We start from the raw sequence: 144,179 nt of genomic DNA, 5'->3' as shown, positions 1-144,179 counted from the left end.
ACTGGGCATGTGTGAGTACAGTCTGCACATGCCCAGTAGGACGAAGCCGCTCATGCATGGAGGAAAGCAGGTGTGATCTTCTGTGCATTCGCTGACTGTACTCGTACATGCGCAGTACAGACGCGCTCGTACATGGCAGTGCTGGAGGTGTGGGCTGCAGGAGGATTGCGGAAGCCTTTGGACTGTCCACTACAGAAGTATCTATTTAAATCTTAAAGTTTGCTTAAAGTGCACCTGTGATGAAAGGAACAAAAGGATTTGTACTTACCTGGGGCTTCTGCCAGCCCCTTGTATACTGTCGGTTCCCTCAATGTGTATCCGGTCCCCTTCATTGTGCCGTTGTCTGCCCTGGTAAAGTCCATGACTCTGCTCAGGAGCATGGCTGGGAGCATTCTGCGCATACGCAGTTCATAAGACTTCATGATGCAGCGGGAGCCCGCCATGATCAGCACAGAAGACCCACCCCTAGCTGGATCGCAGACTTCACAGCAGATCTACCCAGAGTACATTGAGGGGGCTGGCGCACTACAGGAACCGGGAGAAGCCCCAGGTAAGTATGGAACATGGCTGGGAGCATTCTGCGCATACGCAGTTCATAAGACTTCATGATGCAGCAGGAGCGTGCACTGATCAGCACATGCACAGAAGACCCACCCCCAGCTGGATCGCAGACTTCACAGCAGATCTACGCAGAGTACATCGAGGGGGCTGGCGCACTGCAGGAGGCGGGATAAGCCCCAGGTAAGTATGGAACATGGCTGGGAGCATTCTGCGCATACGCAGTTCATAAGACTTCATGATGCAGCGGGAGCGCGCACTGATCAGCACATGCACAGAAGACCCACCCCCAGCTGGATGGCACACGTCAAAGCAGATCTACCCAGAGTGCATCGAGGGAGCTGGCGCACTACAGGAAGCGGGAGAAGTCCCAGGTAAGTATGGAGCACGGCTGGGAGCATTCTGCGCTTACGCAGTTCATAAGACTTCATGATGCAGCGGGAGCGCGCCCTGATCAGCACATGCACAGAAGACCCACCCCCAGCTGGATCGCAGACTTCACAGCAGATCTACCCAGAGTACATCGAGGGGGCTGGCGCACTACAGGAGGCGGGAGAAGCCCCAGGTAAGTATGGAGCACGGCTGGGAGCATTCTGCGCATACGCAGTTCATAAGACTTCATGATGCAGCGGGAGCGCGCCTGATCAGCACATGCACAGAAGACCCACCCCTAGCTGGATCACAGACTTCACAGCAGATCTACCCAGAGTACATCGAGGGGGCTGGCGCACTACAGGAGGCGGGAGAAGCCCCAGGTAAGTATGGAGCATGGCTGGGAGCATTCTGCGCATACACAGTTCATAAGACTTCATGATGCAGCGGGAGCGCGCCCTGATCAGCACATGCACAGAAGACCCACCCCCAGCTGGATCGCAGACTTCACAGCAGATCTACCCAGAGTACATCGAGGGGGCTGGCGCACTACAGGAGGCGGGAGAAGCCCCAGGTAAGTATGGAGCACGGCTGGGAGCATTCTGCGCATACGCAGTTCATAAGACTTCATGATGCAGCGGGAGCGCGCCTGATCAGCACATGCACAGAAGACCCACCCCTAGCTGGATCACAGACTTCACAGCAGATCTACCCAGAGTACATCGAGGGGGCTGGCGCACTACAGGAGGCGGGAGAAGCCCCAGGTAAGTATGGAGCATGGCTGGGAGCATTCTGCGCATACACAGTTCATAAGACTTCATGATGCAGCGGGAGCGCGCCCTGATCAGCACATGCACAGAAGACCCTCCCCCAGCTGGATCGCAGACTTCACAGCAGATCTACCCGAAGTACATCGAGGGGGCTGGCGCACTACAGGAGGCGGGAGAAGCCCCAGGTAAGTATGGAGCATGGCTGGGAGCATACTGTGCATACGCAGTTCATAAGACTTCATGATGCAGCGGGAGCGCGCCTGATCAGCACATGCACAGAAGACCAACCCCCAGCTGGATCACAGACTTCACAGCAGATCTACCCAGAGTACATCGAGGGGGCTGGCGCACTACAGGAGGCGGGAGAAGCCCCAGGTAAGTATGGAGCATGGCTGGGAGCATTCTGCGCATACGCAGTTCATAAGACTTCATGATGCAGCGGGAGCGCGCCCTGATCAGCACATGCACAGAAGACCCTCCCCCAGCTGGATAGCAGACTTCACAGCAGATCTACCCGAAGTACATCGAGGGGGCTGGCGCACTACAGGAGGCGGGAGAAGCCCCAGGTAAGTATGGAGCATGGCTGGGAGCATTCTGCGCATACACAGTTCATAAGACTTCATGATGCAGCGGGAGCGCGCCCTGATTAGCACATGCACAGAAGACCCACCCCCAGCTGGATCGCAGACTTCACAGCAGATCTACCCGGAGTACATCGAGGGGGCTGGCGCACTACAGGAGGCGGGAGAAGCCTCAGGTAAGTAAAATCCCTTTGCATCAGTTATTTATTTAAAGTGGACCTGAACTCAGAATGTCCTCTCTGCTCTAAACGATAAACAACAGCATAAAACCTTTAGTCTGATATCTCTGGTGAAGTGATAAGTGCCCGTTACTTGCAGGCAGAACATGGGGCTGTGGTCAGCTAATGCTTCCAAAATCCTCCTTTGTTACAGGTGCAGCAATGGATGCCTGGAGAACAGATAAACAGGTGTGTTATAAGACCTGTAAGGTTGCCGGTGCCCAGTCTCAGCCGGATTGCTCCTGTGGCTCAGGAAAACGTCCACGCACAACTTGCTGTGTATTAGGGAACGAGAACACACTACATGTTACGGATATAAATCCTTCCTCAGGTGTTAAAAGCTGATACAAATCCTAAAATAAATCGGCACGTTTTCTACTTTCTGATTCATGGAAGCAGACGTATTGTTTACAGCCTGTGCTTTCACATAAGGCCCTGACCATACGTCCTGTTTTACCTGGGACACGTCCCAGGTTTAGGGTCCCCTGTCCCAGGCGGCAATGTGTCCCAGGCTATGTAATCTTTGCCTCATTTACCGTTTTCAGCGTCGGAGTAATCGTTTTCTGCTGCATTTCATGTGTCTGAGGTAACAGTTGCTGCATTTCATTTGTCGGATATAGCAATTCATGTGTCAGGTAATGGTAGCTGCAGTTATTATTTGATGGCCATAGTGACTGCATTCGCTACTTTGGGGTTATTTTTGTAGCATTTGGCATTTTGGGGGCTCATGATTATTAAATGGTATGCTAATACTGTAGCATCCGCAGCTTCTGCAGATTTCGTGCACAATCTAATCCCACCATAGTCATAGTCTAATGTCTTATGATATTATTATGTATTTATATAGCACTGGTATCTAAAGCAGCACTTTACAGAGAATGTAGTCATGTCCTTGGCGGAGCTCACAATCTAATCCCGGCCATATCCTGAGTACATAGTCCTATCATGGACTAAAACACTGCTTTCTTATCTGTTTGGGGAACATTGCCTAATTACCTTTGTGGTCACTTTGCCTATCTGAGTTTTGGGAGGAACCTCTGGCCCACTGCCTCAGAGTTACATTACAGTTTGCTCCGCCCACACCATGTCATGGACATTTTCCCACCGTGGGCATGGACACGCCCATTTTATAGCACGCCGCACACACCCCCTCCGTCCCAGGTTGAGACAAGAAAAATCTGGTCTCTGTAATTGTGCTAAGCGGGTGGTCCTTCTAACTGTATCATGCAATTATGCTCTTGTTTCATCTGGTATTTTTTAGTTGAAATAAATCCAAGAATTGCTGGTTAAAGGACAACTGTAGTGAGAGGCAGAGCCGGGACAAGGTCCTCCAGCACCCAAGGCTGAGACACCAAAGTGCGCCCCTCAATCCCTGCCACCCCAGCCATCACACACTGATTGCTATTAGACTAAGAGGCGCCACAGGGCCCACAACCTCCCCAACACCTTAATATCTAGTTATCTGGCTTGCAGTCACTGCCAGGTATCCCCTTTTCTTATTTCTTTCTGCTTCAAACACAATTAGGAATGACAGCTGAATGAATTCTGCGCCCCCTCCTACACTGCGCCCTGAGGCTGGAGCCTCTCCAGCCTATGCCTCGGCCCGGCCCTGGTGAGAGGTATATGGAGGCTGCCATATTTTTTATTTCCTTTTAAGCAATACCAGTTGCCTGGCTGTCCTGCTTATCCTGTGCCTCTAATACAGGGGTGCCCACACTTTTTTGGCTCGGGGAGCTACTTTATAATTCGCCAAGGCCAGGAGATCTACCAATGTTTCAAATGCACCTCCTCCCCCCCCGAAAAGGTAGTTAGGTATAAGTTCCTTCAGTATAGATTAGCTATAGGTATATGTGCCTTCCGTTAGATATAGGTGCCTTCAGTATAGATTAGCTATAGGTATATGTGCCTTACTTATAGGTAGAGATGGCCCTAACGATTCACCGGCGAACAGTTCCCAGTGAACTTCCGGGGGTACACGATCGAGGAGAACCCCATAATGCATCATTAGGGTCATCTTTGACCCTCTACATCACAGTCAGCAGGCACATTGTAGCCAATCAGGCTACACTCCCTCCTGGAGCCCCACCCCCCCACCCTTATAAGAGGTAGGCACCGCCGGCCATCACACTCACTTGTGTGCCTGCAGTAAATAGAGAAGGGACAGCTGCTGCTGCTGCAGACTCTCATAGGGAAAGATTAGTTAGGCTCTTGTGGGTAGAGATGGCCCAAACGGTTCCAGGCGAACTTCCGGTGGTTCGCGATCTCCATGTAACGCAAACTTTTCCAGAAGTTAGGTTTGCCCCCATAGTGCGCCATTAGGGTCAACTTTAACCCTCTACATCACAGTCAGCAGGCACATTGTAGCCAATTAGGTTACACTCTCTCCTGGAGCCACTCCCCCCCCCCCCTTATAAAAGGCAGGCAGCGCTGGCCATTACACTCACTCGTGTCCCTGCATTACTTAGTGAAGGGACAGCTGCTGGCAGACTCTCATAGGGAAAGATTAGTTAGGCTCTTGTAGGCTTCTTAGCTTGCTCCTGGCTGATTGTTATTGCTAAAATAGCACCCCACAACAGCTCTTTTGAGAGCTAATGTTCTCCTGATGTGGTATTATTTTTGTGTTGCCCACTGACACTGCATTATACAGCCCTATCTGTTGCAGCTGGACCTTGGTAATTATTATTACTGTGCCAGCCAGGCCCTGCCTAACTATCTATACTGGGACACCTACCTATGCCTACCCAACTACTGGTGCACCTACTTACCTATATGGAGACACCTACCTATGCCTACCTACCTATACAAAAGAACCTACCTATGCCTAGCTAACTACTGGGGCACCTACCCATGCCTATCTACCTATACTGGGACACCTACCTACCTATACTGGGACTCCTACCTATGCCTAGCTAACTACTGGGGCACCTACCTATACCTATCTACCTATACTGGGACTCCTACCTATGCCTAGCTAACTACTGGGGCACCTACCTATGCCTACCTACCTATACTGGGACACCTACCTATGCCTACCTACCTATACTGGGACTCCTGCCTATGCCTAGCTAACTACTGGGGCGCCTACCTACCTATACTGGGACTCCTACCTATGCCTAGCTAACCACGGGAGCACCTACCTATGCCTACCTACCTATACTGGGACTCCTACCCATGCCTAGCTAACTACTGGGACTCCTACCTATGCCTAGCTAACTACTGGGGCCCCTACCTATGCCTATCTACCTATACTGGGACACCTACCTATGCCTACCTACCTATACTGGGACACCTACCTATGCCTAGCTAACTACTGGGGCACCTACCTACCTATACTGGGACTCCTACATATCCCTAGCTAACTACTGGGGCACCTACCTATGCCTATCTACCTATACTGGGACACCTACCTATGCCTACCTACCTATACTGGGACACCTACCTATGCCTAGCTAACTACTGGGGCACCTACCTACCTATACTGGGACTCCTACATATCCCTAGCTAACTACTGGGGCACCTACCTATGCCTATCTACCTATACTGGGACACCTACCTATGCCTACCTACCTATACTGGGACTCCTACCTATGCCTAGCTAACTACTGGGACACCTACCTATGCCTACCTACCTATACTGGGACTCCGACCTATGCTTAGCTAACTACTGGGGCACCTTCCTATGCCTATCTACCTATACTGGGACACCTACCTATGCCTACCTACCTATATTGGGACACCTACCTATGCCTACCTACATATACTGGGAATCCTACCTATGCCTAGCTAACTACTGGGACACCTACCTATGCCTACCTACCTATACTGGGACTCCTACCTATGCCTAGCTAACTACTGGGGCACCTACCTATGCCTATCTACCTATACTGGGACACCTACCTTCCTACCTATACTGGGACTCCTACCTATGCCTAGCTAACCACTGTCACACCTACCTATGCCTACCCACCTATACTGGGACTCCTACCTATGCCTAGCTAACTACTGGGGCACCTTCCTATGCCTACCTACCTATAATGGGACACCTACCTATGCCTATCTACCTATACTGGGACACCTAACTATGCCTACCTACCTATACTGGGGCACCTACCTATGCCTACATACATACAAGAAGATAATAAGGTCGTTGCTTCATTGTGGACAGAACAAATTTGATCAGCTGGACAGTCACTGTTGTTCTATCGTTGAGCTACCACAGCCCGGCACCATATGGGCTGGAAAACTGCCACAGCCTGCACTCTCGCCACGGTGCGCACCAGTCCAGCACGGCCGTCACTAGTACAAACAGCTGTTTGCGGTGCGTTACACATTGAGTTTGGTGTATCAGTGTGAAGCAGAACTCTTAATTACACTCCCTGATTGATGTATACACATGCAAGATGTTTTAAAGCACTTTAGGCCTCCAATTTAGCATTCAATGTGATTTCTGCCCTTAAAACGCTGCTTTGCGTCACATCCAGATTTTTCCCCGGGACTTTTGGCATGTATCCCACTCCGCCATGCCCCCCTCCAGATGTTAGACCCCTTGAAACATCTTTTCCATCACTTTTGTGGCCAGCATAAATTTTTTTAGTTTTCAAAGTTTGCCTCCCCATTGAAGTCTATTGCGGTTCGCGAAAGTTTGTGCGAACCGAACTTTCGTGGGAGGTTTGCGAACCTAAAATCGGAGGTTCGGGCCATCTCTAGCTATAGGTAGTCTACAAACCAGGAGCAATGACCTCTTGGAAAGAAATAGGAGCTCACAGGCAACTATTTCAGAATACTTGTCAGAAATACGTCAAATACAGATAACGGCAAAATGACCAGTGGAGAATCTAAAAACTCAAGACAACAGCAGCTCCAAATGCCAACACAAACTTCATAAACAAGACTCAGTGATGAATAATAAGTCCAGGGCATTCTAAAAGCACTTCAGTAGGATACTTACATCATAAGCCTCCTTTACTGCTCCTCAACCAACTCCTGCTTAGCTCACTCAGTTCCGGAAATGGGCTGAACTTTAAGCCTAACTCTGTATCTCCAGACTGGTGAATCATCTCCACAATTTCATCCCAAGATTTATTTTCCACATTACGGTGGCTGAGAGAGTGCTCCGGCGGGCAGCGTGAGTGGAGGCGGAAGTGTTGCCTCCAGTGCCGACCCGGCCATCACACTGCGTCATGGCAGAGCTGCCCCTGGCCTCTCAGCCGCGCCTCTCTACTCCCCTGATTGGCCGCACGCAGCAAAATCTGATAGGATGCGGGCAAGCGGCTGCATTTTACAGCTGCCGGCCCGCAAAATTCATGAGGCCGCGATCTACACTGCAGGCAGTCGCGATCTACAGGTAGATCATGATCTGATAAACCTGCAACCTCTTCCAGAGGCTGCATATCCTGCCCTGCGGCTGCTTACCCTGCCCTTGGTGAGTCCTGCTCTCCCTACTGTGATCCTCTGTCTGATTGAAATAGGCTGTGGTGTGCCTGCCCCATACCACCTGTGCCCGCTCCATACCTGCGTTGTGCCTGCTCTATACCATCTGTGCCTTGCTAAATACCACCTGTGCCTGCTCCACATCATCTGTGCCTGCTCCATACCATCTGTGCCTGCTTCATCTCTTGTGCTTAGCCTGTGCTGTGCTGCCCGCTCTTCCCCATCTATTTGTACCATAGACGGTGCTGTCTGTCTGTTCAATACCATCTAACTGTGCCATAGTCTGTGCCTCGGCCCCATATCATCTATCCGTGCCACAGTCTACGCTGTGCTGCCTGACTTCTCCACTCCATCTAAGTGGGCCCTGGACTGTGTTTTGCTCCCTGCCCCACACCATCGATACTGTGCCAGTGCCTGTGCTACGCTGCCTAAACCACGTACTGCCCACTCCACACCTTCTAGACATCTTGGGCTGCTTACTTACCGGGCTACGCGCACCAGACCATCTACCGTGCCACGCACCGGGCTGTGCCGTCTGCTCCAGTCCACCTATTTGTGCCCCACACCGGGACGTGCTGCCCGCCCCATACCATCCAACTGTTGTGCTGCCTGCTCCGTACCACAGACTGTTGTGCTGCCTGCTCCGTACCACAGACTGTTGTGCTGCCTGCTCCATACCACAGACTGTTGCGCTGCCTGCTCCATACCATTTGCACCATATCTGTGCCACAGTCTGCGCCGTGCGGCCCACCCCACGCCCTCTGACTCGTGCCACGCACTGTGCCAGGCCGCTGCCTCTTTCCTACCTCCATCTTCTGGTAGCCTCTTCACTGTGCTGCCCGCTTATCCCACCTACCGGGGCCACACACTGTGCCACCTACTGAGGAAATTGGACCATGAGCGCGAAACGGACCGCCACCCTCTCCAGAGAAGCCCTTCTTGAATGGGAACCCCCGGACAGCCCCAACCCAACACCGGGCTCTCCCCTGTGGAATGCTGTCACTGCACACATCGAATACCTCTCCACCAAGCGAGCACCAAACAAGCGCCGCCACAGAGGAAGGAGGGCGGGGGCCCAGGTCCGACTGAAAAGGAAAGGCCTACGCTCGCCTGTCCCTGCCATCCTACTAGCAAACGTCTGCTCGCTCCCCAACAAACTGGACGAGCTGCTCCTCCTTCTCAACAGCAAACCCCAGATCAGCAAGAACACCCCTGTTCTCTGTTTTACCGAGACCTGGCTGTGCGACAGCATCCCCGACGACTCCCTACAGGTACCAGACTACAACCTCCTAAGAGCAGACCGTGATGCAGCCCTCTCTGGGAAAACGAGAGGCGGCGGAATCTGCTTTTACATAAACACCTCCTGGTGCTCCAACACCACCACTCTCCACAAGGCCTGCACCCCAGACGTTGAGCTCCTTGCCATAAACTGCAGACCCCAGTACTCTCCGAGGGAATTCTCTTCCCTTGTCCCTGTTGGGGTCTACATTCCACCCGATGCATGCTCCAAGACCGCCCTGCATGTACTCAGCGATTGTATCTCACGGTGGGAAACAGCCCTCCCAGAGGCCCTGTTCATCATCTTGGGCGACTTCAATAAGGCGAACCTTCGGCACGTGAGGCCCCTCTACAAGCAGCACATCACCTGCCCTACCAGGAGCGGTAACACCCTGGATCACTGCTACACGGTTCACAAGAACGCCTACAAAGCCACCCAAGGAGCCCCCCTGGGAAACTCTGACCACAACACAGTACACCTGATCCCCTCCTACAGGAGGCTCCTAGAGACTTCAAAGCCCATCACCAAAACCGTCAAAAAATGGACTGCAGACGCCAAACTGCAGCTCCAAGCTTGCTTTGAAACCACCGACTGGACGGCTCTGGAGGCACCTACCCTTGATGAATGGGCCGAGAACATCTCCTCCTACATCACCTTCTGCGAAGAAGCGTGTATCCCGTCCAAGTCCTTCAGGGTCTACCCCAACAACAAGCCCTGGTTCAACGACAGGCTTCGCCGACTTCGGAAACGCAAAGAGGAGGCGCACAGGTCTGGCTCCTTAGAGGAATTCAGAGAAGCTAGGCTCGCCCTGAAAAGAGAACTGCGATCGGCAAAGAGGGCCTACGCTGAGAAGCTGGGGCTCTGCCTCCAGTCCACCAACACACGGGAAGTATGGAAGGGCCTGAGAGCAGCCACAAACTTCAAACCAACATCCCAAACGGCGACCCCGAGCCCTCGACTGGCGGAGGAGCTCAATGAGTTCTACTGCAGGTTCGAGCAACATTCCAACCAGCCCGTAGGCAAATCCGCATCGACCTCTAGCGTACTCGGCGCCCTGGCTCCTAGCGCTGTTCTGGAATCCGAGGTACTCCGGCACCTCCGGAAGCTGAATCCCAGGAAATCTTCCGGCCCGGACGGAGTGTCGTCTGTCTGCCTGCGAACCTGCGCCGATCAGCTAGCCCCTGTGCTCACCTCCTTGTTTAAGCAGTCATTATCTGATGGTACAGTCCCCTCCTGTTTCAAGAGGTCCATAATTGTACCAGTCCCAAAAAAAAACAGGCAGTTCCGAGCACAATAACTTCCGCCCAGTGGCCCTAACCTCTAACATCATGAAGCTCCTCGAGCGGCTGGTCCTTGCCCACCTGAAGAGGTCCACAGACGCCCTTTTAGACCCGCTCCAATTTGCATATAGGGCAAACAGATCCGTGGAGGATGCCATCAATGTCAGCGTGGCACACATCACTGAGCACTTAGACAGGCCGGCCTCCTATGCCAGGATCCTGTTCCTAGAATTTAGCTCAGCGTTCAACACGATCTGCCCTGACATCCTGATCACCAATCTGACACAGCTCGGAGTTGATCCCACTCTCCGAGCATGGATCAAGGACTTCCTGACAAATAGAACACAACAGGTGAAGCTCGGCAACTATTACTCCAGCATTCGAACCACCAATACTGGGGCTCCACAAGGCTGTGTTCTGTCACCTCTACTGTTCTCCCTTTATACCAACGACTGTATCTCATCCGCTGACTCTGTGAAGGTCATCAAATTTGCGGATGACACCACCATTATTGGCCTAATTGGAAGCAACGGAGAGCATGAATACCGGAGCGAGGTCGAGAGAATATGCAATTGGTGCAGGGAGAACAACCTAGTTCTCAACACTGCAAAGACTGTTGAACTAGTTGTAGACTTCAGGAGGAACCCTCCCCCCCCCTCGCCTGTCCTCATTGGAGGAACAGAAGTTTCTATAGTGTCATCGGTTCGGTTCCTTGGCACGACTCTCACCAATAATCTGAAATGGGGGCAGAACACCACTAAAATTCAAAAGAAATCCCAACAGAGGCTGTTCTTCCTGCGCCAACTGAAGAGATTTGGCATGCCACGGGAGCTGCTGGCCAGCTTCTATACCGCCACCATAGAATCCATCCTCTGCTCCTCAGTCATTGTTTGGTACGCGGGTGCATCGGCCAGTGATAAACATAAACTGCAGAGGGTCATAGCTGATGCAGAGAGAATCATCGGGTCTCCTCTTCCACCTCTTGATCTCCTCCACTCCGCTAGATTGAGTAAGAGGGCCACCATGATCTCCCGTGACCCCTCTCACCCTGGCAGCCACTACTTCAGGCTCCTCCCGTTGGGCCGCCGCTTCAGGACTATACCATCCAAAACCACCAGGCGGAAGAACACCTTCTTTCCCCAGGCCGTTCGGTCACTGAACTCTGACTTTCCCCAGTCCGGCCTGCACTCATAATTGCCGGGCCGACAGCTGGTCCCCGTCGCTGCCTCCTCTGTATATCTGATTACTGCATTTCAAATTGTATGTGCTGTTGTATCTGTCTATGCCATGTGTACCACAAATAATTCCGATTATGGCTCTTGCTGTACTTGGCGAAATAAAACTGATTCTGATTCTGATTCTATTGGGCAGCCCTGCTCTAATACTTTTAGCCATAGACCCTGAACAAACATGCAGCATATCTGTTGTTTCTGTCTGACATTATTGATTAGCTGCATGCTTATTTCTGGTGTGATTCAGACACTACTGCAGCAAAATCGATCAGCAGGATTGCCAGGCAACCGGTATTGTTTAACAGAATTGTACTGCGCAGGCGCAGTAGTTCTGCGCCTGCGCAGTACGATGCTGATGACGTTGCCCGGACCACGTGACCCGCGCCGTGGAGCGCAGAAGAAGCTGACCAGGAAGCTGACCTCGCCAGGTCGACTTCTGCAGCGCGGCACAACGGGAGGCACTGGAGCTGCGGCGAGGGCACAGGACGGCTGGAAGAACCCCGGGGCGGGCAAGTGGATTTTTTTTTTTGCGAGCTTGGACCTTCCCTTTAAGCTGAATTATCGCAAATTCCTTCTGTTTTAAGAAGGTAAACCGCACTTAGCATTGTTTGGTTGTGTGTGTGAATATCTTGAAAATAACTGATATAACTTTTATTCACTCAAAGCAGCTGACAGTAGTCAGGACACCTTAGCAGTGGTCTGTGGCTGCCTAGACACACTAGAAGTGGTTTGTGGCTGTCGCCCTAGACACACTAGCAGCAGTCTGTGGCTGCCTAGACACACTAGCAGTGGTTTGCGATTGCCTAGACACACTAGCAATGGTTTGCGGCTGCCTGGACACACTAGCAGTGGTCTGTGGCTGCCTAGACACACTTGCAGTGGTCTGTGGCTGCCTAGACACACTAGAAGTGGTTTGTGGCTGTCGCCCTAGACACACTAGCAGCAGTCTGTGGCTGCCTAGACACACTTGCAGTGGTTTGTGGTTGTCGCCCTAGACACACTAGCAGTGGTCTGTGGCTGCCTAGACACACTAGAAGTGGTTTGTGGCTGTCGCCCTAGACACACTAGCAGTGGTCTGTGGCTGCCTAGACACACTAGCAGTGGTTTGCGATTGCCTAGACACACTAGCAGTGGTTTGCGATTGCCTAGACACACTAGCAGTGGTTTGCGATTGCCTAGACACACTAGCAGTGGTTTGCGGCTGCCTGGACACACTAGCAGTGGTTTGCGATTGCCTAGACACACTAGCAGTGGTTTGTGGCTGCCTGGACACACTAGCAGTGGTTTGCGATTGCCTAGACACACTAGCAGTGGTTTGCGATTGCCTAGACACACTAGCAGTGGTTTGCGATTGCCTGGACACACTAGCAGTGGTTTGCGGCTGCCTGGACACACTAGCAGTGGTTTGCGATTGCCTAGACACACTAGCAGTGGTCTGCGGCTGCCTGGACACACTAGCAGTGGTTTGTGGCTGCCTGGACACACTAGCAGTGGTTTGTGGCTGTCGCCCTAGACACACTAGCAGTGGTTTGTGGCTGTCGCCCTAAACACACTGGCAGTGGTCTGTGGCTGCCTAGACACACTAGCAGTGGTCTGTGGCTGCCTGGACACACTAGCAGTGGTTTGTGGCTGCCTGGACACACTAGCAGTGGTTTGTGGCTGTCGCCCTAGACACACTAGCAGTGGTTTGTGGCTGTCGCCCTAGACACACTGGCAGTGGTCTGTGGCTGCCTGGACACACTAGCAGTGGTCTGTGGCTGCCTAGACACACTAGCAGTGGTTTGCGATTGCCTAGACACACTAGCAGTGGTTTGTGGCTGTCGCCCTAGACACACTAGCAGTGGTTTGTGGCTGTCGCCCTAGACACACTAGCAGTGGTTTGCGATTGCCTAGACACACTAGCAGTGGTCTGTGGCTGCCTAGACACACTAGCAGTGGTTTGCGGCTGCCTGGACACGCTAGCAGTGGTTTGCGGCTGCCTGGACACACTACCAGTGGTTTGCGGCTGCCTAGACATGCACTGGGACCACTTCTCTTCTACACTGATGTGAATGCATGTGTGTATGACATGGGGGAGCTCAGGTCGGGATGTCCATGCGCAGAAGACCTGCTAGCTTCAGTGGCCCTCTGAGCTTCAGAGCATCTGTTTCAGGAAATATATTTCAGGACAGTGGCCCAGCATGGTAGGCATAGCGTCCAACCTCATCAGCAGTTCTTTATACTTTAGCAGACAAGTGCTTCTAATGTGGCCAGAAGGGACAGCTGCTCTCCCTCCTGGATCTTCTCAACGTGACGATGGAGAGACTGTGGAATAAAAGCCAAAGCTCTCCACAGTGACGGGTGAAGAAAAACCCAGAACTCAAGAATATCTCACTTCTGAGAAATTATACAAAAATATCTATATATACAGAGCTCCCAACTGTCCCTATTTCCTCCTCATTTGTCCCTCTTTCAGGACTTTGTCCCTCTCTGTATATAAATATTGGTCTTTATCTACTAATAAATGTGTTTGACTCTAAACTTTATTCCCATCCTTTGAATTGATATATCACTAATTTAAAAATGTTACTATGAAGGAAAATGACCCAGGATAGAAAGGACCAGAGTGTAAAACAACATATTTTTCTGATGAAATCTTTATGGTATGTGTGACTAGGGGGTGTGACAGGGGTGTGATCAGGGGTGTGGCTTAAGTGTCCCTTTTTCTCATCTTAAAATGTTGAGAGGTATGTATATCAACTGACCATTAAACAACTCTAATACCTAAAGGATGGTGACATATATTAATAGGAATCAGAATACAATATTCCATCTTCTGCTTCCCATCTGAAGATACAAGTGTGGAAGAGGAGAGACCACATATTGTTTTATTCCTTTATGAAGCAGGAGGAACCTCAGAGGAAAAGTCAGCGATCATAAAACAGTGTCGGGAAATGGTGACGGCCAGACCTTCACCACCTATTTTATCGCTACTTTTGAGATCATTCAATCAAAAGAACCGCAAAAGAACCGCACACCTGAAATGGAGCAAAGCTGGTGCAGGGATCCCGAAGGTCTGTGGCTGCCTAGACACACTAGCAGTGGTCTGCGGCTGCCTGGACACGCTAGCAGTGGTCTGTGGCTGCCTAGACACACTAGCAGTGGTCTGTGGCTGCCTGGACACACTAGCAGTGGTCTGCGGCTGCCTGGACACGCTAGCAGTGGTCTGTGGCTGCCTAGACACACTAGCAGTGGTCTGTGGCTGCCTAGACACACTAGCAGTGGTCTGCGGCTGCCTGGACACGCTAGCAGTGGTCTGTGGCTGCCTAGACACACTAGCAGTGGTTTGCGGCTGCCTGGACATGCTAGCAGTGGTCTGTGGCTGCCGACACACTAGCAGTGGTCTGTGGCTGCCTAGACACACTAGCAGTGGTTTGCGGCTGCCTGGACATGCTAGCAGTGGTCTGTGGCTGCCTAGACACGCTAGCAGTGGTCTGTGGCTGCCGACACACTAGCAGTGGTCTGCGGCTGCCTGGACACGCTAGCAGTGGTCTGTGGCTGCCTAGACAGACTAGCAGTGGTCTGTGGCTGCCTAGACACACTAACAGTGGTTTGCGGCTGCCTGGACACGCTAGCAGTGGTCTGTGGCTGCCTAGACACGCTAGCAGTGGTTTGCGGCTGCCTGGACAAGCTAGCACTGGTCTGTTGTATAAAATGTTCGCAGAAGGCAGCGCTACACAACTTAACACAAAATATGCTCCAATAATTCATATACACTATGCATAGTCCACATCCACTTTCAACTGGTTTTAAATGGTCAATCTTCTCGGTGATTTTCGCTATCTTCCTAGTTCTTCCTACTACCTCCACCAACACCCCGTGAGCTGACACTCACCGGACAATAAGACCTCCACTCAGGTCTAGTAATGCCTTGGGACACTTCAGGCCGTCCCCCACCACACCGATAACGATTTGCCACCACCTTCTCCTTTCCACAGCATATATGTCTTCAAGCGTGCAAACCTCAAGACAAATGCCTCACATAGTGTAAAACCATACTAGTTTATTTAAAAAATATAAAACCAATTGCACTCACAAATTTTCTTCTTTGTATGATAGCACAGAGTTTGGGTACGGGCTCTCCCCCGTATAGTTGGGCCCCGGCTGGCACCTGTAGTTCCTCGGCTGAAGATTTGAAATGGTGTGCACCTCCACTTCCTCCACAAGCCCAAGCGCCGCTCGTTCGCCCACAGTAACAACTTGCTGCTTTCACCTCCGCACCCTGTACCCCGCCTTACATGTTTCGTCTACCGACTCATCAGAAGCTAAAGGCCAAAACCGGTGTGAAAGCCATTATATATCCGCCTCTTTCCCAAACTACTTCCTACGCACGCCCTCCCCAATCAACCGTCGCATATCATCTGCGTTCCACCTTCTCCACCAGGTGCGCCTCACGTCATCTCCGTGCGCTGATCTAACTCGCACCGTCACTCCCATTACCCTTGTGCGCATGTCCATCTTAGTGAAAACTTCCCCTATGTCGCACCACGTGACCCTCGCCGACCAATGCGCGTCACCATACACTCCAGCTACATTACCTGTGCGTGCCACCGTACGCTCCATCTGATCCCCCCTACGCCTCTATTTCACCCCACGTGACCCACGCCAACCGGTGCGTTCCACCATGTACTCCATCTAACCCATACTTACGCAGCATATGCAGCCGCAAACCACTGCTAGTGTGTGCAGGCAGCCGCAAACCACTGCTAGTGTGTCCAGGCAGCCACAGACCACTGCTAGTGTGTCTAGGCAGCCACAGACCACTGCTAGTGTGTCTAGGCAGCCACAGACCACTGCTAGTGTGTCCAGGCAGCCACAGACCACTGCTAGTGTGTCCAGGCAGCCACAGACCACTGCTAGTGTGTCCAGGCAGCCACAGACCACTGCTAGTGTGTCCAGGCAGCCACAGACCACTGCTAGTGTGTCCAGGCAGCCACAGACCACTGCTAGTGTGTCCAGGCAGCCACAGACCACTGCTAGTGTGTCTAGGCATATGCTGCGTAAGTATGGGTTAGATGGAGTACATGGTGGAACGCACCGGTTGGCGTGGGTCACGTGGGGTGAAATAGAGGCGTAGGGGGGATCAGATGGAGCGTACGGTGGCACGCACAGGTAATGTAGCTGGAGTGTATGGTGACGCGCATTGGTCGGCGAGGGTCACGTGGTGCGACATAGGGGAAGTTTTCACTAAGATGGACATGCGCACAAGGGTAATGGGAGTGACGGTGCGAGTTAGATCAGCGCACGGAGATGACGTGAGGCGCACCTGGTGGAGAAGGTGGAACGCAGATGATATGCGACGGTTGATTGGGGAGGGCGTGCGTAGGAAGTAGTTTGGGAAAGAGGCGGATATATAATGGCTTTCACACCGGTTTTGGCCTTTAGCTTCTGATGAGTCGGTAGACGAAACATGTAAGGCGGGGTACAGGGTGCGGAGGTGAAAGCAGCAAGTTGTTACTGTGGGCGAACGAGCGGCGCTTGGGCTTGTGGAGGAAGTGGAGGTGCACACCATTTCAAATCTTCAGCCGAGGAACTACAGGTGCCAGCCGGGGCCCAACTATACGGGGGAGAGCCCGTACCCAAACTCTGTGCTATCATACAAAGAAGAAAATTTGTGAGTGCAATTGGTTTTATATTTTTTAAATAAACTAGTATGGTTTTACACTATGTGAGGCATTTGTCTTGAGGTTTGCACGCTTGAAGACATATATGCTGTGGAAAGGAGAAGGTGGTGGCAAATCGTTATCGGTGTGGTGGGGGACGGCCTGAAGTGTCCCAAGGCATTACTAGACCTGAGTGGAGGTCTTATTGTCCGGTGAGTGTCAGCTCACGGGGTGTTGGTGGAGGTAGTAGGAAGAACTAGGAAGATAGCGAAAATCACCGAGAAGATTGACCATTTAAAACCAGTTGAAAGTGGATGTGGACTATGCATAGTGTATATGAATTATTGGAGCATATTTTGTGTTAAGTTGTGTAGCGCTGCCTTCTGCGAACATTTTATACAATATACATAGAAGGTGCTGCTCCAGCTGAATGAGTGCAATAAGTGCACCCTATACTGAGGTGTAGCGCGTTTCCTTGATACATATAGCACTGGTCTGTGGCTGCCTAGACATGCTAGCAGTGGTCTGTGGCTGCCTAGACACACTAGCAATGGTTTGCGGCTGCCTGGACACACTAGCAGTGGTCTGTGGCTGCCTAGACACACTAGCAGTGGTTTGCGGCTGCCTGGACACACTAGCAGTGGTCTGTGGCTGCCTAGACACACTAGCAGTGGTCTGTGGCTGCCTAGACACGCTAGCAGTGGTCTGTGGCTGCCTAGACACGCTAGCAGTGGTCTGTGGCTGCCTAGACACACTAGCAGTGGTTTGCGGCTGCCTGTACATGCTAGCAGAGGTCTGTGGCTGCCTAGACACACTAGCAGTGGTCTGTGGCTGCCTAGACACACTAGCAGTGGTTTGCGGCTGCTTGGACACGCTAGCAGTGGTCTGTGGCTGCCTCGACACACTAGCAGTGGTTTGCGGCTGCCTGGACACGCTAGCAGTGGTCTGTGGCTGCCTAGACAGACTAGCAGTGGTTTGCGGCTGCCTGGACACACTAGCAGTGATTTGTGGCTGTCGGCCTAGACACACTGGCAGTGGTCTGTGGCTGCCTAGACACACTGCGATTGCCTAGACACACTAGCAGTGGTTTGCGGCTGCGTAGACACACTAGCAGTGGTCTGTGGCTGCCTAGACACACTAGCAGTGGTTTGCGATTACCTATTCTATTCAGAGAAACACTGCGCCAAAGTTCATACACTGATTACCACTTCATACAGTCAACAATCAAAGATGGGTTCGCCTGCAGAAAGTCCAGTTCTTGGATAACAAATTTCAGTTAAACTGCCGCGCTCTCCACTCCTGTAATCACAAAAGACAGACTCCGCATAGGGTAATATTGTTTTAGTCCTGCTTTTCACACCATTCCACCAACTCCAAATCACTTGTGCTCTGTGCTCCCCAGGTGGTGAATCATCTGTCTCCCTCACCCCCTGTTCATAAATGCTCACCAGATTCTCTCCACCTCAGTTGTCAGGTGGGTCTCACGTATATTGCAAACACTTGCTCCCAATCCTCTCTACCTCAGCTACCGAGCGGGTTTTATGGATATCACAAGACCTTATTCCTGCAAGGGAAAGATCTCTGCATAGGGTAGTACAGTTCAAGCTGCAGTACAGTTATATACTCCCGCCTCTATATCCACACCTGTGACAAGTGCCAGTCCACCGCAATACGTGCCAAACTGCTTACCAGATGTATCCCACCTCTTGACTGGGTGGAAACAACGCTTTTTATTATTCCAATCACCACGATCCTCAGTAGTTTGTAAAAACCTCTTATAGGAACTTTGATTTATTTTCTCCGTTAAAATCAATCATAAAACATAAAAAGAGAAAAGGAAGCATACATAGCGTAATCCTGTTAACACTGCCTCTGTGCGCAATGTAGAATCTCACTTACGCGTTCAGAAGCACTCTGCTCGTATTAAATACAGTTGGCTGCCAATGCCCATCCGTCTGGCTCCCGGGTGTGTGTCTACCACACTCGCGTTCTCCCGTTGCCGTCGCCTCCTCCTTCAGTCGCGGGGTTTACTTGCGTGCACCTCTAACTTGACCGGCCGGTCCGTGCGCTATCCTCACGACGTCAGACGCTTAGCTCCGGGCGGAGCTAAGCGTCTGACGTCGTGAGGATAGCGCACGGACCGGCCGGTCAAGTTAGAGGTGCACGCAAGTAAACCCCGCGACTGAAGGAGGAGGCGACGGCAACGGGAGAACGCGAGTGTGGTAGACACACACCCGGGAGCCAGACGGATGGGCATTGGCAGCCAACTGTATTTAATACGAGCAGAGTGCTTCTGAACGCGTAAGTGAGATTCTACATTGCGCACAGAGGCAGTGTTAACAGGATTACGCTATGTATGCTTCCTTTTCTCTTTTTATGTTTTATGATTGATTTTAACGGAGAAAATAAATCAAAGTTCCTATAAGAGGTTTTTACAAACTACTGAGGATCGTGGTGATTGGAATAATAAAAAGCGTTGTTTCCACCCAGTCAAGAGGTGGGATACATCTGGTAAGCAGTTTGGCACGTATTGCGGTGGACTGGCACTTGTCACAGGTGTGGATATAGAGGCGGGAGTATATAACTGTACTGCAGCTTGAACTGTACTACCCTATGCAGAGATCTTTCCCTTGCAGGAATAAGGTCTTGTGATATCCATAAAACCCGCTCGGTAGCTGAGGTAGAGAGGATTGGGAGCAAGTGTTTGCAATATACGTGAGACCCACCTGACAACTGAGGTGGAGAGAATCTGGTGAGCATTTATGAACAGGGGGTGAGGGAGACAGATGATTCACCACCTGGGGAGCACAGAGCACAAGTGATTTGGAGTTGGTGGAATGGTGTGAAAAGCAGGACTAAAACAATATTACCCTATGCGTAGTCTGTCTTTTGTGATTACAGGAGTGGAGAGCGCGGCAGTTTAACTGAAATTTGCGATTACCTAGACACACTAGCAGTGGTCTGTGGCTGCCTGGACACACTAGCAGTGGTTTGCGGCTGCGTAGACACATTAGCAGTGGTCTGTGGCTGCCTAGACACACTAGCAGTGGTCTGTGGCTGCCTAGACACACTAGCAGTGGTCTGTGGCTGCCTAGACACACTAGCAGTGGTCTGTGGCTGCCTGGACACACTAGCAGTGGTCTGTGGCTGCCTGGACACACTAGCAGTGGTCTGCGGCTGCCTGGACACACTAGCAGTGGTTTGCGGCTGCCTGCACACACTAGCAGTGGTTTGCGGCTGCCTGCACACACTAGCATTGGTTTGCGGCTGCGTAGACACACTAGCAGTGGTCTGTGGCTGCCTAGACACACTAGCAGTGGTCTGTGGCTGCCTAGACACACTAGCAGTGGTTTGCGACTGTCGCCCTAAACACACTAGCAGTGGTTTGCGATTGCCTAGATACACTAGCAGTGGTCTGTGGCTGCCTAGACACACTAGCAGTGGTCTGTGGCTGCCTAGACACACTAGCAGTGGTCTGTGGCTGCCTAGACACACTAGCAGTGGTCTGTGGCTGCCTAGACACACTAGCAGTGGTTTGTAGCTGTCGCCCTAGACACACTAGCAGTGGTTTGCAGCTGCCTGGACACACTACCAGTGGTTTGCAGCTGCCTGGACACACTAGCAGTGGTCTGTGGCTGCCTAGACATGCACTGGGACCACTTCTCTGCCACCAAGCTGCCCAGACTGGATGAACCTTCTTGTAATACAGAGCTATGCTGAGCCTCAGAGGGATGCTGGAATCCACCTACTAGGCTCTTCCCGACCATACTCCAGCTTCTACGCTGGTGTGAAGGCGTGTATAACATGGTGGAGGTCAGGCCCAGATGTCCATGCGCAGAAGACCTGCTAGCTTCAGTGGCCCTCTGAGCTTCAGAGCATCTGTTTCAGGAAATATATTTCAGGACAGTGGCCCAGTATGGTAGGCATAGCATCCAACCCCATCAGCAGTTATTTATACTTTAGCAGACAAGTGCTTCTAATGTGGCCAGAAGGGACAGCTGCTCTCCCTCCTGGATCTTCTCAACGTGACGATGGAGAGACTGTGGAATAAAAGCCAAAGCTCTCCACGGTGACGGCTGAAGAAATACCCCGAACTCAAGAATATCTCACTTCTAAGAAATGATACAAAAATATCTATATATCCATAGCTCCCAACTGTCCCTCTTTCAGGACTTTGTCCCTCTCTGTATATAAATATTGGTATTTATCTACTAATAAATGTGTTTGACTCTTAACTTTATTCCCATTTTTAAAATTGATATATTACTAATTGCAAAATGTTAATATGAAGGAAAATGAACCAGGATACAAAGAACCAGTGTGGTTTGAATTATAAAACAACATATTTTTCTGATGAAATCTTTATGGTATGCGTGACTAGGAGCGTGACGAGGGTGTGATCAGGGGTGTGGCAGGGGCGTGGATTAAGTGTCCCTTTTTCTCATCTCAAAATGTTGAGAGGTATGTATATCAACTGACCATTAAACAACTCTAATACCTAAAGGATGGTGACATATATTAATAGGAATCAGAATACAATATTCCATCTTCTGCTTCCCATCTGAAGATACAAGTGTGGAAGAGGAGAGGCCAGATATTGTTTTATTCCTTTATGAAGCAGGAGGAACCTCAGAGAAAAAGTCAGCGGTCATAAAACAGTGTCGGGAAATGGTGACGGCCAGACCTTCACCACCTATTTTATCGCTACTTTTGAGATCATTCAATCAAAAGAACCGCAAAAGAACCGCACACCTGAAATGGAGCAAAGCTGGTGCAGGGATCCCGAAGGTCTGTGGCTGCCTAGACACACTAGCAGTGGTCTGCGGCTGCCTGGACACGCTAGCAGTGGTCTGTGGCTGCCTAGACACACTAGCAGTGGTCTGTGGCTGCCTAGACACGCTAGCAGTGGTCTGTGGCTGCCTAGACACACTAGCAGTGGTCTGTGGCTGCCTGGACACGCTAGCAGTGGTCTGTGGCTGCCTAGACACACTAGCAGTGGTCTGTGGCTGCCTAGACACGCTAGCAGTGGTCTGTGGCTGCCTAGACACACTAGCAGTGGTTTGCGGCTGCCTGGACATGCTAGCAGTGGTCTGTGGCTGCCGACACACTAGCAGTGGTCTGTGGCTGCCTAGACACACTAGCAGTGGTTTGTGGCTGCCTAGACAGACTAGCAGTGGTCTGTGGCTGCCTAGACACACTAACAGTGGTTTGCGGCTGCCTGGACACGCTAGCAGTGGTCTGTGGCTGCCTAGACACGCTAGCAGTGGTTTGCGGCTGCCTGGACAAGCTAGCACTGGTCTGTGGCTGCCTAGACATGCTAGCAGTGGTCTGTGGCTGCCTAGACACACTAGCAATGGTTTGCGGCTGCCTGGACACACTAGCAGTGGTCTGTGGCTGCCTAGACACACTAGCAGTGGTCTGTGGCTGCCTAGACACACTAGCAGTGGTCTGTGGCTGCCTAGACACACTAGCAGTGGTTTGCGGCTGCCTGGACACACTAGCAGTGTTCTGTGGCTGCCTAGACACACTAGCAGTGGTCTGTGGCTGCCTAGACACGCTAGCAGTGGTCTGTGGCTGCCTAGACACACTAGCAGTGGTTTGCGGCTGCCTGGACATGCTAGCAGAGGTCTGTGGCTGCCTAGACCCACTAGCAGTGGTCTGTGGCTGCCTAGACACACTAGCAGTGGTTTGCGGCTGCTTGGACACGCTAGCAGTGGTCTGTGGCTGCCTCGACACACTAGCAGTGGTTTGCGGCTGCCTGGACACGCTAGCAGTGGTCTGTGGCTGCCTAGACAGACTAGCAGTGGTTTGCGGCTGCCTGGACACACTAGCAGTGATTTGTGGCTGTCGGCCTAGACACACTGGCAGTGGTCTGTGGCTGCCTAGACACACTGCGATTGCCTAGACACACTAGCAGTGGTTTGCGGCTGCGTAGACACACTAGCAGTGGTCTGTGGCTGCCTAGACACACTAGCAGTGGTTTGCGATTACCTAGACACACTAGCAGTGGTCTGTGGCTGCCTGGACACACTAGCAGTGGTTTGCGGCTGCGTAGACACATTAGCAGTGGTCTGTGGCTGCCTAGACACACTAGCAGTGGTCTGTGGCTGCCTAGACACACTAGCAGTGGTCTGTGGCTGCCTAGACACACTAGCAGTGGTCTGTGGCTGCCTGGACACACTAGCAGTGGTCTGTGGCTGCCTGGACACACTAGCAGTGGTCTGTGGCTGCCTGGACACACTAGCAGTGGTTTGCGGCTGCCTGCACACACTAGCAGTGGTTTGCGGCTGCCTGCACACACTAGCAGTGGTTTGCGGCTGCGTAGACACACTAGCAGTGGTCTGTGGCTGCCTAGACACACTAGCAGTGGTCTGTGGCTGCCTAGACACACTAGCAGTGGTTTGCGACTGTCGCCCTAAACACACTAGCAGTGGTTTGCGATTGCCTAGATACACTAGCAGTGGTCTGTGGCTGCCTAGACACACTAGCAGTGGTCTGTGGCTGCCTAGACACACTAGCAGTGGTCTGTGGCTGCCTAGACACACTAGCAGTGGTCTGTGGCTGCCTAGACACACTAGCAGTGGTTTGTAGCTGTCGCCCTAGACACACTAGCAGTGGTTTGCAGCTGCCTGGACACACTACCAGTGGTTTGCAGCTGCCTGGACACACTAGCAGTGGTCTGTGGCTGCCTAGACATGCACTGGGACCACTTCTCTGCCACCAAGCTGCCCAGACTGGATGAACCTTCTTGTAATACAGAGCTATGCTGAGCCTCAGAGGGATGCTGGAATCCACCTACTAGGCTCTTCCCGACCATACTCCAGCTTCTACGCTGGTGTGAAGGCGTGTATAACATGGTGGAGGTCAGGCCCAGATGTCCATGCGCAGAAGACCTGCTAGCTTCAGTGGCCCTCTGAGCTTCAGAGCATCTGTTTCAGGAAATATATTTCAGGACAGTGGCCCAGCATGGTAGGCATAGCATCCAACCCCATCAGCAGTTATTTATACTTTAGCAGACAAGTGCTTCTAATGTGGCCAGAAGGGACAGCTGCTCTCCCTCCTGGATCTTCTCAACGTGACGATGGAGAGACTGTGGAATAAAAGCCAAAGCTCTCCACGGTGACGGCTGAAGAAATACCCCGAACTCAAGAATATCTCACTTCTAAGAAATGATACAAAAATATCTATATATCCATAGCTCCCAACTGTCCCTCTTTCAGGACTTTGTCCCTCTCTGTATATAAATATTGGTATTTATCTACTAATAAATGTGTTTGACTCTTAACTTTATTCCCATTTTTTAAATTGATATATTACTAATTGCAAAATGTTAATATGAAGGAAAATGAACCAGGATACAAAGAACCAGTGTGGTTTGAATTATAAAACAACATATTTTTCTGATGAAATCTTTATGGTATGCGTGACTAGGAGCGTGACGAGGGTGTGATCAGGGGTGTGGCAGGGGCGTGGATTAAGTGTCCCTTTTTCTCATCTCAAAATGTTGAGAGGTATGTATATCAACTGACCATTAAACAACTCTAATACCTAAAGGATGGTGACATATATTAATAGGAATCAGAATACAATATTCCATCTTCTGCTTCCCATCTGAAGATACAAGTGTGGAAGAGGAGAGACCAGATATTGTTTTATTCCTTTATGAAGCAGGAGGAACCTCAGAGAAAAAGTCAGCGGTCATAAAACAGTGTCGGGAAATGGTGACGGCCAGACCTTCACCACCTATTTTATCGCTAGTTTTGAGATCATTCAATCAAAAGAACCGCAAAAGAACCGCACACCTGAAATGGAGCAAAGCTGGTGCAGGGATCCCGAAGGTCTGTGGCTGCCTAGACACACTAGCAGTGGTCTGCGGCTGCCTGGACACGCTAGCAGTGGTCTGTGGCTGCCTAGACACACTAGCAGTGGTCTGTGGCTGCCTAGACACGCTAGCAGTGGTCTGTGGCTGCCTAGACACACTAGCAGTGGTCTGTGGCTGCCTGGACACACTAGCAGTGGTCTGTGGCTGCCTAGACACACTAGCAGTGGTCTGTGGCTGCCTAGACACACTAGCAGTGGTCTGTGGCTGCCTAGACACACTAGCAGTGGTTTGCGGCTGCCTGGACACACTAGCAGTGGTCTGTGGCTGCCTAGACACACTAGCAGTGGTCTGTGGCTGCCTAGACACGCTAGCAGTGGTCTGTGGCTGCCTAGACACACTAGCAGTGGTTTGCGGCTGCCTGGACATGCTAGCAGAGGTCTGTGGCTGCCTAGACACACTAGCAGTGGTCTGTGGCTGCCTAGACACACTAGCAGTGGTTTGCGGCTGCTTGGACACGCTAGCAGTGGTCTGTGGCTGCCTCGACACACTAGCAGTGGTTTGCGGCTGCCTGGACACGCTAGCAGTGGTCTGTGGCTGCCTAGACAGACTAGCAGTGGTTTGCGGCTGCCTGGACACACTAGCAGTGATTTGTGGCTGTCGGCCTAGACACACTGGCAGTGGTCTGTGGCTGCCTAGACACACTGCGATTGCCTAGACACACTAGCAGTGGTTTGCGGCTGCGTAGACACACTAGCAGTGGTCTGTGGCTGCCTAGACACACTAGCAGTGGTTTGCGATTACCTAGACACACTAGCAGTGGTCTGTGGCTGCCTGGACACACTAGCAGTGGTTTGCGGCTGCGTAGACACATTAGCAGTGGTCTGTGGCTGCCTAGACACACTAGCAGTGGTCTGTGGCTGCCTAGACACACTAGCAGTGGTCTGTGGCTGCCTAGACACACTAGCAGTGGTCTGTGGCTGCCTGGACACACTAGCAGTGGTCTGTGGCTGCCTGGACACACTAGCAGTGGTCTGTGGCTGCCTGGACACACTAGCAGTGGTTTGCGGCTGCCTGCACACACTAGCAGTGGTTTGCGGCTGCCTGCACACACTAGCAGTGGTTTGCGGCTGCGTAGACACACTAGCAGTGGTCTGTGGCTGCCTAGACACACTAGCAGTGGTCTGTGGCTGCCTAGACACACTAGCAGTGGTTTGCGACTGTCGCCCTAAACACACTAGCAGTGGTTTGCGATTGCCTAGATACACTAGCAGTGGTCTGTGGCTGCCTAGACACACTAGCAGTGGTCTGTGGCTGCCTAGACACACTAGCAGTGGTCTGTGGCTGCCTAGACACACTAGCAGTGGTCTGTGGCTGCCTAGACACACTAGCAGTGGTTTGTAGCTGTCGCCCTAGACACACTAGCAGTGGTTTGCAGCTGCCTGGACACACTACCAGTGGTTTGCAGCTGCCTGGACACACTAGCAGTGGTCTGTGGCTGCCTAGACATGCACTGGGACCACTTCTCTGCCACCAAGCTGCCCAGACTGGATGAACCTTCTTGTAATACAGAGCTATGCTGAGCCTCAGAGGGATGCTGGAATCCACCTACTAGGCTCTTCCCGACCATTCTCCAGCTTCTACGCTGGTGTGAAGGCGTGTATAACATGGTGGAGGTCAGGCCCAGATGTCCATGCGCAGAAGACCTGCTAGCTTCAGTGGCCCTCTGAGCTTCAGAGCATCTGTTTCAGGAAATATATTTCAGGACAGTGGCCCAGCATGGTAGGCATAGCGTCCAACCTCATCAGCAGTTCTTTATACTTTAGCAGACAAGTGCTTCTAATGTGGCCAGAAGGGACAGCTGCTCTCCCTCCTGGATCTTCTCAACGTGACGATGGAGAGACTGTGGAATAAAAGCCAAAGCTCTCCACAGTGACGGGTGAAGAAAAACCCAGAACTCAAGAATATCTCACTTCTGAGAAATGATACAAAAATATCTATATATACAGAGCTCCCAACTGTCCCTATTTCCTCCTCATTTGTCCCTCTTTCAGGACTTTGTCCCTCTCTGTATATAAATATTGGTCTTTATCTACTAATAAATGTGTTTGACTCTAAACTTTATTCCCATCCTTTGAATTGATATATCACTAATTTAAAAATGTTACTATGAAGGAAAATGACCCAGGATAGAAAGGACCAGAGTGTAAAACAACATATTTTTCTGATGAAATCTTTATGGTATGTGTGACTAGGGGGTGTGACAGGGGTGTGATCAGGGGTGTGGCTTAAGTGTCCCTTTTTCTCATCTTAAAATGTTGAGAGGTATGTATATCAACTGACCATTAAACAACTCTTATAAGGGATGGTGACATATATTAATAGGAATCAGAATACAATATTCCATCTTCTGCTTCCCATCTGAAGATACAAGTGTGGAAGAGGAGAGACCAGATATTGTTTTATTCCTTTATGAAGCAGGAGGAACCTCAGAGGAAAAGTCAGCGGTCATAAAACAGTGTCGGGAAATGGTGACGGCCAGACCTTCACCACCTATTTTATCGCTACTTTTGAGATCATTCAATCAAAAGAACCGCAAATGAACCTGAAATGGAGTGAAGCTGGTGCATGGATCCCGAAGCAACAGTAGTCCAATAAATCGAGAACGGGATCCGCACACAGACCTTTCAGGAACAAAGTGGATTTTATCGTTCCAATGCACACATACACGACAACTGATTGTCCAAGCCAACGATCATTTCAGGGCCTATCTGCTCCCTTTTATCAAGACATGAGCAGACAAACAATACTATTCACGTTGTTCCTGAAAAGTCTGTGTGCGGATCCCTTTCTCGATTTATTGTACTTTTGAGATAAAACTTGGATGGGAGTTTTTTTTAGTTTTTAAAATAGCCCAGAACTGGGGTAAAATGTATGAAATGAAGGCCATAGTGGGCTAGATTACATTTGTAGAAGTGTCCTGGCACTGCTTGTTGTCCTCGGGGTCCCCCTCCCCCCCTTTCCTAGTCCCTGTAGCTCCCGTGCCTTCTACCAGAAGTTCCTCCAAGCAACACATAGCTGCTCTGAAGTGTGCAGGCACGAATTTCCAGCTTGTGAAGGACCGATTGCTTTCTCTGTGCTCACAAGGTTTGGAACTTGCGCCTGCACAGTTCTGATTTGAACGCCTTCGCTTGAGGGAGCTTCCTGGGTTTTAAATTTGACAGGAGGATTCCATCGAATATGAAGACCACTGGGGATCAGGCATGGGGGGATCCCATGGATATCAAGCAGTGGCAGGACATTTCTACGGAGGTGATATAGCGCACTATGGGTTTCAGCAAGGCTATGGAGTCAGTACTGAAACCACCCACTCCGACTCCTTGGTTCCCAAAAACTGCTCTGACTCCAACTCCACACCCCTGGGTTTCAGTCATTTGTTTTGGGGGGGGGGGGGGGGGAGGGAGACCCAGTTCAGGGGTTCATTAATACGATAGAGTTCAAACTTTGAGGACACTTAGGACCTGTCTAGAGAGCACAGTATAATAATTCTAGGAGATATGAGCATTTTGAAAAGTGGACAAAACTTGGCCAGCACAACCTCTGCAACCGATTGTATCCATTCCCGACCAGATGTGACAGATGTGATGTACAGTCTGCTGACTTTCACTTCAATCCTTGATTCCAAACAGAAAGATTTACATCTAATAAGTACGCTTGTCCATCAAATGACCTTTATTTCACATACCATAGGACTATCTTGGCCTTTTGTGATTTAAAGATATCCTAATATTTACATGGGCCAATACAAATTTATATCTTTGGATTACAGAATGAAAATAAATTCATTTCAATGAGATTACATGTCGGGTTTTTTTCCACCGCACAGCTGTCCATCCGATACGGGTGCTACAATGATCCGGCCCCTTCCCTGAGATGTTTCTGAAACCTGCCGATTCCTATAGTGGATGGACATCAGCTGGAATCGCACTCTCCTAGGAAGCTTTCTACAGCACTACGCACAGAGACGATAACAGTCCAATCAGCAATGGAGCAATCTACAGAGTCAAAGGAATACACAAATTCCAATAATCCGTGGCGGGTCAGGTGGCATCCTGCGTGATCATTTACATAACCTTTGCTCCAGAGTGACAGAAATGTTGCAGAATACTGAGACTGGAAGCAACTATGAGAGCCAACACTGAGAGGATACAATCACAGGTTAATAAATGCTCACACGTTTAAGATCACACAGAATACACATAATCAAAAAATACTTGAATGCGTCTGTGTATACGGGAATAGTTCAAACAGTGGGACTCTTTATTACATAATCGAGCTCCCTATCCAACAGCAAATGTATGAGGAGGTTTTGGAAGGATAAGCTGCTGGACTGTCGTGGCAGCCTTTCATAAATTCCCTCCTTCAGCCACACCTGTAGCAGTCCCGGAAAGTGGGCAGACAAGGGACATAAAGAAATTACTGTTGATGTTTCACTACCTGAAATCCTACTGAGGTCAGTGTGTGTAAATATAGCTCCTCTGAGTTTTATTAAGTCTGCATTTATTGCATAAAATATTCTGCCCTAGCTCTACGTAGATGGGGTGAGGGTGTTGGGCACACAAGAGAGATATGGTTGGTCCTGGAACCTCTGCAATTCCCCTCAATTAATGAAAAAGACAACAGATTATGAGCTTCAAGCCTTCCACACTTTAAGTACTTTCAAAATGCATCCTCTTCTGTCCACCCCTGAGATTAAACAGATGATGTTACAAAGGATAACCACTTTCACATTTCTGAGAGAGAAGTTCTAGTAACGAGTGTCGTGTTCAGAAGAAGGAGATGGAAGAACTTGCATGGAGCCTCTGGTGGACAACCAGATTATGATGAGTACTGAAACTGTTTCCACACTCTGGGCAAGAAAAAGGCTTCTCACCTGTGTGAATTCTCAGGTGAGCCACAAAGTGGCCTTTGTGGATAAAGGACTTCTCACAATACAGGCAGGAAAATCGAGTTTCTTCTGTGTGACTCCTCTGGTGGGCCATGAAATGTCCATGATGGATGAAGGACTTTCCACACAGAGGACAAGAGAACTTCTTTTCTTCCACGTGGATCCTCTGGTGGGCCAGAAAATGGCCTTGATGTATGAAGGTCTTCTGGCAGAAAGAACAAGTGAACGGGTTGTCGATCTGGTGGGTTCTCAGGTGCTTATTCAGGCTACTCTTTATCCGGAAAGTCTTGCCACACTGGAAACAACAGAAAGGTCGCTCTCCTGAGTGTATTCTCTGGTGGGAAATGTAATACGACCTTTGAGAAAAACTCTTGCCACATTCAGAACATGAGAAAGGTTTCTCCCCTGTGTGGACCCTCTGGTGGGTGGTGAAATGTGTTCTCCGGGTGAAGCCCTTTCCGCAGTCAGAACAGGAAAACAGTTTCTGCTGGTTGTACGACCTCCCGGGTGACTCAATCATTGAGAACTGGGCGAAATGGCCATCTTCATCTTTCACAGATTCCCCTTTAATGTGAGAACTATAAGACTGCATGTCTTCACTGTCAGCAGAGAAGTACATATCCGTGGTGGGAAAATCTTCTTCTTCGTGGGGTTCCTCTTTGATATGAACTGACCCATGCTGCAGAGAACCTGAAGGAAGGTAGGACTCATCATCTGAGAGGTTTCCATCTTCACAAGAGAGGTGGTCCTCTTTAGAGGAGCAAGATGGATATTGAAACGGAAAAGCTGATGGGCGCAGATGTCCATGTCTAAATGCATGAGGTTCTTCTTTTACATGAGACAGAGGATGGTCTGTGAAGGTGTATGTGTAATTATCTGTGAGGCTACTTGATTCACAGAAGTCCAGTTCTTCCTTAGATTCAGATGATTTCGCCTCTGACACTGAATGTTCTCCATTGCTTGGATCTGGTTTCTTCCATTGGACAGAATCTTCCTTCACCAGAAGAGAAGTCTTTTTTGTTCCACCCTTCGCTGCGGAGGAGTTGCAGCTGGCGAGTCCCTCTCTGCCTGCTGTCAGTTTCTCAATGACCTTTTCTAAGCAGCTGCTCATGGTTTTCTGTCACCTCTGATGAACTCTTCTGCTGTAGAAATGTTCACCAACCTTGCCTTCTGGCCCTGATGGTCAAACTGCGCTCACTCTTCCCCCGTCTGGTTCACATTTCTAAAAACTGAGAAGAGAAGAAACATGCAGAAATGAATGCTGTGTGACAAAAATACCCTCACAAAGTGCAGTAGTTTGACACTCCTACAAAGATGTTTTCATTTAAACCCAATCTTAAAATGATACATTCCCTGATGCTTAAGAGAGCTGTGCAGTGTCTCATGATGGGACCTCCTGAGAGGGTGGTTTGTGCAGCAGCACTCTGAACAAGGCTCCTGAAGTTCTACCCTACATCACTCACATGCAGTGTCTCCTGCATGTGCTGCCATGCTACTCTTCCATGTGTGGCTAGCTTATCTCCTGCACGTGCTGCCACGTTACTGACCCATGTGTGGCTAGCTTATCTCCTGCATGTGCTGCCACGTTACTGACCCATGTGTGGCTAGCTTATCTCCTGCATGTGCTGCCACGCTACTGACTCATGTGTGGCTAGCTTATCTCCTGCATGTGCTGCCACGCTACTCTCCCATGTGTGGCTAGCTTATCTCCTGCACGTGCTGCCACGCTACTCTCCCATGTGTGGCTAGCTTATCTCCTGCATGTGCTGCCACGTTACTGACCCATGTGTGGCTAGCTTATCTCCTGCACGTGCTGCCACGCTACTCTCCCATGTGTGGCTAGCTTATCTCCTGCATGTGCTGCCACGCTACTGACCCATGTGTGGCTAGCTTATCTCCTGCACGTGCTGCCACGCTACTCTCCCATGTGTGGCTAGCTTATCTCCTGCATGTGCTGCCACGTTACTGACCCATGTGTGGATAGCTTATCTCCTGCATGTACTGCCACGTTACTGACCCATGTGTGGCTAGCTTATCTCCTGCATGTGCTGCCACGCTACTGACTCATGTGTGGATAGCTTATCTCCTGCATGTACTGCCACGCCACTGACCCATGTGTGGCTAGCTTATCTCCTGCATGTGCTGCCACGCTACTGACTCATGTGTAGCTAGCTTATCTCCTGCATGTGCTGCCACGCTACTGACCCATGTGTGGCTAGCTTATCTCCTGCATGTGCTGCCACGCTACTGACCCATGTGTGGCTAGCTTATCTCCTGCATGTGCTGCCACGCTACTGACTCATGTGTGGCTAGCTTATCTCCTGCATGTGCTGCCACGCTACTGACCCATGTGTGGCTAGCTTATCTCCTGCATGTGCTGCCACGCTACTGACTCATGTGTGGCTAGCTTATCTCCTGCATGTGCTGCCACGCTACTGACCCATGTGTGGCTAGCTTATCTCCTGCATGTGCTGCCACGCTACTGACCCATGTGTGGCTAGCTTATCTCCTGCATGTGCTGCCACGCTACTGACTCATGTGTGGCTAGCTTATCTCCTGCATGTGCTGCCACGCTACTGACCCATGTGTGGCTAGCTTATCTTCTGCATGTGCTGCCACGCTACAGACTCATGTGTGGCTAGCTTATCTCCTGCATGTATTGCCACGCTACTGACTCATGTGTGGCTAGCTTATCTCCTGCATGTGCTGCCACGCTACTGACCCATGTGTGGCTAGCTTATCTCCTGCATGTGCTGCCACGCTACTGACTCATGTGTGGCTAGCTTATCTCCTGCATGTGCTGCCACGCTACTGACTCATGTGTGGCTAGCTTATCTCCTGCTTGTGCTGCCACGCTACTGACCCATGTGTGGCTAGCTTATCTCCTGCATGTGCTGCCACGCTACTGACTCATGTGTGGCTAGCTTATCTCCTGCATGTGCTGCCACGCTACTCTCCCATGTGTGGCTAGCTTATCTCCTGCATGTGCTGACACGCTACTGACTAGTGTGGCTAGCTTATCTCCTGCATGTACTGCCACGCTACTGACTCATGTGTGGCTAGCTTATCTCCTGCATGTGCTGCCACGCTACTGACTCATGTGTGGCTAGCTTATCTCCTGCATGTGCTGCCACGCTACTGACTCATGTGTGGCTAGCTTATCTCCTGCATGTGCTGCCACGCTACTGACTCATGCGTGGCTAGCTTATCTCCTGCATGTACTGCCACGCTACTGACCCATGTGTGGCTAGCTTATCTCCTGTATGTACTGCCACGCTACTGACTCATGCGTGGCTAGCTTATCTCCTGCATGTGCTGCCACGCTACTGACTCATGTGTGGCTAGCTTATCTCCTGTATGTGCTGCCATGCTACTGACCCATGTGTGGCTAGCTTATCTCCTGCATGTGCTGCCACGCTACTGACCCATGTGTGGCTAGCTTATCTCCTGCATGTGCTGCCACGCTACTGACTCATGTGTGGCTAGCTTATCTCCTGCATGTGCTGCCACGCTACTGACCCATGTGTGGCTAGCTTATCTCCTGCATGTGCTGCCACACTACTGACTAGTGTGGCTAGCTTATCTCCTGCATGTGCTGCCACGCTACTGACCCATGTGTGGCTAGCTTATCTCCTGCATGTACTGCCATGCTACTGACCCATGTGTGGCTAGCTTATCTCCTGCATGTGCTGCCACGCTACTGACTCATGTGTGGCTAGCTTATCTCCTGCATGTGCTGCCACGCTACTGTCCCATGTGTGGCTAGCTTATCTCCTGCATGTGCTGCCACGCTACTGACTCATGTGTGGCTAGCTTATCTCCTGCATGTGCTGCCACGCTACTCTCCCATGTGTGGATAGCTTATCTCCTGCATGTGCTGCCACGCTACTCTCCCATGTGTGGCTAGCTTGTCTCCTGCATGTGCTGCCACGCTACTGACTCATGTGTGGCTAGCTTATCTCCTGCATGTGCTGCCACACTACTGACTAGTGTGGCTAGCTTATCTCCTGCATGTGCTGCCACGTTAATGACTAGTGTGGCTAGCTTATCTCCTGCATGTACTGCCATGCTACTGACTCATGTGTGACTAGCTTATCTCCTGCATGTGCTGCCACGCTACTGACCCATGTGTGGCTATCCTATCTCCTGCATGTACTGCCATGCTACTGACCCATGTGTGGCTAGCTTATCTCCTGCATGTGCTGCCACACTACTGACCCATGTGTGGCTATCCTATCTCCTGCATGTGCTGCCATGCTACTGACTCATGTGTGACTAGCTTATCTCCTGCATGTGCTGCCACGCTACTGTCCCATGTGTGGCTATCCTATCTCCTGCATGTACTGCCATGCTACTGACTCGTGTGGCTAGCTTATCTCCTGCATGTGCTGCCATGCTACTGACCCATGTGTGGCTAGCTTATCTTCTGCTTGTACTGCCACGCTACTTTCCCATATGTGGCTAGCTTGTCTCCTGCATGTGCTGCCATGCTACTGACTCATGTGTGGCTAGCTTATCTCCTGCATGTGCTGCCATGCTACTGACCCATGTGTGGCTAGCTTATCTTCTGCTTGTACTGCCACGCTACTTTCCCATATGTGGCTAGCTTGTCTCCTGCATGTGCTGCCATGCTACTGACTCATGTGTGGCTAGCTTATCTCCTGCATGTGCTGCCACGCTACTGACCCATGTGTGGCTAGCTTATCTCCTGCATGTGCTGAACAGCTTGTCAGGTTACATCTGCACTGCCTAACAGGATGAAATGTCACCCAGAAAATGATAAAATGAATTAAAAACAATAACATAAAGTTTGTGGTGGCTTACCTCAATGAATACAAATTCATATAAAAATGAACTTTAATAGCACTGGCAGCGCGCCTCATGGGGCCCCGCCCACCTCCTCAGGCCAAATCAAGTGCCTCACTGCGTCAAGAGCCAAGGTTTGAGCACTTTTTTTACGGGCCCCTAGGGCCTTCTTTCTAAAAGTGCGACCTGCCTGCAGTGGTTGGTGACCCCTTGCAACCTCCCTTTGTGAGTAACCTCTGCTTATAATGTTTTGCTTCTGCTATCATTAGTGGCGTACTACAGCATCTGGGGTGACTGTTCACTCTCTACTTTATCTGCACTGCCTGCATCGTGACATGGAGGGGAGGGGCTGTGCTGCTACACCGAGGACATAAGTGGGTGACTAGGTATGGTCAGTAAGATGCAAATAATTACTAGTAGGTGCAGAATTATGCAAAAGTGTGCATTGGTCCATTTTCAAGCGGCATATATTTGCTTACATCACGGGTGCCCATTAGGTAGATCGCAATTTACCGGTAGAGTACAAAGGACTTCATGGTAGATCCCAACCCCACTACATTTTCCATTCTGTATATCCAAGTGTGCTCCTAAAATTGTACATAGGTTGATTATTTTGACTTGCTAATTTTTTTAAGTAGCTCACAAGCCAAAAAGTGTGGGCAGCTCTGGCTTACATCATTTGAATAATCTTGCACCAACTTGGAATTATTTGAATCTCAGCAACCATCCATACTGCACCCTGGAGAGTACTACCTCATCCGGCTGCACCTCTGCCTACCCCCTGCAGGCGGAGGGCCTCTCAGAAGGTCAGGGGTCATAGGCTTGTGTGATATGTGGTCCGGGGTCTCGGCTTGGAGATTTGGTATGATTGGTTGCATCTCTGCCCCGTCTCCAGGAATTTCTCCTTTATGCCACATTTTCTGAGGCCAGAGGAGGGCGCTGCAGAGGCAGGACCATGTAGGGTTGCCACCCAGCCGGTATTCGGGCGGCAGGGCCGTTTTTTTCATTAGAAAGCCGGTGCCGGAATATTTTTTTTACCGGCAGGGCATTTGCTCAGGATTTGCCGGTAAAAACAAGAGGAGAAACAGAGCATTGCTATATAAAACCTCCCCAAACTGCTGCCAGCCAATGAGAGCGCTTCCACTGGCTGGGCTGGCCCGCCCCACTCCTGTGCCTACACTAGCTGTTCGTGGCCGAGGTGTAGAAGGAGGAAGTGCAATGTATTCTACACGCAGCAAGCAGAGTGTCTGCCCCTCCTCCTCTGCAGTCAGTGCAGTCTTCTGAAACTTTGAAGTCTGCAGCGTCACACAGGTTCTCCATAATTACATTCTATGTTTCTCATGGTCGGCTCAGTTGTCAGTCTGTCACAGTTCTCTTTCAGTGAATTGTTACGAGTGAATAGAGTATATTCCGCTGTACCAGGAGTCCAGGAGAGGCTACCTGTCGTAAAAATTCCTGAGGGACCAGGAGGTGTTAATGACAGGCTGTTACAGCGTCAAACATTTGTGAAGAAGGCTATTACCTAAAGATATGCAGATTAACACTGCAATCAAATGGGGCTTTTGAGCTTGCAAGTTGTCTGAAAAGCAGGAGCCCTGCAGCTACTTCAACCAATTCTTTTTTTCTGAATGGTAGCTATAGACGATAACAGACATTCCCACCTGTAAGGTGCCATGTCCATTTCCATTGGGGCATGTCACCAGTGCTGCTGCGAAGCTGAATCACTATAGTTATGGTTACAGGGATTCAGGTGTGTGCTTTGGAGAACTGCTGTCCAGATTGGCAAGCGATCTGGACAGCAAGCTATTGTTTGAATCGGCAGTAGTTTCCCATCTGCACATTCAGACTTAATGGAAACAGTCTTTTTGCTTTTACAGGATAAAGACTCATTCACATCATAGGCACTTTGGTGCACATTTTGGCAGCACATATTATGTGCAACACGCAAGAATGGCAGAAGTGCACAGACCGCACTTCTATGCTGCGCTGTACAGTACAGCACAGCAGTGTGATGCGCTATCACACTGCTGCATGCATTTTTCAGGAATCACAGCGCTGATCCCATTCACTGTAATGAATGAGATCAGCAGCGCGCAGATGGCGTGCAATCATATGCATTGCGTCCCAATAGCACGGCCATTCTGCATCAGTGATGTGACTGAGTCCTTAGGCTACGTTCCCACCTGCTGCCAGATCACAAGCAGTCAGAGGGAGAGGACAGTGTAATGTCCTCTCCAATGGTCCGCTGAGATCTGGCTTTAGCCCAGGGCAGATAAACTCCCCTACAGGCGCAGAATCCTCCAGGACACCGAAGTACGATGAGGGGTGTGGGCACACCCGAGATGCCCATGCACAGAAGCCCGTGACTGCCCAGCAGAACAGCGAGATATAGCGGCAGAACAGAGGGGCCGAGGAGGATGGCGAGGGAGGCCCCAGTGCTCATGGGGCTTGAGGAAGCCCCAGGTAAGTATAAATAGGGGCTAGTGAACCATCTCAGGTTCACTTTAAAGGACAACTGAAGTGAGAGGTCTATGGAGGTGGCCATATTTATTTCATTTTCAGCAATACCGGTTGCCTGGCAGCTCAGCTGATCCTCTGCCTCTAATACTTTTCGATAGAGAGGTTATTGGCATTATTAAGACACTACTGCAGCCAAGCAGACTAGCAGATCCTGCACACAAACTTAGATCCTGCACACAAAAGGCTTCTTAAAGTATCTGCATTAGCAGCATACAGAGCAAGCAGAGGCACACAACATGTTTTGGGCATAGCTCTTCCTCACCTGAGAAAACCTGTCGTGTGCCTCTGCTTGCTCTGTATGCTGCTAATACAGATATTTTAAGAAGCCTTTTGTGTGCAGGATCTAAGTTTGTTCTAGTACATGGTGTTGCAGGAGAGGTGTACACGCAGGGGGCTTGCACCGGCTTCCAGTTCTAGAGTTAGAGACCAGGGATGCTCAAATCTGACCCAGGAGATAGCCGGATAGTTGCTATCCGGATATCTCCCAGGACGGCTGTGCGGGGGTGTTTGGGGGAGGGGGGGGTGGGCGGTTCAAGCGGTCAAGCTTACCTGTCTGACGTCTTCTAGATATGTCCCTCAGCGCCTCCCACGATGCGCTCCACACTTCCTCCTTCAACCTGGAAGGAGGAAGTGTTTGTACTACTCACGTGACTGCTGCGTGGAGCGCATCGTGGGAGGCGCCGAGGGACCCACCCCGCACAGCCCTCCTGGGAGATATCCGGATAGCAACTATCCGGCTATCTCCCGAGTCGGATTTGAGCATCCCTGTTAGAGACCTGTAATGGTGGTGAAGTGTGGTTGTTCCAGTAAAGCGGACCAGCAGTGCTGCCGGGCAACTGGTATTGTTTAAAAGGTAATGAATATGGCAGCCTCCATATCCCTCTCACTTCAGTTGCCCTTTAAAGTTAATGTGTGGTATGTCCTGCTACAGCAGGGGCATAACTGTATAACCAAGGGCTCCTTATCAAACTAATCTTAAGGCCTGATGAAACTTGTCCAAGGAGGCTGCTAACAACCACCTCTGCTAAAAAGCGTGTGTACAGCACGGGCGCCACCAGGCACCAAGCAGCCGCTTGGGGCCTCATGTTTTTAGGGGCCTCGGAGGCTCCGTGACGTCATCAAGACGTCACACTGTTGTCTGCGCCGCGGCGTCTAATAGGCAGCCAGCGCAGCCCCGCTCCAGCCTGCAGAGCAGGGTTACGGGAAGATGGCGTCCAAAGTCCTGTACTGGAGACTATTTGTGTCTCCAGTACAGGGCTTCGGGTGCCATCTTCCCGTGGCCCTGCTATTCAGTTCAGTGCGGGAGACTGCAGGAGGATCGTCCGGGGAGCTGCACGCCAGAGGTCGGCAGTGTGAGGGGACTTCTGTCAGGTGAGTAAATTTTTTTTTTTTTTTTGCTGAAATGTGGCCCAAATTGTGTTTGTTTTCTGCTAAAATGTGGCCCAAATTGTGTTTGTTTTCTGCTAAAATGTGGCCCAAATTGCGTTTGTTTTCTGCTAAAATGTGGCCAAAATTGCGTTTGTTTTCTGCTAAAATGTGGCCCAAATTGCGTTTGTTTTCTGCTAAAATGTGGCCAAAATTGCGTTTGTTTTCTGCTAAAATGTGCCCCATATTGCGTTTGTTTTCTGTTAAAATGTGGCCCAAATTGCGTTTATTTTCTGCTGAAATGTGGCCCAAATTGCATTTTTTTTTGCTGAAATGTGGCCCAAATTGTGTTTGTTTTTTGCTGAAATGTGGCCCAAATTGTGTTTGTTTTCTGCTGACATGTTGCCCACATTGGCCTGGTGCACACCAAAAAACGCTAGCAGATCCGCAAAATGCTAGCAGATTTTGAAACGCTTTTTCTTATTTTTCTGTAGCGTTTCAGCTAGCATTTTGCGGTTTTGTGAAGCGTTTTTGGTGTAGTAGATTTCGTGTATTGTTACAGTAAAGCTGTTACTGAACAGCTACTGTAACAAAAAACGCCTGGCAAACCGCTCTGAAGTGCCGTTTTTCAGAGCGGTTTGCGTTTTTCCTATACTTAACATTGAGGCAGAAACGCCTCCGCAATCCAAAATCTGCAGCAGCCCGGGAGAATGCATTGTTTCCTTCCTAGCAAGCAAGCAACGTGTCTGCACAGCCTTTGCCCTGCAATGTCGCCCGAGGAATTGGGTCCCAATAGCCGTTGAGTGACATTGAGTATATGAACGGGACCTTTAGAGCCTTCTTAGCATTTAAGACTCCATCTTGAATGTTTCTGAAAGTACCCCTGAGCCAGGGTAAAATCTATTGAAGGATGCCCATTGTGGGCTATATTACCTTCATAGAAGTGTCCTGGCATTGCTCGTTATCCTCAGGGTTACCCCTATTAATCCACCAACCCCCCACTACTCTAAACTGCCAGGCGTGGGTTTTGATCAGCACAGTAATAGACAATGCTTGTGAATGAGCACTTGCTTTCTCTGTGTTTGCACCATTTGGAACTTACACCAGCGCAGTTCTGATTCGCACTCCATCGTTAGGCGGAGCCTCCTGGATTTCATATTCAACTGAAGGATTCCGTCAAATATGAAGGGGTATGGGAGACCCCAAGGACAATGAGCAGTACCTCAGTTCAGGGGTACTTTAAATTAACCTCCTTGGCGGTTAATTTTTTTTTTTCTAATTTAAAAAAATCCTTTTTTTTTTTAATTTTTTTTTTTGTTTCATGTAAAGCTACCAGAGTGGTAGCTACATGAAACACCACTAGAGGGCGCATGTGGCCCTCTAGTCCTATCGTCGCCGGCATCTATAGCAAACAGGGGAACGCGTATATAACGCGTTCCCCTGTTTGGCTTCTCCTGTCGCCATGGCGACGATCGGGATGACGTCATGGACGTCAGCCGACGTCCTGACGTCAGGCACACCCGATCCAGCCCGTAGCGCTGCCCGGAACTCATTGGTCCGGGCAGCGCAGGGCTCTGGCGGGGGGGGGGCCCTCTTCAGCCGCTGCGTGCGGCCGATCGCCGCAGAGCGGCGGCGATCAAGCTGTGCGCGCGGCTAGCAAAGTGCTGGCTGCGCGCACAGCAATTTACAGCGCACAAATCGCCCCACCAGGGGCTGAGATCTCCCCCTGCGCGGCATAGCCCGAGCTCAGCTCGGGCTTACCGCCAGGGAGGTTAAGGAACGACCTTTTTAAGGTAAAATAATCTTCTAATTATGAAAAATATGTCACTGCTATAAAAGCCACTATAAACAGCACCCGACTGACTGCAATAAGTAAAAAAAAAAGTATTGTGATTATTCACTGCAGGACTGAGGCTGTACAAATGCATAACCAGCCTGTAGGCTCGAGATGCGTTTTGTTGCTATGCAGGAGGCCCAGATCCAAACTAAGAATGTCGGGACAAACCACTCCCACTTTTAGGCCACACCCCCAGACCACGCCTACAAGCCAGTATTTTTCCCCCCAAAAGGTGGCAACCCTAGGACCATGTGCTCCTCAGGGGCAGGGAGCTGTTATTATAATAATGGAGGGCGGGGCCCCTGAGGGAAGGGGGCGGAGACACAACACAGACACAAGGGGAAGAAGAGACAATCATGTGGGGAAAAAACAATAAGAATAAACAGCAATAAACAGTACAAGCGCTTTGACTCCGCCCGGCTGCAGGTCCCCCCCCAGAGTACAGGGGAGGGGCAACCAAGCAGAGTGGCCCTTTAAGGGGGAGGGGCTGCGGGTCGGGGAGGGTTCAGGAAGGAGACACAGCAGGGCACATGAGGTGGAGAGTCACTGACCTGCTCGGCAGAGCCCGGGGAAGACATTCGGTGTGATCACACCCACTTCCTGCCAGCACTTCCGCCCGGGTTTCCAATCACTTCCGTGTTTGCGTTTCAGCTGCGTTTCACAGCGCTTCCGCGTGGCCCCGCCCCTTCCGCTCGGCGGCCGTCGGGAGAATTGCAGCTCCTTCCTTACTATAGATCTGTTTCACCGGCGACATCTGGTGGCGATTTTGAGAACTGCAGCCGGAGCAGAACACATAGCGGAACAATCGCTGCCTGCCGCCGCCATCTAGTGGCCGTATGTGTTATGACAGCCTCATTACACTCCGGCTCTATAGTGACCTCTGGTGGCCATATGTGTTATGACAGCCTCATTACACTCTGGCTCTATAGTGACCTCTGGTGGCCATATGTGTTATGACAGCCTCATTACACTCCGGCTCTATAGTGACCTCTGGTGGCCATATGTGTTATGACAGCCTCATTACACTCTGGCTCTATAGTGACCTCTAGTGGCCATATGTGTTATGACAGCCTCATTACACTCTGGCTCTATAGTGACCTCTGGTGGCCATATGTGTTATGACAGCCTCATTACACTCTGGCTCTATAGTGACCTCTGGTGGCCATATGTGTTATGACAGCCTCATTACACTCCGGTTCTATAGTGACCTCTGGTGGCCATATGTGTTATGACAGCCTTATTACACTCTGGCTCTATAGTGACCTCTGGTGGCCATATGTGTTATGACAGCCTCATTACACTCCGGCTCTATAGTGACCTCTGGTGGCCATATGTGCTATGACATCCTCATTACACTCCGGCTCTATAGCGACCTCTGGTGGCCATATGTGCTATGATAGCCTCATTACACTCAGGCTCCATAGTGACCTCTGGTGGCCATATGTGCCATGACAGCCTCATTACACTCCGGCTCTATAGTGACCTCTGATGCCCATTTGTGAAATGACAGCTCCTTTACTGTAGATCTGTCTCACCGGCGATATCTGGTGGCGATTGTGAGAACTGCAGCCAGATGATACACATAGCGGAACAATCGCTGCCCGCCACCGCCATCTAGTGGCCATATGTGCTATGATAGCCTCATTACACTCAGGCTCCATAGTGACCTCTGGTGGCCATATGTGCTATGACAGCCTCATTACACTCCGGCTCTATATTGGCCATATGTGCTATGACAGCCTCATTACACTCCGGCTCTATAGTGTCCTCTGGTGGCCATATGTGCTATGACAGCCTCATTACACTCCGGCTCTATAGTGACCTCTGGTGGCCATTTGTGAAATGACTGCCTCATTACACTCTGGCTCTACAGTGACCTCTGGTGGCCATTTGTGAAATGACAGCCTCATTACACTCCGGCTCTATAGTGACCTCTGGTGGCCATTTGTGAAATGACTGCCTCATTACACTCTGGCTCTACAGTGACCTCTGGTGGCCATTTGTGAAATGACAGCCTCATTACACTCCGGCTCTATAGTGACCTCTGGTGGCCATTTGTGAAATGACTGCCTCATTACACTCTGGCTCTACAGTGACCTCTGGTGGCCATTTGTGAAATGACAGCCTCATTACACTCCGGCTCTATAGTGACCTCTGGTGGCCGAGCGTTAGAATTACAGCGTCTCCATCTATAGCAGCCTTTCTCAACTTTTTTACCCTGGAGGAACCCTGCAAATAACTTTTGGGTCTCAGGGAACCCCTGCAAACAATTTTTTAATCTCGAGGAACCCCTGCATTTATTTTTCCGGAAGCATGGTCTTTAACCTCTTGATGACCAGCTAACGCCGATTGCTGTAAATTGGTTGTCTGCGGGTTTCCATGATTTCCATGTCAGTTCACGGAGGGTGTCTCCGTGAACAGCCGGAGAGCCGCCGATCGTGGGGAAGAAATCCCCGCTGTTTACATCATACGACGCTGCTGCGCAGCAGCGCCGTAAGGCAGATCGGCGATCCCCGGCCTCTGATTGGCCGGGGATCGCCGGCATATGATAGGCTCAGGGCCGGCCCGCCCATGACGCGGGGTGAAACTTTTGCCTCAGGCGGCACTTCTGGGGGGGCGGCACCCGCCCGTCCATGTGTGTGGGGGGCCGCCCGAGCTGGAGGGGATAGCGGGCAGGAAGGGGGTGTTGGGCCTAGCAGCGGGGAGGGGGGTCGGACCCCCCCCCCCCTCCCTCGCCTGGGTCCCCCGTCATCCGCTCCCCTCCAGCTTTAAAAAGGTCCGTGCTGTGGCTGCAGCTATTCGTAAGAGGCAACGGGCGGGGATTACTCACCTCTTCCTCGTTCCAGGCCAGCGTGCGCTCCACTGACGTCACTTCCTGCTACGCCGCAGGAAGTGACGTCAGTGGAGCGCACGCTGGCCTGGAACGAGGAAGAGGTGAGTAATCCCCGCCCGTTGCCTCTTACGAATAGCTGCAGCCACAGCACGGACCTTTTTAAAGCTGGAGGGGAGTGGAGGACGGGGGACCCAGGCGAGGGAGGGGAGGGGGTCCGACCCCCCTCCCCGCCGCTAGGCCCAATACCCCCTTCCTGCCCGCTATCCCCTCCAGCTCGGGCGGCCCTCCACAACAACGGCTTGGGGGGGGGGGGCGGCGGCGATTTCTTTAAAAATTGCCTCAGGCGGCAAAAAGTCTAGGGCCGGGCCTGGATAGGCTGAAGCCTATCCTACAATGCGCAGGACGGATATCCATCCTGCGCCGCTCAGAGGGGAAGGGAGAGGGAGCGCCGAAAACACTCTGGAGGGGGGCTGTGAAGAGCCCCCCCCCCGCAAAGCACCGCAAGCCGGCGGCGATCAGACCCCCCCAGCAGGACATCCACCTAGTGGGGAAAAAAGGGGGTAAGTCTGATCGCCCTGGCATAATCCTGATCTGTGCTGCGGGCTGGAGAGCCCACGCAGCACAGATCAGACAGAAATCCCCTGGTCGTCAAGTGGTTAAAAGTAGGTGAGGCTGTAAATTTTACTAACTCCTATTACACTGCCACTCACTATACTGTGCTCATGATTATTCTGATCCCCAATGTAGTGCTTCTTGTTACAGTACCACCTATTATAGTGTGCTCTATTATACTTCCCCCTGATGGCAGAAAATGCCAGAGAACCCTGCAGAGTCCTCAAGGAACCCTGGTTGAGAAAGCCTGATCTATAGTCTAGAAAAAAATTGTTAATCCGCTGCACTTGTCCTTTAATTATTAGTTCACCCAAATTATTTTTGGGGAAGGCAGGTCAACTTTAGCAATAGTATTCAGCACAAGAAAAGAGTGACCGCCCCTCAAGGAACTATAAGAATACAAAACATTATCGAAGGATCAATTGTAGCAATTCCCTAAACCGACTGGTAACCCCCCCCCCCCCCCCATAAAAAATTGCATTGGCTGTCACCACGGGAACGCTCCCTCACATACACACATCACCAGTTTCATCACATAACCATCCATACAATCTAGATTGGCCAATCTTTTGGATTGCACTTGTGTGGGAACTATAGGATAACGGCTGGCTGCCCACAATTCCTTTGAGCCAAAGAGGCATGCAAAGGAATTGTGGACAGACAGCCGTTATTCTATAGTTCCCACAAAAGATTGGCCAATCTAGATTGTATGGATGGTTATGTGGTGAAACTGGTGATGTGTGTATGGGAGGGAGCGTTCCCGTGGTGACAGCCAATGCAGTTTTTTATGGGGGGGGGGGGGGGGGGGGAGGTTACCAGTCGGTTTAGGGAATTGCTACAATTGATCCTTCAATAAAGTTTTGTATTTTTATAGTTACTTGAGTGGTGGTCACTCTTTTCTTGTGCTTCATCTATATTCTGTATCTTTTTGTTTTGGTGACGTCATTGTATTCTCACATCCAGCCACGCCCATTATTCACCTTCTAACCTCCTACATACTGGAATAAATGGGGGGAGGGGACCTCTGAGCTGCAGCCCCCCCCCCTTCCCCCTCCCCAGGCCAGCTGCTATGTCATATCTGGGGAGTCAGCGGGGCTGGGGGGAACTGCAGCTCGGGGGGTCCCCTCCATCTTCTTACAATATGAGGCGTGTAGGTGGCAGAGCTGCAGAGATACAGCGGCATAAACTGATATGTACCGCGCATGCGCACCACACAACGTGCACACTACACCGTCCATAAGTACATCGGCGTCCCTACGTGTAAATAGTGACCTTGTGTGGTCGTGTGTGAGAACTGTAGCACCGTCATTACATGTATCAGTGGTGACATCTTGTGGCTGCTTATGAAAACTACAGGAGTGTCTGATGTGATGTCTCATAACTCTCATACTCAGTGAGAGATTCACACCATTATTTATATTATAGGCCCCCCACACACCATACTTGGAGGGTAGGGAAGTGACCCCCTAAACTACCTCTGAGCCACATTGCAGTGCCCTCCCCCCATTCACAATATATTTTCATATACTATCTTAGAAACCAGCAGCTACAAGACCGACCAGGGGGGGAATGGCCCCCCGGGTGGTGAACTGGCTGCGGCGTCTATTAGATGCTGTGCCAGTTCACTCCCCGCAGCCCACCTCAGCCTGCGGAGTCTTCTGGCGTCCAAAGCCATCTACAGGGCTTCGGGCACTATCTTCCCGTAGCCCTGCAGTGTCACCACGAGGGTTGTGAAGATCACCGGGGGAGCTGTGCGCCAGGAGAGGATTATTCTGCAGGTCAGTAAATGCTTATTTAGTTTTTACAGGTGCACACTATTTTCTGGTGAAACGCTGCCCAGATTACGATTATTTTCTGGGGGGCACCACAGGTTTTCTCACCTGGAGTGACAAAATAACTAGAGGCGCCCCTGCCAGCAGCCCAGCGATAGCTCAGGGGGTCCCTCCCCACCCTCCAGATACAGGATGTGTAGGAGGCATGACTGCGGAGATATCGGGCCATGACTGTCAGGGTTGCACTGCGCATGCGCAAGCTACTCAGCGCAGAAACTGCAATTATGTATAATGAAATCTGGTGGACATTCATGAGAATTGCAGAGCTGTCATTATACGTATCAATGGTGACATCTTGTGGCCATTTATCAGAACTGCGGCGTTGGCTTTCCGATTAAAAAGAGAAACATCTTGTGGCTTTTTTATAAGAAGTGTAGTGTCATCATTACATACTTAAATGGTGACATCTTGTGGTCATTTAGGAGAAGTGCAGCGCCGTCATTATGTGTAGAAATAGTGACAGCATGTGGCTATTATTGAGAACTGCAGCGCCCTTATTACCTGTAAATAGTGACATCTATACAGGTAATACACCAGAGGTTCTGGATGTGAAGCCCCTTGCACATTACATGCGATTCCCATTTTTACACAATCCGATTTTTGATTCAGATTAAAAAAAGTACTGCATGCTGCTAGGTTGTTTTTTTAATCGGAATCAAAAATCGGATCATATAAAAAAAAAAATCGGAAACGCATGTAGTGTGCAAGAGGCCTAAGCTTGTCTATCAGGGATAATTATGTCAAATCCAGACCAGACTGGCAAAGACTGGCAGAGCTCCTATACAAAGGAATGCTAATCTGCATCCGACACCCACTGCACCACAAGAGCTTACGCTCTAATGCCTTCACCACACTCATGGCTCGATTGTCATCTCAGAAATGGCCCCTCCCTCAAATCTAAAGGCTGCCACACACCGTCCAGTTTTTTAAATATCTTTTCAATTCAAGAGTTAGAATCAGTTTTTCTTACTGATTTGACCAATGTACTACACACGTGTTCAGTTTTTCCAGAGATCCCAGCTCTGCCCACATTACCAGAGGCTCCTCCCCCTGCTGGATTCCGCTATCTCTCGGGGTCTCTGTGTACCCCCAGCTCTGCGCACCTCAGTAATATAGTTATAGCATTGCCTCCGTCCTCTGTCAGGCGGGACTGTGGAAGCTGTAAGATGATAACGAACACAAATGAACACAGACACATCTTATCCACAACACACATTTTATTCTGTGGCTTTTCTACATACAAGGCCCTCCGGCCGCCCCCAACACATCTCTCCACATCACACTGTCCAATGTTTGCCTGAAGCACCGAGTGGGCTTGTAGAGCGGCCACCGAACCCCTTACCAGTTCACAACATGACAGCCGCTTATCAGAAGCCGGACCAGCAACTTCCTGGCATGCTGACTCCTCCTCCCGCCTCATCCACTGCTATAAAAGATCACCTTATATAAGACAGAGATGTGAAAATCTCCCCCTAGTGGTCAGTGATGTGAAAACCATGAAACAAGGAATAAGTGTTTTACTACTGATGATATCACGTTTCTTAATCACTGAGATGGATTTACCCGGACTCTCCCAGGCTCTATCGAATAACCGGGACTGGATGTTGTCAAATCTGTCTGCAATTATGGGGCAGAGTGTTTAGGGCTGCTTGGCCCACCCCCCTCCCCACTAACATTTACTGTCAATGTCTGGGCCTGTAAATGCCAATGTTGCCAAGTTGTCACAGAAAGGTTATAGCAATTACCACCTGACCAAACAAAGTGAAGTTACATAACATCCCTTTCCTATATCTGTTACATAAGTAAAAACTATCATACAGTTCATGTACAGCCTGGGTCTCTACTTTGCTGAATACTCTCCCAGGATTCCAGAGCTAATGAGACAGTCTAATAAGTATACATCTAAGGTAATTATGAGTTTAATCAGCACATTACTTCTACTTGTAGTGCTATAGTTATGCTAACAAGGACTTCATTATGGTGCTTTTGGTGGTCTGGTGATTTTGGTGTTCCCATATTACCTGCCCCTTTCTTTCTCTATATAGCCGTTGTATATAAACACCACATGTGCGCTTTTAATAACTCCTTGGCACCCTCTCCAGCAGATGTCCACCCTCTGCATCTGCCTAGACTGCCTATGCCAACAAACGGCCCTGCGTGGCTGATCACAAAGGACTTCAGAAGTGAATTGATGGATGTGTGGTGGTAGCCGCATGCACCGTTATGCTGTGAGAACATTACGTGGCGGTTCTGAGAGGACAACTTGCATTTATCACAAATATATCTCACAGCAGGCGGCTACAATTACACAGCCACTATTTCACTAACCTCTCACCCCACTCTCTGATATGACCCACATGAGGGGTAAAAACTTTTGCCACCTAACATTAGACAATGTTCTTAAAAACCACCTCCTCAAAATCTAACGAGCCAGACAACTTGTGCTTCATCCAACACCAGAGATCGTCCCAGGCAGGCGAGGAGGCCATTAAATGTCTGCTAAGATGTCTCCAGTCTTGGAGAGATACCTCCACAGAGGAAGGTCCTCAGAGTGATATCGCTTGTCTGAGGGACAGGCATATCAGACTACAACCTGAGGAGTTCAGTTCTACATCACAGGTCACTGGGAAGTCCAATCTCCCACCCAAACTTGGACCGTGACTCCCCTACTCAGCTGGACGTAAGGCCATAGTGGATCCCTCAGACCATAAGGCTATAGTGGATCCCTCAGACCGTAAGGCTATAGTGGATCCCTCAGACCGTAAGGCTATAGTGGATCCCTCAGACCATAAGGTTATAGTGGATTCTTCAGACCAAATGTTTGCCCTCCCCTGGCTATGCGAGGTCTCCAGGGAAAAAGGAGACTTGACCTTGCTTGCAGAGGTCCTCAGCCCTCGGGGCAGGAAGGTGGCTTCTCTCTCTCGTGTGGGTCAGTTCGTGCCTCTGCCGGTTGGAGTTGGTGGTGAAGCGTTTGTCACAGTGGGAACAGGCGAAGGATTTGTTTCCGGTGTGGGTATTCTGGTGGGTGGCCAGCTGGGCATATTGCGTGAAGTGCTTTCCGCACTCCAGGCAGGCATACGGCTTCTCCCCGGTGTGGATCCGCTGGTGGATGGTGAGCTGGGACTTGCGGGTGAAACACTTGCCGCAGGACGGGCAGGAGAAAGGCCGCTCTCCGGTGTGAGTGCGCCGGTGGATCACCAGATTGAAGTTACTGGTGAAATATTTGTCGCATTCTGAGCAGGCAAACGGTTTGTGCGCTCCATGGTTCTGCTGGTGTACATCCAGCTGGGATTTACGCATGAACCTCAGACCGCACTCCGAGCAGGCGTACGGCTTCTCGCCATAGTGCGTTCTGGGGGGAATCTTCAGCGGTGATTTCTTCAGAAAGCTCCTCCCATTTATGGCACAGATCGGCTGGTGTTTCCCGGACTGTCCCTGCGACAAGCTGCTGCTGAAACCGAAGGCTTGGCCCATTGCAGGCGACAGGTGGTCCAGAACGTCTGCAGGGAAAGGGATGGTGTTCTCCACCAAAGAACTCGAGACCCCAGAAACCTGCAGCTCAGACTCAGAACTGGCGTAAGGATAATGGTCTACAGGTTCTCGAGATATGGAGTCCTCCATAAAATAGGGCAACGTACACAGAGGATGGTCCGCAGCCTCTCCTAGGTCAGTACCTGCCATGACTTGGTCTTCTGCCTTTATATCAGCAGACATGCACCAGGAGTAGTCCACAGGGGTCAGAGTGTGAATGTCCTTCACTGTCTCTTGAGGAGCATCTTCAGGTTCTACCTTGATCTGAGTCAGTGTGCATTGTGTATGTTCCATAGATGTAAAGAGGTCAGTGTGGGTGAGGTTTGACTTCTCATGGATGCTGGGCTCCTGCTGAAGATGTCCCGATGAAGGCCGAGGCTTAGACTGGTCTGTGTAGATGTTGCAGGCCTTGGGGTCCTCCTCCCAGTTGGAGGTTGACACCATGGGAGATGACCTTTTGTGACAGCCCAGCTCCAGGCTGTGCTCAGCTGAAGGCATAGACTCTAGAATGTCCTCCAAACCAAGTTTGTCATCATTGTCACCACTTAGCGATGAGTTCAGCCGAGGACTCTCTTCTGCTTCACTGAACTGACATTTACCTGTGGGGAGAACAGAGTGATATTTCCATCACAAGTGGGGTCTGTTGGGTCACATGCTGATTACAAATGTCTGTTGGGGACGGCATTGATGAGATCTCTCCTTGCTGATAATATAACACAACAACTTCCTAGGGGGTGGGGGTCAGCCTGGCAATGGGGAGGAGGCAGCAGTTGTGCAGAGCTGGAGACTTCTGCTTGGTACTCACAATGCAATTTCCCGTCAGATCGACGGGTCAAACTGATCATTTCTGACATATCGGTCCTGCTGTTGATCAATGACAGGACCGATTTTCAGATCAGTACTGCATAAAATTGATCCAGTTACTGATCAGGAGCAGATCGGACATGTTGGAAATTTTTGTTATGAATTGTTGATCTGAAGTGAAATTGCATCATGTGTACCTAGCATAAGACACGTAGAGATCTCACCAACAGAGTCAACCAATAGACACTTCAGATCATGTGCTACATACATGCTTACATCATATGACTCGGAGTAACCAGTGTGTGTGTGTGTGGGGGGGGGGGGGGACACTGCTCTCTTTCTACTTCATGATTCATGGAAACAGATGTATTGTTTATAGCCTGTGCTTTCACATGGGCTTATCTGCCATCTCTGCCATGGCAGTCATGTGACACAGGGGAGAGATCAGATTGCAACTTGTGATGAGACACAAATGAGGGGGAATTGGAGAGGCTAAACTCTCTAAATTCATACAGGGTGCATTTCTGTGTTTTCCTTCTGTCCTGTGCAAGAGTTCAGCTCCACTTTAACCACCCTGGCGGTAATCCCAAGCTGGGCTCGGGCTGATATTAAGGTGCAGCTCGCCTTGTTTTCTTGGATGTTGCGCGCGGTCAGTGAGACCCAGGCTTCTCTACCCCAACCTTCGGGATCCCTTACCCCCATCTTTTTTTCCGGGGATCCCGGCGGCCAATCAGGACGGCCAAGCGGCTGTGTGCGGCAAAAAAATTAAAGTGGCCATGGCAGAGATGGTGGATAAGCTCATTTGAAAGCACAGGATGATAACAATATAGCCATTTGGTTCCCAACTGCTTCTGAGCTAAGTGTGTCTGCAGATCTGCCTTACGGTTACCAAGTTTTGCTTAGATTTTGACTACTCTGCCTGGCGCCTGCACCAACCTCTGCCTGGATTTTGACTACTCTCTGCCTGCCGCCTGCACCGACCTCTGCCTGGATTTTGACTACTCTCTGCCTGCCGCCTGTACCGACCTCTGCCTGGATTTTGACTACTCTCTGCCTGCACCAACCTTTGCCTGGATTTTGACTACTCTCTGCCTGCCGCCTGCACCAACCTTTGCCTGGATTTTGACTACTCTCTGCCTGCTGCCTGCACCGACCTCTGCCTGGATTTTGACGACTCTCTGCCTGCCGCTTATACCGACCTCTGCCTGGATTTTGACGACTCTCTGCCTGCCTTATTTGTACAATGTTACATTTTTGTAGTTTATTGATACATTTAAGTCAAACATTTTGTGTTCCAATCTTTTATGTATGTGCAGAATGTCTACCAGGCTTTTATTCTGACATATTTTGGTGAGTTATGACTTAAAAGGAACCTTAACTGTAAAAAAAAAAAAAAAGAGTTTTACTTACCTGGGACATCTACCAGCCCCCTTGCAGCCATCCTGTGCCCTCGCAGTCACTCATGGCTTCTCTGGTCCCCCGCTGATCGCCAATTGGCGTTAGGCGGCCCTGGGGTTGCCGCCGCGGCCACGCCCGTTGGCATGGTGCGGTCTTAAAGGATACCACAACTGACATGTGGCATAATGAGATAGACATGGGTATGTACAGTGCCTAGCACACAAATAACTATGCTGTGTTCCTTTTTTTCTTTCTCTGCCTGAAAGAGGTAAATATCAGGTATGTAAGTGGCTGGCTCAGTCCTGACTCAGACAGGAAGTGACTACAGTGTGACCCTCACTGATAAGAAATTCCCCCTTTTTTATCTCTTTCTTGCTCTCAGAAGCCATTTTCTGCTAGGAAAGTGTTTTATAGTTGGAATTTCTTATCAGTGAAGGTCACACTGTAGTCACTTCCTGTCTGAGTCGAGACTGAGTCAGCCACTTACATACCTGATATTTACCTCTTTCAGGCAGCGAAAGAAAAAAAGGAACACAGCATAGTTATTTGTGTGCTAGGCACTGTACATACCCATGTCTATCTCATTATGCCACATGTCAGTTGTGGTATCCTTTAAGGCAGTTAACCTCCCTGGTGGTAAATTTCTGTCTGGATTTAAGAAGAATTTTAGGCCTCCAATTCTTAAAGGGAACCTTAACTGTAAAAAAAAATAAAAAAAAATGAGTTTTACTTACCTGGGGCATCTACCAGCCCCCTGCAGCCATCCTGTGCCCTCGCAGTCACTCATGGCTTCTCTGGTCCCCCGCTGCCAGCTAGTTTCATTTTTTTGCTGACTGGGAGTCCTGCTGGTGCAGGAAGCTATTGCAAACATCAACAAGTACATTTTTACGCGTTACGGGTGTAACAACCGTAACGCGTAAAAATGTAGTACTTGTTGATGTCTGCAATAGCTTCCTGAACCAGCAGGACTCCCAGTCAGCAAAAAAATGAAACTAGCTGGCAGCGGGGGACCAGAGAAGCCATGAGTGACTGCGAGGGCACAGGATGGCTGCAGGGGGCTGGTAGATGCCCCAGGTAAGTAAAACTCGTTTTTTTTTTACAGTTAAGGTTCCCTTTAAGAATTGGAGGCCTAAAATTCTTCTTAATTCCAGACAGAAATGCACCACCAGGGAGGTTAACTGCCTTAAGATCGCACCATGCCAACGGGCGTGGCCGCGGCGGCAACCCCAGGGCCGCCTAACGGCAATTGGCGATCAGATCCCGCTGTGTTATGCGGCCCTGCAGCTTGGCCTTAAAGCTGCAGTGGCCAATTAAACAAAAAATAGCCTGGTCTTTAGGGAGGTTTAGCACTGTGGTCCTGAATTGGTTAAGCCACCAACAAGCAAGAAAATGCTCAGATTATTTTGACAGTACCTCTTCACCTCCTTTTTGTCACTTTTTCAGTTGCTGAGTGCTGAAAAGCAATTGTAAACAGGAGATGAATATTATCTCCCAGTAGAAAATGTAATAGAAAGTGAATTGGATAATGTCCCCATGTCTGTGGACATCGGGCCTGATCTTATTTACACCACTGCCACTAGCTTGATGCAATACAAAGCAATGAGAATGTCACCTGCATACAGGGCCGGCCCACCCATGAGGCGGGGTGAAACTTTTGCCTCAGACGGTACTTCTGGGGGGGCGGCACCCGCCCGTCCATGTGTGTGGGGGGCCGCCCGAGCTGGAGGGGATAGCGGGCAGGAAGGGGGTATTGGGCCTAGCGGCGGGGAGGGGGGTCGGACCCCCCCTCCCTCGCCTGGGTCCCCCGTCCTCCGCTCCCCTTCAGCTTTAAAAAGGTCCGTGCTGTGGCTGCAGCTATTCGTAAGAGGCAACGGGCGGGGATTACTCACCTCTTCCTCGTTCCAGGCCAGCGTGCGCTCCACTGACGTCACTTCCTGCGGCGTAGCAGGAAGTGACGTCAGTGGAGCGCACGCTGGCCTGGAACGAGGAAGAGGTGAGTAATCCCCGCCCGTTGCCTCTTACGAATAGCTGCAGCCACAGCACGGACCTTTTTAAAGCTGGAGGGGAGCGGAGGACGGGGGACCCAGGCGAGGGAGGGGGGGGTCCGACCCCCCTCCCCGCCGCTAGGCCCAATACCCCCTTCCTGCCCGCTATCCCCTCCAGCTCGGGCGGCCCCCCACAACAACGGCTTGGGGGGGACTTCTTTAAAAATTGCCTCAGGCGGCAAAAAGTCTAGGGCCGGGCCTGCCTGCATACTGCCCCCTCCGTACTTCCCCCACCCATGACGGAGCACTCTGTACAAGGAATAAAAACAAGGAACACCAAGAGCCCCAATAGTGTAATATGTACTGGTAAATGGTTACTAGATAGAGTAAATATTAATACTCACAAACCAGGGTTACCATTAGGCAACCACTGTAAAGGCAGGTGGGGAGATTTTCCTGACCCCACTCAGGAATAAGAAGTCGCTCTCTGTAGATGAGAAAAAGGGGGTTCAACCCTCCACCCAGGGTGGACTCAATATTATGCAGGAGAACAGAGGCGCCAAAAGGATAAAAGGAAGCTAAATGAGCTTAAAAAACAAATTCTTGGTAAATAGAGGAGGTAGTGGTGGACTTACCTCCTCCAAGTAGACACACAACGACTGTAGTAAACACAGTCAATATATTTTATTTATGAACTCCAAATATGCAACGCGTTTCGCAGGTTTGATCCCGCTTCATCAGGGAATAACAGGGAGCAATAGCATATGTGGTCAGTAGAAGAGCCAGGCACCTCTGTGAGGCTATGACCTATTTGGCACAGAGGTGCCTGGCTCTTCTACTGACCACTTATGCTATTGCTCTCTGTTATTCCCTGATGAAGCGGGATCAAACCTGCGAAACGCGTTGCATATTTGGAGTTCATAAATAAAATATATTGACTGTGTTTACTACAGTCGTTGTGTGTCTACTTGGAGGAGGTAAGTCCACCACTACCTCCTCTATTTACCAAGAATTTGTTTTTTAAGCTCATTTAGCTTCCTTTTATCCTTTTGGCACCTCTGTTCTCCTGCATAATCCATACAAGGAATGGGCATCCCTAATCCATGCCCAATCCAGATGTAGATAAAATATCAATTAGGAATGCCACGGCTCTTCTGCACTTTGCTACTGTCAGTGAAAGCAGCTCTCAGTACTGGAGAATTGTTTTTGTCTTTGTGAATGTTACACTTTCATAGCTTATAGTTCAGCTGTACTTTGTCTGCATAGGCAATCTTGGTATTGTTTTGTTCAGGATAGATAGGGCTTTTATTTCTATTGTTAAACATTTCAAGGGAACCTGAAGTGAGGGGGCTATAGAGGCTGACATATTTCTTTCCTTTTAAACAATGCCAGTTGCCCGGCAGCCCTGCTAATCTTGTGCCTTCATAACTTCCAGCTATAGCCCCTGAACAAGCATGCAGCAGATAAGATGCTCTGACTGAAGTGTGACTGTATTAGCTGCATGCTCGTTTCAGGTGTGTGATTCAGACACTATTGCAGCCAAAGAGATCAGCAGGGCTGCCGGGCAACTGGTATTGTTTAACCTCTCTGGCGGGAATAACGAGCGTAGCTCTGGCTAGCCGCAGAGATGTCGCAAACATCAGATTGATTTTAGGTTTGCAAATTTCTAATGCGAATTTCCTTAAAAGGGCGCAAACTGGCTGTTCGCAACGGGCTCCATAGACTTATATGGCAGGCGAACAGCTGCCGACTTTAACCGTTAATAGCAAAAAACCCTTATTTGCTAGAAAAAAAAAATCTAATTTGCAGGGTATATAGAGGGGACAGTGGGTAGAAAAGGGATAAAAACATTTTCAAAAAGTCCTTATCGTTTTTTTTAGAAAATCGAGTGATTCAGAGCCTCGGAGGACAGGAAGGAGAACGGCTACTGATTTCAGGATCCCCTGGGTGGTGAGTAACAGCACCCGCTGCGAGCTATACTACTGCCAGTGGGCACCTGGGTGGTGAGTAAAAGCGCCTGCTGCGAGCTATACTACTGCCAGTGGGCACCTGGGTGGTGAGTAACAGCACCCGCTGCGAGCTATACTACTGCCAGTGGGCACCTGGGTGGTGAGTAACAGCACCCGCTGCGAGCTATACTACTGCCAGTGGGCACCTGGGTGGTGAGTAACAGCACCCGCTGCGAGCTATACTACTGCCAGTGGGCACCTGGGTGGTGAGTAAAAGCGCCTGCTGCGAGCTATACTACTGCCAGTGGGCACCTGGGTGGTGAGTAAAAGCGCCTGCTGCGAGCTATACTACTGCCAGTGGGCAGTATTCGGCCAACATTGGGCTATTTGCGTTGAACACAAATGTTTTTTTTTTTTCATTTTTAAATTCACATTCACATTTTTTACATTGAAGTCAATAGCCGCTAACTATAGCAGTTAACAGCAAATCCCCTGTACATGCTAGAAACACCGTCTGCATTTGCAAAGGGGGACAGTGGGTACAAGAGGAAACTTTTTTTTTTTTTTCAAAAAGACCTTATAGTTTTTGAGAAAATCGATTTTAAAGTTTCATAGGAAAAAAAGTATACATTGAAATGCGGTAAATGACAGATAATGTAGCAAACCTAACGGTAGTGTTAATTTACCAATATAACAAAAGAAAGAGCAATGAATTTCATGATGGAGTTTACAACGGAACCGCACGCAGTGCATACGGACCCCCTGGAGACCCCTCCAGAGTCACAACGCTTTGGCCAGGGATCGCTATACAGCTGCAATATGGCTGTATAAAGATTCCTGGCATCTTTTCCCATTTTTGGAAACTTTTTTTTTTTAAGTTTTGAAAAAAGTTCCCACACTCTGAACATTAAAAAAAAAAAAAAAGTTTCCAAAAATAGGTAATGATGCCAGGAATCTGTATACAGCCATATTGCATCCGTATAGCGATCCCTGGCCAAAGCGTCGCGGCTCCGGAGGGGTTTCCGGGGGGGGGGGGGGGCATATGCACTGCGTATGGACCCCCTAGAAACCTCGTCAGGAAATCCATTGCTCTTTCTTTTGATATATGTAAATTTACACTACCGTTAGGTTTGCTACATTATCTGTCATGTACCGGTTTTTCCTCTTATCCCCGCTGTCCCCCTCCACATGCCCTGCAAACTGCAGATGGTGTTTCTAGCATGTAGGGGACTATGCTATTAACCGCTAAAGTTAGCGGCTATTGACTTTAATGTAAAAAATGCAAACGCAAATTTTTTTTTAAAAAATCGTGTTCAACCCGAACAGTCCAATGTTCACCGAATACTGCGCGCTGGCGAGCCGCTGAGAGCTCAATTCATAGTATAGCTCACAGCAGGTGCTTTCATTCACCTCCCGGGAGATTCCGACGTCGGGAGCCGTTCTCCATCCTGTCCTCATGATTTTCTAAAAAACTACAATGTCTTTTTGAAAATGTTTTTTTTCCTCTTCTTTCCACGTTCCCCCTCCAAATTTGATTTTTCGTGCACTTTTCTGGAAATTCGCCAACCCCAAATCTGATGTTTGCGACATCTCTACGGCTAGCCCGAGCTACACTCGTTATTTCCCGCCAGAGAGGTTAAACAATACCAGTTGCCTGGCAGCCCTGCTGATCTCTTTGGCTGCAGAAGTGTCTGAATCACACACCTGAACGAGCATGCAGGTAATCCAGTCACACTTCAGTCAGAGCACCTGATCTGCATGCTTGTTCAGGGGCTATGGCTGAATGTTTTGGAGGCACAAGATCACCAGGGCTGCCGGGCAACTGGCATTGTTTAAAAGGGAAAGAAATATGTCAGCCTCCATATCTCTCTCATGTCAGGTCCCCTTTAAATATTTAACAATAGAAAAAAAAGCCCTATCTGCCTGTGTACCCACTGCCCCCCTCCACATATCCTGCACATTTGGTGTTTCTAGCATATAAGGGGGCTTTGCTAATAACCGCTAAAGTCGGCAGCTATTGACTTTAAGGAAAAAAATGCGAACGCAAAACAAATCACGTGGAAAGCAGCCAGCACTTCCCGTGTGACACAAATGACACGCAGAGGATCCCGCGGACTTCTGGGTAAATTAACCCTCCGTCGCCCACGGTCAACAGTGGGAGGCCTCTGCGCGGTGTAGGTGACTACAGAAGGGAATGGAATCCCTGCCTACTAACAGTGGGAGGCCTCTGCGCGGTGTAGGTGACTACGGAAGGGAATGGAATCCCTGCCTACTAACAGTGGGAGGCCTCTGCGTGGTGTAGGTGACTACAGAAGGGAATGGAATCCCTGCCTACTAACAGTGGGAGGCCTCTGCACGGTGTAGGTGACTACGGAAGGGAATGGAATCCCTGCCTACTAACAGTGGGAGGCCTCTGCACGGTGTAGGTGACTACGGAAGGGAATGGAATCCCTGCCTACTAACAGTGGGAGGCCTCTGCACGGTGTAGGTGACTACGGAAGGGTATGGAATCCCTGCCTACTAACAGTGGGAGGCCTCTGCACGGTGTAGGTGACTACGGAAGGGAATGGAATCCCTGCCTACTAACAGTGGGAGGCCTCTGCACGGTGTAGGTGACTACGGAAGGGAATGGAATCCCTGCCTACTAACAGTGGGAGGCCTCTGCACGGTGTAGGTGACTACAGAAGGGAATGGAATCCCTGCCTACTAACAGTGGGAGGCCTCTGCACGGTGTAGGTGACTACGGAAGGGAATGGAATCCCTGCCTACTAACAGTGGGAGGCCTCTGCGCGGTGTAGGTGACTACGGAAGGGAATGGAATCCCTGCCTACTAACAGTGGGAGGCCTCTGCGCGGTGTAGGTGACTACGGAAGGGAATGGAATCCCTGCCTACTAACAGTGGGAGGCCTCTGCACGGTGTAGGTGACTACGGAAGGGAATGGAATCCCTGCCTACTAACAGTGGGAGGCCTCTGCACGGTGTAGGTGACTACGGAAGGGAATGGAATCCCTGCCTACTAACAGTGGGAGGCCTCTGCGCGGTGTAGGTGACTACGGAAGGGAATGGAATCCCTGCCTACTAACAGTGGGAGGCCTCTGCGCGGTGTAGGTGACTACAGAAGGGAATGGAATCCCTGCCTACTAACAGTGGGAGGCCTCTGCGTGGTGTAGGTGACTACGGAAGGGAATGGAATCCCTACCTACTAACAGTGGGAGGCCTCTGCGTGGTGTAGGTGACTACGGAAGGGAATGGAATCCCTGCCTACTAACAGTGGGAGGCCTCTGCGCGGTGTAGGTGACTACAGAAGGGAATGGAATCCCTGCCTACTAACAGTGGGAGGCCTCTGCGCGGTGTAGGTGACTACAGAAGGGAATGGAATCCCTGCCTACTAACAGTGGGAGGCCTCTGCGCGGTGTAGGTGACTACGGAAGGGAATGGATTCTTTTGTACGAAAACCCCGGCTTTTACCTTAGCTGTGGGGATAGCAGTGGTGCCTGGATGACTGGTTTGTATGAAAGCATTTGCGAGTGTGCAAAGGGTTAAATGACTCAGCTCAGCGCTGGGCAGACCACGGCGTGTGGGCCGAATTCAGCCCGAGCATGCTTGAATTCCATCCCGCCAACAGGCAGCCGGATCCCTCCCCTCCCTCCCAGCAGAGTCGCGCGCGGGCGGTAACAGGGGGTTACACTCACCTGATCCAGTGGTGTCCTCTCTCCTTTTCAAAAGCGGGGTGATGCCCTTTAAACTAGTGGGACCATCATGAGGGGATCTCTGCCATTCCTCTGCTGCACTGCCTGGTTCACACACCCTTCCTGGGCTAAGTATCTCCTTTTCAGCACATTTCCATGCGTCTTATACACTTTACCTATACAGGCTGCTCCTAGGTTGCTTGGTTATTGCAGTTTGCACATATTTATTGCACTAATTTTGCATTTGCCCTTTGAATCATAGCTTTTTGTCATTATATGCACATGTATTTGTATATGTAAGGTCATTGCACTACATATTTTATAACTTGACTGAACCCAGGTTCATCCACCTGTGGGCTCTATTTTGATTCCCATTTGGTTGGAGTGGTTGGAGTACATATATACACTCACCTAAAGGATTAATAGGAACACCTGTTCAATTTCTCATTAATGCAGTTATCTAATCAACCAATCACATGGCAGTTGCTTCAATGCATTTAGGGGTGTGGTCCTGGTCAAGACAATCTCCTGAACTCCAAACTGAATGTCAGAATGGGAAAGAAAGGTGATTTAAGCAATTCTGAGCGGGGCATGGTTGTTGGTGCCAGACGGGCCAGTTTGAGTAGTTCACAATCTGCTCAGTTACTGGGATTTCTACACACAACCATTTCTAGAGTTTACGAAGAATGATGTGAAAAAGGGAAAAACATCCAGTGTGCGGCAGTCCTGTGGGGGAAAATGCCTTGTTGATGCTAGAGGTCAGAGGAGAATGGGCCGACTGATTCAAGCTGATAGAAGAGCAACATTGACTAACATAACCACTCGTTACAACCGAGGTATGGAGCAAAGCATTTGTGAAGCCACAACACGCACAACCTTGAGGCGGATGGGCTACAACAGCAGAAGACCCCACCGGGTACCACTCATCTCCACCACAAATTAGAAATAGAGGGTACAATTTGCACAAGCTCACTAAGATTGGACAGTTGAAGACTGAAAAAATGTTGCCTGATCTGATGAGTCTCGATAGAGTCAGAATTTGGTGTAAACAGAATGAGAACATGGATCCATCATGCCTTGTTACCACTGTGCAGGCTGGTGGTGGTGGTGTAATGGTGTGGGGGATGTTTTCTTGGCACACTTTAGGCCCTTTAGTGCCAATTGGGCATCGTTTAAATGCCACGGGCTACCTGGCATTGTTTCTGACCATGTCCATCCCTTCATGACCACCATGTACCCATCCTCTGATGGCTGCTTCCAGCAGGATAATGCACCATGTCACTTGAATCATTTCAAATTGGTTTCTTGAACATGACAATGAGGTCACTGTACTAAAATGGCCCCCACAGTCACCAGATCTCAACCCAATAGAGCATCTTTGGGATGTGATGGAACGGGAGCTTCCTGCCCTGGATGTGCATCTCACAAATCCCCAACAACTGCAAGATGCTATCCTATCAATATGGGCCAACATTTCTAAAGAATGCTTTCAGCACCTTGTTGAATCAATGCCACGTAGAATTAAGGCAGTTCTGAAGGCGAAAGGGGGTCAAACACTGTATTAGTATGGTGTTCCTAATAATCCTGTAGGTGAGTGTATATATGCATACATTTTATTGTATAACATATTTTGGGTGTGTATTTGATATCTAATGATTATATGCTTTTGTACAGGCAGGATTGTTTGCAGCAGAGTATTTCAGGATTATGCGGCCTGTTTTAATTGGTTTTAATTTTGAACTCTCACAAGTGTCATTATGTGTTATATAATTTTTGGAATAAAGATGACTTATTATATACATCTCTGATATCCTTCAGTGCTGCTGTTACATATGGGTTTTCTTTCCTAGCTTTTGCATTTCGTTTTTGACCCTAGCACACTCAATTATATTGCCAGTGTTGCGGACATCTCTTTTTGCATGTGGCACCCTGTTGCCACGGAGATGCGACGCTGGAATCGGCGATCAGGTGAGTGTTAAGTAACCCCCGGTTACCGCCTGGGGAGGGAGGGAGGAGAGGAGAAATGTAAGGAATGTGGTCCACAGCATGCACCCCAGGCCATGCAAAGTTTGTCCAGCCCTGACTTAGCTGTTTTTGTTGGCCACACCCTCTTTAGCACCTCCCTTATAATTGATTTAAATGTCCTAACTTGAGAAGATGAGCCTGAATCTATGTTTTATTTCCTTGTAGCTAGACCTGGCTGAAGGGGAGGAGCTTATGTTTAAGGCGGTACACAAGACTCAGCACAGCGCTTCCTCTGTGGATGGTCAGGAGGCTTCCTGGACCTCTCTAGGAGTCTACAATAAGAACACTGTAGTTATTGTTTCATGAACTAGATCTATGATGCCGATGTAAAATGAACAGAGGCTCAGCTGGGAGATGTTGAGTCAGTTTTTATGCAGTGACATCTTCATGGATAGAACCAGGGGGCAGTGTCATCAGTGAAGACCAATCGTTTCACATTCATAACATCATCTGTAAATGGCCCCTAAAGGTTGGATTTCGTGTGAGAAGACCGGTCCTAGATCTCTTCCAGAGAGCCCCCAACCAGTTCCACCATCATCTCCAGCCAGACATGAACCCTCCAGCCTGGCTTCCTAACAAACCACAATAAAGTCCCATAAATGTATGACGGCATTAATAACTTGCTGCACATCTTACCGAGCGGTCCCAGCATCTGGGGTGCCTCCATTGACGGAGTCTCTAGGCTTCTGGTTCCCCCTAAATCGGATAACTTTTCAACAGACAAGGAGACAATCAAGTCCTCCTCACCAGAAGAAACCTGAGGAACACACAAGAGACAACATGAAGGCCCAGTGATTGGTTCAGATCTCCCCCCCTACACACACATGCACGCATACATACACAAACACGCACGCATGTATACATACACACACATGCACACATACACACACACACAAACACGCACATACATACACATACACGCACGCACTCACATACATACATTCACACATGCACATACACGCACATACATACATACATACATACACACACACAGACTACTTACCTCCTCCTTTCTAGTGGGAACGAGTGTTTCTTTTTCATCGTGACTCTTCTGGTCCCCGTGTTCTACTATGGAGGAGCCCCGAACAGCCGGCAGGAGAGAGGACATCTGCTTCAGGTTCATGTCTGAAAGAACTTCCCCCGATTTCCTCATAACTATACAATCCTGTGTAGATAACAGTGACGTCATATAACCCCAGAATCCTCCTCATCTCTCTGATGGCTCACCTGACCTCCCAGAATCCACCCTCACCTCTCTGGTCACCTGTGTGTTATATTACTAGAGATAAGAGATGTCATGTGACCTCCCAGAATCCCCCTCACCTCTCCGGTTACCAGTGTGTTATATTACTAGAGATAAGAGTGATGTCATGTGACCTCCCAGAATCCCCCTCACCTCTCCGGTCAACTGTGTGTTATATTACTAGAGTGTCATGTGACCTCCCAGAATCCCCCTCACCTCTCCAGTCACCTGTGTGTTATATTACTGGAGATAATAGTGATGTCATGTGACCTCCCAGAATTCCCCTCACCTCTCTGGTCACCTGTGTGTTATATTACTAGAGATAAGTGATGTCATGTGACCTCCCAGAATCCTCCTCACCTCTCTGGTCACCTGTGTTATATTACTAGAGATAAGAGTGATGTCATGTGACCTCCCAGAACCCCCCTCACCTCTCCGGTCACCTGTGTGTTATATTACTAGAGATAAGAGTGATGTCATCTGACCTCCCAGAATCCCCTCACCTCTCCAGTCAGCTGTGTGTTATATTACTAGAGATAAGAGTGATGTCATGTGACCTCCCAGAATCCTCCTCACCTCTCCAGTCACCTGTGTTATATTACTAGAGATAAGAGTGATGTCATGTGACCTCCCAGAATCCCCCTCACCTCTCCGGTCAACTGTGTGTTATATTACTAGAGATAAGAGTGATGTCATGTGACCTCCCAGAACCCCCCTCACTTATCCAGTCACCTGTGTTATATTACTAGAGATAAGAGTGATGTCATGTGACCTCCCAGAATCCCCCTCACCTCTCCAGTCACCTGTGTGTTATATTACTAGAGATAAGAGTGATGTCATGTGACCTCCCAGAATCCCCCTCACCTCTCCAGTCACCTGTGTGTTATATTACTAGAGATAAGAGTGATGTCATGTGACCTCCCAGAATCCCCCTCACCTCTCTGGTCACCTGTGTGTTATATTACTAGAGATAAGAGTGACGTCACGTGACCTCCCAGAATCCCCCTCACCTCTCTGGTCACCTGTGTGTTATATAACTAGAGATAAGAGCGATGTCATGTGACCTCCCAGAATCCCCCTCACCTCTCCAGTCACCTGTGTTATATTACTAGAGATAAGAGTGATGTCATGTGACCTCCCAGAATCCTCCTCACCTCTCCGGTCACCTGTGTGTTATATTACTAGAGATAAGAGTGATGTCATGTGACCTCCCAGAATCCTCCTCACCTCTCCAGTCACCTGTCATGTGACCTCCCAGAATCCTCCTCACCTCTCTAGTCACCTGTGTGTTATATTACTAGAGATAAGAGTGATGTCATGTGACCTCCCAGAATCCCCCTCACCTCTCCAGTCACCTGTGTGTTATATTACTAGAGATAAGAGTGATGTCATGTGACCTCCCAGAATCCCCCTCACCTCTCTAGTCACCTGTGTGTTATATTACTAGAGATAAGAGTGATGTCATGTGACCTCCCAGAATCCCCCTCACCTCTCCAGACACCTGTGTGTTATATTACTAGAGATAAGAGTGATGTCATATGACCTCCCAGAATCCCCCTCACCTCTCTGGTCACCTGTGTGTTATATAACTAGAGATAAGAGCGACGTCATGTGACCTCCCAGAATCCCCCTCACCTCTCCAGTCACCTGTGTTATATTACTAGAGATAAGAGTGATGTCATGTGACCTCCCAGAATCCTCCTCACCTCTCCAGTCACCTGTGTTATATTACTAGAGATAAGAGTGATGTCATGTGACCTCCCAGAATCCCCCTCACCTCTCTAGTCACCTGTGTGTTATATTACTAGAGATAAGAGTGATGTCATGTGACCTCACAGAATCCTCCTCACCTCTCCAGTCACCTGTGTGTTATATTACTAGAGATAAGAGTGATGTCATGTGACCTCACAGAATCCTCCTCACCTCTCCGGTCAGCAGGTAGATGATCTGCAGGGTAAGTTGTAATATCTTCTCAGTCATGGCATTCCCATCCATGTTGTGGTGGTTGGAGATTATCTGGATGGGGGAAGAAGAGAGAGCTCTGTAGTGTCGTCAGGCTGGATAAGAAGTAATAACAGACATAAGACTGGTTCTGATCACCTCACATGTGATATGACAATGATATTATAATGAGGGAGCCAATATCACTCGGAAGTAAAGACTTCCCTCTGCTGGACAGAAGTGCAGATAGTGTAACCAGAGGACAAGAAGGGCTCCAAGTCATGTGACTGATGTGATCTAACCCTGTGACCTGAAGACAGTCCTGGGTTCTCTGCGGGGGATAGGGGGAGACATTCCAGGGGTCCTCTGCGGGAGGTGGGGGGGAGGATAGTCCTGGGTAATCTGCAGGAGGTGGGGGGGGGGGGTTAATATAGTTCCAGGTCCTCTGTGGGGGGTGGGGGTTAATATAGTCCCGGGTCCTCTGTGGGGGGAGGGGGGTAAGATAGTCCCGGGTCCTCTGCGGGAGGTGGGGGGGGGAAGATAGTCCCGGGTCCTCTGCAGGGGGTGGGGGGAGACAGTCCTGGGTCCTCTGCTGGGGGTGGGGGAGACAGTCCTGGGTCCTCTCCGGGGGGTGGGGGAGACAGTCCTGGGTCATCTGCGGGGGGTGGGGGAGACAGTCCCGGGTCCTCTGCGGAGGATGGGGGGAGACATTCCAGGGGTCCTCTGCGGGGGTGGGGGGGGGGGGGGAATATAGTCCTGGGTCCTCTGCAGGAGGTGGGGGACATAGTCCCGGGTCCTCTGTGGGGGGTGGGGGTTAATATAGTCCCGGGTCCTCTGTGGGGGGAGGGGGGAGACAGTCCCGGGGCCTCTGCTGGGGGAGACAGTCCCGGGTCCTCTCCGGGGGGTGGGGAGACAGTCCCGGGTCCTCTGCGGGGGGTGGGGGAGACAGTCCTGGGTCATCTGCGGGGGGAGGGGGGAGACAGTCCTGGGTCCTCTGTGGGGGGAGAGGGGAGACAGTCCTGGGTCCTCTGCTGGGGGGAGACAGTCCTGGGTCCTCTGCTGGGGGTGGGGGGAGACAGTTCTGGGTCCGCTGCGGGGGTAGACAGTCCTGGGTCCTCTGCGGGGGGTGGCAGTGTTGCCAACTCATCCCTTTAATTACTGACACATCTAAGTTATACAGGTTCTCAAGCTTTTTGCACATAATTAGTGCCTTAACTGCATCTACGTAGCCACAAAACCTGCATAATTCATATGTGTCAGTAATTAAAGGGATGAGTTGACAACACTGGGGGGTGGGGGAGACGGTCCGGGGTCCGCTGCGGGGGTAGACAGTTCTGGCTCCTCTGTAGGGGGTGGGGAAGACTGTCCCGGGTCCTCTGCGGGGGGTTGGGGAGACGGTCCCGGGTCCTCTGCGGGGGGTTGGGGAGACGGTCCCGGGTCCTCTGCAGGGTGAGGGGGGAGACAGTCCAGGGTCCTCTCATACTCCTTGGATCGCTGAGCCTTAGTTTCCATTTTTCATGGTGCATACCGAGGGGGAGAGAGACACACAGAGAGAGATAGACAGATACTGAGCATGGACATCTGGGGGCGGGGACACGGCTTTTGATACTGCTGTGATGTCATACCTATGATGTCATGTAACAGCACAAAGCAGTAATGCCCAGTGACTCCTCCTGTTATTATTCTCTTGTCTCTTGTGTCTACCATTATTAATATAATGCATTGCTGGTTACAGGGCTTGGAGGATGATGATCCTCCCCCCATCACCCTGTCTCTATACACCGGGCACAGAGGGGGGTGAGGGGAACCTCCTGTATTTCGGCTCCCCCCAGTCACTCACCTCACCAGATGCCTCCTTCCCCGCCACTTCCGGTTATGCGGTTCACCTGCGTCTCAGCCTCTGCCGCTACCACTTCCGGGTTTTGCGTTCCAGCTTTTCTCCAACTACTATGCCTACCACTTCCGGGTTCTTTGTTCAGTGAATTGCCTGCACAGGCGATGGTTTGCGTTCCAGAGACCGGAAGTGACTGCAGAGGGCGGGGCTGGCGGCAGCCGAGAGCTCTAATAGTTTAATTATGCCCCCTGCCAGTTCTGGTGTGTCTGGTGACTGATGTGCAGATATGAGGACATCCTGGTATTATTAGGGGGTGTGCAGATGGGGGGGTCACATGATGCTTGTGTGTCAGTTGCACCTCCTGTTGCCAGGTAACCACTATGAAGGTCCAGGACACGCCCTCTCATGTCATCCATTGTGGAGGTTATGGCAGCACCCCTCTCCCAGTATCAGGAGTGAGGCTCAGGCACATGTATTGGGGTCTGGTTAGTATAGAGGAGGCCAGACTTAGGGTTGCCACCTCACCTCTTTAAACACCAACACATCTAAGTTATACAGGTTCTGGGGCTACTCAAACATAATCAGTGCCTAAACTGCATCTAACTAGCCACAAGGCATGTATAATTCATATGTGTTGGTATTTATAGGGATGAGGTGGCAACTCTGCCACTAGGTGACCTCTGTGCTGCTGCTTCTACCAGTCATTTCACAGGGAACTTGTTTCCATGGCAGCCCTGACACTTGCCCTCCCTTCTTATGCCCTCTGTGTGCCTTCCCCCCTCCCCAGACACCCTTCCCTGACAATCCTCCCTCCACCATATCCCCCTCTCTAGACACTGCTCCCTCCACCTCATTACCCCTTCCCTGACAATCCTCCCTCCACCATATCCCCCTCTCCAGACACTGCTCCCTCCACCTCATTACCCCTTCCCTGACACTCCTCCCTCCACCATATCCCCCTCTCCAGACACTGCTCCCTCCACCTCATTACCCCTACCCTGACACTCCTCCCTCCACCATATCCCCCTCTCCAGACACTGCTCCCTCCACCTCATTACCCCTTCCCTGACACTCCTCCCTCCACCATCCATATCCCCCTCTCCAGACACTGCTCCCTCCACCTCATTACCCCTTCCCTGACACTCCTCCCTCCACCATCCATATCCCCCTCTCCAGACACTGCTCCCTCCACCTCATTACCCCTTCCCTGACACTCCTCCCTCCACCATATCCCCCTCTCCAGACACTGCTCCCTCCACCTCATTACCCCTTCCCTGACACTCCTCCCTCCACCATATCCCCCTCTCCAGACACTGCTCCCTCCACCTCATTACCCCTTCCCTGACACTCCTCCCTCCACCATATCCCCCTCTCCAGACACTGCTCCCTCCACCTCATTACCCCTTCCCTGACACTCCTCCCTCCACCATATCCCCCTCTCCAGACACTGCTCCCTCCACCTCATTACCCCTTCCCTGACACTCCTCCCTCCACCATATCCCCCTCTCCAGACACTGCTCCCTCCACCTCATTACCCCTTCCCTGACACTCCTCCCTCCACCATATCCCCCTCTCCAGACACTGCTCCCTCCACCTCATTACCCCTTCCCTGACACTCCTCCCTCCACCATCCATATCCCCCTCTCCAGACACTGCTCCCTCCACCTCATTACCCCTTCCCTGACACTCCTCCCTCCACCATATCCCCCTCTCCAGACACTGCTCCCTCCACCTCATTACCCCTTCCCTGACACTCCTCCCTCCACCATATCCCCCTCTCCAGACACTGCTCCCTCCACCTCATTACCCCTTCCCTGACACTCCTCCCTCCACCATATCCCCCTCTCCAGACACTGCTCCCTCCACCTCATTACCCCTTCCCTGACACTCCTCCCTCCACCATATCCCCCTCTCCAGACACTGCTCCCTCCACCTCATTACCCCTTCCCTGACACTCCTCCCTCCACCATATCCCCCTCTCCAGACACTGCTCCCTCCACCTCATTACCCCTTCCCTGACACTCCTCCCTCCACCATATCCCCCTCTCCAGACACTGCTCCCTCCACCTCATTACCCCTTCCCTGACACTCCTCCCTCCACCATCCATATCCCCCTCTCCAGACACTGCTCCCTCCACCTCATTACCCCTTCCCTGACACTCCTCCCTCCACCATATCCCCCTCTCCAGACACTGCTCCCTCCACCTCATTACCCCTTCCCTGACACTCCTCCCTCCACCATATCCCCCTCTCCAGACACTGCTCCCTCCACCTCATTACCCCTTCCCTGACACTCCTCCCTCCACCATATCCCCCTCTCCAGACACTGCTCCCTCCACCTCATTACCCCTTCCCTGACACTCCTCCCTCCACCATATCCCCCTCTCCAGACACTGCTCCCTCCACCTCATTACCCCTTCCCTGACACTCCTCCCTCCACCATATCCCCCTCTCCAGACACTGCTCCCTCCACCTCATTACCCCTTCCCTGACACTCCTCCCTCCACCATATCCCCCTCTCCAGACACTGCTCCCTCCACCTCATTACCCCTTCCCTGACACTCCTCCCTCCACCATCCATATCCCCCTCTCCAGACACTGCTCCCTCCACCTCATTACCCCTTCCCTGACACTCCTCCCTCCACCATCCATATCCCCCTCTCCAGACACTGCTCCCTCCACCTCATTACCCCTTCCCTGACACTCCTCCCTCCACCATATCCCCCTCTCCAGACACTGCTCCCTCCACCTCATTACCCCTTCCCTGACACTCCTCCCTTTACTTCCTATTTGTAGTTAAAGTAAACCTGGAAGGACAACAAATCTCATATAGAGGTTACTCACCAGGGCAGGGGGAAGCCTCTGGCTCCTAAAGAGGCTTCCTCAGTCGTCCTCTGAAAACCCCATCGACTGCTGGGACTCTCGGACAAAAGTAAACAAAAACAATCCCCATGGACATTGTACACAGGTACAGTAGCAGCTTTTCCCTCGGCTATGGCGGAAATAGCCAACCCCGATCTGGTTCTCTTTACTGTACAGGAGTGAGGCGCCTGCGCCTGCACAGAAGAGCGGAACTACTATCACCAGAGCCCATCAAAAATCCTACTGCATCTGCGTGCAGCGCTGGTAAACTCGCCACAGCAGCTCTTTGGGGGTCCCAGTGCTGGATCCCCTCTGGTGAGGAGGATTGGCAAAGCCTCTTTAGGACCCAGAGACTTTACCCTCTCAAGGTGGATATTTCCTAGGTGCACTTTTTTCTCCTCAGGTACACTTTACATTGCATGCCTAATGTACTGAGAGATTTGCACCGTGTGTGGCTACCTATAGACAGCTACCAGAAGTTCTGCTCACAGTGGAGACCAGGTACGGATCTAGGGGGGGGGGCAAGCAGGTATCTTGCCCCAGACGCAGTTTGTTGAATTCTTAAAAAGGCGGCAAAATGAATGGCAGTTTAGGCGCCAAAACCTGGCCTTTAGGCGCCAAAACCTGACCTTGCCCCAGGCGCAACTTGGTCTTGATCCGTCCCTGCCAGGTAGGACCATAGATGAGGGCAAAAACCTCCAGCCAGCTATCCAAGCCTTCGCATCCAAGGTTTCACAAGCAATCTGGCAACCAGTGTGTGGGTGGTAAAGTGAGGTGCCCCCACAATATGATGACCCCTTCACACAAGAAAACGAAAGGTTTCACCAATTAGACATTATTTTGCCGGCCCATTCTGTAGTAGGTACTTCAAGTCTACTTCTCTGTAGTAGGTACTTCTAGTCTACACAGATGAAAGAGGATCACGGCTTGTGTGAAGGAGGCTCCCCAAACAGCCATATTCCTGTCCCCACAGAGTGACGGATTAAAGGGGAACCCCAGTAATGTAAAGGGGAGAATGGCCCATATACAAACATATGGACACCTGCAGGCCTTGTAAAGTACATATCTATAACCTTCATCGGGTGACAATGAAACTGTTCTATTCTCATGATAATAATAATGTGCTTCCAGGGATTGCCATCACTGGAGCTCCACCAACTGAGCCATGTGCTTGGAGGGAATGCCACCACTGGAGCACCACCAGCTGAGCCATGTGCTTGGAGGGAATGCCACCACTGGAGCACCACCAGCTGAGCCATGTGCTTAGAGGGAATGCCATCACTGGAGCACCACCAGCTGAGCCATGTGCTTGGAGGGACCCCCATCACTGGAGCACCACCAGCTGAGCCATGTGCTTGGAGGGAATGCCATCACTGGAGCACCACCACCTGAGCCATGTGCTTGGAGGGATTGCCATCACCAGTGCTGGGCCGAAATTACGCATTAGCGTAATTACGCATCGTAATTCACTACAAATGCACTGTAAGCGTTACGTGTAAGGTTACGGTATTACGCGTAATTAATTACGCGTAGACCGCAGGTTACGTTATTACGCGTAACAAATTACGCGTAAGACAGTAAACTTCCATTGAAATTACACAGTCTGCCGTAATCGCGTAATATTACGCTCCCGTATAATATAAAAAAGCCGCCGACTTTAAGGGTTAATAGCAAAGCCCCCTTAAGTGCTAAGAGCCTCAAATTTGGAGAATATATTAAGGAGATCAGAAGGAATAAGAGGAAAAATGTTTTTTTCAAAAAGACCTTATAGTTTTTGAGAAAATCGATGTTAAAGTTTCAAAGGAAAAATATACCGTATTTTTCGCCGTATAAGACGCACTTTTTCTCCCCCAAAAATGGGGAAAAAAAGTCCCTGCGTCTTATACGGCAAAGGCAGGGAATCCCCGACTTTCACGCGCCCGCCGATACGACCCGCCGACCCGACGCCATCGGGGATTCCCTGCCTGTGTCCCCCCAGCGTCCTCATGTGTCCCCGCTGGCCTGGCCTGTCCCCCGTTTATGTCTCCGGTCCCCCCGCTTATGTCTCCGGGTCCCCTGCAGTCAGCGGCAGCAGCTTACCTCCTCCATCTTGCCCGCGGCGAATGAAGACATCCGGCTTCCCCGTGCGGCTTCCTCTAGTGCTGGCTTCTAATGACGCATCATTGATGATGCGTCATTAGAAGCCGTCACTAGAGGAAGCCACACGGGGGAAGCCGGATGTCTTCAATCGCCGCGGGCAAGATGGAGGAGGTAAGCTGCTGCTGCCGCTGACTGCAGGGGACCCGGAGACATAAGCGGGGGGGACCGGAGACATAAGCGGGGGGCAGGCCAGGCCAGCGGGGACACATGGAGGAGGTAAGCTGCTGCAGCCGCTGACTGCAGGGGACCCGGAGACATAAGCGTGGGGACCGGAGACATAAGCGAGGGGCAGGCCAGGCCAGCGGGGACACATGAGGACGCTGGGGGGGGGGGGGGGGGCAAGAGGACACAGCAGGGCGACCACAGGGGGGACCACAGGGGACAGGAGGACACAGGAGGTGGACCACAGGGTACAGAGGGGACAAAAGGACACAGGGGGGCGACCACAGGGGGGACCAGAGGACACAGGGGGGTGACCACAGGGTACGGGGGGGGGGGACAAGAGGACACAGGGGGGCGACCACAGGGGGGACCAGAGGACACAGGGGGTGACCACAGGGTACAGGGGGAGGGACAAGAGGACACAGGAGGGGGGGCAGAGGACACAGGGGGACCACAGAGTACAGGGGGGGGGGGCAAGAGGACACGGGGGCGATCACAGGGGGGACCAGAGGACACGGGGGTGACCACAGGGGGGCAGAGGACACAGGGGGGCAACCGCAGGGGACAGGAGGGGACCAGAGGACACAGGAGGCAACCACAGGGCACAGGGGGGGACCAGAGGACACGGGGAAACCACAGGGCACAGGGGGGACCAGAGGACACAGGAGGGCAACCACAGGGTACAAGGGAGACCACAGGGGGGTAACTACAGGGGGGGGGACCAGAGGGCACAGGGGGGAGACCAGAGGACACAGGGGGGAGACCAGAGGACATGGGGGGACCAGAGGGCACAGGGGGGAGACCACAAGACACTTAGGGTAGACAGGGTGAGATAAGAGGGCACATGAGGTACACAGGAGGACACCATTTGGGGGAGGTCATGTATAAGACACTCCTGAAATATGGACGCACCAGGTTTAGTTTATATTTTTTTTCCCCTGTTTTTTGCCCTCTAAACCTGGGTGCGTCTTATATTCCGGAGCGTCTTATACGGCGCGAAATATAGTATTTGAGAAAATCGATTTTTAAGTTTCAAGGGCAAAAATGTCTTTTAAATGCGGAAAATGTCCGTTTTTTTGCACAGGTAACAATAGTGTTTTATTTTCATAGATTCCCCCAAGTGGGAAGAGTTTTACTTACTTCGTTCTGAGTGTGGGAAATATTAAAAAAAAAACGACGTGGGGTCCCCCCTCCCAGACCTCTTTAACCCCTTGTCCACCATGCAGACTGGGATAGCCAGAATGCGGAGCACCGGCCGCGTGGGGCTCCGCACCCTGACTATACCAGCCCGCATGGTCCATGGATTGGGGGGGTCTCGGAAGGGGAGGGGCAGCCAAGCTTTCCCCTCCCCCTCCGAGCCCTTGTCCAATCCAAGGACAAGGGGCTCTTCTCCACCTCCGATGGGCGGTGGAGGTGGAGGCCGCGATTTCCTGGGGGGGGGTCATGGTGGCATCTGGGAGTCCCCTTTAAAAAGGGGTCCCCCAGATGCCCACCCCCCCTCCCAGGAGAAATGAGTATAGAGGTACTTGTACCCCTTACCCATTTCCTTTAAGAGTTAAAAGTAAATAAACACACAAACACATAGAAAAAGTATTTTAATTGAACAAAAAACATAACCACGAAAAAAGTCCTTTAATATTCTTAATTAACCATTAATACTTACCTGTCCCTTTAAAAGCCAGTTCCCACGCAATATCCTCGGAAATATACTAATCAGTTACAATGTAACAAAGTTGTTACAATGTAACAACTGTTACTTTGTAACACCACCGCACCCGACGTCACTCGCCGCTCACCCGCCCACACCTGTCACCCATATACATGCTGGCATGGTCCATGGATTGGGGGGTCTCGGAAGGGGAGGGGCAGCCAAGCTTTCCCCTCCCCCTCCAATGCGTCAACTTTTCCGCTTGGCAGCATGACCTTACGCATTAATTGGATAGGATTTTACGCGTAAGCCTATAACGTAACAACCTCAGTTACGGTATTCTTACGCGTAATTGCGTAAGGACTATGCGTAATTACAGACGTACCGAAATTGAATGTCTACGCCGTAAGCGTAATTCCGTAATGCGTAATAGCGTAAAATTATGATCCGTAAGCGTAGCTTTTTCCATTACGCCCAGCACTGGCCATCACTGGAGCTCCACCAACTGAGCCATGTGCTTGGAGGGAATGCCATCACTAGAGCACCACCAGCTGAGCCATGTGCTCCGAGAAAATGCCGTCACTGGAGCACCACCAGCTGAGCCATGTGCTTGGAGAGAATGGCGTCACTGGAGCGCCACCAGCTGAGCCATGTGCTTGAAGGGAATTCCATCACTGGAGCACCACCAGCTGAGCCATGTGCTTGGAGGGAATGCCATCACTGGAGCACCACCAGCTGAGCCATGTGCTTGGAGGGAATGCCATCACTGGAGCACCACCAACTGAGCTATGTGCTTGGAGGGAATGCCACCACTGGAGCACCACCAGCTGAGCTATGTGCTTCCAGGGAATGCCATCACTGGAGCACCACCAGCTGAGCCATGTGCTTGGAGGGAATGTCATCACTGGAGCACCACCAGCTGAGCCATGTGCTTGGAGGGAATGCCATCACTGGAGCTCCACCAGCTGAGCCATGTGCTTGGAGTGAATGCCACCACTGGAGCACCACCCGCTGAGCCATGTGCTTGGGGGGAATGCCACCACTGGAGCACCACCAGCTGAGCCATGTGCTTGGAGGGAATGCCACCACTGGAGCACCACCAGCTGAGCCATGTGCTTGAAGGGAATGTCATCACTGGAGCACCACCAGCTGAGCCATGTGCTTGGAGGGAATGCCATCACTGGAGCTCCACCAGCTGAGCCATGTGCTTGGAGTGAATGTCACCACTGGAGCACCACCAGCTGAGCCAGGTGCTTGGGGGGAATGCCACCACTGGAGCACCACCAGCTGAGCCATGTTCTTGGAGGGAATGCCACCACTGGAGCACCACCAGCTGAGCCATGTGCTTGGAGGGAATGCCACCACTGGAGCTCCACCAGCTGAGCCATGTGCTTGGAGGGAATGCCATCACTGGAGCTCCACCAGCTGAGCCATGTGTTTCCAGGGAATGTCATCACTGGAGCACCACAAGCTAAACCATATGCTTGGAGGGAATTCCATCACTGGAGCTCCACCAGATGAGCCATGTGCTTGGAGGGAATGCCATCACTGGAGCACCACCAGCTGAGCCATGTGCTTGGGGGGAATACCATCACTGGAGCACCACCAGCTGAGCCATGTGCTTGGAGGGAATGACATCACTGGAGCACCACCAGCTGAGCCATGTGCTTGGAGGGAATGCCATCACTGGAGCACCACCAGCTGAGCTGTGTTCTTGGAGGGAATGCCACCACTGGAGCACCACCAGCTGAGCTATGTGCTTGGAGGGACCCCCATCACTGGAGCACCACCAGCTGAGCCATGTGCTTGGAGGGAATGCCATCACTGGAGCACCACCAGCTGAGCTATGTGCTTAGAGGGAATGTCATCACTGGAGCACCACCAGCTGAGCCATGTGCTTGGAGGGAATGTCACCACTGGAGCACCACCAGCTGAGCCATGTGCTTGGAGGGAATGCCACCACTGGATAACCACCAGCTGAGCCATGTGCTTGGAGGGAATGCCACCACTGGAGCACCACCAGCTGAGCCATGTGCTTGGAGGGAATGCCATCACTGGAGCACCACCAGCTGAGCTATGTGCTTGGAGGGAATGCCATCCCTGGAGCACCACCCGCTGAGCCATGTGCTTGGAGGGAATGCCACCACTGGAGCACCACCAGCTGAGCCATGTGCTTGGAGGGAATACCATCACTGGAGCACAACCAGCTGAGCCATGTGCTTGGAGGGAATGCCATCACTGGAGCACCACCAGCTGAGCTATGTGCTTGGAGGGAATGCCATCACTGGAGCACCACCAGCTGAGCCATGTGCTTGGAGGGAATGCCATCACTGGAGCACCACCAGCTGAGCCATGTGCTTGGAGGGACCCCCATCAATGGAGCACCACCAGCTGAGCCATGTGCTTCGAGGGAATTACACCACTGGAGCACTACCAGCTGAGCCATGTGCTTGGAGGGAATGCCACCACTGGAGCTCCATCAGCTGAGCCATGTGCTTGGAGGGAATGCCATCACTGGAGCACCACCAGCTGAGCTATATGCTTGGAGGGAATGCCACCACTGGAGCACCACCAGCTGAGCCATGTGCTTGGAGGGAATACCATCACTGGAGCACCACTAGCTGAGCCATGTACTTGGAGGGAATGCCACCACTGGAGCACCACCAGCTGAGCCATGTGCTTGGAGGGAATGCCATCACTGGAGCACCACCAGCTGAGCCATATGCTTGGAGGGAATGTCATCACTGGAGCTCCACCAGCTGAGCCATGTGCTTGGAGGGAATGCCGTCACTGGAGCACCACCAGCTGAGCCATGTGCTTGGAGGGAATGCCATCACTGGAGCACCACCAGCTGAGCCATATGCTTGGAGGGAATGTCATCACTGGAGCTCCACCAGCTGAGCCATTTGCTTGGAGGGAATACCATCACTGGAGCACCACCAGCTGAGCCATGTGCTTGGAGGGAATGCCACCACTGGAGCACCACCAGCTGAGCCATGTGCTTCCAGGGAATGCCATCACTGGAGCACCACCAGCTGAGCCATGTGCTTCGAGGGAATGCCACCACTGGAGCACCACCAGCTGAGCCATGTGCTTGGAGGGAATGCCACCACTGGAGCTCCACCAGCTGAGCCATGTGCTTGGAGGGAATGCCATCACTGGAGCATCATTAGCTGAGCCATGTGCTTGGAGAGAATGCCATCACTGGAGCACCAACAGTTGAGCCATGTGCTTGGAGGGAATGCCATCACTAGAGCACCACCAGCTGAGCCATGTGCTTGGAGGGAATGCCATCACTGGAGCACCACCAGCTGAGCCATGTGCTTGGAGGGAATGCCATCCCTGGAGCACCACCAGCTGAGCCATGTGCTTGGAGGGAATGTCATCACTGGAGCACCACCAGCTGAGCCATGTGCTTGGAGGGAATGCCATCACTGGAGCTCAACCAGCTGAGCCATGTGCTTGGAGGGAATGCCACCACTGGAGCACCACCAGCTGAGCCATGTGCTTGGAGGGAATGCCGTCACTGGAGCACCACCAGCTGAGCCATGTGCTTGGAGGGAATGCCATCACTAGAGCACCACCAGCTGAGCCATGTGCTTGGAGGGAATGCCATCACTGGAGCTCCACCAGCTGAGCCATGTGCTTGGAGGGAATGCCATCACTGGAGCTCCACCAGCGGAGTCATGTGCTTGGAGGGAATGCCATCACTGGAGCTCCACCAGCTGAGCCATGTGCTTGGAGGGAATGCCACCACTGGAGCACCACCAGCTGAGCCATGTGCTTGGGGGGAATGCCACCACTGGAGCACCACCAGCTGAGCCACGTGCTTGGAGGGAATGCCACCACTGGAGCACCACCAGCTGAGCCATGTGCTTGGAGGGAATGCCATCACTGGAGCACCACCAGCTGAGCCATGTGCTTGGAGGGAATGCCATCACTGGAGCTCCACCAGCTGAGCCATGTGCTTGGAAGGAATGCCATCAGTAGAGCACCACCAGCTGAGCCATGTGCTTGGAGGGAATGCCATCACTGGAGCACCACCAGCTGAGCCATGTGCTTGGAGGGAATGCCACCACTGGAGTACCACCAGCTGAGCCATCTGCTTGGAGGGAATACCATCACTGGAGCACCACCAGCTGAGCCATGTGCTTGGAGGGAATGCCGTCACTGGAGCACCACCAGCTGAGCCATGTGCTTTCAGGGAATGTCATCACTGGAGCACCACCAGCTGAGCTATGTGCTTGGAGGGAATGCAATCACTGGAGCACCACCAGCTGAGCCATGTGCTTCGATGGAATGCCGTCACTGGAGCACCACCACCTGAGCCATGTGCTTCCAGGGAATGTCATCACTGGAGCTCCACCAGCTGAGCCATGTGCTTGGAGGGAATGCCATCACTGGAGCACCACCAGCTGAGCTATGTGCTTGGAGGGAATGCCGTCACTGGTGCTCCACCAGCTGAGCCATGCGCTTGGAGGGAATACCATCACTGGAGCACCACCAGCTGAGCCATGTGCTTGGAGGGAATGCCATCCCTGGAGCACCACCAGCTGAGCTATGTGCTTGGAGGGAATGCCATCACTAGAGCACCACCAGCTGAGCCATGTGCTTGGAGGGAATACCATCACTGGAGCAACACCAGCTGAGCCATGCGCTTCTAGGGAATGCCATCACTGGAACACCACCAGCTGAGCCATGTGCTTGGAGGGAATGCAATCACTGGAGCACCACCAGCTGAGCCATGTGCTTGGAGGGAATGCCATCACTGGAGCAACACCAGCTGAGCCATGCGCTTCCAGGGAATGCCATCACTGGAACACCACCAGCTGAGCCATGTGCTTGGAGGGAATGCAATCACTGGAGCACCACCAGCTGAGCCATGTGCTTGGAGGGAATGCCGTCACTGGAGCACCACCACCTGAGCCATGTGCTTGGAGGGAATACAATCACTGGAGCACCACCAGCAAACCCATGTGCTTGGAGGGAATGCCATCACTGGAGCTCCACCAGCTGAGCCATGTGCTTGCAGGGAATGCCATCACTGGAGCTCCACCAGCTGAGCCATGTGCTTGGAGGGAATGCCACCACTGGAGCACCACCAGCAAAGCCATATGCTTGGAGGGAATGCCACCACTGGAGCACCACCAGCTGAGCCATGTGCTTGGAGGGAATGCCACCACTGGAGCACCACCAGCTGAGCCATGTGCTTGGAGGGAATGCAATCACTGGAGCACCACCAGCTGAGCCATGTGCTTGGAGAGAATGCCATCACTGGGGCACCACCAGCTAAGCCATGTGCTTCCAGGGAATGCCATCACTGGGGCACCACCAGCTGAGCCATGTGCTTGGAGGGACCCCCATCACTGGAGCTCCACCAGCTGAGCCATGTGCTTCGAGGGAATGCCATCACTGGAGCACCACCAGCTGAGCCATGTGCTTGGAGGGAATGCCATCACTGGAGCTCCACCCGCTGAGCCATGTGCTTGGAGGGAATGCCATCACTGGAGCACCACCAGCTGAGCTATGTGCTTGGAGGGAATGCCATCCCTGGAGCACCACCCGCTGAGCCATGTGCTTGGAGGGAATGCCACCACTGGAGCACCACCAGCTGAGCCATGTGCTTGGAGGGACCCCCATCAATGGAGCACCACCAGCTGAGCCATGTGCTTGGAGGGAATGCCATCACTGGAGCACCACCAGCTGAGCCATGTGCTTGGAGGGACCCCCATCAATGGAGCTCCACCAGCTGAGCCATGTGCTTCGAGGGAATTACACCACTGGAGCACTACCAGCTGAGCCATGTGCTTGAAGGGAATGCCACCACTGGAGCTCCATCAGCTGAGCCATGTGCTTGGAGGGAATGCCATCACTGGAGCACCACCAGCTGAGCTATATGCTTGGAGGGAATGCCACCACTGGAGCACCACCAGCTAAGCCATGTGCTTGGAGGGAATACCATCACTGGAGCACCACCAGCTGAGCCATGTGCTTGGAGGGAATGCCACCACTGGAGCACCACCAGCTGAGCCATGTGCTTGGAGGGAATGCCATCACTGGAGCACCACCAGCTGAGCCATGTGCTTGGAGGGAATGCCGTCACTGGAGCACCACCAGCTGGGCCATGTGCTTCGAGGGAATGCCATCACTGGAGCACCACCAACTGAGCCATGTGCTTGGAGGGAATGCCATCACTGGAGCTCCACCAGCTGAGCCATGTGCTTGGAGGGAATGCCATCACTGGAGCACCACCAGCTGAGCTATGTGCTTGGAGGGAATGCCATCCCTGGAGCACCACCCGCTGAGCCATGTGCTTGGAGGGAATGCCACCACTGGAGCACCACCAGCTGAGCCATGTGCTTGGAGGGAATACCATCACTGGAGCACAACCAGCTGAGCCATGTGCTTGGAGGGAATGCCATCACTGGAGCACCACCAGCTGAGCTATGTGCTTGGAGGGAATGCCATCACTGGAGCACCACCAGCTGAGCCATGTGCTTGGAGGGAATGCCATCACTGGAGCACCACCAGCTGAGCCATGTGCTTGGAGGGACCCCCATCAATGGAGCACCACCAGCTGAGCCATGTGCTTCGAGGGAATTACACCACTGGAGCACTACCAGCTGAGCCATGTGCTTGGAGGGAATGCCACCACTGGAGCTCCATCAGCTGAGCCATGTGCTTGGAGGGAATGCCATCACTGGAGCACCACCAGCTGAGCTATATGCTTGGAGGGAATGCCACCACTGGAGCACCACCAGCTGAGCCATGTGCTTGGAGGGAATACCATCACTGGAGCACCACCAGCTGAGCCATGTACTTGGAGGGAATGCCACCACTGGAGCACCACCAGCTGAGCCATGTGCTTGGAGGGAATGCCATCACTGGAGCACCACCAGCTGAGCCATATGCTTGGAGGGAATGTCATCACTGGAGCTCCACCAGCTGAGCCATGTGCTTGGAGGGAATGCCGTCACTGGAGCACCACCAGCTGAGCCATGTGCTTGGAGGGAATGCCATCACTGGAGCACCACCAGCTGAGCCATATGCTTGGAGGGAATGTCATCACTGGAGCTCCACCAGCTGAGCCATTTGCTTGGAGGGAATACCATCACTGGAGCACCACCAGCTGAGCCATGTGCTTGGAGGGAATACCACCACTGGAGCACCACCAGCTCAGCCATGTGCTTGGAGGGAATGCAATCACTGCAGCACCACCAGCTGAGCCATGTGCTTGGGGGGAATACCATCACTGGAGCACCACCAGCTGAGCCCCGTGCTTGGAGGGAATGCCACCACTGGAGCACCACCAGCTGAGCCACCTTGGACAGAAGTGATGTCACTGTTCAGAGTACTCTGAGCTTCCATAAGTGGTCCTACTTTCAATGCCTCAAGGAAAAACACGATGCACAGAAAACATAACCCTGTCTAGATTATGGATTTGTGGAATGAACCCCCCAAAATGCTGGATCATCAGTTCCATAATTTAGGCGAGAATTCTCATGCTTACAGTATCTGTGGAATGGGATGTCATAATCCACCAGGAGATCCAATGGCTGCTGTTACCACACTATTAGTAATAATAATAACATAAATAGCATTTATTATCACCAAGTATTACTATTATTATTATTATTGATTTATAAAGCACTAACATATTCTGTGGCACTGTACAAAGTAAGAAACAAACATGGGATGCAAAATAATAGACAATGGTATTGGTATACACCAATATACAAAATACAGAGTTAGTACAAAGTACAATCTGTAATAACAGTGACAGCTATAAAGCAGTAAAGATTTTGGCATCACTGATAAATTTCAGAATGTGAATTGTAAATCAGGGAGAGGAGAGATTTTTGCTAGTTAACTAGAATGAGAACATCTCTTACTGGCCATCAGTTATTACTATGGGATAATACACATCTAGATGTATAATGCAATAATAATAAACGTATTCGTGTAAATCTAATAAAAATGAATGAGAAGTGACAGCAGGCAGAGGAACTGGGATCACATTGCTGCAGGCGGTGGTGTAATGACCAGCAGCGGCCACTAGGGGTAGCGTTGTACACCATATGGTAATACGTCATACACACGGAAGGAGACTTGAAACGCAGCTGGAAACTCGCTGGAGCGCACTTGGAACGCAGGACGAGGAAGTGGCGTGAAACGCAAATGAGAGCAGCCTGCCATGCCCCGGAAGTAGAGTGACCCCTGTCAGTGGCTGAGGGCTGCAGGTCAGTGCTGCTGGGTGGGGGTATTGGGGGGTTAGGTGTGCTCAAGGCTGTATCACCCCTATACAGGAAAGAATGGGGGACCCCTCCTCCCTCTCCTGCCCATTATTCACCAGGGGGGGCTCTCATCTGCATGTTTCCAGAGCAGCCAATCACCAGCCTGCTCTGCAGCACACTCACAGGATGATTGGCTGAGCTCTGCATCATTGTATTTACAGATATCAATATACCCATCCTACATATACACACCCATTATCTATATCTCTACCCATCATATAATATACTCACCTATCATCTATATCTCTGCCCATCATATACTATACACACCCATCATCTATATCTCTGCCCATCATATACTATACACATCCATCACTTATATCTCTACCTATCATATACTATACACACCCATCACCTATATCTCTGCCCATCATATACTATACTCACCTATCATCTATATCTCTGCCCATCATATACTATACACACCCATCATCTATATCTCTGCCCATCATATACTATACACACCCATCATCTATATCTCTGCCCATCATATACTATACACATCCATCACTTATATCTCTACCCATCATATACTATACACACCCATCACCTATATCTCTGCCCATCATATACTATACACACCTATCATCTATATCTCTGCCCATCATATAATATACTCACCTATCACCTATATCTCTGCCCATCATATACTATACACACCCATCACCTATATCACTGCCCATCATATACTATACACACCCATCACCTATATCACTGCCCATCATATACTATACTCACCTATCATCTATATCACTGCCCATTATATACTATACACACCCATCACCTATATCTCTGCCCATCATATACTATACTCACCCATCACCTATATCTCTGCCCATCATATACTATACACACCTATCATCTATATCTCTGCCCATCATATAATATACTCACCTATCATCTATATCTCTGCCCATCATATACTATACACACCCATCATCTATATCTCTGCCCCTCATATACTATACTCACCTATCATCTATATCTCTGCCCATCATATACTATACACACCCATCACCTATATCTCTGCCCATCATATACTATACTCACCTATCATCTATATCTCTGCCCATCATATACTATACACACCCATCACCTATATCTCTGCCCATCGTATACTATACACACCCATCACCTATATATCTGCCCATCATATACTATACACACCCATCACCTATATCTCTGCCCATCATATACTATACTCACCTATCACCTATATCTCTGCCCATCATATACTATACACACCCATCACCTATATCTCTGCCCATCATATACTATACACACCCATCACCTATATCTCTGCCCATCATATACTATACACACCCATCACCTATATCTCTTCCCATCATATACTATACACACCCATCACCTATATCTCTGCCCATCATATACTATACACACCCATCACCTATATCTCTGCCCATCATATTATACATACCCATCACCTATATATCTGCCCATCAGATACTATACACACCCATCACCTATATATCTGCCCATCAGATACTATACACACCTATCATCTATATCTCTGCCCATCATATACTATACACACCTATCATCTATATCTCTACCCATAATATACTATACACACCCATCACCTATATCTCTGCCCATCATATACTATACACACCCATCACCTATATATCTGCCCATCATATACTATACACACCCATCACCTATATCTCTGCCCATCAATTTAACCATTCTACATATACTATACACACTCATCACCTATATCTCTGCCCATCATATACTATACACACCTATCATCTATATCTCTACCCATCATATACTATACACACCCATCACCTATATCTCTGCCCATCATATACTATACACACCCATCACCTATATCTCTGCCCATCATATACTATACTCACTTATCATATATATCTCTGCCCATCAATATAACCATTCTACATATACTATACACACCCATCACCTATATCTCTGCCCATCATATACTATACTCACCTATCATCTATAACTCTGCCCATCATATACTATACACACCCATCACCTATATCTCTGCCCATCATATACTATACACACCCATCACCTATATCACTGCCCATTATATACTATACACACCTATCATCTATATCTCTGCCCATCATATACTATACTCACCTATCATCTATATCTCTGCCCATCATATACTATACACACCCATCACCTATATCTCTGCCCATCAAATACTATACTCACCTATCATCTATATCTCTGCCCATCATATACTATACACACCTATCATCTATATCTCTGCCCATCATATACTATACACACCCATCACCTATATCTCTGCCCATCATATACTATACACACCCATCACCTATATATCTGCCCATCATATACTATACACACCCATCACCTATATCTCTGCCCATCATATACTATACTTACCTATCACCTATATCTCTGCCCATCATATACTATACACACCCATCACCTATATCTCTGCCCATCATATACTATACACACCCATCACCTATATCTCTGCCCATCATATACTATACACACCCATCACCTATATCTCTTCCCATCATATACTATACACACCCATCACCTATATCTCTGCCCATCATATACTATACACACCCATCACCTATATCTCTGCCCATCATATTATACATACCCATCACCTATATATCTGCCCATCAGATACTATACACACCCATCACCTATATCTCTGCCCATCATATACTATACACACCTATCATCTATATCTCTACCCACCATATACTATACACACCCATCACCTATATCTCTGCCCATCATATACTATACACACCCATCACCTATATATCTGCCCATCATATACTATACACACCCATCACCTCTATCTCTGCCCATCAATTTAACCATTCTACATATACTATACACACTCATCACCAATATCTCTGCCCATCATATACTGTACACACCTATCATCTATATATCTACCCATCATATACTATACACACCCATCACCTATATCTCTGCCCATCATATACTATACACACCCATCACCTATATCTCTGCCCATCATATACTATACTCACTTATCATATATATCTCTGCCCATCAATATAACCATTCTACATATACTATACACACCCATCACCTATATCTCTGCCCATCATATACTATGCTCACCTATCATCTATAACTCTGCCCATCATATACTATACACACCCATCACCTATATCTCTGCCCATCATATACTATACACACCCATCCCCTATATCACTGCCCATTATATACTATACACACCTATCATCTATATCTCTGCCCATCATATACTATACTTACCTATCATCTATATCCCTGCCCATCCTTATAACCATCCTACATGTACTATACACACCCATCACCTATATCTCTGCCCATCATATACTATACACACCCATCACCTATATCTCTGCCCATCAATATAACCATCCTACATATACTATACACACCCATCACCTATATCTCTGCCCATCATATACTATATATACACTCCCATCACCTATATATCTGCCCATCATATACTATACACACCCATCACCTATATCTCTGCCCATCAATATAACCATCCTACATATACTATACACACCCATCACCTATATCTCTGCCCATCATATACTATATATACACTCCCATCACCTATATATCTGCCCATCATATACTATACACACCCATCACCTATATCTCTGCCCATCAATATAACCATCCTACATATACTATACACTCCCATCACCTATATCTCTGCCTATCATATACTATACTGACCCATCGCCTATATCTCTGCCCATCATATACTATACACACCCATCACCTATATCTCTGCCCATCATATACCATACACACCCATCACCTATATCACTGCCCATCATATACTATACACACCCATCACCTATATCACTGCCCATCATATACTATACACACCTATCATCTATATCTCTGCCCATCATATACTATACACACCCATCACCTATATCTCTGCCCATCATATACTATACTCACTTATCATATATATCTCTGCCCATCAATATAACCATTCTACATATACTATACACACCCATCATCTATATCTCTGCCCATCATATACTATACTCACCTATCATCTATAACTCTGCCCATCATATACTATACTCACCCATTACCTATATCTCTGCCCATCAAATACTATACACACCCATCACCTATATCACTGGCCATCATATACTATACTCACCCATTACCTATATCACTGGCCATCAAATACTATACACACCCATCACCTATATCTCTGCCCATTATATACTATACTCACCCATTACCTATATACTAGTTTCAGGGTGTTGATGATCACGGAACTCACACCCAAGACTAGGGAATTGTATTATCATTTATGTTATACTTCAGACTAGTTCCAGGGTGTTGATGATCACGGAACCCACACCCAAGACTAGGGAATTGTATTATCATTTATGTTATACTCCAGACTAGTTCCAGGGTGTTGATGATCACGAAACTTACACCCAAGACTAGGGAATTGTATTATCATTTATGTTATGCTCCAGACTAGTTCCAGGGTGTTGTGACTACGGACCTCACACCCCAGACTAGGATTGTGCTATTACTGTGTTACGTTAGCCCAGTTCAGGGCAAAACCTTGCATATTAGCAGCAGGGCTTCCTGCAACCCAGCCTCGGTCCCTCGCCCAGGGGTCCACAGGCTACAAGAATATCACCCACCGTCAGGGGTGAATCCCTCAGGAGTATTAGGCTGCCAGCTCCTCTGGTGGTCTCCACTCAGAGTTGTTACTGTTACACCAATCACTCTCACACACATAGGTGTCCAGAGGTTAGCAATATATCTGATTATCGGTGATACTGCAGATCATCAATAATCGGGTATATATCTGCATTCTTGGTGATACTACAGATCACCAATAATCAGATTCTCTCTGCGTGCTGACACCAATCGTTACAGTTTTAGCCATTTATTTAGGAAAGGGTTTTTTACAGTAATAGTGATTAAGATGTGGAATGCATTGCCACAGGAAGTCGTTATGGCAAACTCTACACCTGCATTTAAAGGGGGCTTAGATGCTTTCCTTGCGTTGAAAGACATCCATGGATACAATTACTAGGTAATGCCCAGTGATGTTGATCCAGGGATTTTGTCTGATTGCCATCTGGAGTTGGGTAGGATTTTTTTCACTTCTGGGGCTAATTGGACCATGCCTTGTAAGGGTTTTTTGCCTTCCTCTGGATCAGCAGGGATATGTGAGGGAGGAATCTGGTGTTGTGCCTTCCTCTGGATCAGCAGGGATATGTGAGGGTGCAGGCTGGTGCTGTACCTTCCTCTGGATCAGCAGGGATATGTGAGGGTGCAGGCTGGTGTTGTACCTTCCTCTGGATCAGCAGAGATATGTGAGGGTGCAGGCTGGTGTTGTGCCTTCCTCTGGATCAGCAGTGATATGTGAGGGAGCAGGCTGGTGTTGTGCCTTCCTCTGGATCAGCAGGGATATGTGAGGGTGCAGGCTGGTGTTGTGCCTTCCTCTGGATCAGCAGAGATATGTGAGGGTGCAGGCTGGTGTTGTGCCTTCCTCTGGATCAGCAGTGATATGTGAGGGAGCAGGCTGGTGTTGTGCCTTCCTCTGGATCAGCAGGGATATGTGAGGGAACAGGCTGGTGTTGAACTTTGTTCTCTGGTTGAACTCGATGGACGTATGTTTTTTTTCCAACCCAAATAACTATGTAACTGTAACCTCTGCCCATCATATACTATACACACCCATCACCTATATCTCTGCCCATCATATAGTATACACACCCATCACCTGTATCTCTGCCCATCATATAGTATACACACCCATCACCTGTATCTCTGCCCATCATATACTATACACACCCATCACCTATATCTCTGCCCATCATATAGTATACACACCCATCACCTATATCTCTGCCCATCATATACTATACACACCCATCACCTATATCTCTGCCCATCATATAGTATACACACCCATCACCTGTATCTCTGCCCATCATATAGTATACACACCCATCACCTGTATCTCTGCCCATCATATAGTATACACACCCATCACCTATATCTCTGCCCATCATATAGTATACACACCCATCACCTATATCTCTGCCCATCATATAGTATACACACCCATCACCTGTATCTCTGCCCATCATATAGTATACACACCCATCACCTATATCTCTGCCCATCATATAGTATACACACCCATCACCTGTATCTCTGCCCATCATATAGTATACACACCCATCACCTGTATCTCTGCCCATCATATAGTATACACACCCATCACCTATATCTCTGCCCATCATATAGTATACACACCCATCACCTATATCTCTGCCCATCATATAGTATACACACCCATCACCTATATCTCTGCCCATCATATAGTATACACACCCATCACCTGTATCTCTGCCCATCATATAGTATACACACCCATCACCTATATCTCTGCCCATCATATAGTATACACACCCATCACCTATATCTCTGCCCATCATATAGTATACACACCCATCACCTATATCTCTGCCCATCATATAGTATACACACCCATCACCTATATCTCTGCCCATCATATAGTATACACACCCATCACCTGTATCTCTGCCCATCATATAGTATACACACCCATCACCTATATCTCTGCCCATCATATAGTATACACACCCATCACCTGTATCTCTGCCCATCATATAGTATACACACCCATCACCTATATCTCTGCCCATCATATACTATACTCACCTATCATCTATATCTCTGCCCATCATATACTATACACACCCATCACCTATATCTCTGCCCATCATATAGTATACACACCCATCACCTGTATCTCTGCCCATCATATAGTATACACACCCATCACCTATATCTCTGCCCATCATATAGTATACACACCCATCACCTGTATCTCTGCCCATCACCATTACTGTATGTATGGTACATGCATAGTATGCATTATTTGTGGGACAGTCATCATACAATGCTCTGCATGTGTGTTTTTATATAACATTGAAAGAAAAGCATTAAACACACAGGTGCAGTCACTCATACATAGATCATGCATGTGGTATTATGGGTGGCTGCAGTTCCATCACTACAAATGATCATTTATTGTCAGTCTTCTATGTTCTCTGAACAGCAGACATATTGCAGCTTTGAGTTATATTTTCTGGCTGTGATTATTATGACAGATCTGCTTTTCTGTCTCCAGACCTCTGAAGGCTCCAGATACCGGCAGAGATGGAGAAGGAGGCGAGCCACATAGCTTATAAGATACTAAATCTCACCCTGGAGATCATCTGTCTGCTGACCGGAGAGGTGAGGAGGATTCTGGGAGGTCACATGATGTCACTCTTATCTCTAGTAATATAACACACTGGTGACTGGAGAGGTGAGGAGGATTCTGGGAGGTCACAAGACATCACTCTTATCTCTAGTAATATAACACACTGGTGACTGGAGAGGTGAGGAGGATTCTGGGAGGTCACATGACATCACTCTTATCTCTAGTAATATAACACACATGTGACTGGAGAGGTGAGGGGGATTCTGGGAGGTCACATGACATCACTCTTATCTCTAGTAATATAACACAGGTGACTGGAGAGGTGAGGAGGATTCTGGGAGGTCACACGACATCACTCTTATCTCTAGTAATATAACACACTGGTGACTGGAGAGGTGAGGAGGATTCTGGGAGGTCACATGACATCACTCTTATCTCTAGTAATATAACACACATGTGACTGGAGAGGTGAGGGGGATTCTGGGAGGTCACATGACGTCACTCTTATCTCTAGTAATGTAACACAGGTGACCGGAGAGGTGAGGAGGATTCTGGGAGGTCACATGACGTCACTCTTATCTCTAGTAATATAACACAGGTGACCGGAGAGGTGAGGAGGATTCTGGGAGGTCACATGACATCACTCTTATCTCTAGTAATATAACACACTGGTGACTGGAGAGGTGAGGAGGATTCTGGGAGGTCACATGACATCACTCTTATCTCTAGTAATATAACACACATGTGACTGGAGAGGTGAGGGGGATTCTGGGAGGTCACGTGACATCACTCTTATCTCTAGTAATATAACACAGGTGACCGGAAAGGTGAGGAGGATTCTGGGAGGTCACATGACATCACTCTTATCTCTAGTAATATAACACACAGTTGACTGGAGAGGTGAGGATTCTGGGAGGTCACATGACATCACTGTTATCTCTAGTAATATAACACACAGGTGACAGGAGAGGTGAGGAGGATTCTGGGAGGTCATATGACATCACTCTTATCTCTAGTAATATAACACAGGTGACTGGAGAGGTGAGGGGGATTCTGGGAGGTCACATGACATCACTCTTCTCTCTAGTAAAATAACACAGGTGACTGGAGAGGTGAAGGGGATTCTGGGAGGTCACATGGCATCACTCTTATCTCTAGTAATATAACACACATGTGACTGGAGAGGTGAGGAGGATTCTGGGAGGTCACATGGCATCACTCTTATCTCTAGTAATATAACACAGGTGACCGGAGAGGTGAGGAGGATTCTGGGAGGTCACATGACATCACTCTTATCTCTGGTAATATAACACACAGGTGACCGGAGAGGTGAGGAGGATTCTGGGAGGTCACATGGCATCACTCTTATCTCTAGTAATATAACACACAGGTGACTGGAGAGGTGAGGAGGATTCTGGGAGGTCACATGACATCACTCTTATCTCTAGTAATATAACACACAGGTGACCGGAGAGGTGAGGGGGATTCTGGGAGGTCACATGGCATCACTCTTATCTCTAGTAATATAACACAGGTGACCGGAGAGGTGAGGAGGATTCTGGGAGATACCATGATATCACTATTCTCTCTGTTAAAGTGTACCTGAACTCAGAACTTCCTCTTTGCTCTAAAAGAAAATCAACAGCATAATAACCTTTACAGAAAAACATGTCTTTGTTACAGCTGTTACAAATCCTGCAATAAATCTGCAGTGTTTCTACTTCCTGCTTTCATGGAATCAGACATAGGGTTAACATCCTGTGTTTACAAATTAGCTGTTCTGCCCAGGCAGCAGAGATACCTGAGCTGACACAGCTGAGAGATCAAATTACAGTTGTGATTAGTCACAGATGAGAGGGAATTAGACAGTCTAATCTCTCTAAATATAGACAGTGTGCAGTTCTCTCTGTTTTCCTTCTGTCCTATGCAAGAGTTTAAGTCCCAGAAACCGCAGGGGGCCCCGTGGGGGGGGGGGGGTTCTTTTCCCTGTCCTGAGAGACTGACAACTAAGGGCAAGGAGAGAAAAAGCTTTCTGTTCTCAGCAGAATTGTTCTAATGACTGCATCTGCTTTAAGGAATAGAAAGTTTTGTAGACAAAGGTATTTAGATGATCCCTATTCAGTGTTCAGTAGGGTCTTGTGTACAGCGCTGTTCAACCCCTAGCCTTTCTACCCCTCCCCAAGTGTTGTGTACTGTAGTGATGCTGGAGGAGTCTGGGCACAAAGAGAAAAAGCTTTCTGCTCTCTGCACACTTGTTCTAATGACTGCATCTGCTCAGCCACTGACAAAGAATCATACAAAGTTTGCAGACAAAGATTTGTAGACATTCCCTATTCAGTGTGCAGCAGGGTCTTGTGTACAGACCCCTGCCCCTCCACCCCTCTCCAAGTGCTGTGTACTGTAGTGATGGTGGAGGAGTCTGCAGAGCCCCGCCCCCAGCCTCTGTACCCCTCCCCAAGTGCTGTGTACTGTAGTGATGCTGGAGGAGTCTGCAGAGCCCCGCCCCAGCCTCTCCACCCCTCCCCAAGTGCTGTGTACTGTAGTGATGCTGGAGGAATCTGCAGAGCCCCGCCCCCAGCCTCTCCACCCCTCCCCAAGTGCTGTGTACTGTAGTGATGCTGGAGGAGTCTGCAGAGCCCCGCCCCCAGCCTCTCTACCCCTCCCCAAGTGCTGTGTACTGTAGTGATGCTGGAGGAGTCTGCAGAGCCCCGCCCCCAGCCTCTCTACCCCTCCCCAAGTGCTGTGTACTGTAGTGATGCTGGAGGAGTCTGCAGGGCCAGTTCCCTGCTCCATCAGAGATGGACAGAGTGAGTGTAATAAGCTGAGGCTGGGAGCACACTCGTTTGTCGGTTATCTGTATGCGTTTTCTGCACACCATGTGTGTCTGCATGTGTGAAAACATGCACGTTTTATCACAGAAGCTAATGTAAGTGATAGAGAAAATGCCTGCAGTGCTTCACTGCTGTCTGTTCATATCTGCATGGGGAAAACACATTCAAGTGTACACTAGTCAATTGCATTACATTAGTTCTCAGTTTACCTGTGCAGAAAGCGAGGGGGCATCCATTGTTTCGCAGGGGGGCCTAGTGATATCTAGTTATGCCCCTGGTGAGGAGGATTCTGGGAGGTCACATGACATCACTCTTAGGGGTTGATACACCAATGGCCTGAATGCACTAAGATCATGCTGGAGATAATAAGGCAAGAGAAAACTTACCTCCACGCAGTGAGAGAGTTATCTTATCTCTTCATTCCTTAAGTTACCTCCTCTGTAGTTAACTTACCTCCTCTGTAGTTATTTTCACACGCAGTTAATTAACAGCCTGTCTTTAACTTTAGAATTCTGGAGTTATTTTAAGGATTGAAGAGTTAACTTTAGGTTTGCCTGAGGTAAGATGTTTCCTGAATACGACATGCCTCGTCACCATGGTGATAACTCTAGAAACGTTACTAAGGACAGGAGATAAGCTTAGTGAATTGAGGCCATTGTGCGGTAATACAATAGTGTTAGCACAGCGCAGGCAATATTACCTGTAGTTATGAGCGGAAGTACCGCGAGATACGATAGTCGCGTGACCAGCGGTATTCTAGTAGGTTGACCGCTGCTAATGGTCGCGCTACTGGAGTACAGCAGGTGACATTACCATTGTATCTCGCTGTACTTCCGCTCATAACTACTCGTAATATTGCTGTGCGCTGTGCCTGCACTATTATATTACCGCACAATGATGTATCACCCCCATAATCTTTACTAATATGTGCAAGTCCAATGCAGTCACCTCCTGAAGAATATACCAGCCAGGTTGATTGACAAATATACTTTATAGTAGCAAATACAACTAGTTCTGTGGGCCTCTTCCTCAGGTGCCACCTTGTAGGGTAGTGAGTAAGAAATAAAGGCGCTCACATGCTCACAACGCTACATTGTGGCACTGTCACCTGAGGAAGAGCATGAATCCCACAATACGCATTGTATTTTCTGCCATATAAGTGTTATCACAATTCAGGTGGGTATATTCCCCAGGAAGTAAGTGCTTTGTGTCTTGCATTCCTTTTTCACTCTGTATCCTCTGAGATATATAGTGTTCCAGCTCCTGCATGACAGATTTTTCTGAACAGGAAATCCATTGAAGACCCAAAATGGGTTATTAAATTGTCTCCACTGGTTATATTATTGGTTGCCTCTAAGGGGCGCTGTCTTGTCAGTACTGTATAACCTAGGTTCTCAACATGTGGTACGCGTACCCCAGGGGGTACTTATGATGGTTCCAGGGGGTACTCGGGCTTTATATACTTAACCAAGAATAACAAATTTCGAGTTTTAGAAAATTATTTAAACTACACTAAATTAGTATTTTAGCTAATCAAAAGCAATAGTAAATGCTTGGAAATTGTTTAGAACCAATTATCATGTACTACGACTAAATATATATTTGTCAAGGGGTACTTGTGATAATGTTTACTATGCTAGGGGGTACTTGGTGAGTACAGGGTTTTAAAAGGGGTACATACCAATAAAATGTTGAGAAACACTGCTGTATAACATTTTCTGTTATTCCATTAATACATATACCACACTGAAGCTACATAGACATGCTAGAAGGGAATGTGTGGAGGTGGACTTTCATGGCTGTCTCTGCTGAGAGTCCAGCATGCGTACTCGTGTCCCCGATTGCATGGTCTCCTTCCTTACCCCGCTCTGTGGAAACCACTCCACTGTGCACATCACCATCACATCCCCTCCCCACAGCAGCAGTAGGCCTCTCTGTGGTACACCACAGTAACATACAACTCTTGTTTGCCAGGATCTAGGTCAGTCCTAGTGATGCTTGTGTACAGGCGCCCTAACTCTGTCCTTTTCTGTCCTGTTCGTCTCTGTGGATACCAAATATTATACATGTGACTTAGTTGGTCTTTCTACACAGAATTGTCCTCCAGTGATGTCTGATGATCATGTGACCATCCCGGTGCCCTCATCCCACTCCCTGATATCTGAAGGACTCGACAAGCAGAAGATTCTGGAAGTCACCAGGAAGATGATTGAGCTGCTGACAGGAGAGGTGAGCGGTGCTGGGAATTATGGGGCATAACAGCAAGGGGTGTGTCAGGATGGTGACTCTATCATTGTGTGTGTCAGGTTCCTATAAGGTGTCAGGATGTCACCGTCTATTTCTCCATGGAGGAGTGGCAGTATTTAGAAGAACACCAGGACCTCTACAAGGACGCCATGATGGTGGACTACAAGAGCCTCACTACACCGGGTAAGAGGAGTGTTACGCCTGCTGCACACTTTAGAAATTGGCAGTTATGGTATAATATTAATAGCTATACAGATACGTTGTTTGGTTCCTGGCCAAGTGGTATCTACTGCTCCTTGGAGAGGGAGGAATGGGTGGAGCAAGTGGCACCACAGTCAAGGCGCTACAACAATAGAGGTATCCGCTCTGGCACATGGTAGCAGAAGTGGGCCACCCATGCAGAGCAGGAAGGCGTAAAGCTTGTACACAGATTTAATGATTAACATGTACAGGAGATGTGTTGTTTAAATGGAACATAAGTATCAGCACTGCGAGGTTACAGTGGCCAGACCAGTCGAAATGGGTGGGAGGAGAACCTGAACAGTGTGGACATTACAGAAGGAAAAGGTGGAGTCTGGTTGGCGGAGTCTCCCTTTGGCTTCCTGTTGACTCCAGTGATGACATCTAAACTTCCATAATTCCCGTCTCAGCTATTGCCCACCATGTCTCCACCTGAATTCAGGAGGTGCAGAGATCTCACCACTGAAGATAGACCCAAAAGATATTGCTGCATGGGTGACCTCTCCCCCATCAGTAACAGATCAGCCACACAACGTCCCAGTGATGTGGGCTGGTAAATGTGGTGCAGACAGAGACACCACTCTCATATGTACATGGAATGAAGGAAGGTAAGTCCACTCTCCCTTCCTTCAAGCCATGATCTCTCCACCATAAAGCAAATACTTAACCATTTCACAACTGAGGGGTTTTACCCCTGAAACACCAGCACGATTTTTACCTTTCAGCGCTGCTTCCATTCCAGTACTGATGTACTATGATTGGTTATTGGGGACTGGAGAGTCCCCATAACCAATGATTGTACTGCAGAGCTGGGGTGTGCGCGCGCGGGTCACGGGAGCGTGCGATTGCGCGCTGCACGTTTGTTTACCTTACATTGTTTTGAATGAAGACGGCTTCTGTTTGAAGCCGTCTTCATTCTACTCGCAATCAGCAAGGCTAATTGGATTTAGGAACGCTTGTTCCTAACATCCAATTAGTCACCTGCTGTTCGGGCTGGCTGGAGTGTGCGCGAGAGTTCCCCGCCTACTCCCAGCCAGTAAACAAACAAGTGCGCCTTTCTCCGTCCCTGGAGGTGAAGCGGTGCGCAGACAGTTGGAGAAATTTAGCCCTGGGGGGGTGAAGTGGTTAAATCTCAGCTGCTAGTAAATTGACTGATCTAATGTCAGTAGTAAAAAAGTTTCTGTACCGTGTAAGCCAAACAAATTATGTAGGTAGAAAATGTGTCTTGTACAAGTAATACCTTTTAATGGCTAACTGATAGAGATAAATTCAAATTAATAGGGCTGCGCTGCCTATGAACAAAGCTGTCACCTTGACAGAGATTTTGGCTATATCAAAGTCTGCTGCAATCACCAGACTCCCCTTTAATTGAAATGCAACTTACAATATAGCATATATAACAAAATTACTACCGCACAAATCAGACCTTACTGCAGTCCACAATCTAAGTGAGATTTCCCACAATAAATTGGTTTTCTCAACCCTATCAAATCTTACTACAGTCAATAGCTTGATTCAAATGAACCTCTCAAGCTCTTATCAGACCTTACTGCAGTCAAACACTTTTCTTATGAGCTCACAGCCTAAATAGTCAAAAAATGTTCATCACTTGGAGTCAATGAGGTTGCTTTCTGCTTGGGATGGCTGCTTCACTTTACCAGATGCTGAAATAATATCGATTGCTGAGCTGCGCTCACCATTAATTCCTACAAAACATAAATGCACTACACATAGCGTAATTCCATTAACAATCTTGCAGACACCCGAGTGATAGTGAGTAGTGTGACACTCGTGAATCCACTCCCCAAAGTAGATTGCGCTCACCAAATTGCAGCCTCCTCAAACATCAGGTGGGTCTAGCGTTTTAACTTAACACATCCAACTGGCACTTTTACTCTTCAATTTTCTTTAATATATGGATAAAAAAGTTTCCTTCACATAAAAAACACATAGAGCCATCATAGCGTGATACTGCTGAAAATCAAGAATCGCCCTGGGCGGAGCTATGGCCAGCGCGTCTGACGTCACCGCGTGCAGAGGGAAGCCGGCATTTGCAAACAAGCTGACAGAGCGGGGAACGGGAGCCTAAGCGGACGGAGCTACAGAGGGGGATATGGGACGCCGTACCCATCCAGAAGCCAGGACAGATCCCACTGCTGAGGCATATGATGCGCATTGATTCAAGTTTTGATACGTAAGTGCGCACTTAATGCGGGGGCGATTCTTGATTTTCAGCAGCTCTATGGTTTTTTTTTATGTTTTATGTGAAGCAAACGTTTTTATCCATATATTAAAGAGAATTGAAGAGTAAAAGTGCCAGTTGGATGTGTTAAGTTAAAACGCTAGACCCACCTGATGTTGGAGGAGGCTGCAATTTGGTGAGCGCAATCTACTTTGGGGAGTGGCTTCACGAGTGTCACACTACGCACTATCACTCGGGTGTCTGCAAGATTGTTAATGGAATTACGCTATGTGTAGTGCATTTATGTTTTGTAGGAATTAATGGTGAGCGCAGCTCAGCAATCGATATTATTGATAGAGATAAATTGTGCAAGCTTTCTGGGATCTAGTCCCCTTCTTCAGGCATATTTCTAGATGATAGCTGAAGTAAAACACTGTCACTGTTTTTACCTACATCAGTGTTTTACTTCAGCTAACATCTGGAAATATACCTGAAGAAGGAGACTAGATCCCAGAAAGCTTGCATCATTTAACGTTATCAGTTAGCCATTAAAATGTGCTACTTTTACAAGACTTTGTCTGATCTGATCTAATGTCAAAACAAACCTTTTTTCAGAAATGTTACTATCTTAAAAACAGACCTTGAGAATAAATTCCAATAAAAAAATTAGGTAAACAAAAAAGATGCGAGACGTTCTTTGTACAGTGTCCTTCTAATGTCTGTTAGGCCCCGTTCACACTTGCGTTTTGGCATGCAAACGGACCGGATCAGGATCGTATCAGGACCTGATCCGGATTGGAACCGTACGGTTCCGATCCGGATCCGATCCGGATCTGGTCCGTTTGCATCAGGACTGCTTCAGGCTGCCTTCCGGATCCGTGGGGGAAAAAAAACAAAAAACCAACAAAATACCTTAAAATTTGTTGGGGTCTGTAGAAGGTGCACCTGGTGCACCTGTAGAATCAGGTTCCTCCGCTGTAGGCCTCACCTCCACGTCCGACATACTGCCAACAGCTCCAGCACGTCTGTCACTGCTGCTCCACTCCAGACATGCTTGGCCCATGTGTCCCCATCCGAAATGGCCGCTATAAATACGCATAGGAAGTGGGGTAGAACGTCCGGTGTTGTCTCCAGTGTGTTCTGTGCTTCCGTTTCCCATTGGTTTTCTATATCCGGATGGTGCAGCCAGGCTCCGGTCCAGGTGCGTGGGCCGGATGAGCCGGACCAAAAAATAGGGCATGTTGGAAAAGTGTCCGGAGTCCGGATCCGGTCTGGCTCCGTACTGTACGGAACGGACGCGTGTGAATGTCCGCATAGCCTTTGCATTGCTATGCGGAACGTACGTTCCGTTTGTACAGTATACGGTCCGGATCCGATCAGGCGGATCCGGACAGGGAACGCTAATGTGAACCGGGCCTTAGAATTTAAGTATGATATGCTTGAATTCATAGGCCTCAGTCACTTTACATAACTGGTTTAGTAAAAGGACTTGCTCTGCAGAGTGACTCTGTTTAAGGAGAAATTCTCTTAAAGAGAAATAGAGGCATTTCTGCAAAGCACCATGTTCTTTAGAACAGAATCCACAAGGCCGTAGAATAGATATCAAGAAGACATTCAGGCTTTGTGGGATGAACATTGAGTGTTTTAATATTTCCTAAAGGTAAACAATAGCCAGGGAACAGGAAACAAGAACAAGGGAAGAGGTCATTTTTCCAGCGCATGCGCAGTAAAGACTGTGCTTGTCATGATATAGTGTGTTCTTATCAGCCAATAGCTCCAGAGAGCCACTTCTGACTTCCACTTTCTACTTTCCTTCTAGTAACTTCGATTATCTGTATGCTGTATATACGCTTAGTGCATAGCTGTACCATAACAGAAAGCCTGGTCTATTCACAAGGGATAGACCAAGAGCCGCAACGCTAAAGATGACTTACTACAGACTGATTGCTTTGCTGAGGTAACATGTAATGAAGATAAGATTGCTGCTGATCACGTTTGTATATCTGTTTACTGAATAAACACCTTAACCTTGGACGATGTCTAAGCAGTTCTATCTCCTGTGCTGTTGATGTGATGTCAAGTTATCACACTTTCTGTGATATGGTGCCGGACAAAAGTGTAGTGTTGTTGCCTATAGCAACCAACAAATATTTATTACAATGTCTACGCCAACTCTCAGCTCTCAGGCATTGGAGCTGTTGTAAACCAAACTAAGATGATGTTTTTCTTTGTCCCACAACAGGTGCATCTGCTATGGAGAAGAGCTTAGAGGAGGACTGGATACACGAAGATGACGATCTTCCAGATACTAACAACCAGGAGGATTCTTTCTCAGTTAATGGGAGTTTTATACACAACAAGAGAGACCAAGAGTTTGCCCGGTACACCTGTAAGATCATCATGGAGAACCCAAATTTGGCCAGAGAAGATGTTTTCTCCACACAGGACCAGAAACAGGTCCAGTTGAAAACTCCTAAGTTGGAGCCATTTCCTAGTGGAAAAGTAATTGGACCATGCGTGGAGACTCTAATCCCCACGGGTCACACAAAGGTGCCATCTGGGCATTCTGCAGATGGACCTCTGTCACAGAAACATGGACTTCTTCCACTCATGGACAATTTGTCACCCTCAGATGGCTTGCCATGTATAACCTCGTACATTAAAGAGGAACCCATCTCAGATGAAGAAGAGGAGCTCCAACACCCTGACATTGTAATCAACTCTGACTGCTCACAACCCACATCTACTTCTATGAAAGATGATCCATGGGAGGAGGGGGATTTCATGAACATGGGTCTGTATACCCACCATGGACAATACATGGCAACTCATATCAAGGTGGAGTCGGCCCTTGCCGACGGCATACAGAAGAGATGGCCATGTTATGAGTGCGGCAAGACGTTATCCACCAGATCCAATCTTTTTGTCCACCAGAGGTCACACAAGCGAAAGAAGCCCTTCATCTGTGTGGAGTGTGGCAAGGGCTTCTCCAGCCGTGGTTATCTGGTCATACATCGCAGGAACCACACGGGCGAGCGGCCCTTTTCCTGCCCCGAGTGTGGCGAGAGCTACATGGCCAAATCCCAACTCCTCCGGCATCAGACCAAGTATCACAGCACAAAGCGGTTTGTGTGCGGTGACTGCGGACGCTGCTTCATCGTCCGCTCAGCCCTGAATGAGCACCGGAAGATTCACTCCGGAGAGAAGCCATTCAGCTGTGCCGAGTGTGGCCGCTGCTTCAACAGGAAGTCCAACCTCATGTCGCACTACAAGATCCACACGGGTGAGAAGCCCCATAGATGTCCCGACTGCACCAAGAGCTTCACCACCAAGTCAGTGCTACGCGCGCACCAGAGGGTCCACATGGGGCTAAAGTTCCGGTCCTGACAAAGCCTGGGGGGAGGGGAGGGAATTTTTTATTATGCCTGTTATTTATAAGTCTAAATTTATTTATTTTTTGTCCTTAGATGAGAAGTAAATTAAAAAGAGATAAAAATAAATGTGTGTCTTGAATGTTGTATTAGTTCAATACAAACGATAAGACCAACCACTGGTCACTTGTGTCCCATTCTCACTGGTTAAAAAATAACCTACTCTGCTTATCCAGTAAAGGGAGGGTTCAGTAACCAGAGAGCGGTCATCAGCCAGGCCAGGAGTCAGTAACCAGAGAGCAGTCATCAGCCAGGCCAGGGGTCAGTAACCAGAGAGCAGTCATTAGCCAGGCCAGGGGTCAGTAACCAGAAAAAAGTCATCAGCCAGGCCAGGGGTCAGTAACCAGAGAGAGCAGTCATCAGCCAGGCCAGGGGTCAGTAACCAGAGAGCAGTCATCAGCCAGGACAGGGGTCAGTAACCAGAGACCAGTCATCAGCCAGGCCAGGGTCAGTAACCAGAGAGAAGCCAGGCCAGGGGTCAGTAACCAGAGAGCAGTCATCAGCCAGGCCAGGGGTCAGTAACCAAAGAGTGGTCATCAGCCAGGCCAGGGGTCAGTAACTAGAGAGCTGTCATCAGCCAGGCCAGGGTCAGTAACCAGAGAGAAGCCAGGCCAGAGGTCAGTAACTAGAGAGCGGTCATCACACAGGCCAGGGTCAGTAACTAGAGAGCTGTCATCAGCCAGGCCAGGGTCAGTAACCAGAGAGAAGCCAGGCCAGGGGTCAGTAACCAGAAATCAGCCAGGCCAGGGGTCAGTAACCAGAGAGCAGTCATCAGCCAGGCCAGGGGTCAGTAACCAGAGAGCAGTCATCAGCCAGGCCAGGGGTAAGTCACCAGAGAGCGGGCATCAGCCAGGCCAGGGATCAGTAACCAGAGAGCAGTCATCAGCCAGGCCAGGGGTCAGTAACTAGGGAGCAGTCATCAGCCAGGCCAGGGGTCAGTAACCAGAGAGCAGTCATCAGCCAGGCCAGGGGTCAGAAACCAGAGAGCAGTCATCAGCCAGGCCAGGGGTCAGTAACCAGAGAGCAGTCATCAGCCAGGACAGGGGTCAGTAACCAGAGAGCGGTCATCAGCCAGGCCAGGGGTCAGTAACCAGAGAGCAGTCATCAGCCAGGCCAGAGGTCAGTAACCAGAGAGCAACCATCAGCCAGGCCAGGGGTCAGTAACCAGAGAGCGGTCATCAGCCAGACCAGGGGTCAGTAACCAGAGAGCGGTCATCAGCCAGGCCAGGGGTCAGTAACCAGGGAGCAGTCATCAGCCAGGCAAGGGGTCAGTAACCAGAGAGCAGTCATCAGCCAGGCCAGGGGACAGAAACCAGAGAGCAGTCATCAGCCAGGCCAGGGGTAAGTCACCAGAGAGCGGTCATCAGCCAGGCCAGGGATCAGTAACCAGAGAGCAGTCATCAGCCAGGCCAGGGGTCAGTAAGCAGGGAGCAGTCATCAGCCAGGCCAGGGGTCAGTAACCAAAGAGCAGTCATCAGCAAGGCCAGGGGTCAGTAACCAGAGTGCAGTCATCAGCCAGGCCAGGGGTCAGTAACCAGAGTGCAGTCATCAGCCAGGCCAGAGGTCAGTAACCAGAGAGCGGTCATCAGCCAGGCCAGGGGTCAGTAACCAGAGAGCAGTCATCAGCCAGGCCAGGGGTCAGTAACCACAGAGCGGTCATCAGCCAGGCCAGGGGTCAGTAACCAGAGAGCAGTCATTAGCCACGCCAGGGGTCAGTAACCAGAGACCGGTCATCAGCCAGGCCAGGGGTCAGTAACCAGAGATCAGTCATCAGCCAGGCCAGTGGTCAGCAACCAGAAAGCGGTCATCAGCCAGGCCAGGGGTCAGTAACCAGAGAGCAGTCATCAGTAACAAGAGAGCGATCATCAGCCAGGCCAGGGGTCAGTAACCAGAGATCAGCCAGGCCAGGGGTCAGTAACCAAAAATCGGTCATCAGCCAGGCCAGGGGTAAGTAACCAGAAAGCGGTCATCAGCCAGGCCAGAGGTCAGTAACCAGAGAGCAGTCATCAGCCAGGCCAGGGGTCAGTAACCAGAGAGCAGCCATCAGCAAGGCCAGGCATCAGTAACCAGAGAGCAGCCATCAGCCAGGCCAGGGGTCAGTAACCAGAGAGCAGTCATCAGCCAGGCCAGGGGTCAGTAACCAGAGAGCAGCCATCAGCCAGGCCACGGGTCAGTAACCAGAGAGCAGTCATCAGCCAGGCCAGAGGTCAGTAACCAGAGAGCAGTCATCAGCCAGGCCAGAGGTCAGTAACCAGACAGCAGCCATCAGCCAGGCCAGGGGTCAATAACCAGAGAACAGTCATCAGCCAGGCCAGTGGTCAGTAACGAGAGAGCGGTCATCAGCCATGCCAGGGGTCAGTAACCAGAGAGCAGTCATCAGCCAGGCCAGGGGTCAGTAACCAGAGACCAGTCATCAGCCAGGCCAGGGGTCAGTAACTAGAGAGCAGCCATTAGCCAGGCCACGGGTCAGTAACCAGAGAGCAGCCATCAGCCAGGCCAGGGGTCAGTAACCAGAGAGCAGCCATCAGCCAGGCCAGGGGTCAGTAACCAGAGACCGGTCATCAGCCAGGCCAGGGGTCAGTAACCAGAGAGTGGCCATCAGCCAGGCCAGGGGTCAGTAACCAGAGAGCAGCCATCAGCCAGGCAAGGGGTCAGTAACCAGAGACCGGTCATCAGCCAGGCCAGGGGTCCGTAACCAGAGATCGGTCATCAGCCAGGCCAATGGTCAGTAACCAGAGAGCAGCCATCAGCCAGGCCAGGGGTCAGTAACCAGAGAGTGGTCATCAGCCAGGCCAGGGGTCAGTAACCAGAGACCGGTCATCAGCTAGGCCAGGGGTCAGTAACCAGAGAGAAGTCATCAGCCAGGCTAGAGGTCAGTAACCAGAGACCAGTCATCAGCCAGGCCAGGGGTCAGTAACCAGAAAGCAGCCATCAGCCAGGCCACGGGTCAGTAACCAGAGTGCAGTCATCAGCCAGGCCAGGGGTCAGTAACCAGAGAGCAGTCAGCAGCCAGGCCAGGGGTCAGTAACCAGAGAGCAGTCATCAGCCAGGCCAGGGGTCAGTAACAAGAGAGAAGTCATCAGCCAGGCCAGAGGTCAGTAACCAGAGACCAGTCATCAGCCAGGCCAGGGGTCAGTAACCAGAGAGCAGCCATCAGCCAGGCCAGGGGTCAGTAGCCAGAGAGCAGTCATCAGCCAGGCCAGAGGTCAGTAACCAGAGAGCAGTCATCAGCCAGGCCAGGGGTCAGTAACCAGAGAGAAGTCATCAGCCAGGCCAGAGGTCAGTAACCAGAGACCAATCATCAGCCAGGCCCTGGTCAGTAACCAGAGAGCAGCCATCAGCCAGGCCAGGGGTCAGTAACCAGAGAGCAGCCATCAGCCAGGCCAGGGGTCAGTAACCAGAGACCGGTCATCAGACAGGCCAGGGGTCAGTAACCAGAGAGCGGCCATCAGCTAGGCCAGGGATCAGTAACCAGAGAGCGGCCATCAGCCAGGCCAGGGGTCAGTAACCAGAGAGCAGCCATCAGCCAGGCCAGGGGTCAGTAACCAGAGAGCAGCCATCAGCCAGGCCAGGGGTCAGTAACCAGAGAGCAGTCATCAGCCAGGCCAGAGGTCAGTAACCAGAGAGCAGTCATCAGCCAGGCCAGGGGTCAGTAACCAGAGAGAAGTCATCAGCCAGGCCAGAGGTCAGTAACCAGAGAGCAGCCATCAGCCAGGCCCTGGTCAGTAACCAGAGAGCAGCCATCAGCCAGGCCAGGGGTCAGTAACCAGAGAGCAGCCATCAGCCAGGCCAGGGGTCAGTAACCAGAGACCGGTCATCAGCCAGGCCAGGGGTCAGTAACCAGAGAGCAGTCATCAGCCAGGCCAGAGGTCAGTAACCAGAGAGCAGTCATCAGCCAGGCCAGAGGTCAGTAACCAGAGAGCAGCCATCAGCCAGGCCAGGGGTCAATAACCAGAGAACAGTCATCAGCCAGGCCAGTGGTCAGTAACGAGAGAGCGGTCATCAGCCATGCCAGGGGTCAGTAACCAGAGAGCAGTCATCAGCCAGGCCAGGGGTCAGTAACCAGAGACCAGTCATCAGCCAGGCCAGGGGTCAGTAACTAGAGAGCAGCCATTAGCCAGGCCACGGGTCAGTAACCAGAGAGCAGCCATCAGCCAGGCCAGGGGTCAGTAACCAGAGAGCAGCCATCAGCCAGGCCAGGGGTCAGTAACCAGAGACCGGTCATCAGCCAGGCCAGGGGTCAGTAACCAGAGAGTGGCCATCAGCCAGGCCAGGGGTCAGTAACCAGAGAGCAGCCATCAGCCAGGCAAGGGGTCAGTAACCAGAGACCGGTCATCAGCCAGGCCAGGGGTCCGTAACCAGAGATCGGTCATCAGCCAGGCCAATGGTCAGTAACCAGAGAGCAGCCATCAGCCAGGCCAGGGGTCAGTAACCAGAGAGTGGTCATCAGCCAGGCCAGGGGTCAGTAACCAGAGACCGGTCATCAGCTAGGCCAGGGGTCAGTAACCAGAGAGAAGTCATCAGCCAGGCTAGAGGTCAGTAACCAGAGACCAGTCATCAGCCAGGCCAGGGGTCAGTAACCAGAAAGCAGCCATCAGCCAGGCCACGGGTCAGTAACCAGAGTGCAGTCATCAGCCAGGCCAGGGGTCAGTAACCAGAGAGCAGTCAGCAGCCAGGCCAGGGGTCAGTAACCAGAGAGCAGTCATCAGCCAGGCCAGGGGTCAGTAACAAGAGAGAAGTCATCAGCCAGGCCAGAGGTCAGTAACCAGAGACCAGTCATCAGCCAGGCCAGGGGTCAGTAACCAGAGAGCAGCCATCAGCCAGGCCAGGGGTCAGTAGCCAGAGAGCAGTCATCAGCCAGGCCAGAGGTCAGTAACCAGAGAGCAGTCATCAGCCAGGCCAGGGGTCAGTAACCAGAGAGAAGTCATCAGCCAGGCCAGAGGTCAGTAACCAGAGACCAATCATCAGCCAGGCCCTGGTCAGTAACCAGAGAGCAGCCATCAGCCAGGCCAGGGGTCAGTAACCAGAGAGCAGCCATCAGCCAGGCCAGGGGTCAGTAACCAGAGACCGGTCATCAGCCAGGCCAGGGGTCAGTAACCAGAGAGCGGCCATCAGCTAGGCCAGGGATCAGTAACCAGAGAGCGGCCATCAGCCAGGCCAGGGGTCAGTAACCAGAGAGCAGCCATCAGCCAGGCCAGGGGTCAGTAACCAGAGAGCAGCCATCAGCCAGGCCAGGGGTCAGTAACCAGAGAGCAGTCATCAGCCAGGCCAGAGGTCAGTAACCAGAGAGCAGTCATCAGCCAGGCCAGGGGTCAGTAACCAGAGAGAAGTCATCAGCCAGGCCAGAGGTCAGTAACCAGAGACCAGTCATCAGCCAGGCCCTGGTCAGTAACCAGAGAGCAGCCATCAGCCAGGCCAGGGGTCAGTAACCAGAGAGCAGCCATCAGCCCGGCCAGGGGTCAGTAACCAGAGAGCGGTCATCAGCCAGGCCAGGGGTCAGTAACCAGAGAGCGGCCATCAGCTAGGCCAGGGATCAGGAACCAGAGAGCAGCCATCAGCCAGTCCAGGGGTCAGTAACCAGAGACCGGTCATCAGCCAGGCCAGGGGTCAGTAACCAGAGAGAAGTCATCAGCCAGGCCAGAGGTCAGTAACCAGAGACCAGTCATCTGCCAGGCCAGGGGTCAGTAACCAGAGAGCAGCCATCAGCCAGTCCATGGGTCAGAAACCAGAGAGCAGTCATCAGCCAGGCCAGGGGTCAGTAACCAGAGAGCAGTCAGCAGCCAGGCCAGGGGTCAGTAACCAGAGAGCTGTCATCAGCCAGGCCAGGGGTCAGTAACAAGAGAGCAGTCATCAGCCAGGCCAGAGGTCAGTAACCAGAGACCAGTCATCAGCCAGGCCAGGGGTCAGTAACCAGAGAGCAGCCATCAGCCAGGCCAGGGGTCAGTAACCAGAGAGCAGTCATCAGCCAAGCCAGGGGTCAGTAACCAGAGATCAGCCAGGCCAGGGGTCAGTAACCAGAGAGCAGTCATCAGCCAGGCCAGAGGTCAGTAACCAGAGAGCAGTCATCAGCCAGGCCAGGGGTCAGTAACCAGAGAGAAGTCATCAGCCAGGCCAGAGGTCAGTAACCAGAGACCAGTCATCAGCCAGGCCCTGGTCAGTAAGCAGAGAGCAGCCATCAGCCAGGCTAGGGGTCAGTAACCAGAGAGCGGTCATCAGCCAGGCCAGGGGTCAGTAACCAGAGACCGGTCATTAGCCAGGCCAGGGGTCAGTAACCAAAGAGCGGCCATCAGCCAGGCCAGGGGTCAGTAACCAGAGAACGGCCATCAGCCAGGCCAGGGGTCAGTAACCAGAGACCGGTCATCAGCCAGGCCAGGGGTCAGTAACCAGAGATCAGTCATCAGCCAGGCCAATGGTCAGTAACTAGAGAGCAGTCATCAGCCAGGCCAGGGGTAAGTAACCAGAGAGCGGTCATCAGCTAGGCCAGGGATCAGTAACCAGAGAGCAGTCATCAGCCAGGCCAGGGGTCAGTACTCAGAGAGCAGTCATCAGACAGGCCAGGGGTCAGTAACCAGAGAACAGTCATCAGCCAGGCCAGGGGTCAGTAACCAGAGAGCGGCCATCAGCCAGGCCAGGGGTCAGTAACCAGAGAGCGGTCATCAGCCAGGCCAGGGGTCAGTAACCAGAGAGCAGTCATCAGGCAGGCCAGGGGTCAGTAACCAGAGAGCAGTCATCAGCCAGGCTAGGGGTCAGTAACCAGGGAGCAGCCAGGCCAGGGGTCAGTAACCAGAGAGCAGCCATCAGCCAGGCCAGGGGTCAGTAACCAGAGAGCAGTCATCAGCCAGGCCAGGGGTCAGTAACCAGAGAACGTTCATCAGCCAGGCCAGGAATCAGTAACCAGAGAGCAGTAATCAGCCAGGCCAGGGGTCAGTAACCAGAGAGCAGCCAGGCCAGGGGTCATCAGCCAGGCAAGGAGTCAGTAACCAGAGATCAGCCAGGCCAGGCATCAGTAACCAGAGAGCAGCCATCAGCCAGGCCAGGGGTCAGTAACCAGAGAGCAGTCATCAGCCAGGCCAGGGGTCAGTAACCAGACAGCAGTCATCAGCCAGGCCAGGGGTCAGTAACCAGAGAGCAGTCAGCAGCCAGGCCAGGGGTCAGTAACCAGAGAGCAGTCATCAGCCTGGCCAGGGGTCAGTAACAAGAGAGAAGTCATCAGCCAGGCCAGAGGTCAGTAACCAGAGACCAGTCATCAGCCAGGCCAGGGGTCAGTAACCAGTGATCAGCCAGGCCAGTGGTCAGTAACCAGAGAGCAGTCATCAGCCAAGCCAGGGGTCAGTAACCAGAGATCAGCCAGGCCAGGGGTCAGTAACCAGAGAGCAGTCATCAGCCAGGCCAGAGGTCAGTAACCAGAGAGCAGTCATCAGCCAGGCCAGGGGTCAGTAACCAGAGAGAAGTCATCAGCCAGGCCAGAGGTCAGTAACCAGAGAGCAGCCATCAGCCAGGCCCTGGTCAGTAACCAGAGAGCAGCCATCAGCCAGGCCAGGGGTCAGTAACCAGAGAGCAGCCATCAGCCAGGCCAGGGGTCAGTAACCAGAGACCGGTCATCAGCCAGGCCAGGGGTCAGTAACCAGAGAGCAGTCATCAGCCAGGCCAGAGGTCAGTAACCAGAGAGCAGTCATCAGCCAGGCCAGAGGTCAGTAACCAGAGAGCAGCCATCAGCCAGGCCAGGGGTCAATAACCAGAGAACAGTCATCAGCCAGGCCAGTGGTCAGTAACGAGAGAGCGGTCATCAGCCATGCCAGGGGTCAGTAACCAGAGAGCAGTCATCAGCCAGGCCAGGGGTCAGTAACCAGAGACCAGTCATCAGCCAGGCCAGGGGTCAGTAACTAGAGAGCAGCCATTAGCCAGGCCACGGGTCAGTAACCAGAGAGCAGCCATCAGCCAGGCCAGGGGTCAGTAACCAGAGAGCAGCCATCAGCCAGGCCAGGGGTCAGTAACCAGAGACCGGTCATCAGCCAGGCCAGGGGTCAGTAACCAGAGAGTGGCCATCAGCCAGGCCAGGGGTCAGTAACCAGAGAGCAGCCATCAGCCAGGCAAGGGGTCAGTAACCAGAGACCGGTCATCAGCCAGGCCAGGGGTCCGTAACCAGAGATCGGTCATCAGCCAGGCCAATGGTCAGTAACCAGAGAGCAGCCATCAGCCAGGCCAGGGGTCAGTAACCAGAGAGTGGTCATCAGCCAGGCCAGGGGTCAGTAACCAGAGACCGGTCATCAGCTAGGCCAGGGGTCAGTAACCAGAGAGAAGTCATCAGCCAGGCTAGAGGTCAGTAACCAGAGACCAGTCATCAGCCAGGCCAGGGGTCAGTAACCAGAAAGCAGCCATCAGCCAGGCCACGGGTCAGTAACCAGAGTGCAGTCATCAGCCAGGCCAGGGGTCAGTAACCAGAGAGCAGTCAGCAGCCAGGCCAGGGGTCAGTAACCAGAGAGCAGTCATCAGCCAGGCCAGGGGTCAGTAACAAGAGAGAAGTCATCAGCCAGGCCAGAGGTCAGTAACCAGAGACCAGTCATCAGCCAGGCCAGGGGTCAGTAACCAGAGAGCAGCCATCAGCCAGGCCAGGGGTCAGTAGCCAGAGAGCAGTCATCAGCCAGGCCAGAGGTCAGTAACCAGAGAGCAGTCATCAGCCAGGCCAGGGGTCAGTAACCAGAGAGAAGTCATCAGCCAGGCCAGAGGTCAGTAACCAGAGACCAATCATCAGCCAGGCCCTGGTCAGTAACCAGAGAGCAGCCATCAGCCAGGCCAGGGGTCAGTAACCAGAGAGCAGCCATCAGCCAGGCCAGGGGTCAGTAACCAGAGACCGGTCATCAGCCAGGCCAGGGGTCAGTAACCAGAGAGCGGCCATCAGCTAGGCCAGGGATCAGTAACCAGAGAGCGGCCATCAGCCAGGCCAGGGGTCAGTAACCAGAGAGCAGCCATCAGCCAGGCCAGGGGTCAGTAACCAGAGAGCAGCCATCAGCCAGGCCAGGGGTCAGTAACCAGAGAGCAGTCATCAGCCAGGCCAGAGGTCAGTAACCAGAGAGCAGTCATCAGCCAGGCCAGGGGTCAGTAACCAGAGAGAAGTCATCAGCCAGGCCAGAGGTCAGTAACCAGAGACCAGTCATCAGCCAGGCCCTGGTCAGTAACCAGAGAGCAGCCATCAGCCAGGCCAGGGGTCAGTAACCAGAGAGCAGCCATCAGCCCGGCCAGGGGTCAGTAACCAGAGAGCGGTCATCAGCCAGGCCAGGGGTCAGTAACCAGAGAGCGGCCATCAGCTAGGCCAGGGATCAGGAACCAGAGAGCAGCCATCAGCCAGTCCAGGGGTCAGTAACCAGAGACCGGTCATCAGCCAGGCCAGGGGTCAGTAACCAGAGAGAAGTCATCAGCCAGGCCAGAGGTCAGTAACCAGAGACCAGTCATCTGCCAGGCCAGGGGTCAGTAACCAGAGAGCAGCCATCAGCCAGTCCATGGGTCAGAAACCAGAGAGCAGTCATCAGCCAGGCCAGGGGTCAGTAACCAGAGAGCAGTCAGCAGCCAGGCCAGGGGTCAGTAACCAGAGAGCTGTCATCAGCCAGGCCAGGGGTCAGTAACAAGAGAGCAGTCATCAGCCAGGCCAGAGGTCAGTAACCAGAGACCAGTCATCAGCCAGGCCAGGGGTCAGTAACCAGAGAGCAGCCATCAGCCAGGCCAGGGGTCAGTAACCAGAGAGCAGTCATCAGCCAAGCCAGGGGTCAGTAACCAGAGATCAGCCAGGCCAGGGGTCAGTAACCAGAGAGCAGTCATCAGCCAGGCCAGAGGTCAGTAACCAGAGAGCAGTCATCAGCCAGGCCAGGGGTCAGTAACCAGAGAGAAGTCATCAGCCAGGCCAGAGGTCAGTAACCAGAGACCAGTCATCAGCCAGGCCCTGGTCAGTAAGCAGAGAGCAGCCATCAGCCAGGCTAGGGGTCAGTAACCAGAGAGCGGTCATCAGCCAGGCCAGGGGTCAGTAACCAGAGACCGGTCATTAGCCAGGCCAGGGGTCAGTAACCAGAGAGCGGCCATCAGCCAGGCCAGGGGTCAGTAACCAGAGAACGGCCATCAGCCAGGCCAGGGGTCAGTAACCAGAGACCGGTCATCAGCCAGGCCAGGGGTCAGTAACCAGAGATCAGTCATCAGCCAGGCCAATGGTCAGTAACTAGAGAGCAGTCATCAGCCAGGCCAGGGGTAAGTAACCAGAGAGCGGTCATCAGCTAGGCCAGGGATCAGTAACCAGAGAGCAGTCATCAGCCAGGCCAGGGGTCAGTACTCAGAGAGCAGTCATCAGACAGGCCAGGGGTCAGTAACCAGAGAACAGTCATCAGCCAGGCCAGGGGTCAGTAACCAGAGAGCGGCCATCAGCCAGGCCAGGGGTCAGTAACCAGAGAGCGGTCATCAGCCAGGCCAGGGGTCAGTAACCAGAGAGCAGTCATCAGGCAGGCCAGGGGTCAGTAACCAGAGAGCAGTCATCAGCCAGGCTAGGGGTCAGTAACCAGGGAGCAGCCAGGCCAGGGGTCAGTAACCAGAGAGCAGCCATCAGCCAGGCCAGGGGTCAGTAACCAGAGAGCAGTCATCAGCCAGGCCAGGGGTCAGTAACCAGAGAACGTTCATCAGCCAGGCCAGGAATCAGTAACCAGAGAGCAGTAATCAGCCAGGCCAGGGGTCAGTAACCAGAGAGCAGCCAGGCCAGGGGTCATCAGCCAGGCAAGGAGTCAGTAACCAGAGATCAGCCAGGCCAGGCATCAGTAACCAGAGAGCAGCCATCAGCCAGGCCAGGGGTCAGTAACCAGAGAGCAGTCATCAGCCAGGCCAGGGGTCAGTAACCAGACAGCAGTCATCAGCCAGGCCAGGGGTCAGTAACCAGAGAGCAGTCAGCAGCCAGGCCAGGGGTCAGTAACCAGAGAGCAGTCATCAGCCTGGCCAGGGGTCAGTAACAAGAGAGAAGTCATCAGCCAGGCCAGAGGTCAGTAACCAGAGACCAGTCATCAGCCAGGCCAGGGGTCAGTAACCAGTGATCAGCCAGGCCAGTGGTCAGTAACCAGAGAGCAGTCATCAGCCAAGCCAGGGGTCAGTAACCAGAGATCAGCCAGGCCAGGGGTCAGTAACCAGAGAGCAGTCATCAGCCAGGCCAGAGGTCAGTAACCAGAGAGCAGTCATCAGCCAGGCCAGGGGTCAGTAACCAGAGAGAAGTCATCAGCCAGGCCAGAGGTCAGTAACCAGAGACCAGTCATCAGCCAGGCCCTGGTCAGTAACCAGAGAGCAGCCATCAGCCAGGCCAGGGGTCAGTAACCAGAGAGCGGTCATCAGCCAGGCCAGGGGTCAGTAACCAGAGACCGGTCATCAGCCAGGCCAGGGGTCAGTAACCAGAGAGCGGCCATCAGCAAGGCCAGGGGTCAGTAACCAGAGAACGGCCATCAGCCAGGCCAGGGGTCAGTAACCAGAGAGCAGTCATCAGCCAGGCCAGGGGTCAGTAACCTGAGAGCAGTCATCAGCCAGGCCAGGGGTCAGTAACCAGAGAGCAGCCATCAGCCAGGCCAGGGGTCAGTAACCAGAGAGCAGTCATCAGCCAAGCCAGGGGTCAGTAACCAGAGATCAGCCAGGCCAGGGGTCAGTAACCAGAGAGCAGTCATGAGCCAGGCCAGAGGTCAGTAACCAGAGAGCAGTCATCAGCCAGGCCAGGGGTCATTAACCAGAGAGCAGTCATCAGCCAGACCAGGGGTCAGTAACCTGAGAGCAGTCATCAGCCAGGCCAGGGGTCAGTAACCAGAGAGCAGCCATCAGCCAGGCCAGGGGTCAGTAACCAGAGAGCAGTCATCAGCCAAGCCAGGGGTCAGTAACCAGAGATCAGCCAGGCCAGGGGTCAGTAACCAGAGAGCAGTCATGAGCCAGGCCAGAGGTCAGTAACCAGAGAGCAGTCATCAGCCAGGCCAGGGGTCAGTAACCAGAGAGAAGTCATCAGCCAGGCCAGAGGTCAGTAACCAGAGACCAGTCATCAGCCAGGCCCTGGTCAGAAACCAGAGAGCAGCCATCAGCCAGGCCAGGGGTCAGTAACCAGAGAGCGGTCATCAGCCAGGCCAGGGGTCAGTAACCAGAGACCGGTCATCAGCCAGGCCAGGGGTCAGTAACCAGAGAGCGGCCATCAGCCAGGCCAGGGGTCAGTAACCAGAGAACGGCCATCAGCCAGGCCAGGGGTCAGTAACCAGAGACCGGTCATCAGCCAGGCCAGGGGTCAGTAACCAGAGATCAGTCATCAGCCAGGCCAGGGATCAGTAACCAGAGAGCAGCCATCAGCCAGGCCAGGGGTCAGTAACCAGAGAGCAGCCATCAGCCAGGCCATGGGGTCAGTAACCAGAGAGCGGTCATCCGTCAGGCCAGGGGTTAGTAACCAGAGAGCGGTCATCAGCCAGGCCAGGGGTCAGTAACCAAAGAGCAGTCATCAGCCAGGCCAGAGGTCAGTAACCAGAGAGCAGTCATCAGCCAGGCCAGGGGTCATTAACCAGAGAGCAGTCATCAGCCAGGCCAGGGGTCAGTAACCAGAGAGCAGTCATCAGCCAGGCCAGGGGTCAGTAACCAGAGAGTAGTCATCAGCCAGGCCAGGGGTCAGTAACCAGAGAGCAGTCATCAGTATCCAGAGAATGGTCATCAGCCAGGCCAGGGGTCATCAGCCAGACCAGGGTTCAGTAACCTGAGAGCAGTCATCAGCCAGGCCAGGGGTACGTAACCAGAGAGCAGTCATCAGTAACAAGAGAGCAGTCATCAGCCAGGCCAGGGGTCAGTAACCAGAAAGCAGTCATCAGCCAGGCCAGGGGTCAGTAACCAGAAATCAGTCATCAGCCAGGCCAGGGGTCAGTAACCAGAGAGCAGTCATCAGCCAGGCCAGGGGTCAGTAACCAGAGAGCAGTCATCAGCCAGGCCAGGGGTCAGTAACCAGAGAGCGGTCATCAGCCAGGCCAGGGGTCAGTAACCAGAGAGCAGTAATCAGCCAGGCCAGGGGTCAGTAACCAGAGATCAGCCAGGCCAGGCATCAGTAACCAGAGAGCAGCCATCAGCCAGGCCTGGGGTCAGTAACCAGAGAGCAGTCATCAGCCAGGCCAGGGGTCAGTAACCAGAGAGCAGTCATCATCCAGGCCAGGGGTCAGTAACCAGAGAGCGGTCATCAGCCAGGGGTCAGTAACCAGAGAGCAGTCATCAGCCAGGCCAGGGGTCAGTAACCAGAGAGCGGTCATCAGCCAGGCCAGGAATCAGTAACCAGAGAGCAGTAATCAGCCAGGCCAGGGGTCAGTAACCAGAGAGCAGCCAGGCCAGGGGTCATCAGCCAGGCCAGGAGTCAGTAACCAGAGAGCAGCCATCAGCCAGGCCAGGCATCAGTAACCAGAGAGCAGCCATCAGCCAGGCCAGGGGTTAGTAATCAGAGAGCAGTCATCAGCCAGGCCAGGGGACAGTAACCAGAGAGCAGTAATCAGCCAGGCCAAGGGTCAGTAACCAGAGAGCAGCCATCAGCCAGGCCAGGGGTCATCAGCCAGGCCAGGAGTCAGTAACCAGAGATCAGCCAGGCCAGGCATCAGTAACCAGAGAGCAGCCATCAGCCAGGCCAGGGGTCAGTAACCAGAGAGCAGTCATCAGCCAGGCCAGGGGTCAGTAACCAGAGAGCAGTCATCAGCCAGGCCAGGGGTCAGTAACCAGAGAACAGTCATCAGCCAGGCCAGGGGTCAGTAACCAGAGAGCGGCCATCAGCCAGGCCAGGGGTCAGTAACCAGAGAGCGGTCATCAGCCAGGCCAGGGGTCAGTAACCAGAGAGCAGTCATCAGGCAGGCCAGGGGTCAGTAACCAGAGAGCAGCAAGGCCAGGGGTCAGTAACCAGAGAGCAGCCATCAGCCAGGCCAGGGGTCAGTAACCAGAGAGCAGTCATCAGCCAGGCCAGGGGTCAGTAACCAGAGAGCGGTCATCAGCCAGGCCAGGAATCAGTAACCAGAGAGCGGTAATCAGCCAGGCCAGGGGTCAGTAACCAGAGAGCAGCCAGGCCAGGGGTCATCAGCCAGGCCAGGAGTCAGTAACCAGAGAGCAGCCATCAGCAAGGCCAGGCATCAGTAACCAGAGAGCAGCCATCAGCCAGGCCAGGGGTCAGTAACCAGAGAGCAGTCATCAGCCAGGCCAGAGGTCAGTAACCAGAGAGCAGTCATCAGCCAGGCCAGGGGTCAGTAACCAGAGAACAGTCATCAGCCAGGCCAGGGGTCAGTAACCAGAGAGTGGTCATCAGCCAGGCCAGAGGTCAGTAACCAGAGCGCAGTCATCAGCCAGGCCAGGGGTCAGTAACCAGAGAGCAGTCAACAGGCAGGCCAGGGGTCAGTAACCAGAGAGCAGTCATCAGCCAGGCCAGGGGTCAGTAACCAGAGAGCAGCCAGGCCAGAGGTCAGTAACCAGAGAGCAGCCATCAGCCAGGCCAGGGGTCAGTAACCAGAGAGCAGTCATCAGCCAGGCCAGGGGTCAGTCACCAGAGAGCGGTCATCAGCCAGGCCAGGAATCAGTAACCAGAGAGCAGTAATCAGCCAGGCCAGGGGTCAGTAACCAGAGAGCAGCCAGGCCAGGGGTCATCAGCCAGGCCAGGAGTCAGTAACCAGAGAGCAGCCATCAGCCAGGCCAGGCATCAGTAACCAGAGAGCAGTCATCAGCCAGGCCAGGGGTCAGTAACCAGAGAGAAGTCATCAGCCAGGCCAGAGGTCAGTAACCAGAGACCAGTCATCAGCCAGGCCCTGGTCAGTAACCAGAGAGCAGTCATCAGCCAGGCCAGGGGTCAGTAACCAGAGAGCGGTCATCAGCCAGGCCAGGGGTCAGTAACCAGAAACCGGTCATCAGCCAGGCCAGGGGTCAGTAACAAGAGAGCGGCCATCAGCCAGGCCAGGGGTCAGTAACCAGAGAGCGGTCATCCGTCAGGCCAGGGGTTAGTAACCAGAGAGCGGTCATCAGCCAGGCCAGGGGTCAGTAACCAGAGAGCAGTCATCAGCCAGGCCAGGGGGTCAGTAACCAGAGAGCAGTCATCAGTAACCAGAGAATGGTCATCAGCCAGGCCAGGGGTCATCAGCCAGGCCAGGGGTCAGTAACCAGAGAGCGGTCATCAGCCAGGCCAGGGGTCAGTAACCAGAAACCGGTCATCAGCCAGGCCAGGGGTCAGTAACAAGAGAGCGGCCATCAGCCAGGCCAGGGGTCAGTAACCTGAGAGCAGTCACCAGCCAGGCCAGGGGTCAGTAACCAGAAAGCAGTCATCAGCCAGGCCAGGGGTCAGTAACCAGAAATCAGTCATCAGCCAGGCCAGGGGTCAGTAACCAGAGAGCAGTCATCAGCCAGGCCAGGGGTAAGTAACCAGAGAGTGGTCATCAGCTAGGCCAGGGATCAGTGACCAGAGAGCAGCCATCAGCCAGGCCATGGGGTCAGTAACCAGAGAGCGGTCATCCGTCAGGCCAGGGGTTAGTAACCAGAGAGCGGTCATCAGCCAGGCCAGGGGTCAGTAACTAAAGAGCAGTCATCAGCCAGGCCAGAGGTCAGTAACCAGAGAGCAGTCATCAGCCAGGCCAGGGGTCATTAACCAGAGAGCAGTCATCAGCCAGGCCAGGGGTCAGTAACCAGAGAGCAGTCATCAGCCAGGCCAGGGGTCAGTAACCAGAGAGCAGTCATCAGCCAGGCCAGGGGTCAGTAACCAGAGAGCAGTCATCAGTAACCAGAGAATGGTCATCAGCCAGGCCAGGGGTCATCAGCCAGACCAGGGGTCAGTAACCTGAGAGCAGTCATCAGCCAGGCCAGGGGTCAGTAACCAGAAAGCAGTCATCAGCCAGGCCAGGGGTCAGTAACCAGAAATCAGTCATCAGCCAGGCCAGGGGTCAGTAACCAGAGAGCAGTCATCAGCCAGGCCAGGGGTCAGTAACCAGAGAGCAGTCATCAGCCAGGCCAGGGGTCAGTAACCAGAGAGCGGTCATCAGCCAGGCCAGGGGTCAGTAACCAGAGAGCAGTAATCAGCCAGGCCAGGGGTCAGTAACCAGAGATCAGCCAGGCCAGGCATCAGTAACCAGAGAGCAGCCATCAGCCAGGCCTGGGGTCAGTAACCAGAGAGCAGTCATCAGCCAGGCCAGGGGTCAGTAACCAGAGAGCAGTCATCATCCAGGCCAGGGGTCAGTAACTAAAGAGCGGTCATCAGCCAGGCCAGGGGTCAGTACCCAGAGAGCAGTAATCAGCCAGGCCAGGGGTCATTAACCAGAGAGCAGCCATCAGCCAGGCCAGGGGTCATCAGCCAGGCCAGGAGTCAGTAACCAGAGATCAGCCAGGCCAGGCATCAGTAACCAGAGAGCAGCCTTCAGCCAGGCCAGGGGTCAGTAACCAGAGAGCAGTCATCAGCCAGGCCAGGGGTCAGTAACCAGAGAGCAGTCATCAGCCAGGCCAGGGGTCAGTAACCAGAAATCAGTCATCAGCCAGGCCAGGGGTCAGTAACCAGAGAGCAGTCATCAGCCAGGCCAGGGGTCAGTAACCAGAAATCAGTCATCAGCCAGGCCAGGGGTCAGTAACCAGAAAGCAGTCATCAGCCAGGCCAGGGGTCAGTAACCAGAAATCAGTCATCAGCCAGGCCAGGGGTCAGTAACCAGAGAGCAGTCATCAGCCAGGCCAGGGGTAAGTAACCAGAGAGTGGTCATCAGCTAGGCCAGGGATCAGTAACCAGAGAGCAGCCATCAGCCAGGCCATGGGGTCAGTAACCAGAGAGCGGTCATCCGTCAGGCCAGGGGTTAGTAACCAGAGAGCGGTCATCAGCCAGGCCAGGGGTCAGTAACCAAAGAGCAGTCATCAGCCAGGCCAGAGGTCAGTAACCAGAGAGCAGTCATCAGCCAGGCCAGGGGTCATTAACCAGAGAGCAGTCATCAGCCAGGCCAGGGGTCAGTAACCAGAGAGCAGTCATCAGCCAGGCCAGGGGTCAGTAACCAGAGATCAGCCAGGCCAGGCATCAGTAACCAGAGAGCAGCCATCAGCCAGGCCTGGGGTCAGTAACCAGAGAGCAGTCATCAGCCAGGCCAGGGGTCAGTAACCAGAGAGCAGTCATCATCCAGGCCAGGGGTCAGTAACTAGAGAGCGGTCATCAGCCAGGCCAGGGGTCAGTAACCAGAGAGCAGTAATCAGCCAGGCCAGGGGTCAGTAACCAGAGAGCAGCCATCAGCCAGGCCAGGGGTCATCAGCCAGGCCAGGAGTCAGTAACCAGAGATCAGCCAGGCCAGGCATCAGTAACCAGAGAGCAGCCTTCAGCCAGGCCAGGGGTCAGTAACCAGAGAGCAGTCATCAGCCAGGCCAGGGGTCAGTAACCAGAGAGCAGTCATCAGCCAGGCCAGGGGTCAGTAACCAGAAATCAGTCATCAGCCAGGCCAGGGGTCAGTAACCAGAGAGCAGTCATCAGCCAGGCCAGGGGTAAGTAACCAGAGAGTGGTCATCAGCTAGGCCAGGGATCAGTAACCAGAGAGCAGCCATCAGCCAGGCCATGGGGTCAGTAACCAGAGAGCGGTCATCCGTCAGGCCAGGGGTTAGTAACCAGAGAGCGGTCATCAGCCAGGCCAGGGGTCAGTAACCAAAGAGCAGTCATCAGCCAGGCCAGAGGTCAGTAACCAGAGAGCAGTCATCAGCCAGGCCAGGGGTCATTAACCAGAGAGCAGTCATCAGCCCGGCCAGGGGTCAGTAACCAGAGAGCAGTCATCAGCCAGGCCAGGGGTCAGTAACCAGAGAGCAGTCATCAGCCAGGCCAGGGGTCAGTAACCAGAGAGCAGTCATCAGTAACCAGAGAATGGTCATCAGCCAGGCCAGGGGTCATCAGCCAGACCAGGGGTCAGTAACCTGAGAGCAGTCATCAGCCAGGCCAGGGGTCAGTAACCAGAAAGCAGTCATCAGCCAGGCCAGGGGTCAGTAACCAGAAATCAGTCATCAGCCAGGCCCTGGTCAGTAACCAGAGAGCAGTCATCAGCCAGGCCAGGGGTCAGTAACCAGAGAGCGGTCATCAGCCAGGCCAGGGGTCAGTAACCAGAAACCGGTCATCAGCCAGGCCAGGGGTCAGTAACAAGAGAGCGGCCATCAGCCAGGCCAGGGGTCAGTAACCAGAGAGCGGTCATCCATCAGGCCAGGGGTTAGTAACCAGAGAGCGGTCATCAGCCAGGCCAGGGGTCAGTAACCAGAGAGCAGTCATCAGCCAGGCCAGGGGGTCAGTAACCAGAGAGCAGTCATCAGTAACCAGAGAATGGTCATCAGCCAGGCCAGGGGTCATCAGCCAGACCAGGGGTCAGTAACCTGAGAGCAGTCATCAGCCAGGCCAGGGGTACGTAACCAGAGAGCAGTCATCAGTAACCAGAGAGCAGTCACCAGCCAGGCCAGGGGTCAGTAACCAGAAAGCAGTCATCAGCCAGGCCAGGGGTCAGTAACCAGAAAGCAGCCATCAGCCAGGCCATGGGGTCAGTAACCAGAGAGCGGTCATCCGTCAGGCCAGGGGTTAGTAACCAGAGAGCGGTCATCAGCCAGGCCAGGGGTCAGTAACCAAAGAGCAGTCATCAGCCAGGCCAGAGGTCAGTAACCAGAGTGCAGTCATCAGCCAGGCCAGGGGTCAGTAACCAAAAATCAGTCATCAGCCAGGCCAGAGGTCAGTAACCAGAGAGCAGTCATCAGCCAGGCCAGGGGTAGGTAACCAGAGAGTGGTCATCAGCTAGGCCAGGGATCAGTAACCAGAGAGCAGCCATCAGCCAGGCCATGGGGTCAGTAACCAGAGAGCGGTCATCCGTCAGGCCAGGGGTTAGTAACCAGAGAGCGGTCATCAGCCAGGCCAGGGGTCAGTAACCAAAGAGCAGTCATCAGCCAGGCCAGAGGTCAGTAACCAGAGAGCAGTCATCAGCCAGGCCAGGGGTCATTAACCAGAGAGCAGTCATCAGCCAGGCCAGGGGTCAGTAACCAGAGAGCAGTCATCAGCCAGGCCAGGGGTCAGTAACCAGAGAGCAGTCATCAGCCAGGCCAGGGGTCAGTAACCAGAGAGCAGTCATCAGTAACCAGAGAATGGTCATCAGCCAGGCCAGGGGTCAGTAACCAAAGAGCAGTCATCAGCCAGGCCAGAGGTCAGTAACCAGAGAGCAGTCATCAGCCAGGCCAGGGGTCATTAACCAGAGAGCAGTCATCAGCCCGGCCAGGGGTCAGTAACCAGAGAGCAGTCATCAGCCAGGCCAGGGGTCAGTAACCAGAGAGCAGTCATCAGCCAGGCCAGGGATCAGTAACCAGAGAGCAGCCATCAGCCAGGCCATGGGGTCAGTAACCAGAGAGCGGTCATCCGTCAGGCCAGGGGTTAGTAACCAGAGAGCGGTCATCAGCCAGGCCAGGGGTCAGTAACCAAAGAGCAGTCATCAGCCAGGCCAGAGGTCAGTAACCAGAGAGCAGTCATCAGCCAGGCCAGGGGTCATTAACCAGAGAGCAGTCATCAGCCCGGCCAGGGGTCAGTAACCAGAGAGCAGTCATCAGCCAGGCCAGGGGTCAGTAACCAGAGAGCAGTCATCAGCCAGGCCAGGGGTCAGTAACCAGAGAGCAGTCATCAGTAACCAGAGAATGGTCATCAGCCAGGCCAGGGGTCATCAGCCAGACCAGGGGTCAGTAACCTGAGAGCAGTCATCAGCCAGGCCAGGGGTCAGTAACCAGAAAGCAGTCATCAGCCAGGCCAGGGGTCAGTAACCAGAAATCAGTCATCAGCCAGGCCCTGGTCAGTAACCAGAGAGCAGTCATCAGCCAGGCCAGGGGTCAGTAACCAGAGAGCGGTCATCAGCCAGGCCAGGGGTCAGTAACCAGAAACCGGTCATCAGCCAGGCCAGGGGTCAGTAACCAGAGAGCGGTCATCCATCAGGCCAGGGGTTAGTAACCAGAGAGCGGTCATCAGCCAGGCCAGGGGTCAGTAACCAGAGAGCAGTCATCAGCCAGGCCAGGGGGTCAGTAACCAGAGAGCAGTCATCAGTAACCAGAGAATGGTCATCAGCCAGGCCAGGGGTCATCAGCCAGACCAGGGGTCAGTAACCTGAGAGCAGTCATCAGCCAGGCCAGGGGTACGTAACCAGAGAGCAGTCATCAGTAACCAGAGAGCAGTCACCAGCCAGGCCAGGGGTCAGTAACCAGAAAGCAGTCATCAGCCAGGCCAGGGGTCAGTAACCAGAAAGCAGCCATCAGCCAGGCCATGGGGTCAGTAACCAGAGAGCGGTCATCCGTCAGGCCAGGGGTTAGTAACCAGAGAGCGGTCATCAGCCAGGCCAGGGGTCAGTAACCAAAGAGCAGTCATCAGCCAGGCCAGAGGTCAGTAACCAGAGTGCAGTCATCAGCCAGGCCAGGGGTCAGTAACCAAAAATCAGTCATCAGCCAGGCCAGAGGTCAGTAACCAGAGAGCAGTCATCAGCCAGGCCAGGGGTAGGTAACCAGAGAGTGGTCATCAGCTAGGCCAGGGATCAGTAACCAGAGAGCAGCCATCAGCCAGGCCATGGGGTCAGTAACCAGAGAGCGGTCATCCGTCAGGCCAGGGGTTAGTAACCAGAGAGCGGTCATCAGCCAGGCCAGGGGTCAGTAACCAAAGAGCAGTCATCAGCCAGGCCAGAGGTCAGTAACCAGAGAGCAGTCATCAGCCAGGCCAGGGGTCATTAACCAGAGAGCAGTCATCAGCCAGGCCAGGGGTCAGTAACCAGAGAGCAGTCATCAGCCAGGCCAGGGGTCAGTAACCAGAGAGCAGTCATCAGCCAGGCCAGGGGTCAGTAACCAGAGAGCAGTCATCAGTAACCAGAGAATGGTCATCAGCCAGGCCAGGGGTCATCAGCCAGACCAGGGGTCAGTAAGCTGAGAGCAGTCATCAGCCAGGCCAGGGGTCAGTAACCAGAAAGCAGTCATCAGCCAGGCCAGGGGTCAGTAACCAGAAATCAGTCATCAGCCAGGCCAGGGGTCAGTAACCAGAGAGCAGTCATCAGCCAGGCCAGGGGTCAGTAACCAGAGAGCAGTCATCAGCCAGGCCAGGGGTCAGTAACCAGAGAGCGGTCATCAGCCAGGCCAGGGGTCAGTAACCAGAGAGCAGTAATCAGCCAGGCCAGGGGTCAGTAACCAGAGAGCAGTCATCATCCAGGCCAGGGGTCAGTAACCAGAGAGCGGTCATCAGCCAGGCCAGGGGTCAGTAACCAGAGAGCAGTAATCAGCCAGGCCAGGGGTCAGTAACCAGAGAGCAGCCATCAGCCAGGCCAGGGGTCATCAGCCAGGCCAGGAGTCAGTAACCAGAGATCAGCCAGGCCAGGCATCAGTAACCAGAGAGCAGCCTTCAGCCAGGCCAGGGGTCAGTAACCAGAGAGCAGTCATCAGCCAGGCCAGGGGTCAGTAACCAGAGAACAGTCATCAGGCAGGCCAGGGGTCAGTAACCAGAGAGCGGCCATCAGCCAGGCCAGGGGTCAGTAACCAGAGAGCGGTCATCAGCCAGGCCAGGGGTCAGTAACCAGAGAGCAGTCATCAGGCAGGCCAGGGGTCAGTAACCAGAGAGCAGTCATCAGCCAGGCCAGGGGTCAGTAACCATAGAGCAGCCAGGCCAGGGGTCAGTAACCAGAGAGCAGCCATCAGCCAGGCCAGGGGTCAGTAACCAGAGAGCAGTCATCAGCCAGGCCAGGGGTCAGTAACCAGAGAGCGGTCATCAGCCAGGCCAGGAATCAGTAACCAGAGAGCAGTAATCAGCCAGGCCAGGGGTCAGTAACCAGAGAGCAGCCAGGTCAGGGGTCATCAGCCAGGCCAGGAGTCAGTAACCAGAGAGCAGCCATCAGCCAGGCCAGGCATCAGTAACCAGAGAGCAGCCATCAGCCAGGCCAGTGGTCAGTAACCAGAGAGCAGTCATCAGCCAGGCCAGGGGTCAGTAACCAGAGAGCAGTCATCAGCCAGGCCAGGGGTCAGTAACCAGAGAACATTCATCAGCCAGGCCAGGGGTCAGTAACCGGAGAGCGGTCATCAGCCAGGCCAGAGGTCAGTAACCAGAAAGCAGTCATCAGCCAGGCCAGGGGTCAGTAACCAGAGAGCAGTCATCAGGCAGGCCAGGCATCAGTAACCAGAGAGCAGTCATCAGCCAGGCCAGGGGTCAGTGAACCAAGTGAAACTGATACCCAAGGGAGCTGTTCCTGAAAGAGAGGGGCTACATTACATGGATGATACACATGGAAGAGGGGGCTGCACATGGAATGGGCTGCTGCACAAAAAAGGGGAGATCCAACAAACTTGGCTTAGTGGCACAAAATGTATAAATCGGGCCTTGCTGGCACTCTAGTGGTAAGATCAGTGGCTTCTTAGTTACTAGCTACACCCACATTAATGTCCCCTTGTATCTCTCAGGGACTGTGGTGGTCCCTGCAAGCCTCAGCTTCCACATCTCTGTATATGTGATGCACTCATTATCAATGGCTGCCCGTTCTTCTGTCCCTGGAACTTTGGTGTCAGGGTTCCCAAGCTTAAAGGGACACTTAAGTCAAACAAAAAAAATGAGTTTTACTCACCTAGGGCTTCCAATAGCCCCCTGCAGCTGTCCAGTGCCCTCGCCGTCTCCCTCCGATCCTCCTGGCCCCGCCGGCATCCACTTCCTGTTTCGGTGACAGGAGCTGACAGGTTCGGGACGCGAGTGATTCTTCGCGTTCCTGGCCACAATAGGGTCATCTATGCTGCTATAGCATATATCATATACCATATAGCAGCACAGAGGGTGCTAATGTGTCAGGGAACGCGAAGAATCACTCGCGTCCCCAGCCTGTCAGCTCCTGTCACCGAAACAGGAAGTGGATGCCGGCGGGGCCAGGAGGATCGGAGGGAGACGGCGAGGGCACCGGACAGCTGCAGGGGGCTATTGGAAGCCCTAGGTGAGTAAAACTCATTTTTTTTGTTTGACTTAAGTGTCCCTTTAAGAGTCCACCCACAAGTATCTCCCACTCCACCCAGGAAAGTCCCCATCACAGAAATGTGAGCCCTGTAGGACCTGTCATCCAGCCAGTTTCTTAATGTCACCTAAACATAGCTCCCAACTGTCCCTCTTTGGAAGCCCTGTCCCTCTTTCCTCCTCATTTGTCCCTCTTTCTATGTAAATATATATATGTCTCTACTGAAAAAGTGTTTGATTGACTCTAAACTTTATTCCCATCCTGATATATTACTATTTCTAAAATGTTAATATCAAGGAAAATGAACCAGGATAGAAAGGTAGTTTGAATTTTAAAACAACATATTTTTCTTATGAAATCTTTATGGTATGCGTGGCTAGGGGACGTGGGCTTGATCAGCGGTGTGACAGGGGCGTGGCTTAAGTATACCTCTTTTTCATCTCAAAAAGTTGGGAGGTATGCATCAATTTCTAGGTGCATTCAATATCTATCCTTCCTCAATTATATGCAGGCATAGGAACTATAGATTATGGATAGATAGCCTGCATAATAGAATCTCAGTTTTCTGCATCCATTAGGGTGTGTGTGTGTGTACTACTGCACTGCAGAAAATTGTCTAAATGACATATATATACATTTTTACAGTTTGAAAATCCAGACATAGATTTTGGGCACAGCAGTGATCCGGATCTCCTCATACCCCTACCCCAGGCATTGCCGGGATTACTGCAGGCAAGGGGTGTGGCAGACGGAAGCAATAGAGATTTCGTCCCGGCGGCCTCTGCTTCCCCCGTAGTCCCCCCCTTTCTCTGATCTGTGTGAGTCCTCACGCTGCTGCTCTCTGCGCCCTCCCCTGCGGGACCAGAAGGCTGACTGCGTCACGTGACGGCGCTGCCGGAGAAGGAGAAGCACGAGGTAGGTTCAGCTCATACTGTCTGCCGGCAGCTTCCTCAGGTGCGGAGGCGGAGGGAGGGGGGCTGGCGCAGTGATACCTCTCTGCATCAGTCACGTGCCTTCTGAGTAGCTGCACCGGGTGTTTGGAGCCACTAAGGTTCTGTGTAATAGGAGAAGAGGACGTTGTTCTCTCTTTTCCCTTATTCAGCTCTCATTCTACATTGTATTCCCTCCCCCCTCCTCACCCTCTTCTTCCCCCATCCTTGCCGACTCCTCTTACCCTGCATTTGCCTTTCTGCCCTTCCTCCCTTCCCCACCTGCCCCCTCCTCCTCTTACCCTGCATTTACCCCTCACCGGTACCTTCTCTCCCTCTGTCCCCCCACACACACTTTCACATCTACCCTATCCCCCCCCCCCCCCTACCCTGCATTCACCACTCACCCATTCCTCCTCTCCCTCTGCTCCCTCCATCTACCCTACTCCTTCCTCCCCCCTTGCCCTGCATTCACCACTCACCCATTCCTCCTCTCCCTCTGCTCCCTCCATCTACCCTACTCCTTCCTCCTCCCTTACCCTGCATTCACCACTCACCCATTCCTCCTCTCCCTCTGCTCCCTCCATCTACCCTATCCCTTCCTCCCCCCTTACCCTGCATTTACCACTCACCCATTTCTCCTCTCCCTCTGCTCCCTCCATCTACCCTATCCCTGCCTCCCCCCTTACCCTGCATTTACCACTCACCCATTCCTCCTCTCCCTCTGCTCCCTCCATCTACCCTATCCCTGCCTCCCCTCCCTTACCCTGCATTTACCACTCACCCATTCCTCCTCTCCCTCTGCTCCCTCCATCTACCCTATCCCTTCCTCCCCGCTTACCCTGCATTTACCACTCACCCATTCCTCCTCACCCTCTGCTCCCTCCATCTACCCTATCCCTGCCTTCCCGCTTACCCTGCATTTACCCATCACCCATTCCTCCTCTCCCTCTGCTCCCTCCATCTACCCTATCCCTGCCTCCTCCCTTACCCAGCATTTACCACTCACCCATTCCTCCTCTCCCTCTGCTCCCTCCATCTACCCTATCCCTGTCTCTCACCTTACCCTGCATTTACCACTCACCCATTCCTCCTCTCCCTCTGCTCCCTCCATCTACCCTATCCCTGCCTCCTCCCTTACCCAGCATTTACCACTCACCCATTCCTCCTCTCCCTCTGCTCCCTCCATCTACCCTATCCCTTCCTCCCCCCTTACCCTGCATTTACCCCTCACCCATTCCTCCTCTCCCTCTGCTCCCTCCATCTACCCTATCCCTGCCTCCCCCCTTACCCTGCATTTACCACTCACCCATTCCTCCTCTCCCTCTGCTCCCTCCATCTACCCTATCCCTGCCTCCCCCCTTACCCTGCATTTGACACTCACCCATTCCTCCTCTCCCTCTGCTCCCTCCATCTACCCTATCCCTGCCTCCCCCCTTACCCTGCATTTACCCCTCACCCATTCCTCCTCTCACTCTGCTCCCTCCATCTACCCTATCCCTGCCTCCCTCTTACCCTGCATTTACCACTCACCCATTCCTCTTCTCCCTCTGCTCCCTCCATCTACCCTATCGCTTCCTCCCCGCTTACCCAGCATTTACCACTCACCCATTCCTCCTCTCCCTCTGCTCCCTCCATCTACCCTATCCCTGCCTCCCCCCTTACCCCGCATTTACCCCTCACACATTTCTCCTCTCACTCTGCTCCCTCCATCTACCCTATCCCTGCCTCCCCCCTTACCCTGCATTTACCACTCACCCATTCCTCCTCTCCCTCTGCTCCCTCCATCTACCCTATCCCTGCCTCCCCCCTTACCCTGCATTTACCACTCACCCATTCCTCCTCTCCCTCTGCTCCCTCCATCTACCCTATCCCTTCCTCCCCCCTTACCCTGCATTTACCACTCACCCATTTCTCCTCTCCCTCTGCTCCCTCCATCTACCCTATCCCTGCCTCCCCCCTTACCCTGCATTTACCACTCACCCATTCCTCCTCTCCCTCTGCTCCCTCCATCTACCCTATCCCTTCCTCCCCCCTTACCCTGCATTTACCACTCACCCATTCCTCCTCACCCTCTGCTCCCTCCATCTACCCTATCCCTGCCTCCCCCCTTACCCTGCATTTACCACTCACCCATTCCTCCTCTCCCTCTGCTCCCTCCATCTACCCTATCCCTGCCTCCCCCCTTACCCTGCATTTACCACTCACCCATTCCTCCTCTCCCTCTGCTCCCTCCATCTACCCTATCCCTGCCTCCCCCCTTACCCTGCATTTACCACTCACCCATTCCTCCTCACCCTCTGCTCCCTCCATCTACCCTATCCCTGCCTCCCCCCTTACCCTGCATTTACCACTCACCCATTCCTCCTCTCCCTCTGCTCCCTCCATCTACCCTATCCCTGTCTCTCACCTTACCCTGCATTTACCACTCACCCATTCCTCCTCTCCCTCTGCTCCCTCCATCTACCCTATCCCTGCCTCCTCCCTTACCCAGCATTTACCACTCACCCATTCCTCCTCTCCCTCTGCTCCCTCCATCTACCCTATCCCTGCCTCCCTCTTACCCTGCATTTACCACTCACCCATTCCTCTTCTCCCTCTGCTCCCTCCATCTACCCTATCGCTTCCTCCCCGCTTACCCAGCATTTACCACTCACCCATTCCTCCTCTCCCTCTGCTCCCTCCATCTACCCTATCCCTGCCTCCCCCCTTACCCCGCATTTACCCCTCACACATTTCTCCTCTCACTCTGCTCCCTCCATCTACCCTATCCCTGCCTCCCCCCTTACCCTGCATTTACCACTCACCCATTCCTCCTCTCCCTCTGCTCCCTCCATCTACCCTATCCCTGCCTCCCCCCTTACCCTGCATTTACCACTCACCCATTCCTCCTCTCCCTCTGCTCCCTCCATCTACCCTATCCCTTCCTCCCCCCTTACCCTGCATTTACCACTCACCCATTTCTCCTCTCCCTCTGCTCCCTCCATCTACCCTATCCCTGCCTCCCCCCTTACCCTGCATTTACCACTCACCCATTCCTCCTCTCCCTCTGCTCCCTCCATCTACCCTATCCCTGCCTCCCCCCTTACCCTGCATTTACCACTCACCCATTCCTCCTCTCCCTCTGCTCCCTCCATCTACCCTATCCCTGCCTCCCCCCTTACCCTGCATTTACCACTCACCCATTCCTCCTCTCCCTCTGCTCCCTCCATCTACCCTATCCCTGCCTCCCCCCTTACCCTGCATTTACCACTCACCCATTCCTCCTCACCCTCTGCTCCCTCCATCTACCCTATCCCTGCCTCCCCTCGTCCTTTGTCCAGGTGTGTGTGTGTGTCTGTGTTTGTGCGTGTCTGTGTGTGTGTGTGTGTATATGTGTGTGTGTGCGTGTGTGTGTCTGTGTTTGTGCGTGTCTGTGTGTGTGCGTGTGTGTGTGCGTCTTTGTGTGTGTGTGCGTGTGTGTATATGTGTGTGTATGTGTGTGCGTGTGTGTGTCTGTGCGTGTGTGTGTGTGTATGTGTGTGCGTGTGTGTGTCTGTGTGTGCGTGCGTGTGTATGTGTGTGCGTGTGTGTGTCTGTGTTTGTGCGTGTCTGTGTGTGTGTATGTGTGTGCGTGTGTGTGTCTGTGTGTGCGTGCGCGTGTATGTGTGTGCGTGTGTGTGTGTGCGTGTGTGTCTTTGTGTGTGTGTGTGTGTGTGTGTGTATGTGTGTGTGTGTGTGTGTGTGTGTGTGTGTGTGTGTGTGTGTGTGTGTGTGTGTGTGTGTGTGTGTGTGTGTGTGTGTGTGTGTGTGTGTGTGTGTGTGTGTGTGTGTGTGTGTGTGTGTGTGTGTGTGTGTGTGTGTGTGTGTGTGTGTGTGTGTGTGTCTTTGTGTTTGCGTGCGCAAAAACTGTCTTTGTCCCTGTCAGCAGCTCCCCAAAAGAGCATTAGAGGGCGGACATCTGTAGTCGAAAATGATGCAATGCAAAATTCCCCCTCAGTGACTTGGGGCGGAGGTCACTCTAGTACACTGGCATTAGCTGAGGAGAGTCCAATGTATATATGTAGCTACAATAATTAATTAAATGTGGGGGGGGGGAGGTGGGTACATGAGATAAAGCAGTACAAACTCTCAATAATTTTTCCGCAGCCCCCACTGTGTTCTACTATGACCCAGGTGAGATTCCAACCTTTGTAGTTTATCCTCATTGCGTTTATATCTTCTGCAGATTCTGCCATCGAGGACGTTTGCACGACGCATTATGCAGAGGTCCAGAGGATATTCAGCAGAGGCTACCAGGTCATGTGACAGAGGTGTGTACTGGGGGCGGAGCAGAGACCTCACTCACTGATCTCAGCACTTATTCCCATCTTCTGGGGTCTCTCGTTTACAGGGGTGCCCGTGTTCAGAAGTTGTGTAATTCATGATATTGTGGCCTCCATGAATACCATTCACAGGTCTGGGGGCCGCACACCCACCCATCACCCAAGCCAGTCTTGCAGTGATACCCCGGCTACAAATTCTGTTCACATCGTGGATTGAATAGGCATGTCTGTTATGCTCAGTACACACAATGCAATTTCCTGTCAGATCGACGGGTCTGACCGATAATTTCCAACATGTCTGACCTGCTCCCGATCGTTAACGGGATTGATTTAATTTCACAAAATCGATCCCGTTATGGACCGGGAGTAGATTGAACATGTCAGACAGTATCGGTGTCACCCGTTGATTTGATGGGAAATTGCATCATGTGTACTTAGCAAAAAAAGTGACTATCAACTGTTCAACTTTCTTCAGTAGATTGGACGTTACATCTGATTGATCAAAACTGAAAGCCCTTAATCGATCTTTAATATTTTTATTGAAGACACTTTGGCTGGGTGAGGAAGTCTGTAGCGATCAGGCAGTCATGGGAGGGCGTGTTCTGTGTGAGAGGAGGAGCACATCGGCACTCCAGTGTCTAATGCAGGAGACTGGACTTTTCCACCATCCCTTGGCCCTGCTGGGGTGCAGAATGTGGGGAGAAACAAACACGTTATACAACTGTAAGGAGGAGAGAGGAGGCTGGCATGTGGCTGTCAACCAACCCACCGCCGGAGAGATATGTAGAGGGCGCACTTCTCTTGCGCTGACTGGCTGTGACTGACGTCAGTGACGGGACCCGATACCGGAGCTGCAGACAGCGGAGAACGGCGGCGTGAGAGTGATCCGTGTAAATGGGGCTGGAGGAAGACCTAGGTATGTATAGATCTTTTTTTGGGGGGCTTGATTCACAAAAGGGTGCTAAGTGTTAGCACGCCAGTGAAAAGCCCCTTAGCGCGCAAAAGTTAGCGCGCGCAAAGTTTAGCGCTGCACAGTGCACGCGAAACGTCGCACCGTCCGCATACTTTGCATGCAGACCACGTTTTGCGCACACCGCGCAGCGTGAAACTTTGCGCGCGATCAGCAACAGCTTTAAATGTGCAAACTACTTAAGCACCCTAGTTTGCACGTCCAAAGCCTTAAGACGTGCTAACTGAGTTAGCACCGGTTAGTGAATGGAGGCTTTTGTCTCTGGTTTTCTTTTAGGGAGGAGAGGAGAAGCTGGCATTCCTGTTCATGTGTTTATTGGAAGAGATAAATTGCACTTACAGTTGCTCGATCATGTAGGGCTATATGCGGGCCCCAGCATCTTCTCGAGCCCCCTATTGATGTCCCTCCTGTGTTGCCCTATTGGCGACCCTGCAGTTGCTTGACCATGTAGGGCTGTATGCAGCTAAGTGGGCACCAGGTACAGGGATCCTCTGCAAACATCCATTTTGGGCCACTGACGCTTGTTCACCGCAGGTTCCTGACGAGGGGCGAGTTGCTGTAGCGTGAGTTAAAGGATACCCGAGGTGACATGTGACATGATGAGATAGACATGTGTATGTACAGTGCCTAGCACACAAATAATTAGGCTGTGTTCCTTGTTCTCTTTCTCTGCCTGAAAGAGTTTAATATCAGGTATGTAAGTGGCTGACTCAGTCCTGACTCAGACAGGAAGTGACTACAGTGTGACCCTCACTGATAAGAAATTCCAACTATAAAACACTTTCCTAGCAGAACATGGCTTCTGAGAGCAAGAAAGAGGTAAAAATGGGAATTTCTTATGAGTGAGGTCACACTGTAGTCACTTCCTGTCTGAGTCAGGACTGAGTCAGGACACTTACATACAGCCCCTCTTCTCTCCAGGCAATCTTCCCTCACCTGACCTGCTTGTGAAAGGCCTCTTTTCCATGGACAGTTGATAAGCAGCGAAATGCCTCTCAAACTCTCACAACTGCTCTGCCTGGCAACTGCTGGCTGCTGCCTGATAACTGCTCGCTACTGCCTGGCAACTGCTCACTGCTGCCTGGTAGCTGCTTGCTGAGCCCACAGTTCAACTGTTCATGGAAAAGGGGCCAAAGTCTGAAGGCTCATTTCCATGGGCAGTTGATCTGTGTGCTCAGCAAGCAGTTGCTAGGCAGCAGTGAGCAGTTACTATGGAGCAGTGAACAGTTGCCAGGCAGCCGTGAGCAGTTACCAGGCAGCAGTGAGCAGTTGCCAGGCAGCAGTGAGCAGTTACCATGGAGCAGTGAGCAGTTACCATGGAGCAGTGAGCAGTTACCAGGCAGCAGTGAGCAATTACCATGGAGCAGTGAGCAGTTACCAGGCAGCAGTGAGCAATTACCATGGAGCAGTGAGCAGTTACCATGGAGCAGTGAGCAGTTACCAGGCAGCAGTGAGCAGTTACCAGGCAGCAGTGAGCAGTTGCCAGGCAGCAGTGAGCAGTTGCCAGGCAGCAGTGAGCAGTTACCATGGAGCAGTGAGCAGTTACCATGGAGCAGTGAGCAGTTACCAGGCAGCAGTGAGCAATTACCTGCTGCCAGGCAGAAGTAAGCAGTTGCCAGGCTGCAGCAAGTAGTTGTGAGAGTTTGAGAGGCTTTTCACTGCCTATCATCTGCTCATGGAAAAAGGGGTCTAAGGGCCCTTTTCAACGACAGCTGAACTTTGTGCTCAGCGAGCAGTTACAAGGCAGCAGCAAGCAGTTTCAGTTGTGAGAGTTCAATCGTCTATTCCATATGTATCAACAGCTTGTGGAAAAGGGCCCTAAACTTGGTGATGGCCATGTCTAGGAGAAGTCATGGAGAAGCATGTGATCAGTGTGGTCAGGTGACAGATATGTAAGTCTCTGATTAGTGATGGTCGTGTCTAGGAGAAGTCATGGAGAAGCATGTGATCAGTGTGGTCAGGTGATAGTTATGTAAGTCTCTGATTAGTGATGGTTGGGTCTAGGAGATCTCATGGAGAAGCATGTGATCAGTCCGATCAGGGGATAGATATGTAAGTCTCTGATTAGTGATGGTTGTGTCTAGGAGATCTCATGGAGAAGCATGTGATCAGTGTGGTCAGGTGACAGATATGTAAGTCTCTGATTAGTGATGGTCGTGTGTAGGAGAAGTCATGGAGAAGCATGTGCTCAGTGTGGTCAGGTGATAGATATGTAAGAGTCTCTGATTAGTGATGGTTGTGTCTAGGAGATCTCATGGAGAAGCATGTGATCAGTGTGGTCAGGGGATAGATATGTAAGTCTCTGATTAGTGATGTCATGTCTAGGAGAAGTCATAACGAAGCATGTGATCAGTGTGGTCAGGTGATAGATATGTAAGTCTCTGATTAGTGATGGCCATGTCTAGGAGAAGTCATGGAGAAGCATGTGATCAGTGTGGTCAGGTGATGGATATGCAAGTCTCTGATTAGTGATGGTCGTGTCTAGGAGAAGTCATGGAGAAGCATGTGATCAGTGTGGTCAGGTGATAGATATGTAAGTCTCTGATTAGTGATGGTTGTGTCTAGGAGATCTCATGGAGAAGCATGTGCTCAGTCCAGTCAGGGGATAGATATGTAAGTCTCTGATTAGTGATGGTCGTGTCTAGGAGATCTCATGGAGAAGCATGTGATCAGTCCGATCAGGGGATAGATATGTATGTCTCTGATTAGTGATAGTCATGTCTAGGAGAAGTCATGGAGAAGCATGTGATCAGTGTGGTCAGGTGATAGTTATGTAAGTCTCTGATTAGTGATGGTTGTGTCTAGGAGATCTCATGGAGAAGCATGTGATCAGTCCGATCAGGGGATAGATATGTATGTCTCTGATTAGTGATAGTCATGTCTAGGAGATCTCATGGAGAAGCGTGTGATCAGTGTGGTCAGGTGACAGATATGTAAGTCTCTGATTAGTGATGGTCGTGTGTAGGGGAAGTCATGGAGAAGCATGTGCTCAGTGTGGTCAGGTGATAGATATGTAAGAGTCTCTGATTAGTGATGGTTGTGTCTAGGAGATCTCATGGAGAAGCATGTGATCAGTGTGGTCAGGTGATAGATATGTAAGTCTCTGATTAGTGATGGTTGTGTCTAGGAGATCTCATGGAGAAGCATGTGATCAGTCCGATCAGGGGATAGATATGTAAGTCTCTGATTAGTGATAGTCATGTCAAGAGATCTCATGGAGAAGCGTGTGATCAGTGTGGTCAGGTGACAGATATGTAAGTCTCTGATTAGTGATGGTCGTGTGTAGGAGAAGTCATGGAGAAGCATGTGCTCAGTGTGGTCAGGTGATAGATATGTAAGAGTCTCTGATTAGTGATGGTTGTGTCTAGGAGATCTCATGGAGAAGCATGTGATCAGTGTGGTCAGGTGACAGATATGTAAGTCTCTGATTAGTGATAGTCATGTCTAAGAGAAGTCATGGAGAAACATGTGATCATTGTGGTCAGGGCATGGATATGTAAGTCTCTGATTAGTGATGGCCGTGTCTAGGAGAAGTCATGGAGAAGCATGTGATCAGTGTAGTCAGGTGATAGATACAGTGGGATGCGACAGTTTGGGCAACCTTGTTAATCATCATGATTTTCCTGTATAAATCGTTGGTTGTTACGATAAAAAATGTCTGTTAAATATATCATATAGGAGACACACACAGTGATATTTGAGAAGTGAAATGAAGTTTATTGGATTTACAGAAAGTGTGCAATAATTGTTTAAACAAAATTAGACAGGTGCATGTATTTGGGCACCACAAAAAAGAAATGAAATCAATATTTAGTAGATCCTCCTTTTGCAGAAATGACAGCCTCTTAACGCTTCCTGTAGGTTCCAATGAGGGTCTGGATTCTGGTTGAAGGTATTTTGGACCATTCCTCTTTACAAAACATCTCTAGTTCATTCAGGTTTGATGTCTTCTGAGCATGGATAGTTCTCTTTAACTCACACCACAGATTTTTGTCACTGATTCCAGGACATTGGTCTCCAGAATCTGCTGATACTGAGTGGAATCCATGCGTCCCTCAACTTTGACAAGATTCCCAGTCCCTGCACTGGCCACACAGCCCCACAGCATGATGGAACTACCACCACCATATTTTACTGTAGGTAGCAGGTGTTTTTTTTAAATGCTGTGTTCTTTTTCCTCCATGCATAACGCCTTGTTATGCCCAAATAACTCAATTTTAGTTTCATCAGTCCACAGCACCTTATGCCAAAATGAAGCTGGCGTGTCCAAATGTGTTTTAGCATACCTCAAGCGGCTGTGTTTGTGCTGTGGGTGGAATAAAGGCTTCCTCTGCATCACTCTTGCATACAGCATCTCCTTGTGTAAAGTGCGCCGGATGGTTGAACGATGTACAGTGACTCCATCTGCAGCAAGATGATGTTGTAGGTCTTTGGTGCTGCTCAGTTGGTTGACTCTGACTGTTCTCACCATTCGTTGCTTCTGCCTATCCAAGATTTTTCTTGGTCTGCCACTTTGAGCCTTAACTTGAACTGAGCCTGTGGTCTTCCATTTCCTCAATACGTCCCTAACTGTGGAAACAGACAGCTGAAATCTTTGAGACATCCTTCCCCTAAACCATGATGGTGAACAATCTTTGTCTTCAGGTCATTTGAGAGTTGTTTTGAGACCCCCATGTTGCTACTCTGCAGAGAAATTTAATTGAGGAGGGAAACTTACAATTGACCCCCTTAAATACTCTTTTTCATAATTAGATTCACCTGTGTATGTAGGTCAGGGGTCACTGAGCTTACCAAGCCAATTTGAGTTCCAATAATTAGTTCTAACGGTTTTGGAATCAATAAAATGACAACAGTGTCCAAATGTATGCACCTGCCTAAATTTGTTTAAACCATTATTGCACACTTTCTGTTAATCCAATAAACTTAATTTCACTTCTCAAATATCACTGTGTGTGTCTCCTATATGATAGATTTAACTGGCATTTTTTATCATAACAACCAACAATGTATACAGTCTCTGATTAGTGATGGACATGTCTAGGAGAAGTCATGGAGAGGCATGAGATCAGTCTGGTCAGGTGATAGATGTGTAAGTCTATGATTAGTGATGGCCGTTACTAGGAGAAATCATGGAGAAGCATGTGATCAGTCTGGTCAGGGCATAGATATGTAAGTATCTGATTAGTGATAGTCATGTCTACTAGAAGTCATGGAGAAGCATGTGATCGGTGTGGTCAGGTGATAGATATGTAAGTCTCTGATTAGTGATGGCTGTGTCTAGGAGAAGTCACGGAGAAGCATATGATCAGTCTGGTCAGGTGATAGATATGTAAGTCTCTGATTAGTGATGGCTGTGTCTAGGAGAAGTCATGGAGAAGCATGTGACCAGTCTGGTCAGGTGATAGATATGTACAGTGGCTTGCAAAAGTATTCGGCCCCCTTGAAGTTTTCTACATTTTGTCACATTACTGCCACAAACATGAATCCATTTTATTGGAATTCCATGTGAAAGACCAATACAAAGTGGTGTACACATGAGAAGTGGAACAAAAATCATACATTATTCCAAACATTTTTTACAAATCAATAAATGGAAAGTGGGGTGTGCGTAATTATTCGGCCCCCTGAGTCAATACTTTGTAGAACTACCTTTTGCTGCAATTACAGCTGCCAGTCTTTTAGGGTATGTCTCTACCAGCTTTGCACATCTACAGACTGAAATCCTTGCCCATTCTTGTTTGCAAAACAGCTCCAGCTCAGTCAGATTAGATGGACAGCATTTGTGAACAGCAGTTTTCAGATCTCGCCACTTATTCTCGATTGGATTTAGATCTGGACTTTGACTGGGCCAATCTAACACATTGACATGTTTTGTTTTAAACCATTCCATTGTTGCCCTGGCTTTATGTTTAGGGTCGTTGTCCTGCTGGAAGGTGAACCTCTACCCCAGTCTCAAGTGTTTTGCAGACTCCAAGAGGTTTTCTTCCAAGATTGCCCTGTATTTGGCTCCATCCATCTTCCCATCAACTCTGACCAGCTTCCCTGTCCCTGCTGAAGAGAAGCAGCCCCAGAGCATGATGCTGCCACCACCATATTTGACAGTGGGGATGGTGTGTTCAGAGTGATGTGCAGTGTTAGTTTTCCGCCACACATAGCGTTTTGCATTTTGGCCAAAAAGTTCCATTTTGGTCTCATCTGACCAGAGCACCTTCTTCTGCATGTTTGCTGTGTCCCATACATGGCTTGTGGCAAACTGTAAACGGGACTTCTTATGCTTTTCTGTTAACAATGGCTTTCTTCTTGCCACTCTTCCATAAAGGCCAACTTTGTACAGTGCATGACTAATAGTTGTCCTATGGACAGATTCCCCCACCTGAGCTGTAGATCTCTGCAGCTCGTCCAGAGTCACCATGGGCCTCTTGACTGCATTTCTGATCAGTGCTCTCCTTGTTCGGCCTGTGAGTTTAGGTGGATGGCCTTGTCTTGGTAGGTTTACAGTTGTGCCATACTCCTTCCATTTCTGAATGATCGCTTGTACAGTGCTCCGTGGGATGTTCAAGGCTTTGGAAATCTTTTTGTAGCCTAAGCCTGCTTTCAATTTCTCAATAACTTTATCCCTGACCTGTCTGGTGTGTTCTTTGGACTTCATGGTGTTGTTGCTCCCAAGATTCTCTTAGACAACCTCTGAGGCCGTCACAGAGCAGCTGTATTTGTACTGACATTAGATTACACACAGGTGAACTCTATTTAGTCATTAGCACTCATCAGGCAATGTCTATGGGCAACTGACTGCACTCAGACCAAAGGGGGCTGAATAATTACGCACACCCCACTTTGCAGTTATTGATTTGTAAAAAATGTTTGGAATCATGTATGATTTTCGTTCCACTTTTCACGTGTATTGGTCTTTCACGTGAAATTCCAGTAAAATTGATTCATGTTTGTGGCAGTAATGTGACAAAATGTGGAAAACTTCAAGGGGGCTGAATACTTTTGCAAGCCACTGTAAGTCTCTGATTAGTGATGGTGTGTCTAGGAGAAGTCATGGAGAAGCATGTGATCAGTGTGGTCAGGTGACAGATATGTAAGTCTCTGATTAGTGATAGTCATGTCTAGGAGAAGTCACGGAGAAGCATGTGATCAATATGGTCAGGTGATAGATATGTAAGTCTCTGATTAGTGATGGTCATGTCTAGGAGAAGTCACGGAGAAGCATGTGATCAGTCTGGTCAGGTGATAGATATGTAAGTCTCTGATTAGTGATGGTCTTGTCTCGGAGAAGTCATGGAGAAGCATGTGATCAGTGTGGTCAGGTGATAGATATGTAAGTCTCTGATTAGTGATTGTTGTGTCTAGGAGAAGTCATGGAGAAGCATGTGATCAGTGTGGTCAGGTGATAGATATGTAAGTCTCTGATTAGTGATGGGTGTGTCTAGGAGAAGTCATGGAGAAGCATGTGATCAGTCTGGTCAGGTGATAGATATGTAAGTCTCTGATTAGTGATGGTCATGTCTCGGAGAAGTCATGGAGAAGCATGTGATCAGTTTAGTCAGGGGATAGATATGTGAGGATGTGTTCCTATTTATAAAATAGGAGCCATTCAGTTTGGAGCGGAGAACAGACAAAAAGAATATCTGTTCCTCCACGTAAGTAGGAACAGAGCCCGAGTCTCAGATTTGCTAATCATGGAAGTGCTAAAGCAGGATGTTATCACAGCAAATCAGAGCTTTGCAAATCTGTCAGCTGATCAAACAAATTACATGCTCCTCCACGAGTTCTCCTAGACATGATCATCACTACTTAGAGCATACATGTCATATTGCGGCCCGCGGGCCAAATCTGGCCCTCAAACCCATCAGATTTGACCCTCAGGTGGTTTCCCCACTTTGCATTATGTTTGGCCCTCTTAGGTCCACCAGAGAAGCTATATTGGAGGGTAAGCCCTAGATCACCACAGAAGCCACATGGGGAGTGGGAAAGCACTAGACACCAGGCAACTGTATAGGGGAGGGATGGGGGCCGCTAGACACCAGGGAACCAGATAGGGAAAGGAAGGAGGCAGCCACTAGACACCAGGGAACTGTATAGGTAAAGGAGGGGGACACTAGAAACTAGGAAACTGTATAGGGAAGGTATAGAGGACAACTAAACATCAGGGAATGTTATAGGGGAGGGAGGAGGGCCACTAGACACCAGGGAACCATATAGGGGAAGGAGGGGGCTATTAGACACCAGGGCCCATATGCAATTCACTTTTTCACCTGAGTTTTCTCCTAGGAGATAATTTTTATTCTCATATTTAAAATAACTTACCAGTACTTTTCAACTAAAAAAGTACCAAAAAGTTAATTATTAAGTACTTTCAAAATTATTTTGAGTATTTTCTTTCTTTCTGGTGGCTTAAAATTCATTTTTTTGACTAGTTTAAAAATATCACCTTGGAGAAAACTCAAGTGAAAAAGTGAATTGCATATGGATGGCCCCAGGGGCCCATATGCAATTATTCTTTTTTCCTGAGTTCTCTTCTAGGCGATATTTTCAAACTTGTTAATAAAATGCCTTTTAAACCATCAGTAAGCAAAAAAAAATACTCAAAATAATTTTGACTATACTTTTACTACTACTTTTTGCTACTTTTTCCATTGGCAAGTGCTGAAAACGTATTCTAAGTCAAGGCTAAAAAATTATCTCCTAGGAGAAAACTCAGGAGAAAAAGTGAATTGCAAATGGGCCCATGTATCCTTATAAGGGAGAGAGGTGGCCAGCTGACATTGAGGTTGGCCTCCAACTCGGTCCCAGAGCTCAGTTTCGGCCCACTTTGTATTTGCGTTTGACACCCCTGACTTACAGGCTACAAAGCCCAGCTTCAAAAACGGAAACACAGTTTTGTTTTGAAAAGTTTGTGAAGTGGCAGCAACTTCTTTTGGGTTTTGCTGCCCTCATATTTCATTTCTTGTTGTCTGTGTTGTTGACCTGCAAAACTTGGATGTGAGACCTGGAGGCCCCGGGGTACAGGAATTAAGGTACAATCATAAAGTCTCCTCCCCACTGTACAAGATGTATTTCTTGTTATGAAGAATGGAGAAAGGGAAGGGCCAGGAAGCATAGAAGGGAGAGCTTGTCACTGGAGTCTGTAGATGATATGGGAAACCAACAGGTTCTCTAAGGTTTCCAGACTTAATAAAGTAGCTTGTTCCGCACCATGTCTCCACACAAAATTGTTTATTCAGGACATATCCCAGCACAATAGAATAGCATCTGCTGACATGTTTCGGACTCGCAGGTCCTTAATTATAGCACTCTTTACAGCTCTCTGCATGAAATTTAAAAGGGAGAGTGTCAGCCGAGGGAAGGACCAACCACCCCACCCAAAGAGGCGGGAAATCAACGAGGTGAAACCTCCCCACCCAGTCAACACCCCCTACACATTAGAAAAATATATAAAACATGATTAAAATCATACAAAATATAAACCAGGGAGCAGGCAGCGGTTCTGAATTTGTTTCTCTTGTACATATACAGAAAAAAAGAGAAGTGAAACAGATTTATACATGCTACAGGGAGCTGTACAGTGACGAGTGAAATGTACATATGTATACAAATGGAGCATATATAAAAAGTAACAGAACAAAGGAACACGTAAATAGATGATCCTGGTTCCCAAGCGGAATATCCACACAGCCTCTCTTTTGCGGATCCTGACCTGCAGGTCCCCTCCTCTATTTGGTAAAATAACTTTTTCTATTCCCAGAAACACAAAGCCGGCCACGTCACTCCCATGTATAAGGCGAAAATGCTTAGCTACGTTAGATATAGTATTGGTTGACTAGCTTGCCCCGAAGTAATGCTCAGAAATTCTGGCCTTAAGTGGCCTTGTGGTACATCCCACATAAATAACGTTCTTTGAATTACAATTAATAAAATGTCTCATAGGGAAAATACGCTCATTTTTTAGGGACTCTACGTTCTGTGCTCTGTTGTGAAAAGCACAGTAATGACAGGAGGGTACTCCACATCTATACGACCCCTGGGTGGAGAGCCAGGTGGAGGGACAGGGGGAAGAAGAATCAAACAGACTAGGGGACAGTAACCTACCTAAGGTAGGTGCACGTCTGCTAGAGTATCTAATGCCGCCCTGGAGAAAAGGCCCTAAGTCTATGTCTCTCTCCAAAACTGGTAAGTATCTCTCGATGCTAAGGCAGACAAACCGAGAGCCCGATATAGTGTAGTATGTATTGAAACCAAGAGGATAAATGACAAGTAAGTATTATACTCACAAACATGGGTTACCGTTTTAGGCAACCACTATATAGGCAGGTGGGGAGATTAGACCTGTCCCCACTCAGGAATAAGATGTCGCTCTCTGTAGAAGGAAGAAAAGAGGGTGTGTCACCGTTCCACCAAGGGTGGAAAACTTGATGTGTTGATCTACAGAGGTGTCAAAAAGGATAAAATATGCTAAAAGGTTTAAAATATTCAGGTGGCGGTGGTGGACCAGCCACACCAAAACAGACACGATGCTGTCGCTTGAGATTAAAACAATTTATTCACATACTCCAAGATAAAACTGCAACGCGTTTCACGAGCACAACCCGGTTGTTTAATGCCTGATGAAGCGGGGTTATGCCCGTGAAACGCGTTGACAGCATCGTGTCTGTTTTGGAGTGGCTGGTCCACCACCGCCACCTGAATATTTTAAACCTTTTAGCATATTTTATCCTTTTGGCGCCTCTGTACATCAACACATCTCTCAATGATGCGTTTAATCTCTAAGAATTGGAAGCTATATGTAGTGACAAAGACGGGCTTCTCCCCAGAGCCGCGCCTTAAAGCAGTGATCCGTACAAATTGGTTCCTAGGAATGGAGCAGGCTCGCCGCCTGCCCCTCTCGATGATCCATAGGGGACCCTCTTTCCAGCAGGCGATGATTTTCCACCAGAGCAAATTCCCATTTTAAATCCTCCTCATCCGAGCAATTCCGTTGTGCCCTAATGAACTCCCTGACAGGGAGCGGGAAGGCAACTTTTAGCCTGCAAGGTGGAATTGCCTGCACATGGTTTCCTATAAGTATTAGTGCAAATAGTACCAGAGGTCATGTCACCCTTGAGAGTGAGATCGTGATAATCTATAGATGTCCCCTGCCATGTGTAAGTAAATCGAAGGTTACACTGATTACCATTGAGACATTCCATGAAAGAACCCACCTCCTCCAAACCACCCTTCCAGATGACTAAAATGTCGTCTATAAATCTCCCATACCACGCAACATGAGTCAGGTGGCTTCCCCCACCCCCACAGACATGGAACTCCTCCCACCACCCCATATAAAGGTTGGCCAATGATGGAGAAAACTTCCCATTGAGGCACCACTTCTCTGGAGGTAGAAGACACAGTCGAACATAGTTGCGGGTCAGGAGATATTCCACTGCGATGCAAATGAAAATACGGAAGTCGGAGGAGTAATCTGTATATTATTCTAGAACAGTGGTTCCCAACCTGGAGGCGATCGCCTCCAGGTGGGCGATTTGGGTTCTAAGGGGGGCGGTAAATTTGTGGGGGGTGACAGGGGGGCGATAAAGTGTCGCAATGTCATTTGTTTTTAAGAAAATTATGGGCAAAAAATATGATCTGTATAAAATATGCAAGTGTGCATGATAGAGTTGCGTAATTCCTCAGGGCTCGTTGGTCACGTGCCGGTGTAATGTCAGATATTGCAGCCCGGAAGCAGCCTTCCTCACTGAGTATCACGCATGCTAGTTCCGGGGCTGGAGGTGTAATGTCAGATATTGCAGCCCGGAAGCAGCCTTCCTCACTGAGTATCGCGCATGCTGGTTCCGGGGCTGGAGGTGTAATGTCAGATATTGCAGCCCGGAAGCAGCCTTCCTCACTGAGTATCGCGCATGCTCAGTGGGAAGTTAGATATTATTTACCTGAAATATCTCCGCTTCCGCACCACATACACCCCCGAAATTTTCAGGGGAGGGAGGGGACCCCCAGATCTAGCTTTGTGTCGAATTGCAGCCCCCGAGTCCCGCTAGTTCCCGAGATAGGTTTGCTGCAATCAGTCTCGGGAACCAGCGGGGCTCGGGGGCTGCAATTCGGCACAGAGCTAGATCTGGGGGTCCCCTCCCTCCCCTGAAAATTTCGGGAGTGTACGTGGTGCGGAAGCGGAGATATTTAGGACGTTTTACGTGGCTGCACAATTTAATGGGACGCAGGCTCCTACTGCGCATGCGGGGCTGCACAACGTGCGGGGCTGCACAACGTGCAGGGCTGCAATAGCTGACATTACACCGGTAAGGGAATTGGCGCGAAGTAGTTGAGTCACCGGCTATTTTTAGCTGGCAAGGTCACAGCGCTACCCCCTCCACTGGCACCACCACCTGGCGTAAGGGTATACCGTACTAAGAGAAGGGGGGCAACAGGGGTGAGTCGTCTTCCCCTAAGGGGCGATACCTAATAAAAGGTTGGGAACCACTGTTCAAGATGGTATTGGAGAGCTGTCAAAGCTAGATAATGCGTGATACAGGAGTACAGAGATTTCATGTCAATCGTGAGCCAACTATAGCCCTGCTCCCATTCAAAGTTTTCCAGACTAGCAAGTAAGTGGTTGGAGTCATTCACATAGCCTGGCAACCTCTTAACCAGGGGTTGTAACACTGAATCCACCCAGTCACTCAGACGCTCCCCCAGAGAGCCTATGCCTGCAACAATGGGCCTGCCCTCCGGGGGAGAGCCCGGTTTATGGATCTTAGGTAAGTGATGAAAAACTGGGATGGTAGGATGCCCGACTCCCAGATATTCAGCCACTCTATGATCCAAGACTCCTAAACTCACTCCGTAACTCAACAAACCCAACAATTGTCTCTGAAATTCCCCCGTCGGGTTACCTGGTAACCTTGTATAAGTCTCCTATGCTATTCTAATAAAACAGAAACAGAAAAAGCTGCGCTCAGTACACATACAACCAGCTTAGACACAAGCAATATAAGGGCTAATGCTTAGTCGCTGATGTATAGGGGCAATCTATTAACAAATCAGTGCATAAAAAAACGCGTGATCTAAAAACACATATAAAAGTCCATAGGCTTCCTGCTATGTGGAGCGCTCTTGCATGATGTGTGTAAGCATTAACAGTCAAATCTTCATAGAGGGCAGTTAGCGCTTCTTTAGAAATCACTGCGATGAGTCTTTATAATGGCAAATAACAAAACCATCAGGAGGATCCCCCATCAGGTGTGAACTCACCAGATATGAAGACCGTCACGGTCAGATCTCACGTCTGGGGTATAGGCCACCCCACAGCCTCTCCGGGAAGTCTCCTTCCACTCAGGCGGGTTTCCCAGGTGTACAGTGCTGTCAATATAACAGACAGAGACTCCTCATCGCGTAAAAGTCTTACTGCATTTTATTAAAAAATCTTCAGAAAACTCCAATCAATGTCCATAGGATACAGCAAGGGTCACTTACAGCTAAGGCTCTATTGAGCACGTGGGGAATGCATAAGGCAGGCCCATATAAAGCTGAATGGTCAAGCTCCCTGCCACTAACAAACTAACCCATTGTTCAGTAAGTTTGACCCACCAAGAAAGGTTAAAAAGTTAAAAACAGCAGCATGTACCTCCAGCCACGTCCGACCGGTATACATGCGTGACGTTACGCCGTAGCTCCGCCCAACGTTTCGTTGCTATAGCAACTCATCAGGGGCACGGAGCTACGGCTGGCGACGTCCTAAATAGTGAATAGATGGTGTTTCTGCGCCTGCGCTAGACGCTGGGTCGGCTCATCCAATGAGCACAGACCTTACAGCGCCTGCGCAAATAGCTACATTAGCTCATCCAATGAGCACCAGTTATACAGCGCAGGCGCAGAAACACCATCTATTCACTATTTAGGACGTCGCCAACCGTAGCTCCGTGCCCCTGATGAGTTGCTATAGCAACGAAACGTTGGGCGGAGCTACGGCGTAACGTCACGCGTGTATACCGGTCGGACGTGGCTGGAGGTACATGCTGCTGTTTTTTTACTTTTTAACCTTTCTTGGTGGGTCAAACTTACTGAACAGTGGGTTAATTTGTTAGTGGCAGGGAGCTTGACCATTCAGCTTTATATGGGCCTGCCTTATGCATTCCCCACGTGCTCAATAGAGCCTTAGCTGTAAGTGACCCTTGCTGTGTCCTATGGACATTGATTGGAGTTTTCTGAAGATTTTTTAATAAAGTGCAGTAAGACTTTTACGCGATGAGGAGTCTCTGTCTGTTATATTGACAGCACTGTACACCTGGGAAACCCGCCTGAGTGGAAGGAGACTTGCCGGAGGTCCTATGCTATTCTATTATGCTGCGATATGTCCTGAATAAACGATTCTGTGTGGAGACATAGTGCGGATCAAGCTACATTATTGTATACTTTCGTCTGGCCTGGCAGCCTGTTATCCGGCAAGGTCCCAATCTGTGCAGTGCAGCGGTGTTCCAAATTTTTACTTCTAGCTTTGTGATTTTGTTTTATTTATTTATTAGGAGAGTGGAGGGTTTGATGATCCAATAAGAACAGGCCCAGATGGTTGTGTGGCAAGATTATGCCCCTGCACACACCTCTAACCTCAATGTCATTTCAGAGTTTTCTGCTGGTTGTGAATGTGACCATCTGTAGAGGCCTGAATGACCAACACGTGTACTTCTCCCTTTTATTTACTTTCCTATTAACCCAGCAGTTGAAAATTCACCAGAGTAAGCAAACTGACCATCTTCAGAGATTGATTGTCATATTCTTCTTTCTACAGGCTCAAGATCTGGTGTGGGTCCACCAGAACCTCCAAACACGATGGCTTGTCAGGATTCTGTTGGTGGAACAGGTCATGCTAGGAGTCCTCCGCAGAGATGCCAGCAAGACCTCCTAGGGTATATCCGTGACCTCCCAACAAAAGACGACTTCAAGAAAATATTCCCTGAGGTTAAAATGGACATTAAAGAAGAGAGCAAAGAAACACTCAGTGAAAGTGACCAAAGTGAAAATGTTGACCGGCATGCAGAGGTCCCCCACACGGACACATCTCCCCTTCAGAACAAGGTTAGGTCTCTAACTCTGGCCCTGAGAGACCTGGAGTATCGAGTTGAAGGCCTGGATGACCGCCAGCGAGAAAACTGTCTCCTTATCCGAGGCATACCTGAAAGTGTAACAGATCATTCCCTTCCTCGCACCTTACAGGGCTTATTTACCGTTATATTAGCACGACTGTTCAACGAGGTGATGGGGCTGGAGGAGGTCTTCCGATTGTCAAAGCCAAGAAGAACAACGGAGCCAGCACGAGACGTTGTTTGCCGTTTCCACCATTACACTA

The 144,179-nt window shown here is 50.9% G+C and overlaps 4 protein-coding genes across 6 annotated transcripts in view; 2 read left to right on the top strand and 2 right to left on the bottom strand.

Annotated features, from left to right (window-relative positions):
- Positions 1–28,890: 28,890 nt before the first annotated feature.
- Positions 28,891–41,288, bottom strand: LOC137535585 (gastrula zinc finger protein XlCGF57.1-like). Its single transcript, XM_068257437.1, has 2 exons — positions 41,209–41,288; positions 28,891–31,358 (listed from the first exon to the last, which is right to left on the bottom strand). The coding sequence occupies exon 2, from the start codon at positions 31,238–31,240 to the stop codon at positions 30,008–30,010; it is 1,233 nt and encodes a 410-aa protein (XP_068113538.1). The 5' UTR covers positions 31,241–31,358; positions 41,209–41,288; the 3' UTR covers positions 28,891–30,007.
- A 5,845-nt stretch (positions 41,289–47,133) lies between these two features.
- Positions 47,134–66,438, bottom strand: LOC137535581 (zinc finger protein 180-like). Of its 2 annotated transcripts, XM_068257432.1 has the most exons (5): positions 66,340–66,438; positions 64,482–64,574; positions 62,319–62,480; positions 61,952–62,072; positions 47,134–50,064 (listed from the first exon to the last, which is right to left on the bottom strand). In XM_068257432.1, the coding sequence occupies exons 2-5, from the start codon at positions 64,551–64,553 to the stop codon at positions 48,770–48,772; spliced, it is 1,650 nt and encodes a 549-aa protein (XP_068113533.1). In that variant the 5' UTR covers positions 64,554–64,574; positions 66,340–66,438; the 3' UTR covers positions 47,134–48,769. The 2 variants fall into 2 exon arrangements, with proteins under 2 accessions (XP_068113533.1, XP_068113534.1); XM_068257433.1 differs by lacking the exon at positions 66,340–66,438 and having other exon boundaries at positions 62,319–62,449; positions 64,482–64,566.
- Positions 66,439–66,547: 109 nt separating this feature from the next.
- Positions 66,548–99,660, top strand: LOC137535584 (oocyte zinc finger protein XlCOF8.4-like). 2 transcript variants are annotated; one of them, XM_068257436.1, is made up of 5 exons: positions 66,548–66,633; positions 88,673–88,779; positions 93,673–93,807; positions 93,885–94,008; positions 98,490–99,660. In XM_068257436.1, the coding sequence occupies exons 2-5, from the start codon at positions 88,702–88,704 to the stop codon at positions 99,632–99,634; spliced, it is 1,482 nt and encodes a 493-aa protein (XP_068113537.1). In that variant the 5' UTR covers positions 66,548–66,633; positions 88,673–88,701; the 3' UTR covers positions 99,635–99,660. The 2 variants fall into 2 exon arrangements, with proteins under 2 accessions (XP_068113537.1, XP_068113536.1); XM_068257435.1 differs by lacking the exon at positions 66,548–66,633 and adding an exon at positions 81,328–81,384.
- A 23,807-nt stretch (positions 99,661–123,467) lies between these two features.
- Positions 123,468–144,179, top strand: part of LOC137535586 (uncharacterized) — a 21,788-nt gene continuing 1,076 nt past the window's right edge. Inside the window, exons 1-3 of the mRNA XM_068257438.1 lie at positions 123,468–123,551; positions 127,773–127,857; positions 143,622–144,179. The exon at positions 143,622–144,179 is cut by the window's right edge and continues 1,076 nt beyond it. Of these exons, the coding sequence (XP_068113539.1) occupies positions 127,806–127,857; positions 143,622–144,179 (610 nt within the window). The 5' untranslated portion in view covers positions 123,468–123,551; positions 127,773–127,805. The remainder of the gene's footprint in view (positions 123,552–127,772; positions 127,858–143,621) is intronic.

The sequence above is a fragment of the Hyperolius riggenbachi genome, chromosome 10, assembly GCF_040937935.1.
Source record: "Hyperolius riggenbachi isolate aHypRig1 chromosome 10, aHypRig1.pri, whole genome shotgun sequence".
Lineage (NCBI taxonomy): Eukaryota > Metazoa > Chordata > Amphibia > Anura > Hyperoliidae > Hyperolius > Hyperolius riggenbachi.
The sequence above is the reverse complement of the archived record's forward strand: the minus strand, read 5'-3'. Positions and strand labels throughout refer to the sequence as shown.

Bases quoted from the DNA above. Each gene is read 5' to 3' on its own strand.
- LOC137535585 (XM_068257437.1), bottom strand. From the start codon at position 31,240: ATGAGCAGCTGCTTAGAAAAGGTCATTGAGAAACTGACAGCAGGCAGA.
- LOC137535581 (XM_068257432.1), bottom strand. From the start codon at position 64,553: ATGGATGGGAATGCCATGACTGAGAAGATATTACAACTTACCCTGCAG. The intron at 62,481-64,481 runs GTGAGGAGGATT...TTATCTACACAG, and splicing joins TCTACCTGCTGACCGGAGAG to GATTGTATAGTTATGAGGAA. The intron at 50,065-61,951 runs GTAAGATGTGCA...TTCTCCCCACAG, and splicing joins CCAGATGCTGGGACCGCTCG to GTAAATGTCAGTTCAGTGAA.
- LOC137535584 (XM_068257436.1), top strand. From the start codon at position 88,702: ATGGAGAAGGAGGCGAGCCACATAGCTTATAAGATACTAAATCTCACC. The intron at 93,808-93,884 runs GTGAGCGGTGCT...TGTGTGTGTCAG, and splicing joins TTGAGCTGCTGACAGGAGAG to GTTCCTATAAGGTGTCAGGA. The intron at 94,009-98,489 runs GTAAGAGGAGTG...GTCCCACAACAG, and splicing joins CAAGAGCCTCACTACACCGG to GTGCATCTGCTATGGAGAAG.